This window comes from Culex pipiens, chromosome 1 (assembly GCF_016801865.2).
Source record: "Culex pipiens pallens isolate TS chromosome 1, TS_CPP_V2, whole genome shotgun sequence".
NCBI classification, from domain to species: Eukaryota; Metazoa; Arthropoda; class Insecta; order Diptera; family Culicidae; genus Culex; species Culex pipiens.
In genome coordinates, this window is record NC_068937.1 from 90,477,780 (window position 1) to 90,586,606 (window position 108,827).

The 108,827-nt window shown below is 40.8% G+C and overlaps 2 protein-coding genes, 1 long non-coding RNA gene and 3 pseudogenes across 4 annotated transcripts; 3 read left to right on the plus strand and 3 right to left on the minus strand.

The window, feature by feature from the left end:
* Positions 1-445: 445 nt before the first annotated feature.
* On the plus strand, positions 446-39,332 carry LOC120418744 (mycosubtilin synthase subunit C-like). Of its 2 annotated transcripts, none has more exons than XM_039581220.2 (7): positions 446-900; positions 23,170-23,366; positions 36,254-36,709; positions 36,766-37,824; positions 37,886-38,288; positions 38,350-38,613; positions 38,680-39,332. In XM_039581220.2, exons 2-7 carry the CDS (start codon positions 23,231-23,233, stop codon positions 39,011-39,013), a joined length of 2,652 nt encoding a protein of 883 aa, XP_039437154.1. In that variant the 5' UTR covers positions 446-900; positions 23,170-23,230; the 3' UTR covers positions 39,014-39,332. The 2 variants fall into 2 exon arrangements, with proteins under 2 accessions (XP_039437154.1, XP_039437155.1); XM_039581221.2 differs by lacking the exon at positions 446-900 and adding an exon at positions 6,003-6,409.
* A 1,447-nt stretch (positions 39,333-40,779) lies between these two features.
* Positions 40,780-47,150, minus strand: LOC120418741 (negative elongation factor A-like). The gene is made up of 5 exons (XM_039581217.1): positions 46,856-47,150; positions 43,939-46,612; positions 43,703-43,875; positions 43,484-43,639; positions 40,780-41,853 (listed from the first exon to the last, which is right to left on the minus strand). The coding sequence occupies exons 1-5, from the start codon at positions 47,063-47,065 to the stop codon at positions 41,656-41,658; spliced, it is 3,411 nt and encodes a 1,136-aa protein (XP_039437151.1). The 5' UTR covers positions 47,066-47,150; the 3' UTR covers positions 40,780-41,655.
* Positions 47,151-60,261: 13,111 nt separating this feature from the next.
* LOC120418756 (GTP-binding nuclear protein Ran-like) lies at positions 60,262-63,623 on the plus strand (annotated as a pseudogene).
* Positions 63,624-69,014: 5,391 nt separating this feature from the next.
* Positions 69,015-77,325, minus strand: LOC120418764 (uncharacterized). The gene is made up of 5 exons (XR_008211855.1): positions 77,116-77,325; positions 76,893-77,054; positions 74,090-74,401; positions 73,732-74,032; positions 69,015-73,672 (listed from the first exon to the last, which is right to left on the minus strand). It is a non-coding gene; the product is annotated as an uncharacterized LOC120418764 (long non-coding RNA).
* Positions 77,326-82,436: 5,111 nt separating this feature from the next.
* Positions 82,437-84,545, plus strand: LOC120418755 (T-complex protein 1 subunit beta-like; annotated as a pseudogene).
* Positions 84,546-95,430: 10,885 nt separating this feature from the next.
* Positions 95,431-96,799, minus strand: LOC120418752 (T-complex protein 1 subunit beta-like; annotated as a pseudogene).
* Between the last annotated feature and the right edge of the window lie 12,028 nt (positions 96,800-108,827).

A 108,827-nucleotide genomic window follows, 5' to 3' on the forward strand; every position in this document is an offset into this window, starting at 1 on the left:
CAAAGACGGGTCGTTAAAGTGGATGATTTGTTTTTTGATAACATTTGCAATACAAACAATTAATTTATTTAAACACAACATGTTTCGTGCATTAGTTTCCAAACATTTATTAACAAAGTTCCTCGCACTTCCTTAAAACAATATAATGCTCAAGCCACTATTCTCTCCCACGGAGCTTTTCGTTCTTAACTCTTTACCTCAGCACCACCCATCGGAGCGTTAGCGCGCGCTCTCTCTCCCTCTCCCCTCGTGTAAAGATGCTCGGAAAAGCTCTCCTTCGCTTCGGATCGTTGTTTGCTGGCAGCGTGTTCGTTTGGCGCGAATTGCCTCTGCTCCGTTGCAGTGATGCTCGCTGACCCAAAGTACCCGGCGTCACCGTCAATCAGCTAGTCTGCCAGCCAGCGCGAGAGGGTCTCATATAAAAGCATCGCCAAGCCGTTCCAGCTCAATTAGTTTGTTTTTAAAATTCCGATCAGAAACACGTACGCACTCGCGCGTTCCCGAGATCAGCCGCGGCCAGAACCACCCAATAGACGACGACTACGAGGACCTCTCAGCCCATCCCCGAAGTCGTTCAGTGATTGGAGTGTGTGTGAAGAACCCCATAGAATCCCTTGCTGGCCCAAAAAAAGGAACAATATCCTCTCTGCAGTACCTCTTAAAGTGAAAAGTGTGAAAATTCATAAAGTTCATAAAAATAGAACTGGAACGTGCAGTGACAGTGACTCGGAATTGGAAAACAAAAATAAAGCTTCCAAATATAGTGCGAATAAAATCTACCTGTTTGCTGCTCAATCCGGAAAAACGTGATTCTTGAGTGCTAACCAAGGTGCTATAATCCATACATCATCCAGTAACGACTCTCCTCCCCCGGAAGGACATCCACGAGGCTTAGCAAATGTAAGCACCCCCTTATTTATCTTCTGAATCGGATTACTACTAACGCTTTCGGTGAGAGAATGAACTGTGTGTGGATTCAAGTGAATGTCGAGTAATTTAAACAAAGTTTTTTTTTTGTGATCTTACCCAAGTCAAGAATGCATGCAACTATGATTAACGTGTACACGTGAGAGTCATAAAAGAACTTAACAAAACGAGCTCTATTTGCCAACTACCCAAACCATGCGAAAAAGACACTCCGCCACACACGCCGCGGGAAAACCTTGGGCCAATACAAGAGCGTGCAATCAAACCGTATGCAAACTCGAAACACATGTGGCAAATCGTTAAGTGAACGTGAAATGATCTTTTGATTTTGTTGCGCTTCTATCCTGTAGTAAACAGACGGCACGTGTAAGGTTCAGTATTTTATGTTAAATTGTTTTGGGATTACATTTTTGTAAAATAGAAAAAAAAACAGTTCACAATTGAATATTTTTTTAATCTGTCCCTCAAGGGGAACAAAATAAACATTTCCATTGGTCCAACATTTTAATTTATGGCATGTAGCCAAAAATAATGAGTGAGATATTAATGAATTCTATTTTCAGAATTTTTTATCAAAATTTATAAAATAGTTAAAATTTGGGTGGCTTGCCAAAAATATTTTTTATAATATTTTTGCGATTCTTGATTTTTGTCTAATCGGAAATGATTGAAATAGCTGTTTGGCGAGGAAATATTTATCGTAACATTGAAATAACTACTTGGGCAGTCAAAATTCGGATACACTTCTGTGATACCTTCTGAAATCTAAAATTTACCCATTACTTGCCTAAATACCAAATTTGAACTCATTCTTACGACGGGAACCCCTCCCTGTAAAGCCCCTAAAGATTGTTTGGAAAAACGTTTCTTAATCCACAATTTAGTGGTTGATGCCTTCCTCACATGTTCAAAGTACCTAATTTAACAGCATCGAAATGGACCTAATAAAAAAAAGTTTATCAATTTAAAAATATACCTAGTACAGACTTTTACAGAAAACATGCAGACTCTAATTTGAAACAATGTGGCAACCTCTCGCGCGTAAACAAAAAGACCCGGCCTTTTTTTTGTTATGTTATTTTTGAAAATGTTGGTCGTCGTCAATCATGGCCGTTCATCTTCACCCGCGACAGACACGGACGACGAAACAAAGAGAAACGCAAAATAGTAGTTTATGCAACAAGTTGCAAAAAGAAAAAAAATTCAGCACGAGTCGTACATTTATCCAACGAGGTTCACCGAGTTGGATAAATACGAAGAGAGCTGAAAAAAACAAGTTTTGCAGCGAGTTCCATACAACTTTTTTTGCAATTTCGAAAATACCCTTTGAGTGAAATTATAAGTCAAATATTCATGTATTTTATCAATAAATCGTTCAAATAAAAAAAATGATGAAAAGTATTACTTTTCGAAACAAATGCTGAAAAGTTCAACTTTTCAGCACCCATTTCAGTCGAGTAACGGAAAATGGAAGAATTTTCAAAACTTTTACGTATGCCATCAAATTGGGCGTCTAACTTTACATAAAAGTCCCTTTGACACCAAATTTCTATCTCATCACTGTTTCAGGCTGCAAATTATTGAAAAACACCTCTTTTTCGCATGTTAAAAAATGAAAGGGGCCGTACCGCCCCTCCGTCACGAGATATCAACAAACGGACCTCGGATTCGTGATCAGGGACAAAAGTTACCCCTTAGGACAAAGTTTCACGCAAATCATTTATCAAGTTATCATTTTCTAATAGCTAAATCAACAAATTATCAACAATGTTCAGCATTTTACATCTTGTCACTTTCATTCATTAAGTGATTGCTCTTACACGACAGACTCTTTGAATTAGATTCACACCTGTAGTACATAAATCAATGTCGATTATAATGGTGACTCAACACAGTCAGAACAAATCAACACTTCCTCTCAAAGTACTAAGCTAACAACTCTCAACTCTTTAGGGTGACACATATATATAATTGTACTTTAATTCAAATTACTTCATGCACAGTAAATAATAATGTAAATTTGGATGCTGTAATTTTGGAAGGTTGAATATTACCTCTTTTATGATGTAATTTTACCTCAATTTAGACTGAAAAAATGGCATTACATTAGAGAAGAGGTAAAATTACACATTTACAGAAGTACACACATAAAACATAAAAGATGTACCCCTTTCTAGATGAAATATTGCCATGATTTTTTTGCTGTGTGGAAAAATACATAAAAAAAATCGGTAGCCAACACTTCGATGACAATAGATTCTGGTCACATCGTCTGCCGAGTGACTAATACTTTTTCCGCAATAATTTTGCGCAGAAATTCGTAGAATGTCGCGGCGTCCAGCTTCGCCTGATAAAATCACCGGGGTAATTAATCAACGATTACAACGGCTGCAGCAAACGCAATATGATCAAAGGTTTAGCTGATTCATACTACATGAATTACGTACGATCGGGCGGCGAAAAAACCTCCTGCGGAAATGGCAAGTGCAGCATGCCGGAGCGTGAACTTTCCTAGTTCAAAAGTTAGTTCAGATCTTTTGTAAAACCGGTATTAATATTAAGAAAGAAATAAAGATTCATGCAGTAACTGCCAACAACCAGTTTGGACAAAACGCTAGAATCCAGTTCAACGAAACACAAAAGATTCCAGATATACTTTTTTCTTAAACAAGAAGTCCTTACTTTACCTGTTTACAAAGAAGAAGAGATGAGCCAATAATCTGCAATATTGCATCAGAAATGCCCTTTACCTTAACTGGCATCGTAAAAGGATAATGTCAAGTTTTTATAATAGGATAAAAACAATGCAATTATGTTTGCTTTGCACTGAATGCCCATGTTTTAAGAAGAGTTGATTGAATGGCCGGGAACCGTGGTGAAGGGGTAGGCATGGTTGCCTCTCACCCAGTCGGCTTGGGTTCGCTCCCAGACGGTCCCGGTGGCATTTTTCGAGACGAGATTTGTCTGACCACGCCTTCCGTCGGATGGGGAAGTAAATGTTGGCCCCGGTCTAACCTAGAGGGTTAGGTCGTTAGCTCAATCCAGGTGTAGGAATCGTCTCCCTGGGTCCTGCCTCGGTGGAGTCACTGGTTGGCAGTTGGACTAACAATCCAAAGGTCGTCAGTTCGAATCCCGGGGTGGATGGAAGCTTAGGTGTAAAAAGAGGTTTGCAATTGCCTAAACAATCAAGCCTACGGATCTCGTAATCGAGAACGCCAAAGCAATGCTGTAGAGCGAATTATTTGATTGGATTTTTTTTGATTGAATGAGCGCAAATTTACCTGAAGTTGAATTTGTTTATTTACACCAAATTTATTTTGACAAGGCTGCCTTGGAGTTTTGGTGAACAGAATATTTCAAATAAACTTTTATGAATAGCTTGATCTTTTGCGATCATTCCACGTTGTTCTGTTTAGTGATATTCATATTAAACCTATGACAATTCAAAGATACAATTGATTCAGATCAAACAAGTTTAGAGTGATATTATTGATTGGGAAAATCCCTAACGCTTGACTTATACTCATATTTACATTGAAATGATGTATATCTCGGTTGGAACTTCCCAACTCTAGTTCTTTTCCATCATCGACCACAAAACTGTCACCGATCCCTTCCAGCAAACAGTCCCAACTACCTAGATCTCTCCCGCCCACAAGTTCCATCAACATCTGCGAAATAAACAAATCGTTGCAATTACCATACAACGACGTCATAAATCCGTCATCCCAAGCACCCACCGTCGAACGCAGTCAACATTTCAATTATCCAATTACAAGCTGTGTAGAACCTTTCCGTCCGTTGCTCCGTGCCTGCTGTAGAACAGCGCGAGCTTATCGGCTGACCTGTGCCGTGGATCTGTTCGTATACTGAACTTCCCGAGAGGCAAAGAAAGCCGGTCTCGAGAAGTTCGCACGCCACACCACAGCTGAACCAGGCAGATCTTCGTGATCTGAGCTGTGCGAAATCGCGTTCAACCGGGCTGTTCCTATGTAGAAGCAATCCATTAAGTTGGCTTTGCCGGACTGTTGGCGTGCGATTTTACATGCAACTCTCGTGCACAAATCATTGATTGTTGTTTTTCAGAATAAAACGAGCGATTCCTGCAAACTGCCGCCTAGTACACACGACGTAAGAATTAGAAAATTATTGGTTGTAATCGGTGTTTTGCGATGTTTGTACCCCAGGAACAACAGATGAGTGTTGTATTGTGACTCATGAAATGTCTGGTATTGCATGAGATGTTTATCGCTAGGATATGTTTGTCGGCGTGATACGATGTTGAACTAACTTTATGAAATAATTTTTATTTTCACGTTTTCTTAACAGTCTGAATGGTAGTATAAATTGCGGATTAGATTCCCATTAGAAGCTGAAGATTTTTCATTTTGAAAATAACTTGATAGTAGATGCATGTACCCTACACAGCAAAAATTCAGATGGTAAAATCGCATGCAAAAGCATGCACATCACCTTCGTCAAAATAAACACTTAATATTACACACTGCATGTACATTTTTTGCAAACACAAAAAAAGTTGCCACCGACGGGATTCAAACCCAGCACTAACAGTAAGGACTAGCGCCTTAGCCCACTCGACCATCAGACCGATGAAAAGCAGTAAGGATAAACGCATATACGAGCTTGACATTTCGGTGAAGTAGGTTTCCCATACTGATGGGCAACATATTTCAGGATGTAAAATCACATAAAATTGCATAAAATAATGCAATATTTATTTTACACCCAGGCCTTTTACACGCAGCTGAATTACTACTTTTTAAGCTGTGTATGATATGATGAAAAAATAGAATCCTGATTTTGTTTCGGTAGTTAAAATGTATTCAGGCCTCCAAAACAAACCGTTTAGATTCCTCTCCCAGTCCTACAAAACTATGACTCAAAGTCAAGAACTGCTCCAAACTACATTCTGGCACAATAGTACGTTCCCACCCCTTGTCAGTCACTCCGCACACCATCACACGGAGTAAGTGAGAACATCTTCATAAATATTTCAAACGATTGGAGAAATTGTTCGTCCGGCAACTGCGCCAACATTTGCGCCATTCAAGTGCCAGACGCGATCGCGAATAGTCGTCAACGGTCAAGTTTAGCAAACCGAGCGTGAAATATTTTGCTAAGTTTCAGTCTACAGGGAGCGTTTAACGATCTACTTTGTAAAGGGTCAAGGCAATGTTTTCGTGGCTAATGTGACGCGAATTAAGAACGGTCCCGGAGAACAAAAACGTGTTTCAAGGAATTAGATACAAGAGTGCAGTGAAGCGAGAGCAACCAGCAAACGAGCCACATTAAGTAATTGAATCTGACCGCAGGATTGATTGGCCAAAATAAACCACAGAGTGATCTCCAGAACAGTCCTCGGACATCAGCGGACACGCGATATTCTGCACGCCGTTTGTGACGAAGCGACTGGGTTTCTCAGTGTGTACACAGCTTGATTGATCCTTCCAGAACCGACACCGTAAGTCGCTTCAGAGTGCTCCTTTTAAGCGTTCAGGGTTTTCTACGTCAACAGCCAATTTATCATTGGACCCCTGCAGTTTGGTTCATACTGAGTCCTCCCGTAACGTAAACACCAGACACCGGAACGGCAGACCTCTTAAACTGAACTAATTTATGTGGAGTGGTTGAACATTTTCAGTCACAGAGAACCAACAAGTGCCCCCTAGGCAGAACATTGTCTAGGGTACGAACGAATTGCTAGTTCGAAAATGTTCTCCACTGACCAAATGCGGGGTGGTTCGCTTAGTAAGCGTTCTAACAGCAATCAATAATGCATACCTGAGACCTACAAGTGCAATCAGGCGTAATTGCTCCCGGGTATTGCAAATCAGTGCAATTATAAAACCGGGCTTACTGACCATTCCTTGCTAATAATGGTGCATAGAAACTATAACTGCTCTGAAGCGCGCAGAACGGAGAGGCAACTTTCTGGTCTATTGGCTCCTAGTAAGGGATGCAACCAGGAGTAAATTAATAAAGCCCGGTGGGTGTAACTAATGTCCGTTTCATGGCGTGGTCCGCTAGTCACTTTGTCATTAGGAATTACTATAATCTGTTATTATATCGATATTACAGTGGGTAGTCACACCCGCACCTGCAAAAATCGTAGACACACAGCGTTGAGGCTTGACGGACATTGTTTGATTTTTAAACTAGTCTGGCTTACATATAACTTGTCAAAATACCAACCTGGTGATGGAAAACTTAATTTCCGACAAAAGACGTATCCTTGCCAAAGGCTAAAACTGTATGTAAGTAGTTTCAATAGTGTTCTGGAAAAGAACCTTTAATATAATACCTTTGCTTAGCCGTCTTATAATATGTTTTCCTTAAATTTTGTTCAGAATTGGATCCGTTTGGCTGTGTATACTAAAATTAACTATAATAAAATAAAAAAAATAAATGGAGCTGGAAATAAGTTTTTCTGTGAGAATTAAATTAATTGTCCTAAAAAGCATAAATTTCTACCATAAATGCTACGGAATCATTTTATGAAACCAAATGACTCCATTGAATCTTCTTTATAAGAATGAATCTAAGGGGCTTAGTTCTTAGTGTAAACAAACTTAAAATCAAGATCTTTGATTGTCTTACACCCAAGAAAGATCCCGTCTACTTCCTAGAATCTATTGATTTTAGTATTAACGTATTTGTTCATATGAGGAAGGTTTCAAACAAAATCAAGCAGCTAATTTACATTATCCATGGAGTAATTATTTTTTGCAAGTCATATACTGATGCATGCATTCTTTTTTGTTCCTTGCACGCTTTCGAACCAATTGGAAGCCAAGCTTCATCAATCGTGTGCACCCAAATTAAGCTCAACGAGATTATCAAACAAACAAACCACTCAAGCACTCAATTCACCTGTTAGAGCCCAAACACTTCCGAATCTGCGTGTGTGTGAGAATGCATCTCAAACCATCACCGAACTCCGATCAACCGATTCATTAATTGAAGCTGGCTGGGTCACCAAAAGTGCCATTTCGCACACGAAGCCAAACCAAGAAACGGGTTGTGAAAGAGACCAAGCTCGCGGTGCGGCAAAGCTGATCAGAGTATAGAATCTTGTCGAGAGCCATAGCCCGTACTCCTCATACCAGGACCATGCCGTCTACCGTCGTCGGCGGATTCTCTCATGTATGTTTCAGTATTTGTTCGCAATGTTTGCCAAACCACACCACGTTATTAAATTAAGTGTAATTGACGCCGGTCAAGTGAGTGGAACCGTATTGTCGTCAACAAGTGGTTTGAGGTTAGGTTAGTTCCATCTTTTGTACGAATGTTCATTGTGTTTTCGCATCCGACAGATATGAGAAATTCAGGTTATTATCGGAACTGTTACATTATTCAGAAAGACAAAACTCGGATCACATATTATAAATAATTATAACAGTGGTAAGATAAAAAAAAACGGAATCGACGTTACACCTTATGATGTGGCCCTCTTAAACCATACGGTTTCGTCAACGTCGACGGATCCCGGGTCTCCTAATCCCGAGCATGGGTAAATAATAAGGGAAATGCGTAATAATACCTTTCTCTGGTATCAATACCAAATTTTGGTATTCCTGGACCCTTTAAAATTTGTCTTAAGGATTATGCAAGAGCAAAATGTGGTATCATACCAATTTAAGGTATTGTTTTGATATTGCAAAATTGCAGAATTTGTCAATGATCGAACACCACATTTTGGTATTCTTTTGGTATTACAGTATTTTATCAAATTCCTCTGAAACTATGGGAACATTTTGACCAATTTTGACAAAATAATTAATTTTGCGCTAAAATGATGTCTCAAAGCGAATGCTTTCATTCAAAACCGGAAATTTCAAACTTGATTTTAAACATTTTTGATATACCCCCTACAGAAATGACTTGAAATTGTGGAAAATTTTCTAAGTCAGGATGGCACATTTTGGTATTATTTGAATATTGAAAGGTTTCATCAATTTTCTCTGAAACTGTGGGAAATTTGTTAAAAAAAATTTACGAGTTAATTAATTTTGCGCTAAAATGACTTGAAACCCAAAAATGTTAAAGATGATATTAAAAATTAGTGTGATATACCCACTAATATTTTTTTCAAAAACGTTGAAATATCTCTAAGTCGGGATAACCAAATACTTTGAAAAACGAGTCAATCGACAGATTAATGAATTTTGGTGAATTTCAATTCAGTTTCATTTTAATAATACTTATTTTTCAATCTTGTTATTTTTCAGAAGCTTCAAGAACTTCAAGCACAGGCCGTTCATCAATGACAAATGCATTCGGTGTGGTGAAGAATATCACTAATAACAACATGGAATCATCAGGTGAGTAGATTTGGCTGTTGCATATGAATAATTTCCGTTTTTTCACTAATTGCAACTGCTGCACTAAAAATGGTATGAAAATACCAAATTTTGGTATTACTTGTTCAAATACCAGCGACCATAATGTGCTCTTGGTTGCCCAGTAATAATGGTAAAATACCATGAAATCATACCAAAATCATGTATGTGAAAGACCACAGAAATACCAAAATATGATTTTCCAAGGGCGCGGGAATACCTAAAAATAAACCATGGCAATACCAAGTTTTGGTATTCAAGCAATGTTCAAAAATCCAGAAGACCTCAACTTGGTATTGAATTGGTTTTATTTTGAGGTATTATTTTACCCTTGGAATAACATGCTTTGGTATTGTTGTGCCCTTACACATACAAGATTTTGGTATGATTTCATGGTATTTTACCATCTATTACTGGGCAACCAAGGGCACATTTTGGTCGCTGTTATTTGTCCAAGTAATACCAAAATTTGGTATTCCCGTGTTATTTACCCCTGCTCGGGAAGTGTGAAGGTATGGCACGGGGAGAGGGCACCGAATACCTATAAGCAATTCCATTTGAAAAGAGCCTAAACCGAAAAAAAAAGTTCTCCGATCGGGCTCAAAATTTGTCTGGGGGTTACTTGGCTAAAATAATTAGACCCGTATTTTTTTTTTTGTTTGGCCATTAGGGTGACATACGCCGTGTTAGGGTGGTCCGAAAAATGGCAATTTTCGTCATTTTTAGCAAAAACCACATTTTTCAATATATCATAACTCCGTGCCATTTCATCCGATTATAGCTGTCTTCGACGCAAAAGAAACGTGATGAGTTTGGCTATTTGGGAAAAATATTAATAAGTTCCAAAAATCTAGCTTAACTACACCCAAAGGAAAAATATATCTCAAAATCTGCAACAGTGGATTTGCTGCAGAAAATGTCACATTTTATAACATTTTTTGCAGCAGGCCCCTTGATCATTTTTGCCCGCGTGTAAACATTTCAACGATCTGCAGTTCTCACCAACACTTATAATGCTGGCTCGTCCCCGAGCAACACTCCAAAGAGAAGCATATGTTGGTGCTCTTTCACTCACTTTTCATCAAGCGTCCATGGCGCGGTGGTAGCGTGTCGGATCAAAAACCAAGAAGTTGGTGGTTCAATCCTCGTTCTGCTAAGTGTTTTTTTTTTTGTGAAATACAACCAAAAACACAATAATGCGACCGCCGGTTGGGTGTATTGAAAAAGTCGTATGACAACCTAAAATGGCGTTTTGACCGTGTCTGGACCTAAGAGCCTATGTCTGAAAATAGTTTTATCGGATTCCTCGGAAAATTTCACAAAACTTTGAAAAAAAAAATGGCGATGTCGAGCCGTACGTTTCCGAGATATGATTTTTTGAAAATAAAAAATGATTTTTCCGACGTTCCACGCGCAAAAACAGGAAAATGACGCAATCAGCAAAAAATCAACTTTTTTCACTAAAACTGCGATAACTTTAAAATTTCAGCGATGACCTATACATGTCTGGGTACCAAAAGTTGCGTCTTTCAATTACCTGGGCACAATTCTTGCGCAAATGTTGGTATTTATAACATTAAAGTTTTGAGCTCTCTGAAGCCACCGAATGCTCTGTACAAGCCTTGAAGGCTTGAAGTTTGGCTTATTGTTACATATGTCGAGCAAAATTCATGTATGAGTTTTAGTAAAAAAAAGTACTTAAACTCAGTTTAAAGAATGCAAATCAAATAGTTTTGATGATCTAAATAAAAAACATGTTGCTATTGATTTCTTTGAAATGTTGAAAATGTTGAAATTTTGAAAATTGAGGCTTTAAAATTTTGTTTGAGGCAATGCAAAACGTCATATTTATACCAGCTTTGTTGTACATTTATGATTATGATTTATGAAAATATTTAAAATGGCATATTTATTCGCATTCTGTTGACTTTTCCTTTGAAATATTGTTTATTGTCTACACAGTAAAATATTGTGTAAATTAGGAAGGTGTTATTTTGGAAGACTGAAAAAGCGAAATTACAACAGAAAAGGGGTAAAATTACAAATTTTCAGTGGTAAAATTACACATTTTTTCTGACATAAAAGATGTGCCCCTTTAAAGATGTAATATTACCATCATTTTTTTCTGTGTAATTAAAGTATCCGTACAGTATTTTTTTTCATTTATTCGAACACATAAACCGATATAATATGTTTTTTACATCAACATTTCCAGGAGGTTTAACATTACAAAAAAAAGTTCAACAAATATCTTGTTGCACCGGACTACGGTATTTATGCAAGATAATGTAAAATTTTAATTTATTGCATTTAACCCTTGAATCCACATAACCAGAACACTTATTTTAACAATATTAAAAATCAATTATTACAATAGTTGAACTGGCAATTTTCGCACATATTTTTGTAAAATAAGAAGAACAGACTCAAAGCGTAGATTTAAATGAAAGAGATTAAAATATTTGGATACAAATGCTAGGAAACGGGTTAAAAACCCTTAAAATAAAAAGTGTTGATAATTTAAACCCATCCTTTTTCAAGAGTTGTTCATGAGAATTTTAAGGAAATACCGAACGATTTTTTTTCCAAATTTCTAAGTGTAGTGGGATGACTGTTACGACCGCTGAGATGGCCACACTGCCAAGCGGTGCAAAGTCGGCGGTGTAATCGGCCGACTCCATCTAGTCTGTCAACGCGCGCGAAAGGGAAAAGCAAAACAGACACAAAAAGTTCTCCATTTTCTAGAACAGGCAGAAGATTCTGTTCGCAGTGAAACAATTATTAAACAGTCGTGTAATTTAGTGCGTTAGAGCCGAAAATCAACGTTTATTTGAAGCCTATCCAAAAAACACACCTCTGCGCACGACGATTGAAGAACAGCACCGTTCACCGTACCGTCACTTGGCGCCACCTCGGACGGTGATGATAAGCTGAACTGGCGAAGGAGAAGGACTGTAGGAAGGTCAAGGAAGGAGGTTTATTGTGAGGAGGAAGACTATTTGATTTTAAAGCTGCTGGAGACAGCTGCTACAGAAAATTTAGTTTTTCTCAACGTTCATCCGAACAATGACTGTAGGCATTTTTATTTCTTTGTCTGACCTAACTGAAACAGACGTAAAACCTTATGAAATCACATTAACATAGTGCTCAACGAGACCTCTACAGTAGCGTTACCTTCCAAAAAATCTGTATTGCCTTCCAACACCTCTAAAAAAAGCTTTATTTTGCCACCAACAAGCAGCCAAATTTGCGAGATCTGCACAACCGTGAAGCAATTTGGTGCTTTTTATTATGGCATTTATCTCTTCTACCGTGACCGTTGGAAGTTTCGCGAGTTCGCACCTTCTTGGAGTCGATGGTTTTGGGGAGACTACGTAAACAAAAAAAAGTTGTTTTTTCTGTTATCAATAATTAATGAACCAAACTGCAACATATGGTTAAAAAAAATATAGGTAATGAACACTAATATTTGGTTCAATCAACGTAACAAAGCGTGGCAGGAAGTTGGACGTTTTAAGCACAAATCTGGTTGACCTTGTCTGGCTAGCACAAGTGAAAGGACTTCCTATGTTGACTAAGCATGTAGTGATGAATTGTAAATCCTTTGTTACCGCACGCAACACGGTATTGTTGATCGTGGTTTCCATCAAAAAGATTTAATTAAATTAGAATAACATTAATTAGAAGCAGATGATCTCTACTCAAAATCTCACTGATAAAGGAAATGTCCATGACTAAATAAGCTATGTTTATGAGTCATGCTTTCTAGAACGGTAGTTTCTAAAAACCAATATATCGCAACAATGTATTAACCGGTAACTGGTAATAATTGCCTTTTCCAGGCAATCGCGTTGCAACATCGTGTTTAAATTAATTAAAAACATGTTTAACATGATACAATTCACTCAGGAAAACGAAAACTATTGTGTTCAACATGTTTACTTTGACACAGATTGGTGGCAATAGCCAAGCTGCGGGGCAATAATTCAATCAAATTAATTAACATGTTCTTTTCCTCCGATTTGCAACAGCTGCTGTTAATCAATTACACTCAGACCACGATTGTAGTTCCGATCTAATCTCAAACTATTTACTGGCCGATGGATGGAAAAATAACGTCGCGCGGAGGGCTTAATGGTGAACTAAGCGATTGTCGAAACGATAGTCCACTCCCTCTGTACTCAACTTAATTCCACTGTAATCGCGCAATGCTCTTTGCCTGCGCTGAGCAATTCAATCTGATCCCATTTTCTAATTAATATTCAACTTCCTCATTACAATCATTCAACCGCACCGCACACGACAACACAGAATACTTCGGAAATACTCTCTCTCTCTCTCGCTATCTCTCTCAATAATGGACATCATCCGCAAGTCATACCTTAGTACGGCGCGCAGCAAAATAGTCACCCCACCATGTTTGGATTAGAATCTAGAAATGATCAACCAGCTCGATAAGATTGCCAATCGGCGCCCGCGGTACCAAATTAATCAAAGCTGCTTGCTCTTCCGACGTCTCCTCAGCAATAGCAAATAGCAATTAGTCACGATTACACAACAGGTGAATTGACCATAAAAAATGTTAACACGCCGTCGGACATCAAGTTCAGCGGGTTCACGGCGGCAGCGGCGGCGGGCGCGGACTCTGGCTACCGTTCGATGATGATTGCACTAGCTGCATGAACGGTTGTTGTGCGTGACTGTTCGAATGTTGGCAGTTCAATGACATAAAGTGACACAATATAGTGAATAAATGCAGTGAAAATGAACAACTTGTATAAAAAAGGACCAGATCCTTACAATACCAAAAATATGAGAATTTACCCTTTTTCCAATAATATCTTCAAAATGCTAAGCCTGATTGATCTGGCCAAAATCGGCTCAACAAGCTCAGATTTCATTTCCCGGCACAGCACCGCCGGTGTGTATCGTGAACTTGACCGTGATCGAGAAAATCGTCAAACGCTTTCGAACCAGCACGTGGTTTTTGTTTTGTTCCACTGCATCAATTACCGGCGTACCGGGCTGAACCGAAAAGATTTCTAATTCGATGAAGGTTTCTTGGAAACTTAATAGCTGAACCTACCAATAGAGAACAGAATGGTTTCGCTATGGAAATAATTACGCTTGATCGAATTATTTTATTCACAGTTTTGAACAAAACTTTTGATTTTAAATAAAATATAGTTTTTATAACAAAAAGACCCTACGATCACTTGCTAATCATAAACGAGAGAGTACATGGGATTCACCCAATTTCAAAAGCAAATAATCAATCACATGATTCAATATACAGAGCAGAACAGCAAAGTGAGTAAGGACCGGAAACGTTGAATGGAAGTGTTGTTATGTTTGGACAATACTTGTGGGAATCCCTGAGTTGTATGATTGCTTTGCGGGGGATTTTCTTTCACTTGCAACAGTTTGGTTGGAAAAGGAAGCGTACAATTTGTTGAATTGTTTCCGCGTCTTATTGACAAAAAAATAACTCACACTGTTAAATGAACACTACATTGTCAAGCTATAAACATTGTAATCTAGACCATTGCAACAGTATTTTTATTTATGACACTTAGTTCACCTAAAATACAGGAATCTTATTGCAAGAGTTTCACTTAAAATCAATTGCGTTGCAAGTAGTTTGAATAATCTCACAATAAATAAACCATTTTATTGCTCTCTGAATACTTATGAGATCAGCTTCACGAGCTAGAAATAAATGCCACTCATTGGAGTATGACCCCTTAGGGTGGAATCTAGTTATATGGAAAAATTTAAAATGACAAAAATCCAATCAGCAACACATTTTTTGGATCCCTTTTAGGGTCCCAAACAACCTCACAAAATTGGGGAGTGATTGGTTAAGCCCACGATTGGCGCAAAGCGAATGAAATTTGTATAGAAATTACTATAGGGAAACTTGAATTTTCACATTTTTGAGTTTACAAAAATCATGTTTTATTATTTTATGAAACTAACACCGTAGAAGTATAGCCCTGGATGTCCTGAACAACTCTCCCGAAGACAGTATGGTGCTAAAGTGCGTCACAAAAAAGATACAGAGTTTTCAAAAGTAGTGTATTGAAATAATCAGTGAAACTCACATCTTCTGCCAACATTGCCGAAGGAACCATGAAATACAAAATAAATACGATTGTTCTTATATTTTGATGAGCCTTACGTAAAATCGATATGAAGATATGTTCAGAAGACATTATTTAGTTAAAATGCACCCCAATTCCTCAAATATATTATAGTTTACGAAAGTTTCCACTTGACTTGGCAGTGTTGGCAAAAAGTATGATTTTTACCGAGTATTCCGAAATGACTCTCTTGAACGCTCTGTAACTTTTGTTAGAAGCAAGTTAGCACAATACTGTCTTCGAGAGAGTTGTTAAGGACATTGAGGGCTATACTTCTACGGTGTTAGTTTCATAAAATAATAAAACATGAATTTTGTAATTTCAAAAATGTGAAAATGCAAGTTTCCCCATAGTAATTTCCATACAAATTTCATTCGCTTTGCGCCAATCGTGGGCTTAACCAATCGCTCCCAAATTTTGAGAGGTTGTTTGGGACCCTAAAAGGGACCCAAAAAATGTGTTGCTGAAGAAACCAATTTTCGATTCCACCCTAATGACCCCTATAAGACACATATTTAACTGTATAATTAGGTTTAATTTGCCGCGTCTTTCCGTGTACTTTTTAGAGTCATTTTTTATTGTCTACGTTCCCTTCAACATCAGAGAGGTGCCAATTATCTTGAGGACATTCTGAAGTAAGTCATCGATTGACACCCATAAAAAAAACGCAACCTACAATTATGGTCTACCGCTTGGCACGTGCCGCTAACAAGCGTGACTCTAAAGCTCTGCCCAAAACACCATGACCAAAAAAATAAGAATCAGAACGACACAACAAAACGCCTCCGTGCTTAAAGCGTGTCTGCTAATACCGTGTCCGGTTTGAACCGGCTCTTTGGCCAAAATTAGTCTGGATTTTTTTTTGTTTGCAATCATCAAGATCGATCGATACAAGTTCACGCTTTTCGAGATCCTTCGCTTCTCACATTCAATGAACTTCAAGCCTCGTCAAAGCTCAGCGATCTGTGAGGGACGTTATATTGGGGAGAGATCAAATTTTGCTTCTCAAATTTCGTTTAGCAATATTTTTTTCTAAAAATAAACTTCACGCGTAAACAATAATTATGCAGACATACAAGTTACGATTTGAACTTTAGTAGGGGAGAGTGGGGAGACTTGATCCCCTTTTTTTGTATCGCACATAACTCTGTCAATTTCTCACAAAACTATAAACTTTTGCATGAATTAAAAGCTTAAACATTCATCTATGTTTGGCTAATAAGGGTATTTCATCAGATGAGCTCTTCGAATCATGCAAAGCGTTTTAAAAAAATATTTTAAGCCGTCATTTTAAAAATGTTAGGGGTAACTTGATCCCCCTTTCAACATTTTGAAGAAAATCTTTAGCAAAATGTTTCTTATTCATCCAAACTTTTAATTTTCTATAAGTTATAGCAATTTCACATAAAACCTGTACGTTTGTGTTCAAAATAAAACAAGTTTAGTATGTAAAATATTTAAAAACATAAAATATTAATTTTTAGACCAAAATTAAGCATGTTTACAAAAGCTGGAAATTTTTGTTTACAAAACTTTTGAAAAAAGGTTCAAACTGCAGTAAGTTATGTACAACTATACTAAAGGAAACTATGTATGAAAACCCAGCCCAATTAATTAATCTTGAGGCTGATTCCAGTGACTGTAAAAATGCAGGGATCAAGTCTCCCTAAACGCACTTTTTTAAACAATTGACTGTAAAAATAGTATGACGATAAATTTAACATCAAATGCGTAAGGGTTTTGGAGTTGATAAGTTTATCAAACAATTCATATATAAAAAATATTTTTTTGAATAATTTTTTAGTGTTTTCTATGCATATCAAAAAAAGAAAAAAAGATCTCTTGGAAGTTTTTTGCAGCTCGTTTTAGAAAAATGTGTGTATCTCAATCTAAACATTTTTTTTATTTTTTTCTTTGTTTTCTACAATGAGTTTTAGTTAATTTTGCACAACTTTCTAGAACAAAGCTAATTGTTTTACCCACATGGTGATGAGATACAGGCTTGGGATCAAGTGTCCCCGGGGATCAAGTCTCCCCACTCCCCCCTATAGAGCTTTCAACACGTCTGACTCATTGAAGATCGACGACCGAAGAATGCTCAAGTTTTGACTGGCTAATGATTATTCACAGCTTCCAATTATTCCGATATTTTTTTTCATCTCCACTCATTATTTGAAATTATCTATGCTCTGGTAATTATCCCGCACACGGTCGAATATCAAAACAGAATTCTTGTTGCGCCAACAATTCTAATACATTCATACTGATGGAACTGAAAGGGTTGCAAAGAGAGCCACGTCCATTGCTATGATACTTGTATTTGCCTCTAGCCCTGCTAATGGAGTCATTAGCAGTTGTAAGTTCTGTTTGACTAATTGAATCGGCTGTAGAGGGAAGCAATTAATCTATTATGCAATATTAGCTGGGAAGTGAACTTTGTGCACTTACTGTGGGTAGGGACAGTTTGTTATATGCCTGTAATGTTATTTCAAGTTTAAAACACTTATTTAGTTAGACGTATTTATGATTATTTTAGCCCTTTTTAAATATTTAATAGAACCTCAATAAATTTTAGATCAACTGATTTGCAATTTAGACAAATCTAATTTTAGCTGTAAAGTATAAAGCAGAGCAAAAAATTTAAAACTCCAAACCCTAAGTATATTGTAGGATTTAACAAAAACACCTTTTTAGCGGAAATTAAGAAACTTGTTCCAGTGCTTCCGTACTAAGCCCAAATTCTAAGTATGAGCTTGATTGGACGCAACCTGAGCTGTCAAAAAAGGGATAAAAAGAGATTTTTTCAAAAATGTCAATTTTTAGGGCACTTTGGACACTAAAGATTGAAGTATTTAGCATCCGAGAGCTCGGTACACTGCCCCTGTTTTCATAAATGGCTCATAAGCGTTTTCATCACTTTTGAGTTATTGATGCAAGTTATGTTCAAAATTGCGTGCTCTTTCAAAAAAAATCCTGTTACATTGTTCTAATAATCTGTAGGAAATACAGAATTTTCGTGAAAACTTAACACGTACCCTTATATTTGGGACAAACTTGTCTTGCGTATTTCTTAGCTTGTATTTTTTGCAAATGGGATAAATATGAGAATATGTGCAGTACAAGCCATCAACGTTTTTGTTTTTCCTTTTTTATTAAATTTGCTCTAAACTTCAAATAAGAAGAAGAAAGTTAATAAGTCAAACAAAATGAAATATTATAGTTTTTTTTGCTTGAATTTGCGAATGGATTTATTGTTTTGCTTTTGATTTTTTTTTTTTTTATTCAAAGCAAATACGATAAATTCACTGACAGTTCTTAAATAACCTGACGATAAGGTCAAGGTGTTTGAAATTTAATTAAACAATGATAAACTGCCCATAACTGACACCTGTAATCAAAATGCGGCAGATACTTCACAACATTGTAAGTCATATCGCCGTATCTACACGTATACCATAAATTGGAACAGTGGCAGCAAAGTGCAGTCGGTGTATGCAACACCAAAAGGATCTGTGGTTGCAAAACCAACCTCCTTAGCTTTTAGAACAGCAGCGCCGGTAGAACCGCCACTTCAGGCAGCTGCTAATATGCAATTTATGCTAATATGCTAGTAGAACAAAACGCCTCTGGCGACGGCGGAACTTACTGGCTTGCAAGTTGCTTGACCGGTAGCAGATATCACAGCTCGTTGAGTAGAAATCTAATTTTATCGAACGATCTAAAAGTGGCTTGGGTAACCGCCATGATATTGCTCTGACGTCAAAAGACGGTTGTTTCGTTTTGTTTTTGTGAAGTATCTGCGTAAGAAATTGAACTCAAGACTCATACACTGCAACTTTCCTTACTGTTCTAATAATTTAGCATTAGGGTTGGAACAAACAGATCCGAGTGTTTTACTTTATTGGAAAATTACGCCACCCATATAATTATCTCGTTAACTTTTTATTACGGGGCAGCAAAAACATTGCCAGCAAATGCGCAAATCCGGATTCTACAGGTCCGCACATCAATTTGCAAAACCGAGAGCACTCTAATCTGACCAATTGTGGAATGTATTTGCTGTTTTAAAACTAATTGCAAAAGCACCATCATACATGCTACACCTAGTGATCCAGTGAGAACGGATCTCGTGCTCTGAAACAAGGAATGATGATTAATGCAAATCAGGCTTCAACTATAAAACAGCATGATAAGGAAAATTTATTACTGATTCACCCACTAATTCTCTGATTACATAACCTGAGAGATATGAGCATCATGAACCTTAAGTTCCAATCTAATTGAATTCCTTATCCGACGATCATGTTCCTTAAAAATGCCAAGTAATCGAATTATTTTCTATGTTTTAAACATCCTGGTCTGCAGCTGACATGCAGGCTTTGTCTGGAAAAATGCTTTGAAAAATTAGTTGTTGAATTTGGCTTATCATCTTATCATCAGAAAAAGCTAGTTCGCAATTATTAGTAAATTATGATAAACATTGAAAACATATAAACAAAACATCCATCGCTAATTGCGTCAAAACAATTAGTAAATTAGTCTATTAGAACATGTTTCTGAGAACAGAGGCATCAAACTGTGATTGGCAAAGTTAGTCCAACATTTTTAATCTCGTTTCAGTTTCATGAAATTTCATATCGAAATAGTATGCATGATACATGGGGGGTGGCATTGGGTCTGAGAGTGAGATTGGGCCAACATATTGTTTAGGCTTACTCTATACCACCACCTCCTATCATTACCTTTTGCCTATCTAGTTTTCCATGTTTTTACAGCCACTTTTTATTTTTTTGCTTGTTTTTCACATTTTCTACGAACGATACCATTATCATTTTAATTGTTAAAAAAAATGCGTAGAGGCATAGTCTGGTACGCTACAAAAATTACCGCATAAAACAAGTCTAACTTCCAATCAGTAAATTTTCTTAAAATTTAAGAGTTCTTCTTTCCAATGCTTTTTAAAGATTAAAAATTGGTTGAAATTTGATTTTTTGGCGCATTGTTAGATCGAAGCCTTCCTAGAGGCGGGGTTGGGTTGTAGAGGGTTAACGGATTTTGCAATTTCTCGAGATCTTCCGAATAAAACTGAATTCTGTTTCAAATATTGTCAAACTTTGCTGAATATATCTCGTTCCTAGAACAAATCCTTATATTTTAACCTCTCAAATATCTTTTTTTTATATATATATTTTTTTGAAACTGTTCGAAAAGTACATAAATATTTCAAAATCTTCACTTCAAACATTGTAGCATGTCAATACGATTCCCTTGAACAAGCAAACACTGTTGGATAACTTGTTTTGACTCTATCTTTTATCATTTTAGTTTCATTTGACCCAATGTCACCTTCTCTAAGGGTTCAGTTTGGGTCAATTTTCAAACGATTGGCATATAAGATAGAGTTCATAAAAATCTACCATATGTTGGGAAAATGTTTGTGAACTATCTAGGAACAATTCTACGTTAAAAGATTTTCAATGTTATTTAAATTGTTTTTGTTATTAAGAAATTACAGGAGGTGTATTTATCGTTTTTGACTAATGAACACGAAACACACGAAAAAATAGGCATTAGAGGGTTAAGGTCAAAATGCTGACTGGCAGGCCGATCATAGAAATGTAATGATAAAGGGTGTCTTTCCCCTACCTAATTATTGAAGAGAACAACCGGATTTTTGATTATTTTTTTAGCATAGAAAGCTTCTTTGATTTGATTAAAAGTTAACGATATTTTTAAAACATATCACCTGAACAAGATACATACATGATAATACCTTTAACAAAAACAAAGATAAAGAACATTAAACAAGTAAAGGATTTCCTAGAACAACTGACTACTGACTAAATAAGTACCATACAAATCTCATGAGAGTTATTGAATATTGAGAATAAAGAAGCTCTAGCACGTGTTTCCGCGTTGGGAAGCTTCACGATTCTGACATATCAGTCACGTTTCGATCGTGAACTGACCATATCCAGTTAAACCAGAGCAACATAAACAGCATGCATTCTTATTAATAGAAAATCGGCAGGATGCAGCAGCTTGTGCACCAAGGTGTCCCTTCCCCTAGTAGGGTAGCTGGTCCAATTTACGGAACATTTGTATGTGCCCTTCAGAAATGGAATGTTTTTCAAAAAAAAATCACATACTTTACCAAAACGTTTCGACCTCCACCCTATTTAAATCTTCCACATCGTAAAGAACTTGTGAAGCAAAAAATAGTTGAACGCGGCCAATTAAATTCTAAATTCTTGAATGAATCGATCATGCAGCGATTGGTGTTGAGGTAGTACCCAAGCTGGACATGATTGTTTCTGGTTTCGAGGACTACTAGGAAATTTATAAGGCAAAACAATTCTCGAGTTCTCCTATTTATATTATATTTTATTGTGCAGTTAAGAAATAAGGATGCTTCGATCAAATATGGCTATGCCACGAGGTTGTTACAAAATGTTTGTATTGTGTGTTGTTAAAAATGTCTACTTAAGTTAATTTCAAATTAAACCTCATCCATCAAATAGTAAATTTCTATGCTCAGCAACGTCACAAAAACTCTCAAAATCTGCAAATCATTCCGTGAACCAGCTCAACAACTACTCCAATCGACTCATTCTTGTGCCACCCAAACGCGTCAAATGACGACCCTGGGGGGCCTGATTATAGTATCTTTCAACTCTCAAGATCATCACTTTCGCTCCCGCCGCCGCCATCCGTCCGTCAAAAATGTTGCTCCACTTGAGTGCGTTTAAGCTTTTCGCGTCAATATCTCAAGATCATCATCTTTCCGCGAGCGAGCACGCGCGCGCTTTTCGGCGCGAGTTTGAAGATCGTAAAAATGTCGTTAAGGCTACGCTAAGCTACCGAGATACCCTCCTCTTTTTTACAAACTTCTTTCGGGGTGGGTCTGCACTTGAAGTAGACGGCCGGCAAAGGTGTGGAGTACACACTTACTTAACACCTGGAGGGCAAAGCTGAAAAAGTTTTGTTTTCATTTATAGCAGTTATGTAGAGTGGGTGCTCCTTCAATTTTATTTAGATAATTGGGAATAATTTTATCATTACCCTCTTTTCATAGGTTCTGAACTACAATAAAAGAATCAAGTTGGTAGTCCAGGTGTTGAGGCCCAGCAAATGGGGGCCACAAAGTGTGCCAAAACATGGTGCGCGAACCATTGTGACGTACTCTTGGCTTAGCAATGTTATTTTTTATTTTGAGCCGCCTGACCGGCTTAATTGAAGTGTACAACAGAACCAACCTTGTACGGCCTTGGATTTCCACTACGAAAGTTTTGACCATTAGCGAATAGTAGGTATGGTGCTTAAGTGTGTATGATTGATGGTTAAGCCCAGGGCAGCTGACAGGGTATGCACTAACCGGTTGTACATAAATCAAACACGACGCCACTGGCACGTGCCCCAACGGCTAGAATGGAAATAATCGATTGATACAGGAACGCATTAGACGATTTATGACCGAAAGCTAGTGCTTGGGGTGCATCCTGTGTCCAGTCTACTTATTTTACGAATAAAAAATGTTGATCGTTAGGCTCCTGCTGATAGGACATCCTTGAAAGTAAACGTGGCTCATTTATCAATCAGCATTAAATAAAATGTATACCTCGTTAACTCAATTATGCAAATTTATCTCAACATTTCAAATGAAGTTTTATATTTTATTCTAAAATTCCTAATCAAACAATTTGCCATACTAATTGCCTACAAATTCTACCCCTTTCCAGCATCGTCGCCACACCTTCGACTTCAAACCAACACCCTTAGAGCAACTCGACTGAAACCATCATGGGTACCCTACCGCAGCTAGCCATCGTCAAGGGTCAGCAGACCGTCAAGGCGCTCATTCCGGCCCTGCTGCACCGGACCTTCGAGGCCAACGTGGACAAGTTTTGCGGAAATGACACTGCGCTGATATTTGACGGTGAGTTTTATAAGGTTATAGAACTTCAGTCAAACTCAATTAATTATACCCAACTGTTCAGCTCTAAAAAAGTCAGTAAATGGTTAAGGTAACGCATATAGAAATGCTAAATAGGACGTAAGCTTCGATTTATACAAGCAGCTCATACCGCTCACAATCAACACCCAGAATTGGGCCTCGGAGTACGAGATGATAAAGAGCATGGTTCGGTAGTAAAATGGTACTTCGTCCGTGATGGTCCAGGGAACGGACGGAGAGGATAAACTCCGAAATTTGCAAGAGTACTTACAGAAAAATCAATAGCTTGGATGAAAAAAAACATGCTGCTTCATTGTTTTTTTTATTTTGCGGGGACTCATGTTACCCCCGATATTTTGAAAATGTCGGTTTGAAGTTTTTTTTTATACGCTTGGCATGACTCAAAAAACCTATTTTGATCAAAAACCCTCATAAGCCAACCCGAGCATGGGTAAATAACAAAGGAAATGCGTAATAATACCTTTCTCTGGTATCATTACCAAATTTTGGTATTTCTGGACCCTTTAAAATTTGACATACCAATTTAAGGTATTGTTTTGATATTGCAAAATTGCAGAATTTGTCAATGGTCGAACACCACATTTTGGTATTCTTTTGGTATTACAGTATTTTATCAAATTCCTCTGAAATTATGGGAAAATTTTGACCATTTTTTACAAAATAATTAATTTTGCGCTAAAATGATGTCTCAAAGCGAATGAATTACGGCCCATACGGCCCATCGCCCCATACTTCCCTACATTTGCATACTTCGCGTCGCCAAGTCGTCGTCGCGGTCATCCATTCTTCTTCAATAAATCACCACATTTTGGTATTCTTTTGGTATTACAGTATTTTATCAAATTCCTCTGAAATTATGGGAAAATTTTGACCATTTTTTTCAAAATAATTAATTTTGCGCTAAAATGATGTCTCAAAGCGAATGCTTTCATTGAAAACCGGAAATTTTCAACTTGATTTTAAACATTTATGATATACCCCCTAAAGAAATGACTTGAAATTGTGGAAAATTTTCTAAGTCAGGATGCCACATTTTGGTATTATTTTGGTATTGAAGTGTTTCATCAAATTCCTCTGAAACTATGGGAATTTTTTTATAAATTTTGAAGAGATAGTTTGCGTTGCGCTAAAATGACTTGAAATCCGAAAATGTTAAAGCTGATTTTAATTTTTTTTATATACCCACTAAGATTTTTTTAAAAACGTTGAAATTTCTCTTAGTCGGGATAACCAAATACTTTGAAAAACGAGTCAATCAACAGATTATTTAATTTTGGTGAATTTCAATCTAGTTTCATTTTAATAACACTTATTTTTCAATCTTGTTATTTTTCAGAAGCTTCAAGAACTTCAAGCACAGGTCGTTCATCAATGACAAATGCATTCGATGTGGTGAAGAATATCACTAAGAACAACATGGAATCATCAGGTGAGTAGATTTGGCTGTTGCATATGGATCATTTCCGTTTTTTCACTAACTGCAACTGGTGCACTAAAAAATGGTATGAAAATACCAAATTTTGGTATTACTTGTGCAAAAACCAGCGACCAAAATGTGCCTTTGGTTGCCCAATAATAGATGGTAAAATACCATGAAATCATACCAAAATCATGTATGTGGAAGACCACAGGAATACCAAAATCTGATTTTCCAAGGGCGCGGGAATACCTAAAAATAAAACCATGGCAATACCAAGTTTTGGTATTCAAGCAATGTTCAAAAATCCAGAAGACCTCAACTTGGTATTGAAATGGTTTTATTTTGTGGTATTATTTTACCCTTGGAATAACATGGTTTGGTTTTGTTGTGCCCTTTCACATACAAGACTTTGGTATGATTTTATGGTATTTTACCATCTATTACTGGGCAACCAAGGGCATATTTTGGTCCCTGTTATTTGCCCAAGTAGGGGAGAGTGGGGAGACTTGATCCCCTTTTTTTGTATCGCACATAACTCTGTCAATTTCTCACAAAACTATAAACTTTTTGCATGAATTGAAAGCTTAAACATTCATCTATGTTTGGCTAATAAGGATATTTCATCAGATGAACTCTTCGAATCATGCCAAGCGTTTTAAAAAAATATTTTAAACCGGCATTTTAAAAATGTTAGGGGTAACTTGATCCCCCTTTCAACATTTTGAAGAAATCTTAAGAAAAATGTTTCTTATTCATCCAAACTTTTAATTTTCTATAAGTTACAGCAATTTCACATAAAACCTGTACGTTTGTGTTCAAAATATAACAAGTTTATTATGTTAAATATTTAAAAACTTAAAATTTTCTTTTTTAGACCAAAATTGAGCATGTTTACAAAAGCTGGTCATTTTTGTTTACAAAAGTTTTGAAAAATGGTTCAAACTGCAGTAAGTTATGTACAACTATACTAAAGGAAACTATGTATGAAAACCCAGCTCAATTAATTAATGTTGAGGCTGATTCCAGTGACTGTAAAAATGCAGGGATCAAGTCTCCCTAAACGCACTTTTTTAAACAATTGATTGTAAAAATAGTATGACGATAAATTTAACATCAAATGCGTAAGGGTTTTGGAGTTGATAAGTTTATCAAACAATTCATGTATAAAAAATATTTTTTTGAATAATTTTTGAGTGTTTTCTATACATATCAATACAAAGAAAAAAAGATCTCTTGGAAGTTTTTTGCAGCTCGTTTTAGAAAAATGTGTGTAACTGAATCTAAACATTTTTTAATTTTTTTCTTTGTTTTCTACAATGAATTTTAGTTAATTTCGCACAACTTTCTAGAACAAAGCTAATTGTTTTACCCACATGCTGACGAGATACAGGCTTGGGATCAAGTGTCCCCGGGGATCAAGTCTCCCCACTCTCCCCTAATACCAAAATTTGGTATTACCATGTTATTTACCCCTGCTTGGGAAGCATAGTTGAATGTATAAGCTTTCAACTCATGCAAAAGTTCCTAGTTTTGTGATGAATTGAGACAGCTATGCGCGATGCAAAAAGGGGATCTGGTCTCTTCTACGTTAAAAGTATCGTCAATGGGGGTGACATTGGGTCTGGGGGGTGAGATTGGGTCAAAGTGATTTTTTACGGATTTTACCATGTCTCAGATTCTTCTCAATGAAAATGAATTCTGTTAAAAGGGTTGTGTAGGAGACATCTTAAGGTGACTTCGCTGAAAAAATTTCGTTCCTAGAACAAATCCTGTTATTTTGGCAGCTGTCTTAAGTTGAGGTACGTTTTTGGCCAAAAATGAACTCTCGAAAAATCATTTTTCTAATATTTTTGTTGGAATTGCTCGAAAACTACTCAAATGTTTGAAAATCTCTACTTCAAACATTGTAGCATGTCAATGATGACTTGTCTTTACCATATCGTTGTATTTGAGCATCATTTTAGTTTCATTTGACCCAATGTCACCCCCTCTAAGGGGTGAGATTGGGTCAATTTTCAAACTATTGGCATTTAAGGTAGTGTTCATCAAAATCCACCATATTTTGGGAAAATGTTAGTAAACTATCTAAGAACAAATCGACATTGAAAGATTTTTGATGTTATTTAAATTGTTTTTGTTATTAAGAAATTACGAGAGGTGTATCGTTTTTTGACCCATAGTCACCCCCAATGACGGTACTTTAAAACTGAATGGCGAAAACACAGTTAAATTTGATAACAATAAACCAACAAAAAAGGTTTATGGTCCGGCATTTCTTATAACAGATGCTATAGGAGAAATATGTCCATAATCGACACACTGAGTTGAGCTATTTGTTAATGGTGAGCTTGAACGAAGAAGATCACCCTGCAACCACTAGGCTACGTGGCTCGGTCAAAATCTTGCTATAACTCATCACATCTAGCTCCTATCAATTTGGCGTCTTCGACAAAGTTGTTTGTTTTGATATTACTGACAACTCTTCTGAACATTGTAATCGTCTAAAATCAAAGTTCAACATAGTTTTAGTCAAAAAACTGTTTTTTGGCAGGGATTTATGAAAAAGGTTCCAAAACTGGTATTCAACGCAAAGATAGAGCTTTGGCGTCTTCGACAAAGTTTGTGGAAATTTTCAGCCCTATAATTTTGCCGAAAACACCAAAGCTCTATCTCTTAACTGTCAAACGTTGGAAATTCCATAGCCTGCTGTGATGAGTATTTTGAAAAACTAATTTCACCAAAAGTAGGCCATGACAACGCTGAACAAAGTTGTAGAACATGTCAAAGCACGGAAATGCTTACTTTTTGCTCTAATCAATTAAGTTTGTCAAAACAGCCTTTTGAACCACTGTGCACCCGCTACAAATTTCTGGCGCTTGGGGAGGGAAGAGGGAAACCATTTTGTTCTATGCGCCGGTATTTGTAGCATTTAAATTCGTGCAAAAAAACTTATGCACGTGGGTGTACAGATTATGGAGTAAAAGATGATCGAATTATTCACCATACATACATACATACATACTGAGTTGAGCTATTTGTCAATTGTTTGCAGTTTTCTAAAATCAGAACAAATTTTTCGATAATTCGGCAAAAGTTTTTTTTTTATTTCAGCTGTTTCTATTAATTTTATACCAATAATAGCAATGTGTTACAGCAGTCATATTTCCCCAATATCAAGCAAATTTAACAAGCGCCATACTTCCAACAAAAAGATAAAGCAAAAAGACAAATATCAACACTTGTATCAGCAAATTCCTTCGGATATCTCCCGTCAGCAGTTGACAGAGCTGACGCGTTGCCACTTTAGATGTAAATCAACTGCCACGTGTATTTTTGACACAATTTGCTGAACTCAAGTGACGGGTCCATTTGATATTCAATAAATTATTCAAAATAAATCACTGAATAATTTGCGAGGAACGCTAGCTGGGCTCCACCTTGCCAGTATATCATTGGTTCAAGCCTACACACTGCGTCTTATCCCCCTGGTGACCGGAAATGAGCCTGTAACAAGTCGTGTTGAAATTCATTAAATCTTGCAAAAAAAATAACCAATTAATCAGTCAATCATTCACCCGATAAAATAATAATAATAATAATTTAGCACGCAAGGGTGAACGCCGTCAGGTAGCAAGCACAATAGAAAAGCTTATTTCGTGCAATCTGGCGGTACAGATTATAAGCTGCAAAAACAGTTGTTTCTTGTTTGATTCTGTGCCGGCACGCGTCTGAAAGCTCGCCGACCTGACGCCCCCTGCTTAAGGTGGTTCTAGGCTTAAACCAGTTTTTAACTTGGTTTGCATCAGGTGCCTTAAGGGGAAGCTTGACCACTACCTGTATGTGTGTGTGTGCCCTGAAAGGTGTGTCGACACAAAGCTGCCAAGAAATGAATGATTGATTGTTTTGAATTAGTTAATTGATTTTTGTAGCTTATCAAATTCGTGATCCGGAAATACTTCATCTAGAACAGAATGTAATCTATGGGCATTACAAACAAATTTAAATTTGATTCAATGGGTTTATTTTACAAATGCAAATGTGAATTGAAGTTGTGAATTAAAGTTATAAGAGAGAGAAGTTACTAAACATTATGCGAAAAAGTCTTTGGTGAATGGACTACCATTCTGAGCTTTACGAATTTACATGAACTTAGATTTGAAAAATGGAGAAATGATCGATGCTAATATACAGAGCCCTTGAAACTTGCTGGTAAAGTTTTCCAAAAATGCACCATTATTCTTAATAACACATATAAACATTTTACATTATCATACATCATTTATAAAACACACAAAAGATAAGCTATAAATAGATGGATAAAAAACTATATTTATGTTTATATTGTAGTGATCCTACGAAGATTTAACGAGCTCTTAGCGGTTTGAATTGTGTAAGATTACTTTAATCCGACTCTATTTTCCGTGCACCTCTCGAATGCAACCACTTTTTCTCAAAGTTCAAATTTAAATAGAGTTGATTGACTGAGTTTACCTTGAAAAATATTGCCATGAAAAAAAACTAATTATGTTAAATCTGCACAGAATAAGCATTAGCAGAGCATGACCATCAAGACCTCTTTTATAACTCTAAAGTAATAAACTTTAGCTGATCTGACCTCCTCTACTATAGACTTGGTCACCGACCAGTGCGCTGTGTATCGCCTAAACACGGCGGCACGACTCAACTGATTCGAGCAGCCATAAAGACACTCACAACTCTCGTCAGCATCGTCAGGTGTATTAGCACGTTAGCACGAGAAGAGGCCTGGTTCTAGCAGCAGGTCTCGCGACGGCGATGAGGCAACATCAACACAAACGTCCTTTGCACTAACGGTTTTGCGACAGCTGACCAAACTGGAAATTGCATGCAGCAAAGTAGAATAAGAAGAGAAAAAAAGCGACAGCAAATCTAACATCAAATGCATTTCGCAGGGTGGTTGGGGGCCGCAACTGCATTAGCCAGCACATTCTAGTGCATGTTTGTACTTGAAACACTACCCACTGCTTCACTTTCGTTGGCCTTGAACTAGCACCGTCGGCGCGCGGTTAGTGACTTCATGGTTGGTTGAACGTGCAGCGGGTTCGTCGCTTAGATTCAACACTTCGGAACATTCAAGTCTTTATGGTTCCGAGGATATATTTTAGCATATTTGGTTTGCCAAAAAAGGCTTATAAATTTGTAAATTTAAAACTATTCAAGAAAGTTTGTGCATGTCTCAAGAACAAATACCATGAGTAATAGCAATTAAATTGATTTTTTTTTACTGCAACCGCGGAATCAATTTCCACTTCCACTTTACCTGATCTTTATGTGACCGAAAAGGTTATCCATCCATATAATCGATTCTAGATACAAAGTAGCAGGATTATTACAGCTAATCATGGTCATTTATTCTACATACATTGTAACTGAAAAGTTCTGAGCCAGAATGACAGATCATAGGGGTTCTGTAGATTTTTACATTTTCTTCTTATTTTAAGGTTTATTTTATGCATAATTTTTATCAATCTTTTCTATAAACTGCTATACATTAGTAGATTAAAAAATCGACAAAATATCAGAAAACTTATTTGCATCTTTTGTCTAATCTAATCTAATCTAACCGAACACAAGCGCAGCCAGTCCGAAGAAAACATCCGGGAAGAACTTATGGTTAGATTACGCCTCAAGTTCCTTCTTGTCATTATTAATGATTGCAGTACTTTCGAGAAACCCCGAAGTGTATTACACTCACTAAAGCGGCCCGGCCTACTGCGTTGCATTAACCGCAAAGAGACAAATTCTATGAACGGAACCCACATTTCATGGAATCATTAGGGGAAGAAGAAGAAGTGGGGACATACCGTACCAACCACTTCGAGTTATTTATAGAATATGGTGTGTGGTGTGTGTAGGGGAATCGTTTGGGAAAGGGATTGTTGTATTATATAGTTAATGACCTTGTGACATTATTTCACCACTACGGATTAATTCACTCAAGATGTGTCAAACCATTCGGTGGCCGAGTGGCTAGAGCATCTTACTACCAATCCAAAGGTGTGAGTTCGAATCCCACCTGGTTCCATGCGTTTTTTGTTCATATTCAAAGTTCAATAAGGTATAGTCGAATAATTTCAAGGAGACCGGTTGGGAATCGAACCCGGAACCTTCCGCTTATGAGGCGGGAGCCGTAGCCATTAAGCCACGGGCCGATCCAAAAAACTTATTTGCATCTTTTATTGTAAGTATTTTTTTTCGATGACCCATGAAGAGCATCGGGCCGCGTTTACAAAGCGGATTCAGTGGTTAATTCTTAACTTAATGTTAACATGTTTAAGGTTAATTTTAAAATTCCATAGGTCTTTTTCCCTAAGGTGTCGTGATAAGATCCACACGGATAGAAATGTTGTAAGCATATCCCATAACACTATGTTTTCGAATTTGTAGATATTGAAATGTTTCCAAAATCGTCAACATTTTTCTCAATTTCGATGTAAATGTTTTCAAAATCGACAACATTGTTGTTCGAAATCGGAAAAAAAGGTGTTTGGATTTTGGAAACATTTCAATTTCTACGAATTGAAAAACATAGAGTTACCGAATTAGCTTACAGAATTTCTATCCGTACAGCTTGTAACGATACATTACCTTCCCTTTACTAAGCACTCGATTCTAGAAGGGAAAAGATCGCCAGTTGTGTTGGTCCGAGCCCGGATTTGAACCCCGATATATCGCTTACGAGGCGGAAGCGTAACCCACTAGACTACGTAGCGAGGCTTTTGTTGGCATATCACCAAATAAAATGATAAACAGCACAATTAAAAGTGAACTAGCAAGTTTCTGTCAACAGTTGTACAAAATAATTTGTTTTTAAGGTGCCTTTGAGCTAAGAAACATTTTATTAATACCTAAAGTTTAGAACCCAGTTAAAAAATATCCGTAAAAGAATATTTCTTTAAATTTACTTCCAGTACTCTGATTGGTTTCTAATTGATACAGATATTTTCAAATTTTCAGAGCAAAGGTAGCGTTCTTTTATTACAAAATGCAAAAAAAATCTGAGAACGGAGTGGTAAAAAACTTGATTTCACGAATAAAATGTTTTTCGTCAATACTTAGAATCCGAAAAACGGGGTGACTTTGATAGGTTTAAGATTTTTCCGCAAAATGATAAGTGCAAATTAAATACCTACGGAATGGTACACAATCATACTGATCGTGATAGAGAAGTGTTCAAAGTACTTCAAGAAAAAGTTTTCATAAAATTTTCAAAAGTTTTAAAAGTAAGTTAACTTTAATTAAGAAAATGTTGATGAATAGCATTATTTAAATATTCTCAGAGTGACATGATTTTCTCAATGAACATGATTTCGAATAGGAAAATGGAATGTATTTTCGTATTCTCTGGACAATTTTCCAGGATTGAAGGTAAAATGAGGTTTCAGTTAATGTGTTTTCGAAACAAAATTATGAAAAATCTTCAAATTCAAAGGCATTTTCCGTAGAACAAATTACATAAAAAAAGCAAAGCAATCCACTTTAACGACCCCCGGGTCTTTTGTGGTTTCTGTTGCAAGTTTCTGCTCATTTCTAGGCGTCCGAAGGTTATGTGTGGTGAGTCACTCAAAACCTCTTTTACGCTAATGGACCGACGTTTTACTTCCCCATCCGATAGAAGGCGTGATCAGGCAAATCTCGTCTCGAAAGATGCCAACGGGTCCGTCCGGGATTGAACCCAGGCCATACTGGGGTGAGAGGCTACCACGCTAACCACTGCGCCACCGGCCCCGGCCATATAAAATGTGAAAACTTTTGATTCGTGCTTTGAATTCAGTTTGAAATGCAATATGAATCGAAAACTTATTAACAAATAAAATCGAACATTTAATAACACACTAACACAGAAAGAAAGAATTGGAAAAAACATTATTAATTGCAACTAGACAGAACTACCAACTTGTAACGAGAAGTTTACAAGAAAACAACTGAAGTTGTGAAATATGGGACAAGATAAACAAACTTGATTAGTTAACATATATACTGCCCATGTTCGCATAATTGTCCCATATGCATAAACAGCAAGCTGAGAAAAACGCATTTGAAGTTTGTCCCATACATAAGGCTACGTGTTAAGTTTTCGCGAAAAAACTGGATTTCCTCCTGATTTCTAGAACAAAGTACTGGATGTTATAGGCTCTTTCGAAAGAGCACACAATTTTGAACCAAACTGCATCAATAACTCGAAATCGATGAAAATGCATATGGGACATTTATGCGATCAGGGGCAGTATAATATATAATAAAATAGATTGAACGTACCTTTAATTATATTATCAGTTATGCCCAAATTTTTCAGCAGTCACATTTCTACAATAATGTATTGCGATTCCAAGTTTAAAGACTAGAGTAATTAAAGTGTGTGGGGTAAGAGACAAGTTATAGCAGTAGCGAAATAAATAGATGGGTAGATGTTACTAAATTTTATCTTAAAAAATAGGAAAAATCTAGCTTGATTTTGAAAATAGACAATGCACCAAGAGTAAACATACAGCATGTCACGTTCATACCGTATGGAGTATTAAGTGTGATAAACTGTATGTCAACATTCGGCGCATCACCTTTTTTCAAAATATGTACAGGAAATGATAGAAGGAAGACCCCATTCTGAATAGAGGAAGATTTCTGCAACACTAAGAACTCAGTCCAGACATCCCCTGAAAAAAGCGATAAAGACAAATATTAAAATTGCGGTATTATCACTAAATCCAATCATCCTTTCACCCTCGAAGACATGGTCTATCCTTCGTGCCTTCGTGTCTTGAGTGGTGGTGAATTCTACCTTCTTCAATGATCTTCGGACCACCTCCAGCTAGAATTCACAACAGGACCTCCTTCGGCTCCAGTTTACAAAATTGCTTTGCTGGATACTTACTAATAGCAAAGGGCGAGAGTCCTGCGACTCTCAGCAATCATGAATACTACCCATTTGCCACGATAAAAACTTTACCAGTTGGAATATATTCCAAAAATAAATTTAAATTCTATCAATGTCACCCCAGTTTACGATTTACACAAATGAAGAATTGTATTGGAATATCGTAATAACGTCTATACTAACTATAGAATCGGTCTGTCTCGTCCCCCTTTTTGGGATTTTTTTATGATTTTGACGTAGACTACGTCTTACTCGAAGGTACTGGGGTGCCATTCCAATAAACCCGGGCCGAAGGCCCTAGAATACTGCGTCATCCGTCAATCGCTTATATCTTCATTCCCTCAAATCGAATCGGCACGATTTTGGTTCCATTCGATTCGAAAATTATTCAGCAATTTGCTATTAAATTTTCAATGTTGTCAAAATAGTTTTACTATTGAAACAATTCAATGTTTTAAAATGTTTTCAAAATGCAGAGATTTTGCAAGCAAAATGAGCGCTTCCCACTCACGGACGGGAATGTCAAGTACCTATTTTGAGGGGAAAATCACCCAAGCACCGCGACCGGTGTCGGTCGCGAAAAAGGAGGGGAAGTTGCAGGCCGAAAAACATATAAAAGAATGTGCGCCAGTTTTCAGAAAATCATTCAAGTCTCAGACGTCGGACCGGCCAGACCAGCAGCAGCAGAGCAGAGAGACCAGAACAGCAGCAGCAGCAGCAAGAGAGGACCAGAGCAGGAGAAAGAGCGCGCATCGCCTTCTCGTCGTCAGCCAGTTGCCTCTCGATGGTCGGACCGTTTCACTATTCTGAGGAAGGGGGTGAGGAATGCCCAACTCTTCGGAGTTGCCCTCACTCCCCGTCCCTCGTCCCACCCGGGACGAGTCTGCAACAACAAAGCGTCGCCTGCTGCCTTCTCGCCGAAAAGTTGCCTCTCGTGAGCCAAGCCGTGGTTGTCAAACAAGAGGAAGGGCGTGAGGACTCCGAACTTTTCGGAGTTGCCCTTACTCCCCGTCTCTCTCCCCACCCGGGATGAGTCGGTGAAATGCCTTTCAGGAACTAATGTTGGTTTTCGGGGGGGGGGGGGGGGGGGGGGTCGTTCTTCTCTTTCCTTCCTCCATTCAATGTTGTTGGTTGAATAAGTTGTTTGAATAAGTCAAAGATTTACCAACCTATTCAAAGTATGGTTTACATGGCGGCTGCGGTTTTGTTCGCATTAGATTTGCCATCTCTTTCTAAGGGAAATTATCGTATGTTTGGCAGATTAAGCTCTCGCTCCTAACTCCATCCAATTTGCTGATTTTCACTATTTAAACAACTAATTTTGCAAAACTTTTTATAGAAACTTGCTTGCTCACTTCATATTGAGCTGTTTGTCACTCGATTTCAGTTGAACACGCTTTTAATTAGCTTTAATTGAATGTCAGAGTTCTGACCTGCCAACATTAGAGGCACGCTGGAATTAGATGCTGTTCCCCTAGTAAAAGTCATCTCAATCGGATATCAATTCGAATCGTATATCGTATACGAATTCCGTTTCAACAACCGGTACGTACACGGTCCGATTGAGTTGACTGGCCTAAGAGTGTGTAAGTTCTGTCTTGTTGGGGGGTCCATCTCCCATTCACGATCTTATTCCGTTAATGTATTTCAAGTATCTAGCTTATTCTTCAAAATTAAGATATGGAAAACTCTATATCCTCATATCAAAACTTTACGTAGTCTACGCCATTCCGGTTATGTCCGTGACATAACTACTTTGACTTTCTTTTTTGAAATTAGATAGAAATCCCAGCATGATTTGTACAAGTGAGCACAGTTTCGCATAAATGTCCCATTTGCATTTCCATCACTTTTGAGTTAATGATGCAGTTTGGTTAAAGAACGTGTACTCTTTCTTTGTTGTTGTCCTCTTGCTATATAACAGGCAAACAAGACACAATGCTTCGCAAAACTAATGATTCCATGAAAGAAAAAACTTGGTGGGACAATTATGCGTAGAAACGCAACGATAGGACAAACAGACTTGATGTTGTTTTTAATGAGTTTACAAACAATGTACTAGATTTTATAGGTTTTTCGAAAAGTAAATTTCTGTAAGTTTTTTGAAAACTTTTTCTTACTCTTGTCTATTCCATAGTAGGTAATAAGTAATAATTTTTCGATTGAATTACGATGTAAAACACAGCTGAAAGGAACACCAAATCTCTGTTATATACCTAAATGAACTCATTGTAACTTGGATTATTCACCAATAAAACCGAATTGAATTGAATTGATAAACTCAAAAATGAAACAAAAAAGTCAGAATCGTCCAAAAATTACATGGGACAATTCTGCGTAGAACGGCAGTATATGTTGGATAAACTTAGAATGCGTTTTTCTCCACTGTTTTTGCAGGGGTCAGTATAAGTTTAGAATAATAATTAACCAATCTAGTCAATTCAAACTCCTCAGCAAATTCCAATCATAATCATAAAAAAATATTACAAATTGCCCATCCACTCCTTCTTGCAGACGACGATCGGGGTCAGATCAAGACCAACTACAACGTGCTCAACTCCACGGCTAATCGACTGGCGAGGGCCGCGATTGATGTGATTGCCGGCAAATCGGAACCCAACGGCGACGGTGACTACATCATTGCGGTGTGCATGCAGCCTTCGGATCGCCTCGTAACGACACTGTTGGCGATTTGGAAAGCCGGCGCCGCCTATCTTCCGCTTGATCCCACCTTCCCAGCAAACCGTATCGAACACATCTTGAAGGAGTCCCGTCCGGTGTTGGTGATCCACGAAGACTACGAGAATTTGGCCGTTTTTGGCGAAACACCGGCCGTTGCGTACGCCGACCTGCGCCAGAAGGCGTCCCCCTTGAGCAATGCGAACCTTCTGCCGGAGCAGATGCTGGGCGCTGGGGACAACGCGCTGGCACTGGTACTGTACACATCGGGCAGTACAGGTGTGCCGAAAGGTGATTGATTCTATTTTTAATTTATAATTGTAGCTAAACTTACTATTTGTCCGCAGGTGTCCGCCTAAACCACGAAACGATCCTGAACCGTCTGCAGTGGCAGTGGAACCGATTCCCGTACTCGGAAACCGAGAAAGTTGGAGTGTTCAAAACCGCTCTGACCTTTGTCGATTCCGTAACGGAGATTTGGGGCCCTTTGCTGAATGGAATGTCCATCGTGGTCGTTCCGAAAAAGATAACCAACAACCCGGAACGACTGGTGGAACTGCTGGAAGAGTACAAGATCGAACGTCTGGTGCTGGTGCCAACCCTGTTGCGATCGCTCCTGCTCTACCTGCCGCTCCAGAAGAAGAAGCTGCTGTACAACCTGCGCATCTGGGTGTGCTCGGGCGAACCTCTGCAGATCTCGTTGGCCAAAGAGTTCTTCGACTATTTCCTCGAGGGAGTTCACCAGCTGTGCAACTTTTACGGTTCCACCGAAGTTATGGGCGATGTAACGTACTTTGTGTGCGAGTCAAAGAAGCAGCTTAGCAACTTCGACAAAGTTCCTATCGGGTACCCCTTGGACAACACTGTGATATACATCCTTACTCCCGACCTCCAGCCGGTCAAACCTGGTGAGATCGGTGAACTGTTCGTGTCCGGTTTAAATTTGGCTCAAGGCTATGTGAACGGTCGCGATCCCGAGCGATTCATCGACAACCCACTGGCTGTTGACCTCATTTATTCTCGGATGTACCGCACCGGAGACTTTGCCTCCGTGACCAAGGGCTGCGTGTACTACGAAGGTCGTACGGACTCCCAGATCAAGATTCGTGGTCACCGCGTGGATCTGTCCGAAGTGGAGAAGAATCTGCTCTCGATGGCGGGCGTTGACAAGGGAATCGTCCTTTGCTACCATGCGGGGGAGCTTGACCAGGCACTGTTGGCGTTCATCACCGTTGAGAAGGGTTCGGCCTACCAGAATGGACTGCAGATTGAGGGTGCGCTCGAGAGCAAGCTCGCGTACTACATGATTCCACAGGTTATCCTTCTGGACAGCATTCCGCTGCTGGTGAATGGAAAGATCGACCGACAGAGTCTGCTCAAGATGTACGAAAATACCAACAACAATGGTAAGTTCTGATTATGAATTCTAAAGGTTCAGAAATCCTAAAATCATCGTTCTTTCAACAGACGACTCCAACATCGAGATCGAGTACGACTACGCTGGCGTCCCGGAGCACAAGATGGACATGGCGCAGGCCCTGTTCACCACCGTGGGCCAAGTCATTGGTCGTTCCACGCGGACTAAGATCTCGCTGCAGAGCAACTTCTACGAGCTCGGTGGCAACTCGCTCAACTCGGTCATCACGGTTACGCAGCTCTGCCAGAAGGGTCACGCCATCAGCATCACCAGCTTTATCGGCGCAGAAAATCTGGCGGAAATTCTGGACAAGATGTACGCCAACCAGAAGCACATCGCCGAACATGAACAGCTCAACGGGGGCGCGTCAAAGGACCATGAGTTTGAGTTTGAGTACACGATGAACTTGACGGCACAGCCGTTGGCCGACGAACACAAGGAGGACGCTATCAAGTGAGTGGAACCGGCGCACTTTGTTCTGGATGAACTTCGTAACCAATTTTGTTTCTTGCAGCATTCTAACGTACAGCTTTTACGAGAAAGCTGACCTTGAACGGTGGATTAAGCCGTTGATCAAGGAGCAGGACTACCGGGACATCCTGGAGGACATCTGGGACGTGCTCATCGAGAAGCAGCTTAGCTTTGTGATAAAGGATCGCAGTGGCAAGTCGGTTGGAGTATCTCTTAACTTTGACGCGTACGACGAGCCGGAACCAGAGCTAACCAACAACTTGGTGATCATTTTCGAATTTCTGGAATTCGTGGAGAAACCTATTCGGTAAGTTGTTTTGATCTCGATCGAATCAGATAGTTTCTAACCAACTGACTGATTCTGTTTCCCCAGCGAGGAGAAACTACCCCAAGGCATCAACCAAATTCTACACTCCTTCATGATGGGAACGTGCGCCGACCTGAGCGCACAGGAGAACATCGAGGCTATGCACTTCATGGAGAGCGAGGTGTTGAAGATCGCGACGCGCCGGGACTTTACCGGCATTCTGACGACCAACACGAGCCCGCTCACGCAACAGCTCGGGTCCAACGTGTACAAGTACGAAACCATGCTGGACTACCAGATCAACCAGTGGGAGTACAGCGACGGCTCGCGACCCTTCGGGAAGGCTCCCGAAGACCAGCGGGTTATTGTGCACTGGAAGGACATCCGGAAGCAACATTGAGGCAGCGTAGAAGTGGTAGAAGTAGTGTTGTAGGTTATTATTTATCAGTCGGAATAGAACATGTTTATTTAATTTTTAGGATAAGCACTGAAATCACGTCGAAAATTATACATATCAAGCAATAATGGAAGTAGATTTAAACTCGCACTAAGCATTGCTACAAGAATCTATACGAATGAATTAGTGTTAGTGATAAATTGTTATTTTCGTACAAAAATTAGACACAAAAAGAGGTAAATGAGAGAGGATATTATTGTACTACTGATCAGTTGTAGAAAAATAATTATCACGAATAAAGTACTGCGATAATTCAACGAAACTTGTGTTGTTATAATTGAAAATCCTTATCACTTGCAGTCTCAATTACGGACACGAATTTCCTCGTTTTTGTTTTCAATCATGAACAGCTTGATTACTCTTACAAGTTCTTACCTTTACGTTTATCAACATTGTTAGCTTGATTCTGCTGACGGACCTTGCCTTTACACACAAGTTCGAGCCTAGATGTACATCTGTTGTCTGTGGTAGATCCCTGCTACAATCACACGTGGTTTCGGTTATCACTCGCCGCCATCGGAGGAAACTCCAGCCGGTCTTCACCGAAGTTTCAGCCGGACAAAACCCGCCATCCGCCAGGTGATTGCCGAACACGTTGTCCACCCTGTTCTGCGAACATCAAACCACAGAGAACAGATGTACATCTAGGTTCGAACTTGTGTGTAAACAATGTTGCACTAAAAATGCGTTGCATACAATCTTGCATCAAAGAAATTAGAGTGTGCAAGATACGCTTGGCGGCGCTACCGTCGCGTAACAATATAGAATGGCTTAAAAATTTCGACAGACTTGTTTCGTTTATTGAAGAATTCGACGACGTTTTTTCCGCTAGGTTCGCTGTTGTTCCAGCGGTGTTCGGAATGACAGCCCGCATACAGTTTGAGCAGTTTTTAGGGAAAAATCGCTTTTATAATGAAAAATCAAGCATTTTCAGAAAAGTGGGGTATTGCAAAGTGTGGCAATTTCGCTAACGATCATAATGCGTGGTGATTTGTAGTGATTAATTGTGACTGAAAATTATATAACAAGAATTTTCTAAAAAGATGATCGATATTTTGGATAACTTGAGTTAAATGTTGCAAAAGTTAAAAGTAATGATGAAATATAATTAAAAAGTGTTTAAACTTTACTTTTCTTCCCGTTTGACCAAAATATTGACCTTAAAAGTGCATATTGGTGATTTTTTGGAAATTTTTGGAAAAATTCGAAAAACTGGCAATTTTTTGAGAAAATTCTTGTAATTATGCTGTCATATGACACTAATAGTTTGTTCTAGCTATAATACACACATAAGGAGCATTATCAATCAAATTAAGCTTATTTAAATCAATTTTTAAAAAGATCTTTTTGGTAAATTTGAGGAAAAAACATGAAAAACTAACTCAGCCCCTATGATTTATACATCATTCGATTCGCTTATGCGATTGCCACACTTTACAATAACTTTCATCGACGTTAAAAAATATTTGAAGGAAATAAAAATCAAAAACTGCAAAAAAAATAATATTTCCAAGCACGCTGTCATTCCGAACACCGTTGCGTAGTGCTTCTACTCGCCACCAGGATGCGTGCACGTTTCTGTCGAATCTCTCAATAACGAAGACAAAATTGAGTGGGCTGCTACATTGGCACAGGAACATGATGTCTGTGTTCGGAACGGTTTTTGTCGTTCATGAATTTCTCAATGAAAAAACACAAGATATTTCCAATCTTTTTCTCTTGCACTATTTTTATGCTGCGTTTGGAATATACACATTCATGATACTTTCAGCCTATCATAAACTTATTATAATTTTCATGTTTTTTTCTTCTTTAGAATAATTTTAATTTTACAGCTTAACTCAATATTTAACTAACGTAAGACCTACGGGGAGGCTGCGATTTGCGTGTAACCACACGCACTCCCACAAATACATACAATATGCACAAGCCGGTTTCGCGCTGGCTTGTAAAGTTACAAGCGTTTTATTCCATTGGTAGATGATGTTCCAGTCACTGACTACTTTCCATTATAACAAGTGCACTCAAAATGTAATCCTTCGGCTTCTGTCAGATTCAAGTTGTATGTGTTTTTAATAATAAGTTTTCAAATGGGATTCTAGTGCGTACGTACCATGTACTCTACGCAAAACTGCTATCGAATGATGTACACAATAGGGTTGGTTGGTTTAATTTTGAGTGTAACTTTTATTATCGCTTGCGTGTGTGTGTGTGGGTGTATGTCGGCCCTCTGCAGAGTCATGCAAGTTGTCGTGTGACAGGTATTCTATGAAATATGCATTATTTTTGTCATTGTATATTCTATAAGCATAGTTCTTAATGTCCTTCACAGGATAGGTTTTATTTCATGAGATGAAAATATATATTTTGCACAATTTTGCTTATATGCCATCGATATATAGCAAGACAACAACAAATGATTATTGTATGTTATAAAATATTCAACGTAAACCATGTACAAAGCACACACCTTCCCACATTCACTCTCTTTCCCGCTTAATCCTAACCTCGCAAGCCTTGCCAGCTGGCGCTTTCCGCTTACTATCACGATGCTTACCACTCTGCTGTTGCTGCTAGGCTAAATATTAAATAACCACCGAGTTCTGCTGGGCGGTCGAACCCGGCTGCCCACCGGTGGCGGCCGTCCCCGCTTCGTTCTGCTGCGAGGGGTCCAGCTCGCGGTACTTGCGGAACGTTTTCCACTCGCCGGTGTTGTAGTCGAGCGTGATGAGCGATTCCACCAGCATGAGGGCGTGCGTGTCGTCCGCTTGGAGGACTTTTTCCTGAGAAGAAGAGAAGAAAAAGACGAATCAGCACAACAGGTTACAGTGCGTTTGGTGTCAATTGTCTTAAACTACTAGCAGCTCGCCATTGTGGCGATGGTCGGTTTTTTAACACGTGCAGTTCATGGTTTATGCACTCCACCGTAGATCGTTCGTAGCACCTTCCGTTCCAAGACTCAAAGGGCACCTGCGTCCTCCTGCCGAATCGTCCAAGTCTCGTGACCACCGGACCAGACTACTGGTCCAATCAGAATTCTGAACATCGTTAGCTTCGTGCTGCGTTGCACTCGATCGACTTACGTCCTTCGTAATCCGAAATAAGCACGATTCCCAGCAAAAATACGAGTCCGGATCTCGAGTCCGGCGGTTACCAGCGACACAAACTCGCTCACCTCCTCCAACTCATCATCATCCATGAACTTGGTCTTTGACGTATTCATGGCCATTTTTGCTTGTACCTTCAATCGGGTGTAGACATATTTCATCGTCTCCAGGTTTCTTGCCACAATGATAAGCCATCACCTTGCCGCAGCCCTCGGCGAGATCCAAAGGGTTCCGGCTAGTTCCCCCGAAACACGCACGTGACACATCACACTATCCAAAGTAGCCTTGAGTCAGCTTATTCGGGAACCCGTGCTCGTACACAATCTGACGGCAAAGAATCTTAGAAAGGATTTCATAGGATGGTTGCCACAATCCATCCACTCATCTGGTAGTTTTTCTTCCACCCAGATCGATGAAATCACCAAATGGGTGGCTCTAGCCAGTTTCTCTCCTCCACAATTCACCAGGTAATCGATCCCTGCCGGCAAAGCCACAAAGCCTTTACCGGATCACCTTCTCGTAAAATTTACGCGATTCGTTATATCGGAATAGCTGCTCCATTTCTGTGCAATCCTGGTTTTCTTGCTGGCGCTGCTTGAGCTTGAAGGCCGCAACCTGTCGATTCCGAGCCTGTCTGTATCATTCCACATTCCCTCTCGTCGCTTTGTGCAGCTTCTTAAGCTGCCTTCTTCTCGGCGGTAGTCCGTTGACACTCGCCGTCGTATCAATCATTTCGACTGACTCGTTCTGACTTCCGTTGCACTGCCGATGGCTGAGCGTATGCGGCTCCAATCATTTTCCAGCGAGGCTGCGCAAAGTTTTTCCTCCCCTGGCAGATTCGCTTCCAGCTTCTGCGCGTAACTGTGGGCCACATCTCCATTTTGCAGACACGCGGTGTAGAACGGAGGGGCCCGCCGGCTTCGGCGTTGGTTGTACATCGTCGACAGCTTTGAGCGTAGAATCGCGTAGAATGCATCATAATTTTTCTCTTCGTGAGCACGTTGATGATGCCTCCTCAACTTGAACATCCGCAATAAAGCCGGTATCCAGCTCCTTGTCCTTGCCGCCGCTCAAAATCTGAAGTGCCACAACATCGAAGTTGCGAGGTTGCAACTCATTCGCCAAAGCGAATTCTAAACCCAAAAAGTTAAGGGACATGCACATTTCCAAGAACCGAATCGCCAATCGGTGATCGGCTTTTCAATGGTCTTCTGCCGTTTGTTCCGGATTTTCATTCTTCTTGCCATTCGCGATGATTCACTTATCTACTGAAAGAAAAACAAAGTTAGCAACACCCCCAACTTACCGTACTCTCGTTCAGCTTGATCGTGACGACGTTCTCCGGGTTGGGCCGCGGGTTGTCCCGGTAGCCCGCCATGAAGCCAATGATGAGCGCCTTCTCGAGACGCGACACGCGGTTAGCCCGCTTGAACATGTCGTGCGCCTCCATGACGTGCTTGTTCTGCGGATTGAGAAATGCAATCAAGGATCTTTGAAGATTCTGAAAAGGAACTGCGAAACATACCGACAAGGACAGTCCCTTGCGGGCACCCTGCTGCTGTGGCTGCTGTTGTCCGGCGGCGGTCGCGTTGAGCTGCTGCTGAATGGTGACCGTGGTGCCCTGCTGCTGCTGCTGTTGTTGGGCGATTTGCGTTCGCTGGATTTGGATCTGCTGCGGTTGCTGCCCGATGACACGTTCTGCAAATGAAGGGTAGTGATTAAAATTTTGCGTTGGACGAAGAATGTTTGCACAGAACTCACCTTGCTGCGGTTGTTGCACTAGCTGGATCGTGGTTCCACCGGTCCGCGTCGTACCCGCAGCCTGGAACTGTATCGTGTGCTGTTGCTGCTGCTGCAGCTGAGATTGTTGGGCGCTCTGGGTGATGATGGTCCGCGTCTGACCCTGCTGTCCCACGGTCTGCGCTTGGTTGGCCTGGATCGTCTGCACGAGCTGGGGCTGCTGGCCGGGCCGTTGAATAAGCGTGAGACCCTGGGGCAGCACGGTTTGCGTTACGTTGTTGCCACCGCCGACCGGCCGGATGATTGTCATCGTCTGCGGGGAGGTCTTGATCTGCTGGGTCTGCTGCTGCTGGCCGCCCTGCTGGGAGATGTTGGTGATAAGTGCCGGAATCGTTGAAGTTTGCTGCTGCACTTGTTGCTGCTGCTGCGATGACTGAATGACAACGGGCGTGAGGGCCGGGATGTTTTGGTGCAGGGAACTCGTCGGGACCAGGGCCGGGATTTGGCTCAGCTGGGGTTTCACGTCCGGTTCGCTCTTGACCAGACCCGGGGGACCGCCGCTGGTGAGAATGGTGGCTCCGCTCAAACCGGACACGTTTTGAAGCGGGATTTGCTGGTAGACTGTATTTCCCGACGGGTCCACGGTTCGCAGGATGACTCCCTTCTGGTTCAGCACGTTCGGGATCTGCGAAGAGTTGGTCAGGAAGATGGTCTTTCCCTTCACGTTTGGCGACATGACCACCTGGGCGTATTTCGGCTGCTGCGAAGTGCCCGTAACGATGGAAGTGGTCTGAATGGTTTGCTGCTGCTGCTGCTGTTGTTGAAGTTGTTGCTGCTGAAGAATCTGCGCGACCGAGGTGTTGATCATGTTGGTGTTTTGCGGATTTTGCGCCGTGATCGTGATGGTTCGCTTCTGGGGCGTTGTCGGTTGCTGCTGGATTTGAACTTGCTGTTGTTGCTGCTGCTGTTGCAACGATTGGATGTTGAGGATCGTGGGCTGAGCCGCCGTTGAGATGAGCGGCGGGATGTTCTGCATCAGCTGGTTGTTACTGAGCGAAACCGTGGGAGCGGTTTTGATTTGTACGATTCGCGTCGGCGTCGATGGCTGCTGGACCTGGGTTTGGTTTTGCGACTGAATCTGCTGTTGCTGGGCTTGGATAAGCTGCTGCTGGTGCTGAGCGCGTGAGATGGTGGTCGTGAGGGTGGGCGTTCCGGTCGCATTTGCGTTTGTTATTATCCGCTGGATGTTGATTTGCTTTCCCGGCGGAGACGTGTTTAGCACGTACGATTGGAGGCCAGGTTTCTGCTGGATAATGGTCGTTCCGGCATTCTGCGCCGTACTCGTGCTCGGGTTGAGCTGCTTGGTGGTGAACAGAATGTTTCCGCCCTGGTTGATGATCGTGGTTGACTTTGGAATCGAAGCCTGTATCGTGCCCGGTTGAATGGTTTTCGACGAAATGATTTCGATCTTGGGCGCCTTGTTGACCAGCGTCGTCTGCCCACTTGCACTGGTTTGAATCATTTGTACTGTGCCGGGCACCGTCGGAAGCTGTTGCGGTTGGGTTTTGATCTGGGTGGTCGTAGGGAGCGTAACGGATCGAACCAGCGAAGGTGGATTGTTGGAAACGGACATCGGGAGCGACGTGCCCGGTTCCGTCTTGATCGTGATGGTCTTCTGCGGTTGCGGCGTTGTGTATGCTAAAGGTGGCACTGGAGGCACGCTCGTTTGCTGTTGTATCGAGGCGACGATCGGTGCGGCGGGAATGGTTTGAACGGTCATCGTTTCTTGCTTGATTTCCTGCTTGATCTCCATCGGCTGCTGCAGCAGCTGCTGCTGTTGAACCTGCAACGGTTGTTGAACTGCTCCGGTTGACACGACCGCTTCCTTAATCGCGGTAGTCGGCATAGGCGTCGCCGGTTGACTGTACACGGTGCTTGCCGTAAGACCAGCGGCATAGTCCGGCGTTGTGGTGGTCACCGTAGGCGTAGTCGGTGTCGACACCACGGGCTTCACATCTTGGGTAGCCTGAGCGGTTGCCTGCTCGGCAGCCTTCTTCTGCTGCTCCTCCTTCTCCTGTTCCCGCTTCCGTTTCTTCGCCGCCGCATAACCAAGCGGTTGTTCGCCGATTTCGAGTAGTTTGACGCCACCCTCTTTCCTGCCTGCGGGTGTCCGGCTGAGACAAGGTCTGTTCGGACCTTGAGACGATGGTGGCGATCGGAAACCTCCCGTCGGAACTCTCGATGGAATTCCCTTCAGCGGAGTAGTGTCGGTCATTTTGCGTGGAATTCCTCGCGACCTCAAAGGCACTGTCGGCGCGGAAATCTTCTTCAAGCAGCTTTGCGCGTCGGACGACTTCTGGAGCAGCTCAGCCCGCAGATTCGCACTCTTGGGCTTGCGCTTCAGTGTGAAATGCTTCACCGGGGTGGCCTGCTGGCCGACCACCGAAACCAGAGCGGCCTTGTTCAAATACTGACACTCGAGCGGAAGCAGCCCCAGATCGGCGTTCTTGACCACCAGCCGACGCAGCTCGTTCACCATATCCGTGAAGATCGGTCGCGTTTCCTCGTAGTCCGAGATCTCTGTGTTGAGCGAACCGGTCGTCGGCAGCGTCTTGATCGTTTCCGCAATCATCGACACCCATAATTCCGAGTCGAGGCCCGCGACCTCAATCACCTCCTCAAGTTCGGTTTTCCACTGCAAATAGAGAAAACAAAAATGTAATCACCGTATGCCAAATCAGATTCCTCAGCAAAAACGGTTCCCGAACCCCCAATCCCGAAAAGCAATAACAAATCATCCGGACGCACACACACAAACATACAATGCGTACGAACGCGCGCGGGATGTTTTCCCGCAGCGTCAGTGTGTGCGTGCGCGCGCCCCAAAGCAGAGCCTCCGCTGTCGCCGCCGACTTGGACGACACGACTTTTTCTTTACCTCTTCGACGATCCTCCGCGGGATGTGGAAGAAACTGAGCAGCAGCTTCAGCTTCACCTGCGTCTGCAGGTCCGAAAAGCATTCCTTGATGTTCCGCAGGACTTCCTTGTTCAGCTGTGATATGATTGAGCCGCTTATCCACGAGTCGTTCGACGTACCGAGCTTATTATGAAGCCACAAACTTATATCGCTGTCCCGTGCAGTCGCCATCTTGAATAAAAACTGAGCGACGACGACGACGGCGAAGAAAAATTGGTGTGTTTGAAAAATGTTGTGGAGACTTTTCGCGTTCGCGACGGATGACGTTTGCGGTGATAGGTACACGGTCGGGTGGGAGTACTCAAGAATAAGTTTGTTCTATACACTGTAACTGAAAATCACACTTCGCTGAGTTCGTTTTCGCACCTCTCCATCACGGTCAGCTGGATGTACTCAAAATCAAGTTCGATTCACTCATTTTGGACCATGCGTGGAGGAATTCATTTATGAGTTTAATGCTGAAACTCATCATTCCAGTTTGACAGCTTGCCCAGAGCAGACGTGTGTCCTTTGAGCGCGTTTTTGACGGTGTTTTTTTTAACTTTCGCCGACGGCCATGGCGGCGGCCGCGACGGCGGAGAGTGAGTGGACGGAGCATAGAACCGAGGATGGAAGGCCGTTCTACTGGAACGCGGCCATGAAGAAAAGTGTGTGGGAGAAACCAGACGGGTTCCAACCCAAAACGCAGGCGGCGACGGGCATGGAGGTGGAAGTCTCCGAAGGAGGAGGAGAGGACGGGGGCGAATTTCGTCCCGTAATCAAGGTTCGGCGCAGGAAGGCTAACGAGGAGATCAACGTCGGCGATGGCCAGGAAGTGGAGAAACTGCTCAGCAACAACAAGTTCAGCCCGCTAGCGGAGAAGAGCAACAACAATAACAATGCGAATCCAGCAGCAGAAAAAACCACCCCTGTGGTACCAGCACCCGGCAATTCGGCCGGGGAGAAGAAGCAGCCGCCGCTGGTGGTGAAAGAAACGAGCTTCGCCCGCCTTGCGAAGGTGATGTCGACATGTAATGTCCATCCGGAACACAAACTGACGCGGTACGGCATCAAAATTACGTGCTTCTCGAGCGACGACTTCGACACGGTGCAAGCCCACCTGAAGAAGAACAAGGTGCAGTTCTACACGCACGGAAAGCGCAGTGCGAGACCGCACCGGGTAGTAATACGAGGTCTCCCGAACGCGGAACCGGATTACGTCAAGGAGCTGCTCAAGACGGAACATCAGCTGGACGTCTTGGCAGTACACGCCATCAGGCGGAAGCAGCAGCTTCCCGCCATCGATGAGACGCCTTTCATCGTGCTCTTCCCCAAGGGTCACACCAGTCTGAAGGAGTTGAGTAGCAAGGTAAAGAAAGTGGGACCAGTCGTCGTCCGGTGGGTGGCCTACCGGAACAAAGAACCGCACGTGACCCAGTGCAAGAACTGCTTGCAGTTCGGTCACGGAACCAGTAACTGCCATCTCAAGCCCAGGTGCAGCAGCTGTGGGGGAGCCCACAGCACGGAAAAGTGCAAAGCAGAAGAAACGGAAGCCAAGAAGTGTGTCAACTGCTCTGGATCCCACGAGGGTCTGGACCGCAGCTGTCCCAAACGTGCGCAGTTCATCCAGTCGAGGCAGCAGGCGTCCACGCCGAAGCCGCCAGCATGGAAGAAGGACAAGCAGACTCCGGCAGGAGCCACGTTCACCGCGGCGGATTTTCCTCCGCTACCTGGAGCGGTGCCGTCCGTTGGGACGGAAGAAAAGCATCCTCGTCCCGCAGGAAGAAGTCCAGATAATACTGGCGCCGGCGCCGGTGCAACCCCGAAGGAGGATCAAGGCGAACCGAAGCTGTACAGCGAGTCGGAGCTGTGGTCCATTTACCGAGAGTACAGAGTTCGCTTGAGGCAGTGCAAGACACCCGAGGAACAGATCGATGTGATCGCACACTTGCTGACACATGGCACGAAAAAATGATCATCTGAATCAGTTACAGTTTTTTTTTATTTTTCTTTTATTATTTTTGTACCTTTTGATCCTCGGTCCTAACCTGGTCACAGCACCTAAAAGGACCTAATAAAAATAAGCTATGAAAAAAAAAAAAATGCTGAAACTCATAAATGAGTTTAGCTCTCGAACTGCCGAATGAGTAGTTTGGCTGGACAGCGATTTTTGGCTGTTTTCTTGAAAATTACCTTAAAAACTTTGAAATTTGTGAAAGTTACTACTAAATTAAGTGATTGTTTAGTTAAATCGTCCCGCCCGTGTGGATCAATTGGACCGCGCACTGGACTCACAATCCAGAGGTCGCCGGTTCGAATCCCGCGGCGGGCGCTCTAAAATTCTTTGTGTAAATATGGGTATTCGGCGCCGTCGCTCCGTGCCATACTTTCATGCACTTAGGAGCCCAGGGCGGCGAAGTCCTTGTAGATAAAAGGAAGACACTAGTGGTTGGTACTAGCAATGGTGGCTGACAGCTATAAAGTCAACTTCGTCGTATTAGTTAAATAAATCATTTTAGTACTCGAGCAACCCAGAAATGCTGGTTATAATTTATTTATTTCATATTCAATATATTTAAAACGCTTGCACAGGTTTTTCTTCGAGATGGCTTCGGTGCTTATCTTCCGGTAACGGAATGCAAATCAGCTCATCTAGCTGACCTAGATGCAGGATGGCGGGATCGGTTGGTAGAACCTATGATGGTGACCATTAGCTCAGCGCTGGTCGGAAAACAGCACCAGGACGCAATGTCACCGGGCGCCAGCATCCGTTCGTCAAACTCAAATTGACTCGATCAAACGCGGTCAGGAGCAGCCATGCCAGATATACAGATAAATCTGTATTTTACAGATTTTTCGATCCCAAAAATCCCAAAAATCTGTATATACAGATTTTTTTTAAAACGGTTATATTTGAAAGTTTCAACAATATAGTTATTAATTTATGCTTTAATATGATTAAAAAGCTTAAATCTGTTGTTAAAAATTTCAAAATGTCTTCTATGGCTTCGAATTCGACAAGACACAGATAAAATACAGATTTATTTTTAAGAAAATACAGAATTCCCTCAAAATAATCTGGCAACGTTGGTCAGGAGCCCCGTGATGAGGATATTGCAGTACGGGCGACGTTGCCTCCGTTCTTTTGATCAACCCGAAAACGGAACCAGTCCCGGCAAGCCTTCCCCTCCGAAACGCTTTCAAGTCCTCCCCGGAACTTATCCTGACCGTCTCCTGCAGCAACTGATGAAGATCTTGGGTACACCGGGTCAGCTGAAAGGACACAAAAGTGACGCACGTTATCACCGACATTAAAATGGACCCTTTGAAGGATGTTCAAAAACTCAACCAAAACTCACCGTTGGTACTGCCGCAACTGGCTTTGGCACGGGCGCCGATCCAAGCGCCCAGTCGCAGGTAGCCGACTCGTCCGCGGTTTGTGATGTGATATCATCAAGTATGCCGGGGTCCGTGGTCGTCGTCGCGTCGACGGTACGAGTATCTCCTCTGCGTCGCTATTGCTGCTCCGTGCGTTGACGCTTTCCGGTTGATGGTTCTGCCAAGATGGAATCGCCGAAAAGGCCGACGCTTTCGGGTTCAATCGTTAAATTTGGGGCAGATTGCCTCCCGCGGCCAGTCCCATGTGACTTTGGTAGAACGACTGAAGTGGATCCGGACCAAAGTTGAGTAGATCAACATTTCCGGTTTGTAACCGTTCAGTTACAAGATCCCTAGTATTTTTAATATGTTAATTTATTTATTTATTATTTAATGTTCTTTGTGGTAAATGTTCAATGTTTTGGGTGACGAGCTATAGGGAAACACCAATATTGTCTAGCGTAGTCCCCCGTCAACAAACACAACAAAATATTGTCTCTTAAGAAAGGGCTCAGTGGGTGCAAGGGGGGTATCCAGTGGGTGCAACTTAAGGGCAAGCTTCTGCGATGTTGGCGGTATTGGGGGATGACGGTTGAGGAGACCGATGACGGATCCTTCGAGGCAGGTTTGACCGCCGTGAATCGGCATTTCAATCCCGGTGTTCGTGCGAGAAAGTTGAGTGCTTTAGTGAAAGTTTTTAAAAGTGAGCCAGCAGAAGACGGAAGAAGGATTCCCGCATCACCCTGCTGTTCGTTCAGGACCTTTTTAATTTCGTCCACCAAGCGTACGCGCCTCACACTCGCACGGGTCGGTCCATGTACAGTAAGTGCGGAGGAGCCAGTACATGCACCTAATCGTAATAGGACCCTAGCTCTGGATCTGCGGATCCATAACCCGTAAAGGAGCGTTTTTCTCGGGCTGAAGCCCTAATTACAAAGGAGACCCTTCTCGGAACGACCGTTACGGTGATCCCGTGGTCCGCCCGATCGAGCCAACGAAGGAAGACACCGTAAACCTCGACCACAGCCTACGCCATTGCTGGTCAGTACGCGCCATCCGTCCGCCATCGCTCAAGCCAGCCCGCGGTTTTCCACGGCCGCCATTGCCACCCAAGAGCCCTGGTCGATGTTCCGTGCGCGGCGCTGAAGCGAGCGTGGCCATCCGAGTGGTGCTAGCCCACCAAGAACCCGAGCCAACCGAAGCCGAAGCAGAAGTAGGAGAAAAAGCAGTTCATCAACGGTACGTACCGCAGCAGTTCCAGAACCCCAGCAACCCCCCACAATAGCCCAAAATTCCCCCCCACATCACACACACAGTAGTTTCCGTAGTTTTGAATAAATTTAGTCTTAATTCCGTATTTTTCTTTAGTTGTCTTTAATAAAACCCATCCCTTGATATTTCCCACAAATTGGCTTTATTTTATTTGATCCGCGTTGTCCTCCGTCACCTGAGGTGAGCCGACTCTGTTTTCCTATCCTAGGGGAAGAGTTAGTGCCAAGAGCTTGCCGACATCCGTAGATAATCACACCTTTTCCCATTACTACCTTTTAAATAAGTATCAATTGGCGCCCAACGCAAAAATTTAGTTACAGGTTGTCGGAGGATCGATTAGTTTACCTTTTTTTCAAAAATCTAAAGATTTTTTCTCAGAGCGGCAGGTGAGTACACATTCAGTTGGCACTGCTTGTGTAATAACCGCGCACTTTCGCTCGTCAATCAAATTGGGTGATTTTGGGGAGTTCAACTAAAAGACCAGTGAAAATTTGTTAGTAAAAGTTTAGATCTGGTACAACATATAAAAATCTGCTAAAGGCGAAACAAATCCAGGATTCTGGTGGGCCAACACTTACACATTTACACTTAAACATTAAATAAAGGTCCTGAATGAACAGAAACACATAAAACAACACCAAAAGCAAAAGAACTTGTTTATTTCCATATAATTCTTATCTAAATTGAGCGATTTGCTTGAGTATTTACTCATTACTAGGTACCCTATTTAAATTATTGTATTGTTTTAATTTGTCATTTATTTTCAATCGTTTTTAGTATTTTCAAATTTTATTTTCGATTTATTTTCGCGTGAAAGATGGAGTTCATGATGAGATACCGTTCAATGAACGTGAATCATTTGCTCGACGACGAAGTTGAGTATGAACTAGCTGTCCGCGCAGTCAAGTTTACTAGTGGTGAATCTAGAGATATGAAGAGGAGAAAATTGCGTAACGCTATGAGGGTTGAGCGTGACAATGGGAAATATATATCTGTACCCATTCCAGAGAACATGCGCGAGCAAGAGTTCGATATGATAGATGAAAAGTTAGCGAGGATTAAGAACAAGTTAGAGAACAAGAAGACGAAGAAGGCTGAGTTACCTGAGTTAGAAACGAGAATGTTACACCTGTATTATCGTGCGTGTCGGTTGAATGATGTTTTTGATGTAGACGGTTTAGATAACATTGCTTTAAAAGTGTTGAACGATCATTTCAGTTGTTTTACGAACGATCCCAAGGTAAACAATAATAATTCTTTGAAGATCATTGATCAACTTCGTGCCTTTAAGGACAAAAATGCTGAGGCCGATGATGAGGAGGAAGATGAGGGAGAAACTACAATGAAAAGTTCGCGCGTAACTAGTACTCCGAAACGAAAACGGAACGTGAAGAACGTGAAGCTTAGACCGGATGTAGATCAGATGGAACGAATGATGTCGCGCGTAGATAGGATGATTACGGAGAAGTTTAACACGTTGAGTTTAGAGTTCGACTAGAAGACCGAGCGTATCAACCGGAAGTTAGCTTCCGTGGTAGAAAAGCCAAGGGTTTCGGAGAGGAATTTCCGAAGGGAACCTTCTCCGCCCCCTGAAGATTACTATGACGATACTGAGGAGAGTTTATATCATGAAGAAGATTTGGAAGACAGCTTTGAAGAAGAGTCTGTCGGTAGCATTCCCAGACGGAGATCTCTAGGACGTCGTCCGAAAGCAGTCTCCGACTGGAAGATCAAGTACGACGGAAAAGATGATGGTCGCGGTATAAATAATTTCATTGCAGAAGTTGAGTTTATGGCTGATGCAGAAAAGATAACGAAGAGGACGTTGTTTAATGAAGCGATTCATCTGTTTTCCAGCGATGCGAGAGCCTGGTACATAGAAGGGAGGAAAAATCGAGATTTTACGAGGTGGAGCGAACTTGTGACGGAGTTGAAAATGGAGTTTCAACCTCCGGACATGGACTTTAACTATGAACAGCAGGCTGCGCAAAGGAGACAGAGAAGATCTGAGAAGTTCCAGGATTACTACAAAGCTATCATGGCAATTTTCCAGCAGATGTCCATCCCACAATCAGAGCAGAGAATGTTCGACATCATTTTTCGAAATATGAGGTACGATTACAAAAGCGCTCTGTTGGTTAAGGGGATCAGGACGCTGAAGTTGTTGAAAGCTTGGGGTAAGAAGCTGGACTCAGTCAACAGCAACTTGTATCGGAAGGATTCGGACCAGTACCAGCCGCGTTCGGCTCAAATACATGAGGTTGCTAGATACCAACAACAACAGGGTTCGAGGCCGAGCGGTGGGGACTGGAGGAATCGTCCGCAGCCAAGTAGGCCTGAGTGGAGAAACTCTCAGCCACAGAACCAAGGTTTTAGAGGACCGCCCAAGGAGTCAGGTGGGCAACCAAAACCGCAACAGGAGAGGTCGGAGAGGTCAAGCAACCGGCAGAATCCGCAGACGCAACCGTCAGCGCAGGAAGGTGGCAGCAGAGGCACGCTGGAAGCTCGTGTAGCAGCCTACCGAGTCCCTGACAAGACCGTTTGTTTCAACTGCCGTGGCAATTACCATCATTTCACCGCGTGTCTGAAGGAGAAGGAGATATTTTGTACAAATTGTGGTTTTCACGACTTCACAGCTGAACGTTGTCCAGTTTGTGCAAAAAACGCGCGAAAGTCGACGTAAGAGGTCGTCGATTTAACCCTCAAAAGCCTCTGACCAAATTCATGCCGTTTGAAGCCGAAGTAGGAGAACTGATTTTGCAGGTAGATGGAGATAATCGACCGTTTGTGCAGGTAGACGTAATGGGGTTACAGGTGATTGGCTTGTTAGATTGTGGAGCGCAGACGACAGTTCTAGGGATTGGCAGCGAGAAGCTGATTCGTGCCCTTAAACTGAAGCTGCAGCCGTCAAGTATGAAGCTGACCACTGCTGGAGGAACGGCCCTAGGAGTAAGGGGTTCCGTGAGTCTTCCCATCACGTTCAACGGCCAAACCAAGATCGTTTCTGCCATCGTCGCACCTGGACTCAGTCGCCGTTTGATTTTAGGAATGAATTTCTGGAAGAGTTTCGAGATTCATCCCACCGTGAGAACGCTAGAGGAGGCATTGGTAGAGGAAATTGAGGCAGAACCGGAAGACGAGGAATTGTTAACCGAGGAGCAGAAACAACAGATCAACGAGGTAAGGAAGGAGTTTAAAGCTTTCGTCGAGGGCGGTCCGTTGGAGACGACGCCCATGATCACGCATAAGATTGAGTTCACCGAGGAGTACAAACACGCAGATCCAGTCCGCTTGAATCCGTACCCATGGTCACCGGAAGTACAGAAGAGTGTGAATGAGGAGCTTGACAAGTGGATTGAAGCCGGAGTCGTGGAGCGGTCAGACAGTGACTGGGCTATGCTGATTGTACCGGTGATGAAGAAGGGAGAATCGGAAGACGGAGAGGTCCAGATGAAGGTCCGAATGTGTTTAGATGCGAGGAAACTAAACGACAGGACTCGGAGAGACGCCTATCCTCTGCCTCACCAGGACCGGATACTGGGGAGATTAGGGGCTTCCAAGTACTTGTCCACGATTGACCTTTCAAAGGCTTTCTGGCAAATACCTCTGGACCCCGAATCTCGCAAGTATACCGCGTTCAGGGTGTTCGGCAGAGGGTTGTTCCAGTTCACCAGACTTCCCTTTGGCCTTGTAAACAGCCCAGCTTCGTTGTCAAGGTTGATGGACAAGGTCTTAGGGTATGGAGAACTGGAGCCAAACGTGTTTGTTTATTTAGACGACATTGTCATCGCTAGCAACACGTTTGAGGAACATCTCCAGAGTCTGAAGGATGTCGCCAGGAGGCTGCGAGAGGCGAATCTCTCGATTAACCTCGAGAAGTCGAAATTCTGCGTACCTGAGCTGCCGTATTTGGGATTTGTACTGTCGGAGAAGGGAGTTAGACCGAATCCGGACAAGGTCGAATCGATCGTCAACTTTGAGCGTCCGACGTCGGTCAGGTCGTTGAGAAGGTTCTTGGGAATGGTCAACTATTATCGGCGTTTTATCGACAAATTTAGCGAACTGACAGCCCCGCTGACTGATTTGCTTAAAGGAAAGCCAAAGATTATCGTTTGGAATGAGGCCGCAGAGCAAGCTTTTACGCTGCTTAAGGAGAAGTTAATCACAGCGCCGATATTAGTTTGCCCAGATTTCCAAGTTCCTTTCACGATCCAGACCGACGCGAGTGACACAGCAATTGCCGGAGTGCTCACGCAGGAGTTCGATGGAAGAGAACACGTGATCGCGTATTTTTCGCGTAAACTCACCATGTCGCAGCGCGCATGGAAAGCAGCAGAGAAGGAAGGAGTCGCAGCGATGGAGGCAATTGAGAAATTTAGACCTTACGTCGAAGGAACCCGTTTTACCCTGATTACAGATTCGTCAGCTTTATCTTTTATCATGAACACGAAGTGGAAACCATCATCTAAGCTCAGCCGATGGAGCATGCTGCTGCAGCAGTATGACATGGTCGTACGGCACCGGAAGGGATCCGAAAACGTGGTTCCGGATGCCCTGTCGCGCGCAGTCGAGGCGATCGAGGCGTTGCGAGATGATTGGTATTCCACGACGTACCAAAAAGTAGCCGAAAATCCGGAGAAGTTCGTTGATTTTAAAATTGAGGACAAGAAATTGTATAAATTTGTTTCGTCACCGACCGAGTCGATGGATTACCGGTTTGAATGGAAGCTGTGCTTGCCGAAGGATTTGCGAGATGGAGTTTTGAAGCAGGAGCACGACGAAGCGTTGCACCCTGGCTTCGAGAAGACGGTGAAGAAGATTAAGTTGCGGTATTACTGGCCGAAGATGGCCAGGGAGACGAAGCGTTACATCCAAGGCTGCAGAGTATGTAAACAATGCAAGCCATCAACACTGCCAACTGCACCGGAAATGGGTCAGCAGAGGTTGGCCAACAAACCCTTTCAGATCATGGCGCTCGACTTTATTCAAAGTCTACCTCGCAGTAAGACCGGAAACTGCCATTTATTGGTCATGTTAGACTTGTTTTCTAAATGGACGTTGCTGGTCCCTGTGAGGAAGATTGAGAGCAAAGAAGTGTGCAGGATCGTTGAGGATTGTTGGTTTAGGCGCTTCGGAACCCCGGAGGTCGTAATTTCCGACAACGCAACAACGTTCGTCGGTAAGGAGTTTAAGGCGTTACTAGATCGTCGAGGCGTACAGCATTGGCTGAATTCGCGTCACCACAGTCAAGCGAATCCCGTGGAACGCACCAACAGAACCGTGAACGCGTGTTTGAGGACATATATGCAACAGGATCAGAGGCTGTGGGACTCCAGAATCAGTGAGGTTGAAGAAATGATCAACACAACCATTCATTCCTCCACTGGTATGTCTCCCTACAAAATCCTCTACGGACATGAGAAGATCACGAAGGGTGATGAGCATAAACGTGAGAGAGATGAGAGGGAGTTCACAGCGGAGGAAAGAGATGGCGTGAGAAAATCGATGAATGAAAAGGTTTTCAAAATAGTCGAGCAGAATTTGAAAAATAGTCATGAGAAATCTAGGAAAGTGTACAATTTGAGGCATAAAAAGTTTTGTCCGACTTACCAGGTGGGGCAGAAGGTCTACAAGCGCAATTTCCAGTTGTCTTCAGCGGTAGATCGTTACAATGCCAAATATGGTCCAGTTTACACCCCGTGCGTGATTGTTGCCAGACGTGGAACGAGCTCGTACGAGGTTGCGGATGAAGCGGGGAAGAGTCTCGGCGTGTTTTCAGCTGCAGACCTTCGCCCAGGTGAGGAACTTCCTGCGAATTCCGAGGAAGAGTCCTAGAAGAAGAGGATCAGCAAAGGTGTCGACGCGCATGTAAACACTATGTACGGTAGCAGCAAAGTAGCAGCATGATGTGTTTTGGCAGCTTTATGGCACCGTAGTCGCGCAGCGTGTCATCGGCAACCACGCGTCCGCTTGAGTCCTCTCGCAGAGTAGTGTTTCTCTCGCGCAGCATAACATTTTCTCTCGCAGCATAGGTTGGTGAGAGGTGAGCAGCAGCGTGAGAGCGTAGGCTCTCCGAGAGTGAACGTCGTCGTCAGGAGTAGATCTCAGCTGAGTGCCGCCGAGCTCGCGCGCACGCTGGAAAGCAATGATAAGAGATCGCATTTAGTTTTTTTGGAGATACAATTTGAAGAGTGACGTCACGAAGAAATGGATTAGTAGACACGAAGATAGAAGAAAATAGAGAAGAAGGAGAAGTTCCTTTGTACTGGCGCCGTACAAAAGGAGATTGCTAGCAATCGAAAAACGTTTCTTTCCCAGTGCTGTGGAGAGATGTAAATTTCATTAATTGAACCGGTTTATTTAGTCGCGACTTAGGAATGGAGTATAGTAATTTAGATAGTACCCGCCCTCATACTTAACTTAAATTATCTCGATCGTTTTCGGCATTTTTCCCGATGATTAGGACGGCCGCCTGATCGAAACATGCTGGAAATAATTTGATAATCAGCCCAACATTTGAGGACACAGCAGTAGATTGTCGTATCTCATATTTGCACCACTAGTAACTGATTTTAATCCATATTTTAATCCAGTTTGGCAGCTTCAGTCGTAAAGAAAAAAAAAATTGAGCGTACATTTGTCCGCTTTTGTTTGCGTGTAGAGACGTACTACTCACTCAACCTTTTTTGTTTCGCGGCACAGCCTCCGATAGGTAGTTCGCGAGATATATTAACGGATGAACTTTTTCGCTCTCTATGCCACACAAGATTGCTTATCACACTAACACATTACAAATCACACGCGTTTAATTATGGCATGTTCCTTAGGGGAACTTGACCAATAGTTGCCAGCAGATTTTTAAAATGTTGTTTCATGTCTAAGCTTTTATTACCTATTTATACACTGTTTGCGTCCCGATTTTCACACAATTATGGATCATTGTCTTTTATTGCACTTCCCTCTAAAATTCGATTTGTAGGTTAAAATAATCGTCTAACTTGTTAGTCGCTTATTTTACCGAGGCGGGAGGATAGTGTAACCGTTCAGTTACAAGATCCCTAGTATTTTTAATATGTTAATTTATTTATTTATTATTTAATGTTCTTTGTGGTAAATGTTCAATGTTTTGGGTGACGAGCTATAGGGAAACACCAATATTGTCTAGCGTAGTCCCCCGTCAACAAACACAACAAAATATTGTCTCTTAAGAAAGGGCTCAGTGGGTGCAAGGGGGGTATCCAGTGGGTGCAACTTAAGGGCAAGCTTCTGCGATGTTGGCGGTATTGGGGGATGACGGTTGAGGAGACCGATGACGGATCCTTCGAGGCAGGTTTGACCGCCGTGAATCGGCATTTCAATCCCGGTGTTCGTGCGAGAAAGTTGAGTGCTTTAGTGAAAGTTTTTAAAAGTGAGCCAGCAGAAGACGGAAGAAGGATTCCCGCATCACCCTGCTGTTCGTTCAGGACCTTTTTAATTTCGTCCACCAAGCGTACGCGCCTCACACTCGCACGGGTCGGTCCATGTACAGTAAGTGCGGAGGAGCCAGTACATGCACCTAATCGTAATAGGACCCTAGCTCTGGATCTGCGGATCCATAACCCGTAAAGGAGCGTTTTTCTCGGGCTGAAGCCCTAATTACAAAGGAGACCCTTCTCGGAACGACCGTTACGGTGATCCCGTGGTCCGCCCGATCGAGCCAACGAAGGAAGACACCGTAAACCTCGACCACAGCCTACGCCATTGCTGGTCAGTACGCGCCATCCGTCCGCCATCGCTCAAGCCAGCCCGCGGTTTTCCACGGCCGCCATTGCCACCCAAGAGCCCTGGTCGATGTTCCGTGCGCGGCGCTGAAGCGAGCGTGGCCATCCGAGTGGTGCTAGCCCACCAAGAACCCGAGCCAACCGAAGCCGAAGCAGAAGTAGGAGAAAAAGCAGTTCATCAACGGTACGTACCGCAGCAGTTCCAGAACCCCAGCAACCCCCCACAATAGCCCAAAATTCCCCCCCACATCACACACACAGTAGTTTCCGTAGTTTTGAATAAATTTAGTCTTAATTCCGTATTTTTCTTTAGTTGTCTTTAATAAAACCCATCCCTTGATATTTCCCACAAATTGGCTTTATTTTATTTGATCCGCGTTGTCCTCCGTCACCTGAGGTGAGCCGACTCTGTTTTCCTATCCTAGGGGAAGAGTTAGTGCCAAGAGCTTGCCGACATCCGTAGATAATCACACCTTTTCCCATTACTACCTTTTAAATAAGTATCAGGTTCCACCCAAGTCAACGGAGACGCCGTGTACAGTTTCTTCGGAGCGGGTCGTTTGCGCTTTTGCGACGGCGACGTAGTCGTTGGTTTTAGCGCTCCCGCTTTAGTTGAGCTACTTCCGCCGGACGTGCCGCGCCTCAATCTTCATGCCGTCCTTGAGGACCATGATGTGCACAAACTCCAGCCCTATGAACCAGAGCGAGCCGAGTGTTGTCTTTCCACCCTCGCCGCCGTCGTCCTTTTGGTTCTGCTCCTGCTGCTCGAAGCACTTCGGGTTGACGTGGACCAGGTTGATGTGCAGAATTCGCTCCAGGTTCTGGATCAGGTAGCAGATCTTCAACTCGACCAGTCTGCAACACTCGTTGTTTGAGGTCACTAGCAGTACAATAAAGTGGCGATACTTTAAGAAGCTCGGCGCCTCAAACAGCTTGTCCCAGCCGGCCTTGCCGAGCATCATTTCGTACGTGATCTGCATGCCGCGGTTGAACTCGTTCAACCTGACCTTCCGCGTTGAGCTGGACACGTTGAAGTCGAGTTTTGCTGCGGATATGCCGGCGTGGTGATCGGCATCAGGTGGAACCAGTCCTGCACGTTCACCCGCGGATCCCACACTTGAAAGCCCAGATTCACGGTGTCCGGCTGCTTCAGCAACACCGGCTGGGGCCACTTCCAGCGCGAAAACACCATCAGAAAGAATTTGTGCACCACCGTGGCCGAGACGGCATTCGGGTACACAAAAAGAAAAAATACCCGCATAATCAAAAACCATCGGGGGAATAGTCCAAACTATATTACTACTAAAAGAGATGTAGTTACCACATACTTAACCATTATCATATAGTTACGGCACTATACAAAACCATAACGAAACTGATCGTCAAATGATGACGTTTTTATTGAAGTAAATCTAATGATTCTAACTATTTTTGAACTATTTGGGGTACAATAACCTTACACTAAACAGTTCGGATTGTTTAGACAACGTGACTCAACGAAAAAATGTACAAGTCCAAATAGTTCAAACAATTTATCAACTTTATTGAGAACAATATAGCAAAATTCCACAGATTTTAGATTTTTATAAACAGAACCTGTAAGAACTAAAAACCTACTATAAATGCTATAGTAGAACACAATTGATGGCGGCCACATTTTTTTCGATAAGTTTGTATAATCCAAATAATTTGTCAACTTACATGAAGTAAAATTACTATACACCATACTATTTTGAACTAAAAATTTCTATAAGTCCAAATAGTTCAAACAATATTTCAACAGTATGGAGTACAATTACAGTTTGTTATATAATCCAACTATATGTTAAACGATTGGTACAAAAATTTCAACTTTTATCAAGTAAATTGATCACAGTCGATTCCTCTGGATGATAGAGAACCTTCAACACCCCCACTTCTCCTCAGATTATCAGAAAACTCCCCAAAAGAAGAAAAATGTTACGAGGGCTCATGAAATTGACTTTCACTATTCCAGAAAAAGTAGGCATGCTGTTCTTACCATACACCAAAAATATGTGTACTACATGGTGGACTATTACTGTTCACTATAAAATGAGTCAATTGTTTGGACTACTTGGACTTATCGAAAAATACTTGCCCCCGAGCTTGCTCCCTTCTAACACAACATGTCACCAAAACCACTGAAAAACCACCAACAGATATAGATCAATCGGATAAGGCGGCAGCAGTTCGGCAGCAACGTAAATAACATCACATATAATGGCGGTAAACATTCACCAACTATCGATAGAACTTAAAAATCAAATTTGATTATATCCGAAGTAGTTATCACAACAATTGTAGGGTTCATTTTTGCGGTCTTTTTTAAAGTGTCGGCAAAGTAGTGTCGGTAAAGTAGCCCGCATAAACGAGAACTTTAAAAAAACTTTTTGTTAAATGGTTTTCTCACCATTTCAGAGATCGTAACCACTATTTGAAAAATGGTAGGAAAACCTTAAAAATACCATATCGGAAATGGTACCCTACCATTTTTCATAAAGTTCGACCATCTGAATTGAGGGTGGTTAGCAACGGTAACTTTAAAAATCTCCGAACAACGTTTCGTAAGATTACCATTTGTGTAATGGTAAAAATAAAGTTAATTTTCGCGTGGAAGCGACCTTTTTCCTCCGGTTTTTACTGTTTCAGAAATGGTTTTTAAATTGTATTTTAAGGTTGTTCGCACAATTTTTAACCTTGCTGCTACTATTTTAGAAATGGTTCGTAAATGGTTTTTAAGGGGTTTTCTTGCTATTTTTACCGAGCGCTACTATTTTGGAAATAGTTTTCATATGGTTATTTAAGGTTTATCCTACATTTTTTCCCAGTTTCACTATTTCAGAAATAGTTTTCAAAAGGTAAATTAAAGTTTACTACTTTTTGATAAATAGTTTTGAAATAGTTTTTAAAAGTTTTTCTTATATTTTTTACCTACCTATTTTTTACAGAATTGTTCACTTTTTGACGGATGGTTCACAACAATAATATTGGAACTTTTTCGGCTTTAATTCTAGTTGATTGCCGATTCTGCCCAGTTGATCATACTGCCGAAGTCGTCCAAACCTGAAAAAATAAGAAAAAAAATCACAAAGTATCGAGTAGAATGTAACATTCAAATATGTGTACTTATCTGATGATTCAAATGATTTCCTTGATTAATGCCAATCGTGCGTTCGCTTCGATTTTGTTTTGTCGGTCGGCTGCCGCCAAGATCTCTTTCGATTGCCGATCGAATCCTCCAGCACCAGCTGTTCCGTTGTTTCAAGTTCTCCACGGCGCTGAAATGATCAACAAGAAAAATATAAACAAAGTATCTGGTAAATCAAATGATTTGAAAATTATACCTGCGCACAAAACGTAAACAACGACCAGCCGCACAAACGTTTCCCTTCAGACTGTTTTTGCCTGCGCTGTGCGCTTGCCTGCACTAGTGCAGGTAACGAGCGTAGTGAGAGAAGAGAAACGAGAGAGTGCGCAAGGCAGATTATTAATACTCTGGTTTGCGCGCTCTCTCATTTTTTTCTCTTGCTACGCTCGATACTTGCTCTCGCAATTATGCGTTAAATCCGTTGAATCAAAAATTATTATTATTATAATTAACTATTGAAAAATGATTCGCTCAAACAATTGAAATAAAGTAACAAACATCAGAAACATGAGATGTTTTAAATTATTTATGAATTTCGAGCCTTTTTGTTCTTGTGCTCCTCAATTTGTTTTCTTTTTTGGTTGATATACGTTCAACGTTTGGGCACGGACGTCCAGCAGAAGTTCGGCAGGCTGCGCGACGGTTGCTTGATCCAGGGACAGTGTGCCATCATCATGTTCAAGGACGTCCCGCGTCACCTACAAGAACTACTCCAACTGCCACCGGGATCTGGTGCGAGTGTGGGGAATCATCGCGATCTTGCTGTGCGGCAACAAGATCGACATCAAGGACCGGAAAGTGAGAGCCGAGGCGTGTTCCACCGGAAAAAAGACATCATCTCCGCCAAGTTCAACTACAACTTCGAGAAGCCTTTCCTGTGGCTGACCCGCAAGCTGGTCGGCGACCCGAACCTAGAGTTTGTTGCGATGTTTGCTATCCTGCCTCCAGAGGTAAAGATGGACAAAGACTGGCAGCAGCAGATCGAAAAGGATCTAAAGGAGGCACAAGTCACGGCACTGCCCGACGAGGATGAGCACTTGTAAGAATACCGTTCTGCCTCCTCTCCTTTCCCAGTGTCCACCAGTCTCCCATTAATTAAAATGAATGAGAGTAAGAACCGCTCTTTAACGTTTAAGGAAAATTGCTAAATACAAATAATGGCGTGGACAAATATTGCCAAATCGTAACGAACGGATTTTGAGGTTTGAATTAGCATTTTTTTTCGTTTTTGCAGATTTCTCTCGTTTTAAGTTTAAGCTTTATCTGAAAGTCAGGTTCAAATTAAGTTCACATTTTATTTCATCTCCAAGCCAACGCGAATTTCTCACTAGTTCCAAACATATTCTTCCCTGGAACGGCATAACCAGCACGAGATTCAGAATCGACAACAGTTTTCGTGATTTATCACGTCAATCCTCCTAGCTCCTAACGATGGTCACTCCGCGTAAGTCCTGGCTGTTGGGAAGCCTTTCACCACTATCCGTGGCGACGACGGTCCGTCCGGATTAGTGACCGAGCTGAGCGGCGGTGTATCTGACGGGGACTTGGGCAGGTCAACCATGAACCGCTGCGCGATCCGCTGCAAAACCGTCTGGTTGCCGTGGACGTCGTTACAGCTGCTCAGCCGGTACGGCCGGACCCCTTCTTATGTTGCTACTGGTCCATCTCCGAACTGCTTCGTGTCCGGGTAAACTTCTCAGCAGCCACCGAGACTCATCGACAATTTGCGCACAAAGTTGAGCGTGTTTTGCGGGTGAATGAGTTTCCGGATGTTGCTCCCGGAAGAGATGTTCTGCCAACTCCTATAAATCCATGCAGCGCACATTCTCTTTTGTTGAGAACCACCAAATCACCCACATTCGTATCTGAAATAAGACGGACTTTTTAGGAACTTTTTTGGACAAAATTGAATTTTGCTTTTAATCATCGAAAAAAAAACTTCTTCGAACAGAATCAAAATTGAAAATTGAATTGAATTAGGGGAAATTCTCGTATGTTTGGCAGGTTAAGCTCTTGCTCCTAACTCCATCCAATTTGCTGATTTTCACTATTTAAACAACTAATTTTGCAAAACTTTTGATAGAAACTTGCTTGCTCACTTTTTATTGAGCTATTTATCACTCGATTACAGTTGAAAACGCTTTTAATTAGCTTTAATTGAATGTCGAAATTCTGACCTGCCAACATTAGAGGCACGCTGGAATTAGATGCTGTTCCCCTACCTTGCTCGTAATTTTTGTTCCGCTTTTTGTAGTTCTTCCTCAAAGAGTGTTTTCTTTTCAGCTGCCAGCTGATTAAATCAAAACCAAAACATAAACAAACACAATGCACGCGCAAAAAGCACAAAACAGAATTTAAAAATGTCAGTGCTGCCAAGCAGATCTGCCATACGGGGGGCAAGCCGATCATAGTGGTTTGCGCGGTTTACAGCTTATGAGTAGAGAGCCTACACGCAAAATCCACATAACACAGATCTGTGTAAAAAAATTACACAGATTGTAGAACATGTTCTAGCTGTCAAAACTGTGTAGTTTTATAACACAGATCTGTGTAAAAAATTACACAGATTTTCGATCAGCTTTCGTTTCAAATCTGGGTAAAAACCAAAAAACTTAAGATGGCGACTTTCATGCAGCTCCGAGAAACTTGGTAAGTTATTTCTCGTGATTTTTTCCATGAATTATTGTTAAATTGTCTTTCTCTATTAGATTCTTTTATCATTTCGGCCATCGGTTCCAATAAGAATCAGTCCTAAATTGGATTTTCAACTTTTCAGGTAATGCATCTCATGAAAAATAGCTAACCTTTATTCTAACCTCTCACGATTTTTATTCCAGATCGGTAGCTTTTCTCTTGGATGTCCTACTTCGTGTGCGGCAGAAGTGCCAGGCTTGCCCGCTGCGAAACTATCCACACCAGCTATTCCAGAGGAGGAGTTCCGAAGACAACACGAGCAAACGGATACTGCGGCTCCTTCAAATGTTTCAAAAAATCAAATGTTTATTATGTTTAAAATCTCAGACTTAAGCTAATAAAATGTGCTTTATTTTTAAAATATATGTTCAAAATCATCTTCAGAATCAAAACCATATTTTATATTCTACCCAGATTCTGTGAAAAATTTTACCCAGATCTGTGTAAAATCCTACACAGATCTGTGTAAAATTTTACACAGTTTGTTTAATAAAAATTACACAGATTTGACAGACAGCGGCTGTACACAGATCTGTGTACAAGGCTTCTACACAGATTCTGTGTATTCCAGGTTTTGGGCAATCTGTGTCAAATTTTACACAGATCTGTGTTATGTGGATTTTGCGTGTAGTGCTTTGAAGCTTCGAAAAATTTTTTTTTTCAAAAAAAGTAGGGGAAATTCTCGTATGTTTGGCAGGTTAAGCTCTTGCTCCTAACTCCATCCAATTTGCTGATTTTCACTATTTAAACAACTAATTTTGCAAAACTTTTGATAGAAACTTGCTTGCTCACTTTTTATTGAGCTATTTATCACTCGATTACAGTTGAAAACGCTTTTAATTAGCTTTAATTGAATGTCGAAATTCTGACCTGCCAACATTAGAGGCACGCTGGAATTAGATGCTGTTCCCCTATGACTCATAAGTAGAGAGCCTAGAGCTTAGTCCTATAAGCTCTAAGTGTTAATTAGTATATGGTTCAACCATGACCATGATCAAGTATCAATAAAAGCAACGTTTTTCATCGTTTGTTATCATTAGAACATCTTGTTTTGCTTTTATATTTATTAAAATGGAAATTAAAAAATGATGCTTAACATTTAAATGCGTTTTTCTCAAAACGCACGGTTTGTATTTCTTTGATGCTTTTTGAAATGTTGGCGTCGAACTGTCCGTGAAACCGATGAAACCATGTGCAAAAACTGGCTACCCTGCTAATTGATGTACCTCACTTAAACAAATCTTGTTTTCAAGTGAGACGAACGAAAATGCGAGATGAGTCGCGTGAGAAGTGAGAGAGCGCAAAATGTAAACATCCCGCATAATCAAAAACCATCGGGGGAATAGTCCAAACTATATTACTACTAAAAGAGATGTAGTTACCACATACTTAACCATTATCATATAGTTACGGCACTATACAAAACCATAACGAAACTGATCGTCAAATGATGACGTTTTTATTGAAGTAAATCTAATGATTCTAACTATTTTTGAACTATTTGGGGTACAATAACCTTACACTAAACAGTTCGGATTGTTTAGACAACGTGACTCAACGAAAAAATGTACAAGTCCAAATAGTTCAAACAATTTATCAACTTTATTGAGAACAATATAGCAAAATTCCACAGATTTTAGATTTTTATAGTCAGAACCTGTAAAAACTAAAAACCTACTAGAAATGCTATAGTAGAACACAATTGATGGCGGCCACATTTTTTTCGATAAGTTTGTATAATCCAAATAATTTGTCAACTTACATGAAGTAAAATTACTATACACCATACTATTTTGAATTAAAAATTTCTATAAGTCCAAATAGTTCAAACAATATTTCAACAGTATGGAGTACAATTACAGTTTGTTATATAATCCAACTATATGTTAAACGATTGGTACAAAAATTTCAACTTTTATCAAGTAAATTGATCACAGTCGATTCCTCTGGATGATAGAGAACCTTCAACACCCCCACTTCTCCTCAGATTATCAGAAAACTCCCCAAAAGAAGAAAAATGTTACGAGGGCTCATGAAATTGACTTTCACTATTCCAGAAAAAGTAGGCATGCTGTTCTTACCATACACCAAAAATATGTGTACTACATGGTGGACTATTACTGTTCACTATAAAATGAGTCAATTGTTTGGACTACTTGGACTTATCGAAAAATACTTGCCCCCGAGCTTGCTCCCTTCTAACACAACATGTCACCAAAACCACTGAAAAACCACCAACAGATATAGATCAATCGGATAAGGCGGCAGCAGTTCGGCAGCAACGTAAATAACATCACATATAATGGCGGTAAACATTCACCAACTATCGATAGAAAAAAAAAATCAAATTTGATTATATCCGAAGTAGTTATCACAACAATTGTAGGGTTCATTTTTGCGGTCTTTTTTAAAGTGTCGGCAAAGTAGTGTCGGTAAAGTAGTTTTTCAGAAACTATATAGGGAATAGTCAATTTTTTGGGCAATGACTATTTGACGTAAAATCCAAGTTTATAAAAATATTTACATATGTATGAAAACCTCATATAGTTTTCTGCCTAACAACTAATTTCTCATATAGTAAAATCGACCAAAACTATTTTGGGAATGGAATTAATGGTTTGATATATCGTACATATATAGTTGGGTTACAATTTAATGAATAGTAGAGACCATTTGATAAATAGTTGAGTAACTATTTGTCATAAAGTAGTTATATAGTTCATGACTATGCGGGATTGCAGCGAAGTTCAGTTCAGTTCGATCCAGTCGATTTTTTGCAGCTCGCAGCTGCAAGTTATTCTGTCGGTTCGCGAAAGTGCTTTTGGAGCACTTAACTGTCCTCGGTGCAGTCGAAACGGTCGCGCGGAGTGATCATTTACGGGTTTATGCGGTCAGGCAAAGCCACGAGAAAAGGTGTTCAGCGGTGACCGGTGACTACCCGCACCGTCCCGGCTGTGTCTCTCAATGCGACCGTGATGAAGAAAATGTTATCGATTGTGAAGAAGTTGTTGGTATGCCGGAGAAGATCCCGGTCCGTAGCTGTGCCAGAAGAGAACCGTGTGAAATGAAGTGCCCATCAATACGCAGGAACCGGTCCGCGGTCGTGTTGGTGTGCTAAGAGCGCACACGCACGCTTGCTGCGTCGCAAAGGCGCCTTCGTGTGGTCAATCGATGCTGTGCAGGTGTGATTTGGATGCAATTTGTAGCGCAAGTATATGGCCAGCAGCACCCTCTGTATGTGTATGTGTCTGCGCATAAACTCGAATCCTTCCAGAAGTCACGATCAACAGGAAGAACAGCACCAGCATCTTGAAGAGCAGGTCGACCACAACGATCTGTACTCGGACATTCCGGACAAGTACGGGCGATCAGCTGAATAAATTCGTGCTCGAGGGTCACCTCGGTGACGAGCAGGACGTCGACCTGGTCAACATCAACGGTGTCGCCGCCGTAGAACAGCACGACATCAAGCCCTCCGACTCGATCCTTGAACTGCAATCTAATCTCGAGAACTCAACAGAGAGATCAAGAACGACAAGCAGCAGGGCGAGCTGGAGCGATTCCAGGTCGAAAGCGCTCGGTCGAAACAAAGGGTATGGACGGCAGCGGCAATCTCGGGGCCACGGCTCGCCGGTACGCGCCTCCATCAGGGAGCGTCTCGGCAGCAAGTCAACGACGACGCAGTCGACGACGAGGTCCGGCTTGCGTATGGTCAAGTCTTACATGGCGGGATCACCCAAGCTTGTGGTTGATTCAACGTCAACGAAAAATTAATCAACATGTGAAACGCTTCCACGAACACCTGTAGAAAACCATGTTTTGATTGATGCACCTGAATCAAGATTTCAATGTTTTTTCTAATGGCCGATAAATGGCCGCCCGGGAATGATACAGCCTTAATCAATAGAGATATTTTTAGACTCTGAATAACAAAAAAGTGATAACATAAACACAAATTTATGAAATCTTTGATGATTTTTGCTTTAAAATTTTACAAATTGAAGTTGAATAAAGAAGTGAAGTTTTTTGTCCACCTGTTGGATTTATGTTTACAAATATGTAAGACATAAATAAACTTTAAAGAATTCGTTAAATAGAATCTAAAAAAATCTAAAATAAATAACAGTACCCATTTTGTTTTTGTGGAAAAATAAAATAAAATGGTAACTATTTTTCAAATGGTTATTTAATGATTCAATATGGTGCTCGCGTATCAAGGTTTACCATTTTAACTTTAAAATACCCTTATGATTTATGGTAACCATTTCAAGAAAAAATCGTAAATAGTTTTTTATTGTTCTCAAAAAAACTTGTTACCATTACAAACTTTGAAATAACTATAACAATTATGGTAACCTTTTGACAAACAATCATCCAAGTCCGCCAGTTGAACCATTTGAATTTTAAAATTACCTTATGATTTAGGGTAACCATTTGAGAAAACATCTGCAAATAGTTTTTTAAAGTGATCAAGAAAATTGTTTACCATTACAAACATTAAAATAACTCTATTACTTATGGTGACCATTTGACTAATAGTCATCAAGGTCCGCCAAATAACATTATTACAAATGGTGACCATATCTCATAAGGTTTTTTTAAGTTCCACACTGCAATCGATATAGTTTTCGTTTATCCGGGAGTTTTTCAGAAACTATATAGGGAATAGTCAATTTTTTGGGCAATGACTATTTGACGTAAAATCCAAATTTATAAAAATATTTACATATGTATGAAAACCTCATATAGTTTTCTGCCTAACAACTAATTTCTCATATAGTAAAATCGACCAAAACTATTTTGGGAATGGAATTAATGGTTTGATATATCGTACATATATAGTTGGGTTACAATTTAATGAATAGTAGAGACCATTTGATAAATAGTTGAGTAACTATTTGTCATAAAGTAGTTATATAGTTCATGACTATGCGGGTACTCTAAATTTAAAAAGATCGCTCGTTGGATTAAAAGTTCGCGTTGGTGAATATTCGTAGAAAGTTCAAACTTTTTAATTTAAGAGTTGGAAAGTTTTGATACTACCATACATTTATGGAACAAAATCGTTGTATCGGTAAGTGTTTTACTTTTTGTTGGAAAGGAAACCTTTTATGGCAAGAATAAACTACATTTAATACTTAAGTAATAATTTCAAAAAATGAGCTTGATTTTCATATTTATTTTTAAAAGTTCAAAACAGCATGCTAAAAAAACATTTTTTTATTGTATTTAACGCTTCTGCTCAAGGTTGACCAACATCAGAGTCCAAGCTGTACCGATTCTTACGGTACGCCACCGGTCACTTCCGAAGACCCCAGGCTGGACGTTTCGATGCGCGACAGCAGTGTAGAGAACAGGTTGGTCCACGGGTTGGTCACGTTGCCGCCTTCATCAGAACAGTCTTGGAGGATTTGGCCGTTATTCGGGAAGGGTAATCGGGAAGGGTAATCGGGAAGGGTAATCGTCTTGATCTATTCAAAATGATGAGGAAAACACTTGAAATTGATCTTAAGATCCACACGAAACAAGCACTATTCAAAGTCAACGTGATTTTCCACTTGAATTTAATGTGTTTCACTGATTGATTTTAGCGCGACTTTTATCGAAGGCTAGAAGCGAAGCTAGAACCAGTAGCACCAAAAACTCTTCCGTTTTGAACTGGCTGGCCGGCGCAGTGGTAGCGTGTACGACTAGCAAGTGAAAATACACTGAGCAAAACTTACACAGCTCAACGAAGTGTTCTACACATGATCTGGCCCTGCTGTACAGAGCACTCAAATATCAATCGCAAAACACTTGAAATTTCGGTGATTGGTCATTAAATAATTTCAATAGCCAAACACTTGAATTTTAAATGGTGTTGAAAAATAAAAGTACGTACAAGCGATTTACAGGTTCTCGCTTGCTAGTCGTGCACGCTACCACTGCGCCGGCCGGCCAGTTAAAGACGGGAGAGTTTTTTGTGCTATTCGTTCTTGCCTCGCTTCTAGCCTTCGATGAAAATCAATCAGTGAAACACATTAAATTCATGTGGATAATCACGTTGACTTTGAATAGTGCCTGTTTTGGGTAGATCTTAAGATCATTTTGAAGTGTTTGGCTCATCACTTTGAATAGTTCAAGACGGTGGGACAAATTCATGAGCAAAACACTTGAAAAGCTTGAGCCACCCGAATGAAAATAACATGTTAAAAAATACCAAAAAGTCAACCGCCCAAACACTTGCATTTGATAGTGGTTTCCCGCATAGTCATGAACTATATAACTACTTTATGACAAATAGTTACTCAACTATTTATCAAATGGTCTCTACTATTCATTAAATTGTAACCCAACTATATATGTACGATATATCAAACCATCAATTCCATTCCCAAAATAGTTTTGGTCGATTTTACTATATGAGAAATTAGTTGTTAGGCAGAAAACTATATGAGGTTTTCATACATATGTAAATATTTTTATAAACTTGGATTTTACGTCAAATAGTCATTGCCCAAAAAATTGACTATTCCCTATATAGTTTCTGAAAAACTACTTTACCGACACTACTTTGCCGACACTTTAAAAAAGACCGCAAAAATGAACCCTACAATTGTTGTGATAACTACTTCGGATATAATCAAATTTGATTTTTAAGTTCTATCGATAGTTGGTGAATGTTTACCGCCGTTATATGTGATGTTATTTACGTTGCTGCCGAACTGCTGCCGCCTTATCCGATTGATCTATATCTGTTGGTGGTTTTTCAGTGGTTTTGGTGACATGTTGTGTTAGAAGGGAGCAAGCTCGGGGGCAAGTATTTTTCGATAAGTCCAAGTAGTCCAAACAATTGACTCATTTTATAGTGAACAGTAATAGTCTACCATGTAGTACACATATTTTTGGTGTATAGTAAGAACAGCATGCCTACTTTTTCTGGAATAGTGAAAGTCAATTTCATGAGCCCTCGTAACATTTTTCTTCTTTTGGGGAGTTTTCTGATAATCTGAGGAGAAGTGGGGGTGTTGAAGGTTCTCTATCATCCAGAGGAATCGACTGTGATCAATTTACTTGATAAAAGTTGAAATTTTTGTACCAATCGTTTAACATATAGTTGGATTATATAACAAACTGTAATTGTACTCCATACTGTTGAAATATTGTTTGAACTATTTGGACTTATAGAAATTTTTAATTCAAAATAGTATGGTGTATAGTAATTTTACTTCATGTAAGTTGACAAATTATTTGGATTATACAAACTTATCGAAAAAAATGTGGCCGCCATCAATTGTGTTCTACTATAGCATTTATAGTAGGTTTTTAGTTCTTACAGGTTCTGACTATAAAAATCTAAAATCTGTGGAATTTTGCTATATTGTTCTCAATAAAGTTGATAAATTGTTTGAACTATTTGGACTTGTACATTTTTTCGTTGAGTCACGTTGTCTAAACAATCCGAACTGTTTAGTGTAAGGTTATTGTACCCCAAATAGTTCAAAAATAGTTAGAATCATTAGATTTACTTCAATAAAAACGTCATCATTTGACGATCAGTTTTGTTATGGTTTTGTATAGTGCCGTAACTATATGATAATGGTTAAGTATGTGGTAACTACATCTCTTTTAGTAGTAATATAGTTTGGACTATTCCCCCGATGGTTTTTGATTATGCGGGTTGGATTTATGTTTAAACACAAACCAATTAGATCTACGATGTGACTTTATTCAATCATTCAAGTGTTAAGGCACTTGAATAAAAAGTGTGGCATATTTTCAGTGTATGTTTACAGCTTGTACGTACACACACACAAAGAAAAAATACTCTAAATTTAAAAAGATCGCTCGTTGGATTAAAAGTTCGCGTTGGTGAATATTCGTAGAAAGTTCAAACTTTTTAATTTAAAAGTTGGAAAGTTTTTGATACTACCATGCATTTATGGAACAAAATCGTTGTATCGGTAAAAGTGTTTTACTTTTTGTTGGAAAGGAAACCTTTTATGGCAAGAATAAACTACATTTAATACTACAGTGATAATTTCAAAAAATGAGCTTGATTTTCATATTTATTTTAAAAAGTTCAAAACGGCATGCTAAAAAAAACATTTTTTTTATTGTATTTAACGCTTCTGCTCAAGGTTGGCCAACATCAGAGTCCAAGCTGTACCGATTCTTACGGTACGCCACCGGTCACTTCCGAAGACCCCAGGCTGGACGGTTCCGGATGGACGTTTCGACGCGCGACAGTAGTGTAGAGGACAGCAGGTCACGTTGCCGGCCTTTATCAGGACAGTCTTGGAGGAGTTGGCCGTTAATTCGTGAAGGGTGGTCGACGTTTCCCGACTGGGAAGTGAAGTGCTTGAACGGGGAGATCCCGATCCTGGAAGCGCATCCGGAACATGGGGTTGATGAGATCGTTGGAACAGAATTCGATTTTGAGCACTTCATCCACCTTCGAGAATGACAGATTTTCCGGCTCGCTGTCAAGGTTCATTCAGCTGGAGCTGCGCCGTCGCGAGGTGAGCGTTTATGGGTGGAAAGTTGCTAAAAGAGATGGAAGTAAGTGAAGTTGGCTAACCACTGCACACATTCTCAATACTCACCGGTGTTGTAAACCGCCTGCACCGAGTGCAACATCTGCGCTGACCACCTCCGATTATGCCGCTAGTCGTCCTCCTCTTCGTCGGATCCGTCAACTCACCGTGAAAATTAACTTTCTCGTACTTGTCCAAAAACCAGACGTGAATCTTCTTCAACGCAAACTCGTTGTTCATGCAACGCTGCGGCAGCGCCATCTCCTCGATAATCTCACCCCAGTCCTCGCAGGAATTGACCTTCAACCTCCAATCCTGGGCCACCACCACCGAATACAACCGGTGCGAATCCACATTCCTACCTTCCATCCTACAAAAACAAACAAAATTAATCACAAACCCCACAAAGCACCCAAGCTTCCTTTACCCATTCCGGTCCCGGAACAGCTTGTAGTTCCTGCAGGAAGCTGGCCTTGTCCTTTTCGAGCACTCGACCCCGTCCCGCACCACTTTCCGTTCCGCTGCTGCTGTTTGGCTCACAAAGGTTTCCGCGTCGGCTTTGCTTTGCGTCCTAGACTCACCAGCACCACCGCGGTGCACCGGACCCACCAAAGTGTTTGTTTACAGGGCGGGGCCCGGGATTGGAGGTTGAAGGTCAATTCCTGCGAGGACTGGGGCGAGATTATCGAGGAGATGGCGCTGCCGCGGCTGCCGCAGCGTACTCGGTTATACCGGTTCTCTGTGGTGGAAGGAAGCAAAGCAATCCACTTTAACGACCCCCGGTTCTTTTGTGATCTCTGTTGCAAGTTTCTGCTCATTTCTAGGCGTCCGAAGGATATATTATCATTAAAAAAAAAAAATTTTGTATGGACAATTGTCCACGAGGGGGGGAGGGGGTTGAAATTCCCAAAAAAGTGTCCACGTGTTTTATGGATGGTTCCAAACCGGATATCACATATTTAGATGAAAACGTTGTTGTTATCGTGTGACCCATCGTTGGATGGGTAATCAAAAACCTTTCCGATACATAAACCGCAAGCAAACAATCTGTCGAGTTTAAAAATTGAATTATGTCACATAGAAGTTTTTGAACAGCCGACGATTTGGGTTTGAAGACATTTTTTTATTTTTATTACATATGGGTAGGGCTAGTGATTTTTCGCGATTTCACGGAAGCCGCATAATCCGTGAAATTCGCCCCTGGCCGTGAAATTTGGGAAATGCCGTGAAATGCCGCGAAATTTGAAATATTTAATTGATAAATCGCTACTCAGTGCATTAGAGCTTTATTTTTTTAATTCAAACATATTAAAAGATTTTTAACAAGCATTTAAAGCAATTTACAAATAAAAAAGTATTTCCTATCAGATCTAGAACTATTTTTTGGAGATAGTGTTCATTGGAATATTCAACAAAGTGCAGATAGTTTCTTTAATCCACAAAATTCCAAAAAGATTTTCAAAGAACACTAATCAACACTTCTTTGAAAGAAAACGTTTAAAAAAAGATTTTTTTATTTTTAAATTTTTATTAATTTTATTCCAATAAATCAACGATATTAAACAACGATGAACAAATTGCATTTAAATATCTTCTATCTTCTATCTATATATATACAAAATTTCGATGGTTTTGTTCGAACGCGAATCAGTTCAATACGCAACGTCGGATCAAGGTGCTTTTTGTTGCGTTGGGTTCGTATAAGCTCAAGGAAGGTTCTTACGCTAACTAATTGACACTTTGGCCACTCTGGAATCGATTCCGGACCATCGGCAAATTGTATGGAGAAAGTTACGTAAAATCATATTTTGATCACAGGAGGCTGAATAGACAAAAATCAAAAAACCTCAACAAACGAAAAGAGGTAGAACGAAGTTGTTTGGAATATAAATTACGTGTTTAAATTCAATTGATTTGTAAAACAATACATTTAAAATCATGTTTGATAACCATTTTGCAATGAATTTTTTTCTTGAATTATCAATAAATATAAAAACTGCTTTCAATGAAGTTTTGCCTAAACTTTATTCAAATACTAAAATTTCCCTAGCAATATTGCTGAAATTAACGAAAGCAAAAAAAACTTTATTGTATTTTAATGATTCTAGTTTCTAGATGAATTAGAGGTTCAGAACGTGCTTCGTTTTGAAGGTATTTAAGCAAATGAATTTTATAAAATCTCAATAGAAATAAAACAGCTGTATCATAAATTCTTGACGTTTTTTTATAAGGTCCTATAAACAAATGTTGACATTGAGTGTATCCTTTTCACACCTTATGTCAGTGTTCATTGGAGTTAACGAGATACACTCAATGTTGACACTTGTTTGTAAGACCTAACCAAAAAAAATCTAGAATTCAACTGACGGAAATTCTTCAAAATTTCCCAAGATTAATCCAATATTTATTTTTTCAAATAAATAATTTGTGTCGTGGGGTTTTATTCTGTGTCTAGACTACTGCTAACATTTAAGACACTTTTCTGTTGATAATTTTGCTAAAAGAACGCATTTTTAACGTTTATTTTGAACAGTTTTTAGAGTACCGTGAAATTGCCGTGAAATTTCAATGTTTTGTAATGGAGCATTTCCATTCGAGCAGTTTTTGCATTTTTCTACAATGTATTCCTTATGGGAGAACTGTCATTTCTACCACTCGAATCGGGTGCTCCATTGGCATGCCGCGTGATTTCGATTGTTTTGCCGTGAAAAATCACTAGCCCTACATATGGGCAGTGGGGGCAGTTTCGACGTTTGAATTCGTTGTATTTTTCGAATTATGAGCAAAAATGTAAATTTATTGAAAAACCACGCAAATTTTGTTTATTTCGAGGTTCTTTAATAACCCAAGTAACCATCCAGCACTAACGATTACACTCAACCCCCGGTGGTTGGTCACTTTTTCGTTTGACACTTTTTTAGTTTGTACCCCGTTGGTTGGTCAAAGTCAAACTAAAAAGTGACGAACTGTCACTTTTTACACGGCGCTAACGCACACTATCAAAACAAACGTTTAGTAGTGTGTGTGAACTCCGTGTAAAAGGGGTGTCAAACTAAAACGTGACCCCGTTCGTTTGACAACAGTTGGTGTCAAACCATCGGGGTTTGAGTGTAGTAATAAATCTGTAAATAACCAGCACGCTAAAGCAAATCAGTCATATAACAGCACAGTGTTAGCTAATCAGCTCTAAATCGATTTGTATTACCCTCAGCTGATTTATTGCTAATTACCTGCAAAAACTGGAAACACTGCTAGCGATATAGATTTTTGACAAACTGGCAACTTTGTCTCGCTTGTCAAACCGTAAAAATCCAGCAAATCGAGCAAATCTGTCTGTTCAATTCCAGTATACTTTGTCTTCGGTATCGGCGAAAGCTCTTCTAAAGTATTGCCTAAAAATGATGAAAATTATATAATCTATAAAAACGCACACTTTACTCCCACGGAACACACTTGCACTTCCGGTTAATCCGTTCCGTTCCGATTGTCTTTAAAGTACAATCCAGATAAATATGTCAAGTTTTCCACATTGCAAAAAATGCAAACCAAACATAAACAGCTGCCTTGGCTACCTTGGAAACGACACAACTGTGATGGAAAATCGCTGTGATAAAAAGATACTGTGACGAAAATAATTGCCCAAGACTCTAGTAAAGTGCAAAATGCGCACACGCAAAACGGACTTTAGGTATAAATTCCTAATTTTTAGGTATAATCGAACCTGACTGCAATAAGGTATTTTATTACTAATCGGCTATTAGTAATAAAATTACTAATAGCGTTTTAGTACGAGAATTCCTATATTTTAGGTATAATTGAAGAACCAAAATACCTAAATTTTAGGTATTTTCTGGAAAAGTGAGGGATCCAAAATTACTGATATTTAGGTATAATCCAAGATGGAGGACCATGATTATTCCTAATTTTTAGGTATAAATACCTAAATTTGAGGTATTTTCAGAAAAATTTAGGTATCCAAAATTACTGATATTTAGGTATAATCCAAGATGGCGGACCATGATTATTCCTCATTTTTAGGTATAAATACCTAAATTTGAGATATTTTCTAGAAAAGTGAGGGATCCAAAGTTACTGATATTCAGGTATAATCCAAGATGGCGGACCACGATTATTCCTAATATTTAGGTATAAATACCTAAATTTGAGATATTTTCTGGAAAAGTGAGGGATCCAAAATTACTGATATTCAGGTATAATCCAAGATGGCGGACCACGATTATTTCTAATTTCTAGGTATAAATACCTAAATTTGAGATATTTTCTGGAAAAGTGAGGGATCCAAAATTACTGATATTCAGGTATAATCAAAGATGGCGGACCACGATTATTCCTAATTTCTAGGTATAAATACCTAAATTTGAGATATTTTCTGGAAAGGTGAGGGATCCAACATTACTGATATTCAGGTATAATCAAAGATGGCGGACCACGATTATTCCTAATTTCTAGGTATAAATACCTAAATTTGTGATATTTTCTGGAAAAGTGAGGGATCCAAAATTACTGATATTCAGGTATAATCAAAGATGGCGGACCACGATTATTCCTAATTTTTAGGTATAAATACCTAAATTTGAGATATTTTCTGGAAAAGTGAGGGATCCAAAATTACTGATATTCAGGTATAATCCAAGATGGCGGGCCACAATTATTCCTAATTTTTAGGTATAAATACCTAAATTTGAGATATTTTCTGGAAAAGTGAGGGATCCAAAATTACTGATATTCAGGTATAATCCAAGCGGGCCACAATTATTCCTTATTTTTAGGTATAAATACCTAAATTTGAGGTATTTTCAGGTTCAAAGGTATTATCCAAGAGATATGCAGGCAGAAGAAAACAATGGTTCAATAGCTTTATTTACAAAAAACACAACAATTTCATAAATTTTCTTACTTAAAAATAAATATTCAAAATTATATTATATTTTCTTTCCTATGCTAATGCTTATTTTAATTTTTAATGTATTAATATATTTAATATTAAATTTTTTTTATATTTTAGTTTTTTTATGTTTTAATTTGTTTATAGTTTTATACTTTAATATTTTAATATTTTAATATTTTAATATTTTAATATTTTAATATTTCAATATTTTAATATTTTAATATTAAATATTTTAATATTTTAATATTTTAATATTTTAATATTTTAATATTTCAATATTTTAATATTTTAATATTTTAATATTAAATATTTTAATATTTTAATATTTTAATATTTTAATATTTTAATATTTTAATATTTTAATATTTTAATATTTTAATATTTTAATATTTAAATATTTAAATATTTAAATATTTTAATATTTTAATATTTTAATATTTTAATATTTTAATATTTTAATATTTTAATATTTTAATATTTTAATATTTTAATATTTTAATATTTTAATATTTTAATATTTTAATATTTTAATATTTTAATATTTTAATATTTTAATATTTTAATATTTTAATATTTTAATATTTTAATATTTTAATATTTTAATATTTTAATATTTTAATATTTTAATATTTTAATATTTTAATATTTTAATATTTTTATATTTTAATATTTTAATATTTTAATATTTTAATATTTTAATATTTTAATATTTTAATATTTTAATATTTTAATATTTTAATATTTTGATATTTTAATATTTTGATATTTTAATATTTTGATATTTTAATATTTTGATATTTTAATATTTTGATATTTTAATATTTTAGTATTTTAATATTTGAACTCTCTCTCCCTATCTCTCTCTTCTCTCCCCCTATCTCTCTCTCTCTCTTCTCCCCCCTCTCTCTTTTCTCTCTCCCTCTCTCTCTCCTGCTTTCTTTCTCTTCATCTCCCACTTTCTCTCTCCATCTCCTACTTTCTCTCTCCCTCTCCCACTTTCTCTCTCTTCTCTTCTCTCTCTCTCTTCTCTCTCTCTTTCTCTCTCTCTCTCTCTCTCTCTCTTACACCTTCTCTCTACCTTTCCCACTTTCTCACTAATATTTTAATATTTTAGTATTTTAATATTTGAACTCTCTCTACCTATCTCTCTCTTCTCTCCCCCTATCTCTCTCTCTCTTCTCCTCCTCTCTCTTTTCTCTCTCCCTCTCTCTCTCTTGCTTTCTTTCTCTTCATCTCCCACTTTCTTTCTCCCTCTCTCCCCCTCTCTATCCCACTTTTCTCTTCACTCTCTCTTTCTCTCCCTCTACCCTCACTCTCTCACTCTCAGTCTCTCATACACACACGAGCGCACACACACACACACACACACACACACACACACACACACACACACACACACACACGCACACACACGCACACGCACAGGCGCACACCCGCAACGCCCAACAAAATCACAAAATCTCCAACTGGATACAATTTTTCATTCGCCTCCAGCATCTTTCCCGCAGGGTCGCACAACCCCTCCGGTTGGGTCCGTTTATACTTACATCCCCTTTCGAGCACTTCCGCAAACATCCGTCCTCCGGAGCACGAGAGGGAAGAGGCGGCCTTTTTAATCGCGCCGGGAGTTTGCCGGGAGTTGAAAGTTCCGTCCTCCTCCTCCTCTTCCTCAAGCACACGAGCCACACTTACTATAATTTAGAAGCTCCGGGTTCCGTTTACCTTGGCACGCAAAATCAACTCCCGGCCGGTTCCCGGCACAAAACTTACCTTGCCACTTGCCACAATTCCGAAATTAACAGCAGCACCACGGAACACGAACTCACAACCGAGAAATTATTTTAAAATTGACATTTCCAAACGCGAAACACAATTCTTGAACTAAAAAATTACTAAAATTTAGGAATTTTAAAGAAGTACTTCAGTGTTCTAAAAAAATACTAAATTTTAGGAAGAAAAAAATACTAATTTTTAGGTATAATTTGACAAGCTAGAACATAAGTTCAAAAAATACTAAAAATTAGGAATTTATACCTAATGTCCGTTTTGCGTGCAATAAAGTAGTTTTGACTATGCGGGTTCCTCGACACAAATGTCATGTTGGAATAAGGCTTTCTAGTCAGAAAATTACCAACACATTCAAAGTATGTTTACATGACAGCTGGACGTTTGTTTGCATCAGGTTTCCTATCTCTTTCTAGCAAAAGTTTTTTGTCAAGCGACTTCTAGCTGATTTTTTTGATTGACCGCCCGATATGTCAGCCAACATACTTCGCAGGGCTGGAACAGCTCGAGCTCGATCATTGTCACTCGGAATCGATCATTGTCACTCGGAAGAACATCTGGCGTAAATGGTGTGTCTGGCGACGGCGGACGTTTGTCGGGGGTAAGCTTAGACACAAATAAAAGCAAATTGTGGTTGTGATCTCCGCTTTGCGGTTCACTGCACGATTCGAGCTCGAACTGCTTGAAATATCTTTTTCGTGTAGTTTGACAAGAGCTGTCAAACACTTTGTGATAGGAACGACCCACAGTTGCATGTGTGTGCGGTGGCAGCATCACGATCCTCATGTGAGAGAGCGAGCGTCTGAGCTTGCTTGCTGTGTGCTGTACCGAACACTTCAGTCTCCGTGTGACCGCGCGCTAGCTACCACACAAATGGCGACGAGGCTTCGAGCCCGAAAACGCGTGCGACGGTAATTCAGTGCAAAAGTGATTATTTTTTTCGGAAAATTTGTTCTGGTACGGTTTGTGTTGAAAAAAAATAAGTTATGATAAGAAAAAAGGAATTATTAAGATGAAAATCAGCAGTGTCGAGTAAAAGTGGGGTGCACAGGAAAAAAAAATAGTTCAAATCGATATTAAATGGTTTTCCCGATCTCTGGGTTCGATTTAGTTAGGTTTAATAATGAAAAAAAAACCAAGGAAAACTGTGAAAAAAAAAAAGTTATTTCACCCGGAAAAAAGGGAAAATTGGTGTAGTTTAATATTAATTGAAGTGACGCCACTGGGACGCCATTTTGCAAAAGCGAAAATTGAGTGAGATTCTCCGCCACAGGCACAGAGAATGAGAGTGTGAAGAAACAGTGAAAAAAAAACGAGTTCCCCAAGCAACGTTCCGAAAATGAGAAGCGCTCTCAATCTCTCTTGCATACTGCTGTTCTTAAACTACCTATGTATTGGTTGAATTTTCCCCGGTTCAGCTGGATATTTTCTGGTTGGATTGTGTGTGCGTGCGCGTGGTGCCGATTATATTCTGGCTGTTGAATGAATGGTGCCGATTAAATTCAGGCTGATAATTATTTGGTGCCGATTGAATTCTGGCTGAGGGTTGTTTTGTGCCGATTGAATTCTGGCCGTCGATTTAATGATGCCGATTAAATTCAGGCAATTAGTGATTTGATAAATAAGAAAAAAGATAGCTTAAATGTGTGTTAGAGTGGAACGGTCTCTTTAAGAGATTTTGTTTTGATTTTTTTTAACAGTGAATAAATTTTCAAAATGACGGGTCCTCCGCTAGATGGAGCTGGACAGGTTCCTCCGGTGCCGTCACCGGTCTTCAGTCCAGCCTCGTACAACCTGCCCAACTTCAAATACATACATCTTCCGCCGTCTGAAGTTCGTAATGCGTGGATTTCATGGATACGATGGTTCGAGAGTATTATGGCCGCAGCTGGGGTCATCGACAGTCTAACCAAGAAGATGCAACTCATGGCAATGGGTGGTGCAGAACTGCAGTCGGCATATTACGGCTTGCCGAACGTAGAACCGGTTGGACCGACCGTAACGCCGTACGAAGACGCCAAGGAGAAGTTAGATCAACATTTTTCACCGAAACATCACGACAGTTTTGAGCCGAGGGGGATGTCACTCCGCGATAACACACTAAAACGCACAAAAACGAGCTCGAAAAGCATCAACGCTACTCATCGTGCCGAGTTTTCACATAACGCCACCTTAAAGCAAGTTATCGCAAGTTAACGCGCGTTAAAGCGAGTTAAAGCAACCACATCTGCTCGACTTTTGAGCCAGGGAAATCTATCTTGCAACCTTGCCGTCGAGCAGTTTTTGGTCATGTTTGGCAACTCGGTATTTGTTTTGGTTTGTTTTCAAGCAGTTTTGACAGAAAGAAAAAAACAATGCAAAAATTGCGATTTTTTTCAACGGCCGGAAAAGTTTGCTCCGGTGTGATCGCCGGCTCCACCGTTCACAGCACGGCGCACGTTTTGACGACCGGAAAAGTTAACTTTACTCCCGGTGTGTTGGTGTGCGGTGGGACTTTGGCGGAAAATCCTGACGCAAACTCAAGGAGGAGGACAGTTTTTGGGTAATGTTTTTTTGGCAGTGCGATTAAGAGATTTTAGTATTGATTTGTATTGTTTTTGTAGCCAGATAATCGACGCGCTTGGATGTAGATCAGCCTAGACTGGGACCATTCCAGTGCCGGCGCTCCGCTGACCGCTGAAAGGCGCACCACCACGCTGCATCACTAACCTTCCCCCAGCGAAGCGTCGAAACGTTTGCCGAGGAGGAGAAGGGCGAATTCGCCCGGCTGTCCTCGTTTGTGGGGGCCATCGCGATCGACGATCTGGTCAAGGGCACACTCGGTCCGAAGGGAATGGACAAGATTCTGGTTGCGCATGGCCGCAGCGCCGGCTAGGTTGAGGTCTGGCAGCGAAGACGTGGACATAAGTCGCTTCCAGGACGACGAGGTTGGCGATGGAACGACTTCCGTGACAGTGCTGGCGTCAGAGTTGCTGCGAGAGGCGGAAAAGTTGATCGAGCAAAAGTTGCACCCGCAGACGATTATCGCCGGGTGGAGAGCTGCCACGAAGGCGACACGTTCGGCGCTGATTACCGCGGCTCAGGACAATTCGAAGGAGGTGGAAAAGTTCCGAGAGGATTTAATGAACATTGCCTGGATGACGCTCAGGTCGAAGATTCTGTCTCAGCAAAACTACTTTGCCAAGCTGGCCGTCGATGCCGTGATGCGGTTGAAGTGATCCGGGAAATTGAGATCAAGGTTTTTGGATCGAGCATCAAGATGGACTCGATGGCGAAGATTGCCGAGAAGGAGAAGATGAAGGAAAAGGTGATAACCCGGACCAGTTTCGTCTCGGTCGTTGCGATCTGATCGAGCAGGTCATGATCGGCGAGGACACGCTACTGCGCTTCAGCGGAGTTCTCCTCGGAGAGGCCTGTACCGTCGTAATCCGTGGGGCAACCCAGCTGATCATCGACAAAGCGGATCGTTCGCTGCACGACGCTCTTCGCGTGGTGGCCGCGGAAACGTCCGGTAAGGAATCGATGGCCATGGAAGCGTTCGGTCTCGCTCTGTTCTAGCTGACGACGACGATCGCCGACAACGAAGGGTACCGTTTGTAACGCTTATCTAAACAAAGAGTAAGAATGTTGGAGGTGGGGTTTTGCAGGATTTTTTATGTTTATGATTATTTTCTTTGCAGGTGCACGTGTAGTCAACATGCCCATCGAAGGACGCTGCAGCGATGGCCGGACCTGGACATCCTGGACAGCCGGATCATGCTGCTGGAGCAAAAATTTAACGAAAAGATGATTGTTTCTATCAAGATTAACAAAAATACTAGTCAGATGAGTTTTAAATATAGTTAGAATACTTTATCAACATGAACTGTAAAAGAGACTGTAATGCTACTTATAAATATACTTAAAAATAGAACTTGTTTCAAACGAAATCCAACCGCGTTCTGGGAAAACTCTCATAGCGCTACCGACACTCTCGCACCTTGATGTAGACGCTTCCTCCACAGCAGACAGATTTGTGTTTCAGCCGGTAGAACAGTTGCTGGGTAGATTTCCGGCTCGTGCAATCAATTGCAGCGACTGAGCAATCAAGTACGCGTACAACTTTTTTTTCTAGAAGTAGACATTGGCAAAGTTGAACATCACACTAGCTCAGGATCGCAACTTCAGGATGTTCCAGTGAGGTGGCTTCAATTCCGCTTTCATCAAGGTTGTTTCCGCTAACACTCTCTTCCGGAATGTGGTGGAGGTCACGTGAATTTCGTTCAACAACAGTTTATTACCAACCGAATCCGTCTGGTCCGTCTCATGTCGCAATGGGTTCTTGAGGGACCGGATGCACCGATTGAACCGACCTTTGTCCTCGACCCTCCAGAACTTCACCAGTACGGCGTCGGTACGTTTGTTGTTCTTGAAGGCGCACCTCCTTCACGTCGTCCGGCGCGTTGAACCCAGCGCGCCCGCAGACACCACGGAACACATCCAGGTGTTGATTCGGACGTTCCAACTTGATTCCCTTGATAAGGACTTCCTCCTGCAACCGATCTTGCCGCAGTTCCTAGATTCCCCATTTCAGCAGTCGGTTTTCAGCGGAGACGACGTCGACCCGCAAGCTGCAGCAGCTTCCCAACGAGGTCCTTGCTTAGCTTTTCCAGGTCGTCCAGCTTTTGCAGCTTTGCGTAAATCTCCTGCAACTGCTGTGAGACGCTGGAATTCGCCGTTTCGGAGTTCGTCGACTTGCCGTTCATTCCACCTTTGGAATTGATCGAGCGTCGGTCGGATCCGTTCATCGTAACCTCAATCTGCGACACGAACTTTGAGATGATTTCACCGAAAAGCGACCACAGGACCGGAACTCCACTTCTCCCGGTTCCGCAACGTACTCCAGCGACCGGATTTATGTAAAACACAAGACAAAACGCGTGAATTTGTATATTTTTTTGATTTTTTTTACGGTCGGTAAACAATGCCGACCATTCAGGTTGCAGTTGCTGCCGTTCTGTCCGGATGCTGCCAACTTGCTAAAGCCGGGCCGCTGTGTCCTGCTTACTCATGTCCGGGTGCCCCCGTTTTTTTTTAAATCGACGATCTAGTCCGGTGACGGAGAAAAAAATGGCAAAACAAACTGCTCGACTGATTTGACATCGAGAACTGTCATTTGCTCTTGACAGTTCTCGCTGTCAAAAAAAATCGAGCAGTGTGATGCGAAAACGCAAGAAAAGGTAAACGAAAAAGCGAGTTAACGCGGTTATCGCAAGTTAAAGCATAAAAAAGCGGAAAGGTAAAAGTGAACGCTGAAAAGGTTAGCAAAGGAATCTTTATCGCTCGGTCAACGCGGAAGTGTCATCCCCCTCGTTTTGAGCGGTTCTTATTTTGGTCGATGCATCCTGCGGAAGACGAGTCCATTGAAAAGTTTTGTCTTCGGGTCCAGCAAAAAGCCGAGAAGTGCTATTTTGGCAAAACCGACACCGAAAGTCGCCACATTGCGATTCTGGACAAAATCATCCAGTACTCTTCAGAGGAATTGAGACAAAAGCTGCTGGAAAAGGAAAAACTGACTCTCGACGATGCCATGAAAACCGTAAACGCTCATCAGTCGGTTCGTTACCAGGCCGAGAAGATGTCAAGCAACGTGACAAACAAAGCACCGACTCCAACGGTCGTCAACCGTATGTATGACGGCAACCGGAAAGATGGAGAGAGCTCTGGTTCACAACGCGGTTGCCGGCAGTGCGGTTACCCATCGCACCGAAACGGAGAATCGTGTCCAGCTGCCGACCGAAAGTGCCTCCGCTGCAATCATGTAGGTCATTTCCGATCTGTCTGTACAACCCGTTTTCCATCAAACGATGTAAGTAACTTAAATCTTATTATTCTTGAAAAGCGACTGACGAAATCTGTATTAGGTGCCAAACGATCGGAAGCGCAAACCGGTTTTCCAAAACCGGAATCAACAAGCTCCAGCAAGAGCTCCAGCAAAACGGTATCGTTCCGATTCGAGCCGTAACGCATTTCGTGTCGAAGAATACTCCTCCGATTGCGAAACCGAAGATCTCCCTTGCTATAATGTTGGGGAAGCCGATGATGAACTGAAACTAAAACTTCGTTCTTCGTTATCGAGAAGGGTCAACAACCGTTGATGGGCAAAGAGACTGCTCAAAAATTGGGCGTTTTGAAGATCGGGTTGCCCAGCACCCACCAACATTCTGTGCACAGGGTCAAGACAAACAGCAATGCATTTCCTAAAATGAAAGGCATCACGGTTACGCTTCCGATCGACCGCAGCGTTCCCCCGGTCATTCAACCATTGCGAAGATGTCCTATTCCGCTACTGGACAAGGTCAAATCAAAAATTGACGAACTCTTGGAGATGGACATTATCGAGAGAGTGACCCGGCCGACCTCGTGGGTTTCTCCGTTAGTTCCGATCCTCAAAGAGAACGGCGAGCTTCGGCTTTGTATTGATATGCGACGGGCTAACCAGGCAATCCAGCGGTTGAATCACCCATTGCCGGTGTTCGAGGATTTTTTGCCCAAATTCCGGAACGCCAAGCTTTTCACTACTCATGACATTCGTTAAGCATTCCATCAAGTTGAGTTGAGCCATGACTGTCGGGACATCACAACCTTCGTCACAAATTGGGGACTGTTTCGTTATACTCGGTTGCTTTTTGGAGTAAATGCGGCCCCGGAATTGTTCAAAAATCTCATGGAAAGCATATTGGCTGACTGCGTTAACGTTGCCGTCTTCATTGACGATATCGTTATCTTTGGCGCTACTGAAGGAGAACACGACGCTGCAGTTAAGGGAGTTTTATTGGTCCTGAAGCGCTATGGAATCCTGCTCAACGACCATAAGTGCAAGTTCAAACAACATGAAATCCGATTTCTTGGGCACAAGCTATCATCTAACGGGGTGTCACCAGCTGACGAGAAAGTCAAGTCAATTCTCCAGTTCAGACCACCCAAGACGAAAGAGGAACTACGCAGCTTCTTGGGGCTTGTTACGTATGTTTCCAGGTTCATACCTAATCTGGCTAATCAGAACGCTCTGCTACGAGCCTTGCTGAAGCAAGAATCACCCTTCGCGTGGAAGGTTGAGCACCAAGGAGAATTCGATCGGCTGAAGAGAGTTATCGGATCTGCACAACATCTTGGTTTCTACGACCCTCAGGATAGAACTTTACTTGTCACGGATGCGTCTGGAGAAGGACTTGGAGCTGTCCTCATCCAATTCAAGGGTAGTACGCCTCGTATCATCAGTTACGCATCTAAAAGTTTGACGGATTGCGAAAAAACGTACCCAGCGATTGAAAAAGAGGCGTTGGGCATTGTTTGGGGCGTGGAAAAGTTCAAAATGTATCTATTGGGAATCAACTTTGAGCTTGAAACAGACCATCGACCACTTGAAACACTCTTTACGGCTACATCCCGGCCTACTGCCAGGATAGAGCGATGGCTGCTAAGGATACAAGCATTCAAGTTCAGGGTTGTGTACCGCAGAGGATCAGCGAACTTAGCCGACTGCCTCTCCAGATTGGGATCACATGTCGCCGACCAGTGGACGGATGAAACGGAAGTTTACATTAGGCGTATTGTTGCAGTATCGCTGTCGACGTTCGCAGACTGTGACGATTGCTGCACTTTCGACGTCGAAACGGAGATATTTATCAGGACCATTCAGGAAAGCGCGGCCATTGATATTGAAGAGGTGATTCAAGCCACGATGTCTGATAACGAGATGAGGAAACTCAAGGAGTGTGTACAATCTGGAAAATGGGACAACGCAGAAATGAAGCAGTACGCTTTGTTTCGCACCGAATACACTGTTGCTAACAATCTCATCATGCGGGGAAATAAATTGGTGATTCCAGCAGGCCTACGACATCGGATGTGTCAACTTGCTCATGAGGGCCATCCCGGGGAGAGCAAGATGAAAACGCGACTTCGCGATCGTTGTTGGTGGCCGGGAATTGATACGGATGCGGTTCAAACGTGTAAGTCATGCGAAGGTTGTAGATTAGTTCAAGTTCCCGATGCACCTGAGCCGATGTCGCGCCGCTCGTTACCTGAGAAGGCTTGGGTCGATGTAGCTTTGGACTTCCTGGGGCCTATGCCTGGTGGAGAGTACGTGCTCGTGGTTATCGACTACTATAGCAGATATACAGAACTGGCGGTTATGAACAAAATTACGGCAAGGGACACGATCAACCAGCTCAAACGAATGTTTCGCGTATGGGGCCCGCCCAGAACTATCACATTGGATAATGCGAAACAATTCGTTTCGACGGAGCTCCATGAGTATTGTCAACTGAACGGGATTCACCTTAACCACACCACTCCTTACTGGCCACAGGCCAACGGCGAAGTCGAAAGACAAAATCGATCGCTATTGAAGAGAATGAAGATCGCCAATGCGTTGTACGGAGAGTGGAAGAATGAGCTCGATCGATATCTGGAAATGTACAACAACACACCTCACTCCGTGACAGGAAAAAGCCCAAATGAGCTGCTTCAGAACCGGCGTTTGCGCTCAAAAATGCCTCATGTTGATGATCTGGCGACCACACCACCGAGTACAGAGTTCCGCGACAAAGATCACGAGAAAAAGATCATGGGAAAAGAGAGGGAAGACGCTAAGCGTATGGCTAAGCCTAGCAACATCGAGATCGGCGATAACGTTTTAATGAAAAATCTTCTCCCAGCAAATAAGCTATCAACTAACTTCTTGAAGGAGAAGTTTATGGTGATTGGCAGAAACGGATCAAATGTCACGATCGAATCAGTTGATTCTGGTCGTACCTACGACAGGAACACATCGCACTTGAAAAAGGTCGTCGATGCTCCATCGAACACTGGCAGCGAGCCGGAGTTGATTGTGGAGGATGGTGAGGTTTTGCAGCGAGCTGATGCTGAAACAATCGACGATCGAGCAGATCCAGATCGAAATGAACCACTTCCGGAAGAAGGATTATCTTGGCGATCGAGCCGAACTCGTCAAATCCCGCAGAGATACCGTTGAGTTTTGGGAACCCCATGATGTAACTATGTTATAATAAATAGACTAGAACCGTATTAGTTGTTCATTAATTTAAATAAAGAAAAGAAAGAAAAAAACTTAAACTTTACAAAAGAGGGGATGTGATAGGAACGACCCACAGTTGCATGTGTGTGCGGTGGCAGCATCACGATCCTCATGTGAGAGAGCGAGCGTCTGAGCTTGCTTGCTGTGTGCTGTACCGAACACTTCAGTCTCCGTGTGACCGCGCGCTAGCTACCACACACTTCAAAGAAAAAAAACACGTTTTATCATGCTCGGTCGAAGCAGACGTTTTTCCGTTTTTTCGATTTTCCGGGAATTCCTGAATCTTATTCCGGTGTCAAAAGAACTTCGGCTTTGCAAAAAGTGGCAATCAAGTAAAACCTTACGACGGTGGCAGCAGCCGGATGTTTACGGCACATTAAAGGTGCCCAGTTTCTTTGGTTTCCGAACTTTTCAACTGCTGCTGTAGGATTGTGGAGAACCGGAGAAGATTCTTGGGCCATTCCGCCAGATTGTCGTGTCCTGCTTTGGACCGGAAGTAAGTGTTGAGTGATCGATTTAGCAATTGTGAATAATTTCTTACAAGTCAATTTCTTTTGTTTCAGTTGCCCAGGTTTGAGCCGGGCTGGCACCCGATTCTAATTCCGTAATCAACTACGCTCGGTACTACTGTGGATCAGATTCCAATGGAAGTTGCAGACCATTCAGTGTATGGACGTGGCCGCGAAGGGTCAAGCTCTGCGCTGGAAATTCTGTGAAGGAATCGCTCCCGCTCGGTGCTCATCTCGGGAACCTTCGCCAACATAGAGCGAATCCTGAGCGTAATGTGTGCAAACTGTCCCGACCTGGCCATCACTGCTTATAAACGACATCGCTTCGACGTTACACTACCTGTTGACCGGTTCGTCCGACCCCGTCACGGACGACGTCGAACTCGTGCCGCGAAGTCCTTCGGAACTGTACGAAATCACGTGCTTGATCGGCGGACTAATGACACGCCTGCCAACGGATGGCATTTTGCGGTAGATTCCCTGCTAGAACGAACCTAAGCCAATGTCCAAGACGCTGTTCAGTGCCAGTGGACGATCGGGGCGTTAGTCGTCCGTATTCGTCGATCTACTCCCGTATGATCGAGACCGCTCACCTCAACTCGGACGACGAGATCAGTTTGAGCACCCTGGGACGCACCTTAACGATCGATTTCCACTCGATGCAGCGGATCAACGGGGACACCGGAACGACGAGGACCGTCCAGCGAAAGATCAATCACGCACTGCTCGCGCAACCGCAGGGAACGATGATCATAACCGCAGGCACTCCAACAAGTCTCTCAATGGCCGCGTCTTTCAAGCGAAACCGGTGAGCCAAGCGCCGACCAGCTCAACTCTGCTCCACTCGCCGACCAACGTAATGCCAGGAACATCGGCTTCGTCGTCCGGAAGCCGCAATCAACCAAAACGCCTTCACCAAAACAGCGCTACACCACACGAACCATCACCAGCAGATGTCAACCAGCACGCTCCACCTGGTTTCGTTGGCCACGAAAATGCAATAGCGGAAGCAACCCACGATCATCTCCGGAGCTATCGCCACGCCTAACAACGGAAACGATCAGCTGAACGCAATCTACAATTCAGCGATTCCAACCAATTAACCGTGTCACCATCACCACCACGCCGCCGCCCGTCATCATCAGCCGGAAGCCGGTTCCAGCAAGCAGTCGCGTCTGTACCAGACGCACCCCCACTTGTCGGGCACTTATGCGTACAACGCCGAGCAGGGCATTCTGACGTTTCCCACGCATCCCGCACACGATCTCACAGCCCGGGCCAACTGAAGGTGTTGGACATACTGAAGCGCAAGGTCGCAATCCCAGAGCAGCAGCAAATCAAAATCGCGTCTTGACGATGCCGCGGGAAGTTTCGCAGCTGCAGCAATGTCCAGCGAATCTACAACAGCTGCGGCATCCGGTTCGTCCACCACCTACTCCGTCATGCAGGAACTGATCAACAAAACGACCACCGTGGGCTCTTCCTCGGGTCGGAACACATTGGATTGGATTCACTTCCCGGTGCGGAACGGTACGCGCAAGTTCGATTACATGGTTTTACACCGGATGTTGAAACGGTGTGTGCTGCAGAAGCGAGTGCAACATCCAGTTCGACACCAACACCTTAATGACTGGCTGTAGATCCAGTACTTCAACACCCAGTCCAGCCCGTACGTGTACCTCCACGGCAACTGCAAAGTGTTTTAAAAATACTCTTGCAGCCGGAGATAGATCGTGTATTCCCATGGTGGTACTAAGGCCCACAATGCCGTCTTTCCCGACTAGTATCGCAGGTAAGATGATATCCCGGAATACCCTAAAAACGATTCTAACTTTTCTTTTCCCTCCTAACAGGTAACCCTGAAAAAGCAACTCAACAAAAACTTTAACACAATGCCGGATCGAGCAGCTACCTGTTCCGAACCGGAATTCATTGGTATTTTGATCCAACGGAACCATCAACCCCAAGGCAGACCTCGAATGCGCGGACGACGCGTCCGAAGTAAAGGCAATCACGGAACACGACCAGGACTACGTCGAAGACTAAACTTACGGAGACAGGACCAAATTCCTGCGTATCCCACTGCACAGATGGCGACGAATCATAATTCTGTAAAATGAGGGTCTTCGATGAATGTGGCCGGATCACATTTAGATCACGATCTGGCGAACCTACGGAGGAAGCGATTACGCGCTGGCAGAGGCGAAACGAAAAAGGCCATCGGATTAATCACCGGCTGATGATGGGTTCGTCAGCCATTGGAACCGAGAGCGCTGTTCAACAAGAACTTGTAGTCCTAGCCAGTGACCTTGTTCAACCTCAAGTGCAACCATTTTTAAAACCAGCAAGATAGGATTAACATATTGTGTTTCAGAATTTGAAATTTTATATGTTTGCCAATAAAATACTCTTAATTTGTTGTTTTTTGCATTATTAAACAAAAAGTAAACATAACCTCAAAATCCGATATAACAACAAAGAAGAAGAAGTGGTCCTCGAAATCCGCCAGAATTCCCCCCAGATATTTTGCCCGAAATCGGGCGCAGGTCGTCCGTCATATCTGGCGAAAATCTGGTCGAATCCATCTGTCAAACCGCATATCCGATTTAATCGGTTCAATCGGTTGACCGCGCCCGACCGGTTTGTGTCATATTCGCCAGAATTACTGGGGGAAAATCCGCCAGAAATCTGGCGCAATGCCCAAGACAAACGCCAGACGCGCGCCCCCCGTTTCCGTCTGGGATTTGCTTTATTCTCCTTCTCGCTCACTCTCTCTCACACTCACTCAAAATGGCAGACGTGATGCCAGTTTTTTTTAAAACATCATGACAGCCGAGCTACCGTGGTCGTAAGGTTACGGGTTTCGCCTTGTAAGCGGATGGTGATGGGTTCGATTCCTGTCTGGCTCGGCAAAGTCAGATCCCTTAAAAGAGTAAATATGCAGACTGGGAATACTGACCGGTAGGGGATGGGTTTCGACTAGCGGCGTGCTGGATTTCCAATCCAGAGGTCGTGAGTTCGATTCTTGTACCGGGATGACGAAGTTTAAAAAAAAGACAGTGTTGCTAGTGACCGCTGTAAATCAGCTCCGAGCCCAAACCTCTTTTTAAAAGTAATTACTTCAAGGCACCTTTCACCCCAGCATTCTGACGACCTTTGGATTGCGAGTCCAACCGCCAACCAGTGACCAGGTGTGTTGTTTGTACTTACAGCACAGACAAACAGACGTGACTCTCCATACAAATTATTTTTGAAATCTATCGTCCTTCCATAAATCCATCAAATCAAGGCGATACTAGCGCTGCCTGGTGAGCTACTGCCGAAACAAGACTTGAACATACCTATACACTGAAAATACGCCACACTTTTTTGTCAAGTGCCCAAACACTTGAATGATTCAATAAAGCCACATCTTAGATCTAATTTGTTTGTGTTTGAATTTCAATCCAATCCATTATCAAACTCAAGTGTTTTAGCGATTGACTTTTTGGTATTTTTTGACAACTTATTTTTATTCGGGTGACACAAACTTTTCAAGTGTTTCGCTCTTGAATTTGCCCCACAGGGCTGAACTATTCGAAGTGATGAGGAAAACACTTGAAATTGCGAGGGGGATGACACTTCCGCGTTGACCGAGCGATAAAGATTCCTTTGCTAACCTTTTCAGCGTTCACTTTTACCTTTCCGCTTTTTCATGCTTTAACTTGCGATAACCGCGTTAACTTGCTTTTTCGTTTACCTTTTCTTGCGTTTTCGCATCACACTGCTCGATTTTTTTTGACAGCGAGAACTGTCAAGAGCAAATGACAGTTCTCGATGTCAAATCAGTCGAGCAGTTTGTTTTGCCATTTTTTTCTCCGTCACCGGACTAGATCGTCGATTTAAAAAAAAACGGGGGCACCCGGACATGAGTAAGCAGGACACAGCGGCCCGGCTTTAGCAAGTTGGCAGCATCCGGACAGAACGGCAGCAACTGCAACCTGAATGGTCGGCATTGTTTACCGTCCGTAGAAAAAAAAACAAATTCACGCGTTTTGTCTTGTGTTTTACATAAATCCGGTCGCTGGAGTACGTTGCGGAACCGGGAGAAGTGGAGTTCCGGTCCTGTGGTCGCTTTTCGGTGAAATCATCTCAAAGTTCATGTCGCAGATTGAGGTTACGATGAACGGATCCGACCGACGCTCGATCAATTCCAAAAGTGGAATGAACGGCAAGTCGACGAACTCCGAGACGCCGAATTCCAGCGTCTCACAGCAGTTGCAGGAGATTTACGCGAAGCTGCAAAAGCTGGACGACCTGGAAAAGCTAAGCAAGGACCTCCTTGGGAAGCTGCTGCAGCTTGCGCAACGGGTCGACGTCGTCTCCGCTGGAAACCGACTGCTGAAATGGGGAATCTAGGAACTGCGACAAGATCGGTTGCAGGAGGAAGTCCTTATCGAGGGAATCAAGTTGGAACGTCCGAATCAACACCTGGATGTGTTCCGTGGTGTCTGCGGGCGCGCTGGGTTCAACGCGCCGGACGACGTGAAGGAGGTGCGCCTTCAAGAACAACAAACGTACCGACGCCGTACTGGTGAAGTTCTGGAGGGTCGAGGACAAAGGTCGGTTCAATCGGTGCATCCGGTCCCTCAAGAACCCATTGCGACATGAGACGGACCAGACGGATTCGGTTGGTAATAAACTGTTGTTGAACGAAATTCACGTGACCTCCACCACATTCCGGAAGAGAGTGTTAGCGGAAACAACCTTGATGAAAGCGGAATTGAAGCCACCTCACTGGAACATCCTGAAGTTGCGATCCTGAGCTAGTGTGATGTTCAACTTTGCCAATGTCTACTTCTAGAAAAAAAAGTTGTACGCGTACTTGATTGCTCAGTCGCTGCAATTGATTGCACGAGCCGGAAATCTACCCAGCAACTGTTCTACCGGCTGAAACACAAATCTGTCTGCTGTGGAGGAAGCGTCTACAGGAAGGTGCGAGAGTGTCGGTAGCGCTATGAGAGTTTTCCCAGAACGCGGTTGGATTTCGTTTGAAACAAGTTCTATTTTTAAGTATATTTATAAGTAGCATTACAGTCTCTTTTACAGTTCATGTTGATAAAGTATTCTAACTATTATTAAAACTCATCTGACTAGTAGTTTTGTTCATCTTAAAAGAAACAATCATCTTTTCGTTAAATTTTTGCTCCAGCAGCATGATCCGGCTGTCCAGGATGTCCAGGTCCGGCCATCGCTGCAGCGTCCTTCGATGGGCATGTTGACTACACGTGCACCTGCAAAGAAAATAATCATAAACATAAAAAATCCTGCAAAACCCCACCTCCAACATTCTTACTCTTCGTTTAGATAAGCGTTACAAACGGTACTCTTCGTTGTCGGCGATCGTCGTCGTCGTCGTCAGCTAGAGCAGAGCGAGACCGAACGCTTCCATGGCCATCGATTCCTTACCGGACGTTTCCGCGGCCACCACGCGAAGAGCGTCGTGCAGCGAACGATCCGCTTTGTCGATGATCAGCTGGGTTGCCCCACGGATTACGACGGTACAGGCCTCTAAGAGAGGGACTCCGCTGAAGCACAGTAGCGTGTCCTCGCCGATCATGACCTGCTCGATCAGATCGCAACGACCGAGACGAAACTGGTCCGGGTTATCACCTTTTCCTTCATCTTCTCCTTCTCGGCAATCTTCGCCATCGAGTCCATCTTGATGCTCGATCCAAAAACCTTGATCTCAATTTCCCGGATCACTTCAACCGCATCACGGCATCGACGGCCAGCTTGGCAAAGTAGTTTTGCTGAGACAGAATCTTCGACCTGAGCGTCATCCAGGCAATGTTCATTAAATCCTCTCGGAACTTTTCCACCTCCTTCGAATTGTCCTGAGCCGCGGTAATCAGCGCCGAACGTGTCGCCTTCGTGGCAGCTCTCCACCCGGCGATAATCATCTGCGGGTGCAACTTTTGCTCGATCAACTTTTCCGCCTCTCGCAGCAACTCTGACGCCAGCACCGTCACGGAAGTCGTTCCATCGCCAACCTCGTCGTCTTGGAAGCGACTTATGTCGCTTGCGGCCATGCGCAACCAGAATCTTGTCCATTCCCTTCGGACCGAGTGTGCCCTTGACCAGATCGTCGATCGCGATGGCTCCCACAAACGAGGAAAGCTGGGCAAATTCGCCCTTCTCCTTCTCGGCAAACGTTTCGACGCTTCGCTGGGGGAAGGTTAGTGATGCAGCGTGGTGGCGCGCCTTTCAGCGGTCAGCGGAGCTCCGGCACTGAATGGCCCCAGTCTAGGCTGATCTACATCCAAGCGCGTCGATTATCTGTCTACAAAAACAATACAAATCACAACTAAAATCTCTTAATCGCACTGCTAAAAATACATTACCCAAAAACTTTGCTCCTCCTTGAGTTTGCGCCAGGATTTTCCGCCAAAGTCCCACCGCACACCAACACACCGGGAGTAAAGTTAACTTTTCCGGTCGTCAAAACGTGCGCCGTGCTATGTGGACGGTGGAGCCGGCGATCACACCGGAGCAAACTTTTCCGGCCGTTGACGAAAAATCGCAATTTTTGCATTGTTTTTTTCTTTCTGTCAAAACTGCTTGAAAACAAACCAAAACAAATACCGAGTTGCCAAACATGACCAAAAACTGCTCGACGGCAAGGTTGCAAGATAGATTTCCCTGGCTTAAAAGTCGAGCAGATGTGGTTGCTTTAACTCGCTTTAACGCGCGTTAACTTGCGATAACTTGCTTTAAGGTGGCGTTATGTGAAAACTCGGCACGATGAGTAGCGTTGATGCTTTTCGAGCTCGTTTTTGTGCGTTTTAGTGTGTTATCGCGGAGTGACATCCCCCTCGTGAAATTGATCTTGTTTTGATTTGAAATGCAGTTTCGTGATAGCTTCGCCAGACTTTGCTTCGTTTCTTCATTTGTGTTTTGGCGGTCCGGTGTGTTCGAAAACACGATCGTTTTTCGCAGGCCCGAATGACCGCGTGAGTTCGCTGCCGCCATGTTCCTGTCTAGTAAATTGCCTGCCCGGTTCGTGGCCGCGAAGACGAGCATCGTCACAAGGACGCAGCCTCGGGCCAGCGGAAGGGCTCGGTCTCCCGGACCCGGAAAGAGGCTAACTTTGGCGATAGCGGCTTTTTTCCGGAGATTCACCCACTGCAGATGCCGTACCAGAAAGCGTTTGATGAAATTATGGAAAACACCCGCCGGGCGCTGGAGAATCGGTGTCGGTAAGGACAGGAAGCGGCGAGAGGCAGGATTCGAATGCATTCCACCCAGGGGCCAAGCATAGCGTCATTCGGATGGTCAAGGCACAGTTTGATTCGATGGAACCAACCGCGGTTCCGAATCAACAAGAAGGTTCCCCGAGGACTTCCATCTCCGCAGAAAGCGAACAACCCGAACCTGACCAGGAGGACAATTTTGAGAGCAGAGACAACCGGAAGAAGAGACGATTCAACAAGGAAAAAAAATATTCCATTTTTGACATGCAAAGTCGATAGAAAATAAAAGCTGTCAAATTAATTTCATGACGCAACTTGTTCTCTTTTTTTAACAAACCGAAATCCATTTCTATTACATACAAACATGCATTGATTATAGAAGGAAAAATAATTTAAAACCAATAGATATAATGTAGATTTTCATGTGACACAACACATCAAATTCAAAGGGCTTTTGTTAATTTGATTTGGTTAACCGCGGTGGATTTTCTTGAAATAATTCGAACTGTCAAAAATCCACCAAAGCATCTACCGCCCACTTTAACTTTTGAGGGGGGAGCGGGCGATTGTCGTGCTTCGCCAATGCCAGTTAAGACGCTTAAGCAAAGACACACACCTTAAAAATTTAAATTTTTGTGTTGCTCACTCACACCAATAGAGATATCCACGCGCGAGAGTGTGTTAGTTCGTAACAAAATTGACACGCATACATAGGCAAATCGAGTAGAATGATTCGTCTGTCAAAATCAGCTGTGTCCTTTGTTATACCACGAGCACGTGGAAAACAGCTGGTTTTTACAGGCGATTTGTCTACTCGATTTGCCTATGTCTGCGTAAAAATAGTGTAAACAAAATCAGCTGCTTGGAATTCAGCCAATCACAATCGATCAAAACCAAAACATAACTTTAAATACAAATACTAACACAGAATCATGGTGTGCGTGAGAGAAACCATGGAGATCTTTATACCACTCGCACTCGCCAGCACGCACACTGCCTCAGTTATCGTAACGCCCAAGCTGTCAAACATTTTTGTTTGTTTTTCCAAACGTGTTTATAAAAAAGTTAGGTGATTAGTGCGCTTTTTTCGATTTAATCGATTTGCTTGCGAAATTGAAGGTAAGTTTTCATATTGATTAATCACATTACACATAATTACATGACGCGCTTCTTTCCCCGGCAACAGATATGATGATTTTCCAGCCTGTGGAACACCGGGACGAGTTGGCAGCTTGCTCCTCCGCCACCTCTTCCAAGCGGCGCACAGCTTCTCCGACGACCAAAACGGCCACCGTGGCCTGACCCAACTCCCGGCAACATTGGCGCCCAATCCGTATCATGCTGAACGCGCTGCTACTCAGGTCGTCGAACCGGCCACTGTCAATCCGGCAGGCAGTTTTTCTAGGCTGCAAGAGCGAACTGATTCTCCGCGCCGTCGCCTCGGCCAACTCAATGTTCCCCGATGGATCAACCGCCGTCGAGCTGGTCAACTCGCTGCAGCGCAAGATGCCAATCCGGCCTTCCAGCAGTTTGTTCAGTCCGTCCTGCCCCAACATCCAGCGCAGTATGTCGGTGCTGAGCCAAACGGTCGCCGGAGCGAAACAATTCTCTGCGCTGCCACCGTAGCAGTCTGTGGCCAACTCATTGTTCCCCGGGAGATCAACTACGACCGAGCAGTCCAACTCGCTGCAGCAGATTCAACCTCTAGCAACTTCAGTGACGTCACGCAACCGGGGCCGGCTGTTTTGCGCTTGAGGCGACTACCGTGGAAGCGACCAGCCCGGAGGCCACGAAATCGCTGAAGGAATCCCTGCGGGAACCTCGCCTTCGCAAGACCAAACTGACTCGAAGCAACAAGATCTTCCAGCGGAAGTTGATTCAGTGGCCACTGCAGCAGTCTGTGGCCAACACATTGTTCCCCGGCGGATCAACCGCGACCAAGCAGTCCATCTCGCTGCAGCAGATTCAACATTTCACTACTTCAGGGACGCCACGCCGACGGGGCCGGCCGAGGTCGCTTCGGCAAGAGTTTCGTCAGTTGTAAACTCTTTTGATTAGCATTGAAAGCAGCTTTTCTGTAACAATTCAAAGTTCATTTTTTTTTTTATTTAGTTTGAATTTCATCTCAAAACAATCCTTTTTCGATGGATTCTTACCTGTGTTCCGTTCCCTCGCTATTTTTTACAACTTAAAGTTCTAAAAATTGCCTAAATGCAATTTTACCTAAATTTTACTACTTTCAACTAAATTTTGCTAAATTTACCAAAATTGATTTGACAAATTTAAACTATATTTACCGAAATTGAATTAAATTGTAGTAAAAAAAAATTGAATCCAATTATACTAAATTTTCTTTGTTTTTATCAACCATAATTAATTTTAATTGAATTAGTGTAACTAAATTCACCTAATTTTATATTATTATTTTTTTTCTAATATTATACTGAATTTTAACTATTTTTTAACTTGTTGTTACAAATATTTACAAACTTGAACTAATTTGTACTTATCTGTGCAATATTTGAAATATTTATAGTTTTAATCAATTTAAACTGAATTTAACTCGTTTTAAGTAAATTGCACCAAATTTTAATAAATGTTCCTAAACTTTACTTCATTTAACTGAATCTTACTTATTAAAACCAATTTTTGGCATAGTTTAGTAATTAAAACCAAAATTTGCTTAGATTTAAGTTCTATTCCCTTATTTTGAGCTATTTTAGCTTATTTTAACTAAATTGACCTAATATCATCAATGGATTAAACTTATTTTAACTAATTTGAAATTCAAAAACTAATTAATACTCAATTTAAGCTTATTTTTTAAACTTATGTTTACTTATTTTGACTTGTTGAAACTGATTTCAATTAAACTTAACTAAATTTTACTAAATTTAACGAAATTCAATACAATTTACCAAAAATAACTAAATTCAATGAAAGTTAACTACCTAATTTAACTTGATTAAATTTATTTTAATGTAACTTAATTTTACAAAATTAAGCTAAATTCTACAATAATTAGGTAAACTCAGTCAAATTTACTAATATTATATTAAACTTAATTAAATTTAACTTAGTTCAACATAATTCAACTTAACATTACTAAATTTAACTAAATTAAACACAATTCAATATAAACTAACTGAATTCTACCAAATTCAACAAAGCTTAACTTGATTTGACCTAATTAAACTTAATTTTAATTTATTTTAATTTAACTTAGCTCTACAAAATTTATCTAAATTTCACCAGAATCTTAACTTAACTTAATTTAACGAAATTCAACATTATTTGACTTAATTCAACGTAATTAAACTTAATTTAACTTAATACAAGTTTATCAAAATTCTGGGTGGTCTCTCATGCTCATGCTTAATACAAGTTTATCAAAATTTAACTTAGTTTATCAATATATAACTAAATTTAGCTCAATTTAACTCAATGGAACTCTATTTAACTAAATTTAACTTAACTTAAAAGATTTTTTCAAAAATTATTTTACCTAATTTATCTTTGTTGAACCTGATTTACCTTAATTTTACTTAGTTTATTTGAATTTATCTTTATTTATCTTAGTTTAAAATAATTTAACTTAATTAACGTAATTCAACTTATTTTTACCAAATCTAACTAAATTTAATTCTATTTAAAATAAAATGACCAAATTAAACTAAATTTAATCAAACATAACTAAGCTTAACTAAAATTAACTTGTGTTAACGTTATTCAAGTCTAGTTATATTTAGTTAATTTTGTTAAATAGAATTAAATTTAATTGAATTTAGCAAAATTAAGTTGAATTACGTTGAATTAAGTTAAATGAAGTTGAATTACCTTAAATTTATCCAAAAATAAAGAAACTCAGATAGACCTAGGTAGTTGAACACAATTTAACTTCAAATAACTGAATTGAACTTGGGTTATTTAAGTTAAGCTTTATTTAACTTAATTTATCTTTATTTAACTTAAATTACATTAATTTGGCTTAATTTACCTTTATTTAAATTAATTATACTAAATTTTACTCAATAACACAAAATTTAATTTGATAAATCTATTCTGAACTTAATTTTACTTAATTTATCTTAAGTTAACTTAATTTAACTTAATTCAACTCAATTTATCTTTAACTTAATTTAACTTAAATTAAAATCAACTTAATTAAACTTAATTTAACTCAACTTGATTTATTTTTCTAGTAATTTATTTTACCTAATTTATCTTTGTTGAACTTAATTAACTTGGATTTAACTTAGTTTATTTTAAAGTCTCTTTATGTATCTTAATTTAAATTAATTTAACTAAATTAACGTAATTCAACTTAATTTTACTAAATTGAATTCTATCTAAAAAATAACTGAATTGAACTAAATCCAATCAAACTCAGCATAGGTTAGCTGAATTTAAGTAAATTCAACTTAATTTAAATTAACGAAATTTAACTTAATTTAACTAATTTAACAAAATTTAATTTTAACTAATTTAACTTAATTTAAATTAATTCAACTTCATTTAACTTAACTCATTTTAATTTAACTTAATCAAACTTAATTTAATTAAATTTAACTTAATTCAACTCAATTTAACTAATTTAACTTAATTTAACTGAATTTAATTTAATTTAACTTAATTTAATTGAAATGAATTTAACTTGCTTCAGCTAAATTTTAATTAATTTACTTAATTCAACTTAATTTACGTAATTTAAATAATTTAACTTAATTTTATTCAAATTAATTTAACTTAATTTCAATGAATTTAACTTCATTTAACTTTACTTAATTTAACTTAATTAAACTTAATGTTACTTGATTCAACTTAATTTAACTAATTAAACTTAATTAAACCTAATTTATTTTAACTAATTTAAATCAATTTAACTTAATCAAAATTTATTTAACTTAATTTAACTTATTTTAACTTGATTCAGCTTAATTTAACTTAATTCAAATAAATTTATCTTTATTTAACTAAAATCAACTTAATTTAACTTTATTTAATTTAAACTAACATCATTTGACTAAATTTAACTTTATTTGAATCTATTAAACTAAATGCAATCAAACTTAACTAAGTTTAACTTAATTTAAATTGATTGAACATAATTAACGATAAATTGAGTTAAATTTAGCATAATTTTGTTAACTTATGTTAAATTTAGTTACATTATGTTATATTATGTTAAGTTATGTTGAATGTAGCTAAATTACATCAAATTACGTTAAATAACGTTAATTTACGTTTAATTAAGTTTAATTGAGTTAAGTTTAGTTAAGTTTGATTCAGTTTAGTTGAATTTAGTTATTTTTTCAAATAGAATTAAATTTATTTAAATTAAGTAAAATAAAGTTGAATTAAGTTAAACTACTTAAAATTAAGCTTAAAAAGAAACTTAGATAAACTTAGTTTATTGAACATAATTTAACTTCAAATAGCCTTTATTTTACTTTGTTCATTAGAATTTATCTTTATTTAAATTAATTCAACTTAATTTTAAAGATTTTAACTAAATCTACTTCTTGTTAAAAAATAAACTAAATTAAACTAAATGCAATCAAACTTAACTAAGTTTAACTTAATTTAACTTAATTTAAATTGATTGAACATAATTAACGATAAATTGAGTTAAATTTAGCATAATTTTGTTAACTTATGTTAAATTTAGTTACATTATGTTATATTATGTTAAATTATGTTGAATGTAGCTAAATTACATCAAATTACGTTAAATAACGTTAATTTACGTTTAATTAAGTTTTATTCAGTTAAGTTTAGTTTAGTTTGATTCAGTTTAGTTGAATTTAGTTATTTTTTTAAATAGAATTAAATTTATTTAAATTAAGTAAAATAAAGTTGAATTAAGTTAAAATAAGTTAAACTACTTAAAATTAAGCTTAAAAAGAAACATAGATAAACTTAGTTTATTGAACATAATTTAACTTCAAATAGCTTAATTTAGCTTAGGTTATTTAAATTAAGCTTTATTTCAGTTAATTAATCTTTATTTTACTGAAATACCCTTATTTAGCTACATTTATCTTTATATAAATTAATTAAACTCAATTTAACAAAATTTAACCTAATTAATCTATTCTGAACTAAATTTTGCTTTATTTATCTTTATTTTACTTAATTTACCTTAATAGATTTCAATTAATCTTTAGTTAACTTAATTTATCTCAATTTAAATTAATTTATCTTAACTATCGTGATCAACTTAATTTTACAAAAAATTACTAAATTCATTTAAATTCAATTTAACTTAATTAAATTCTAGCTTTAACTGAATCTAACTTCAACTGAATTTAACTAAATTTTATGTCAATCTTAAAATCATATCTTTATTTAACTTAATTTAACTAAATTCACTATATTCAACTTTACTTAGCAAACCCAATTTAACTTTATTTAGTTTAATTTAGTGAAATTTTATTTAATTTATCTAAATTTAACTTAGTTTAACTGAATTTCACTAAATTTAAAGTCAACTGATTCTTACTAAACTTAACTGAAATAAACTAAATTTTAATAAATTAAACTAAATGTAACTGATATTAACTAAGTTTAACTATTTTTTTCTAGATTTAACTTAATTTAACTTAAATTTACTTGGTTTAACTTTATTTAGCTAAATTTTGCTGAATTTAACTTATTGTAACTAAATTTAACTTAATTTTATTTTATTTAACTAAATTTTACTGAATTCAACTTGATTGAACAAAATTTAAAAACATTTAACCTTATTTAGCCAAATTTTACTAAATTTAATTAAATTTGTCTTAGTTTAACTGAATTAAACTTATTTTAACTGATCTTAACTTTAATCAATTTAATTTAATTTACCAAAATTTAACTAAACTGAACTATTGAACTAAATTTAACTAAATTTAGCTAAATTTAACTAAATTTTACAAATTTCAACAAAATTTTACTAAATTTAACTAAATTTTACTAGACTTTACAAAATTTTACTAGAATAACTTAATTTTACTAAATTTTACTAAATTTTACTTAATTTTACTTAATTTTACTTAATTTTACTTAATTTTACTTAATTTTACTAAATTTTGCTTAATTTTACTAAATTTTACTAAATGTTACTAAATTTTACTAAATTTTACTAAATTTAATGAAACTTTACTAAATTTTACTAAATTTTACTAAATTTTACTAAACTTAACTAAATTTTACTTAACTTCACTAAATTATGCAAATTTATTCTAATTTTTACTAAATTTTACTTAATTTTAATAAATTGTACTAAATTTTACTATATTAAACTAATTTTAAACAAAACTTAACTAAGTTCTAATAAATTATTTTTTTTTTTAAATTTTACTAAATTTAACTTATTTTTACTTATAGATGAACTCATCTGAAATTCTTCCACTAAATTTAACTTCATTGAACTTAAATTAACTTGATTTAACTTAATTTAACTTTATTTAACTTACCTTATATCAACTAAATTTTAATAATTAATACTAATTTAAAGTTATTAAAACTATTTTGGTTAGTTTAGTTAAAATAATTTTATCAAATTCAGTTATTTAAACAAATAGGACCAGTTTAAATTAATTTAAGCATATTAATTCAACTTTTATTTATATAGGCTAGTTTTAAATAGGTTTAGTGGCTTTTATTGTAATTTTAAAAACTCTTTGAATAAACATTTTAATCTGTTTTGTTTTTTATCACCCTATTCGTATTGATCACCCTAACCGCTCTAAACTGAATCCGGAAATACTAAAGAAGAAGAAGCACCCCCAAAATGCGCCCCGTTCCGCCATCGCTTTTTTGCCCGTTATCGTGGTCAAAACGGGCCCAAAAGCGTGCCACAGACGGGCGTAACACAGCGGCCAAAATGCGTAACGCCCGCCTAAATGTTGCATTCTGGCACGCAATGGGCCACAACGAGGGGAAAAAGCGTGCTGAAAATCGGGCCCGCTTTCAGGCAAAACGTCCCCGCTTTTTGGACGTTTTCCGCCCATTTTTCTATGTGGGCGGTGGATACTTTTCTACCACAGATTTTTGTGCGATCAATGCGGTAGATGCTTTGGTGGATTTTTGACAGTTCGAATTATTTCAAGAAAATCCACCGCGGTTAACCAAATCAAATTAACAAAAGCCCTCAAGTGTTGTGCTATTGAATTGACAGCATCTTAAGGTACCCAAATTTCAAGTGTTTTGCGATTGATTTTTGAGTGCTCTGTACAGCAGGGCCAGATCATGTGTAGAACACTTCGTTAAGCTGTGTAAGTTTTGCTCAGTGTACCAACGGTGCTGCCATAAATCTGTCAGTGTATGTGTGAGACTTTCTGCCGGTAATGTCAACACCTACTGCGAGCACGTGCTGAACAAAAACATGTTTGAGCATTGAATCTATTCAAGTGCTGGGACAGGTTGTCGGATTTTACCCCATCCTGCTCCGGAGGTCGGAGTGCCGGAGGATATGTTTTAGGACATTCCAGTAAATTTCGACCAAAAGGTGCTGCACGGCGAGGTAGTCCTGCAAAATGAGATGGAGAAAGAAGATGCTGGCCCACAAAACGACTCCGCTCGGTACCACCAAAATGTGCTGGCCAACGGGTTGTTTCGTCGGAACACTTGTTGATCCAAGCTGGACTAAGTACTAAGTTCAAGCGGAAGATTAAGCCCTAGCTGTCTGACCTACTCCTCCGGAATGAATGTGACTTGTGTCTTAATGATAATCAATAAACCCCTTGCTTTCGTTTTGCTTTGCGTTTTATCTTTAAATTCTCAGACGGACCCGTAGGCCAGTAAATCTCTTCCGTCGTCCGTAGCGGGGTCTCAGGGTCCATCTCGTCGTACAGCACATATTGCCCATCGTCCGTGGAGTCGAGCAGGGTCTTGTTGCTCCAGCTTGGACCAGCATTTTGTCCTGAAATCTCGTCTTCTCGCAAGCCTGTGTTCCAACGAAACAACCCGTTGGTCAGCTTACCATAGTCGTTGCCGTAGTGTCGAGCGGGGGACGTGTTCCTCCAGCTGGGGACAGCATCTTCTTCCTTCATCTCATCATGTAGGCGTGTTCCCCCGGACCAGCCCGTAGGCCGGCGTGTCTCGTTCGTCGCCCGTTGTGCCGAGCAGGGTTTCGGGGTCCATTTCGCCGTGTAGCATTTCTTGATCGTCGCACACGTTGGCAAGCGGATTGTGTTCCTCCAGCTAGAACCAACATCTTTCTCCGTCCCATCACGTATTCCGACGAAACAACCCGTTGGCCAGCACATTTTGGCCGTCCTTTTTTCAAACAAAAAAACGTGCAGCGCGCGCATTGTTTTTAAACGTCACTGTGGGCCAGCCTCACACGCACACTAATGGTACGTTCGTTTGATGGCTAGTGCCACACTGAGTGCCGCACTCAGAGCTGTCAAAGTGTTTGTTTGAAGAAACTCGCGCTAGTTCCGCACGAGTTTCGCCGCCATCTTGGAACTGAAACTCTAGTGCCGCACTCGATATTTTTTCAGTTTCATGCGAGTTCCAAGCGCACTGACAAATGACGTTCACACAAAGAAAAAATACTCTAAATTTAAAAAGATCGTTCGTTGGATTAAAAGTTCGCGTTGGTGAATATTCGTAGAAAGTTCAAACTTTTTAATTTAAAAGTTGGAAAGTTTTTGATACTACCATGCACTTCTGGAACAAAATCGCTGTATCGTTAAAAGTTTTTTACTTTTATTATAAGAAGAAACTTTTTATGGCAACAATTAATAACATTTAACATTACAGTGATGATTTTCGAAAAATGTGATGGATTTTATTTCTATTTTTATGTTTTATTTTAATATTAAAACTGCTGCTTATGCTGCTTAACATCGCGGCCTACATTTTGGAGCGCGACAGCCTTGGCGACAGCGATGTAGAGAACAGGATGGTCTCGTACTCGTTGCCGGCCATCATCAGGACAGGCTTGGAGGAGTTGGCCATTGGGTGTTAATTCGGGAAGGTAAGTCGACGTTTTCCGACTGGGAAGTGAAGCGCCTGAACCGATAGTTCCCGATCACATCGTCCTCCTTCGGAATGGCACAGATATTGCCAGTTCATCCGGCCGAAGCTGCGCCGTCGCGAGTTGAGAGTTTGCGGGCGGGAGTTGCTGAAAGAGTTTGAAAGTAAATTAAATTGGCTAGACACTGAACACATTCTCAATACTCACCGGTGACTTCTTCGGTATTCCAGGTAGATGTTCTTGAACAGGTTTGTCTGATATCGCTCCAACCTCTGGAAGTAATCCGAGTACGACAGCTTCAGGACCTGCGGCTTTACTCGGTAATACTCGTCAAACATGTCCCGCACCGAGAAATGGACTGCGGACCCTCATTACATCCCACAGTGTTCCGTCATCACTTCCGGCACATAATGCTGCTGGTGGTCGTAAACCGCCGGTACCGAGTGCAACATCCGCGCTGACCACCTCCGATCACTTCTCGTCGTTTCCCTCTTCCGTCGGATCCTTCTCCTCACCGATAAAATTTACTTTATCGTGCTTTTTCAGAAAGCGGATGTAAATCTGCTCCAACTTCAAGCTCGTCAAACCACCCTGGGCCATCACCACCGAATACAACCGGTGAAAATTCACATCCGCATACACGGCGTCCTACAAAAACAAACAACATCAAAACAAACGCCATAAAACATCCAAGCTTCCTTCTTACCCATTTCGGTCGTGAAACAGCTGCAGATCCGGCAGGAAGCTGGCCTATCCTTTTGAAAACCAACTTTCCCCTAATCCCCCAACCTTGTTTCGCACCATCCTCCTTCGAAAGTATCCGCGTTCAAGTCCTGGCTGCGTTGTGGACCACCACTCACTGACCACCGGAATCACCTAAACGTTTGTTTACATTTTGGACTTAGACGTACACGGTTTCACGAGAACGACAAAATGAAAGAAATTATACAGTCGAATTAAAAGTTAAAACTTTTAAATCAGTTAGCAAGGAGATTTTCAAAAACTGTAGCAGTAAAAGTTTTCATTTTCAAAACAAGAAAAACACTTTTAATGTAGCACATTTTAACCACTTTTCAATTCAAAAGTAAGTTACTTTTGTCATTACCATAATATTTTTTTGTGTGTTCGATTGAACCAAAACTGACACCGACGAGTGCGGCACTCAGTGCCGCACCGGCTCTTCAAACGAACGTACCATAAAAAAAGGAGGGTGAGCTGTCAATACATCAGCGCCACCATGTCGTGGGTGAGCAAATGCCGAAACTAAATTAGATTTGAAATGACCGTTTTGGATGGTCGATGAGATGGAACTCGAGTGTCCCGTCTGTTTGTCTGTGCTTACAGGGTGGTTAAATATTCGCGATTATCGCAGAATTCGCTGTAATCTAATTTTCTCTTATCGAGCAGTATTTTTGCATAAATCTTTGTTCTTTTTTTCTGGAAATACTAGATTTTTTTCACTAGCCATCAAATCTGCGTTGTATTTTTGAAGATAGATTTACAGGAACATTCGGCATACATCCGTAAAATCCGGGCCGCGAAAATCTCGAAATCGCTCAACACCTGGAATAACATAACGGCCTAACAATAACTAAGGCCGGGAATCGAACCCTTGGTCATCCACTTACAAAGCGAACACTTTGTAAGGGCACTTGTATGAAACGCCATAATACGCGACTTT

Coding starts and splice junctions, on each gene's coding strand:
- LOC120418744 (XM_039581220.2), top strand. CDS start 23,231: ATGGGTACCCTACCGCAGCTAGCCATCGTCAAGGGTCAGCAGACCGTC. Junction 23,367..36,253: donor CACTGCGCTGATATTTGACG/GTGAGTTTTATA, acceptor TCCTTCTTGCAG/ACGACGATCGGGGTCAGATC. Junction 37,825..37,885: donor CGAAAATACCAACAACAATG/GTAAGTTCTGAT, acceptor TTCTTTCAACAG/ACGACTCCAACATCGAGATC.
- LOC120418741 (XM_039581217.1), bottom strand. CDS start 47,065: ATGGCGACTGCACGGGACAGCGATATAAGTTTGTGGCTTCATAATAAG. Junction 46,613..46,855: donor CGCGGAGGATCGTCGAAGAG/GTAAAGAAAAAG, acceptor CTCTATTTGCAG/TGGAAAACCGAACTTGAGGA. Junction 43,876..43,938: donor AGTGCAACAACCGCAGCAAG/GTGAGTTCTGTG, acceptor CTTCATTTGCAG/AACGTGTCATCGGGCAGCAA.